Raw genomic sequence first — 113,631 nt, 5'->3', positions numbered from 1 at the left:
ACTTTTTTTTGCCATAGATCATGCATTTCAAATGTCTAGACGTGAAATAAAAAAAATAATTTGGACAATATCTAACAGATTTTTTAAATTTGTTAAAAAATCTGTCTCTCATCCTGACCGCAAAAACTAAGAAAAAAATCTGAAAAGTACTAAAAAAATCAGACCAATTTTTTTCACTTTTTCCCCATAGTTCATGCATTTAACATGTCTAGACGGAAATAAAAAATAATTTGGACAATATCTGACATATTTTGAAATTTGTCAAAAATCTGTCTTTTTTCCTGACCCCGACCTTATGTGAAAAACTAAGAAAATCTGAAAAGTACAAAAAATCACACCAATTTTTTTTCACTTTTTTGCCATAGTTCATGCATTTCACATGTCTAGACGTGAATTAAAAATAATTTGGACAATATCTGACATATTTTGAAATTTGTCAAAAATCTGTCTTTTTGACCCCGACCTTATGTGAAAACTAAGAAAATCTGAAAAGTATGAAAAAATCAGACCAATTTTTTTTTCACTTTTTTTCCCATAGTTCATGGATTTCACAATTCTAGACGTGAAATAAAAAATAATTTGGACAATATCTAACAGATTTTTAAATTTGTTAAAAAATCTGTCTCTCATCCTGACCGCGAAAACTAAGAAAAATCTGAAAAGTAAAAAAAAATCAGACAATTTTTTTTTCACTTTTTTGCCATAGATCATGCATTTCAAATGTCTAGGACGTGAATTAAAAAAATAATTTGGACAATCTCTGACATATTTTGAAATTTGTCAAAATCTGTATTTTTCCTGACCCCGGACCTTATGTGAAAACTAAGAAAATCTGAAAAGTCCGAAAAAATCAGACAATTTTTTTTCACTTTTTTGCCATAGATCATGCATTTCAAATGTCTAGACGTGAAATAAAAAAATAATTTGGACAATATCTAACAGATTTTTAAATTTGTTAAAAAAAAATCATCTCTCATCCTGACCAAAAAAAACTAAAAAATCTGAAAAGTACTGAAAAAATCAGACCAATTTTTTTTCACTTTTTCCCCATAGTTCATGCATTTAACATGTCTAGACGTGAAATAAAAATAATTTGGACAATATCTGACATATTTTGAAATTTGTCAAAAATCTGTCTTTTTTCCTGACCCCGACCTTATGTGAAAACTAAGAAAATCTGAAAAGTACGAAAAAAATCAGACCAATTTTTTTTCACTTTTTTTGCCATAGTTCATGCATTTCACATGTCTAGACGTGAATTAAAAAATAATTTGGACAATATCTGACATATTTTGAAATTTGTCAAAAATCTGTCTTTTTTCCTGACCCCTGACCTTATGTGAAAACTAAGAAAATCTGAAAAGTATGAAAAAAATCAGACCAATTTTTTTTCACTTTTTCCCATAGTTCATGCATTTCACATGTCTAGACGTGAAATAAAAATAATTTGGACAATATCTAACAGATTTTTAAATTTGTTAAAAAATCTGTCTCTCATCCTGACCGCGAAAACTAAGAAAATCTGAAAAGTACGAAAAAAATCAGACCAATTTTTTTTCACTTTTTTTCCCATAGTTCATGCATTTAACATGTCTAGACGTGAAATAAAAAATAATTTGGACAATATCTAACAGATTTTGAAATTTGTCAAAAATCTGTCTTTTTTCCTGACTCCGGACCTTATGTGAAAACTAAGAAAATCTGAAAAGTACGGAAAAATCACACCAATTTTTTTCACGTTTTTTTGCCATTGTTCATGCATTTCACATGTCTAGACGTGAAATGAAAGATAATTTGGACAATATCTGACATATTTTGAAATTTGTCAAAAATCTGTCTTTTTTCCTGACCCCTGACCTTATGTGAAAACTAAGAAAATCTGAAAAGTATGAAAAAAATCAGACCAATTTTTTTTCACTTTTTTTTTCCCATAGTTCATGCATTTCACATGTCTAGACGTGAAATAAAAAATAATTTGGACAATATCTAACAGATTTTTAAATTTGTTAAAAAATCTGTCTCTCATCCTGACCGCGAAAACTAAGAAAATCTGAAAAGTACGAAAAAATCAGACCAATTTTTTTTCACTTTTTTTCCCATAGTTCATGCATTTCACATGTCTAGACGTGAAATAAAAAATAATTTGGACAATATCTGACAGATTTTGAAATTTGTTAAAAAATCTGTCTCTCATCCTGACCGCTGAAAACTAAGAAAATCTGAAAAGTAATTAAAAAATCAGACCAATTTTTTTCACTTTTTTCCATAGTTCATGCATTTCACATGTCTAGGCGTGAATTAAAAAAATAATTTGAACAATATCTGACATATTTTGAAATTTGTCAAAAATCTGTCTTTTTTTCCTGACTCGGACCTTATGTGAAAACTAAGAAAATCTGAAAAGTACGAAAAAAATCAGACCAATTTTTTTTTTCACGCTTTTTGCAATAGTTCATGCATTTCACATGTCTAGACGTGAATTAAAAATAATTTGGAAAATATCTGACATATTTTGAAATTTGTCAAAAATCTGTCTTTTTTTCCTGACCCCGGACCTTATGTGAAAACTAAGAAAATCTGAAAAGTATGAAAAAAAAATCAGACCAATTTTTTTTTCACTTTTTTCCCATAGTTCATGCATTTCACATGTCTAGACGTGAAATAGAAAATAATTTGGACAATATCTAACAGATTTTTAAATTTGTTAAAAATCTGTCTCTCATCCTGACCTGAAAAAAAAACTAAGAAAATCTGAAAAGTAATTTAAAAAAAAATCAGACCAATTTTTTTTTCACTTTTTTTGCCATAGATCATGCATTTCAAATGTCTAGACGTGAATTAAAAAATAATTTGGACAATATCTGACATATTTTGAAATTTGTCAAAATCTGTCTTTTTTCCTGACCTTATGTGAAAACTAAGAAAATCTGAAAAGTACTGAAAAATCAGACCAATTTTTTTCACGCTTTTTGCAATAGTTCATGCATTTCACATGTCTAGACGTGAATTAAAAAATAATTTGGACAATATCTGACATATTTTGAAATTTGTCAAAATCTGTCTTTTTTCCTGACCCCGGACCTTATGTGAAAACTAAGAAAATCTAAAAAGTACGAAAAAAATCAGACCAATTTTTTTTCACTTTTTTTCCCATAGTTCATTCATTTCACAAGGAGCGGCAACATCAAGGCATCTTGGTTCAAGTTCCGAACGCTGCTGTTTTGTTTTTTGTTTTGTTTTCACCTAAGTTGTGATGGTCGATTTTACATGTTTTATTTATTGTAGGCCTATGTTTGTATACATTTAACTTTCACACGGGAGAAGAACAGTATACCGACGGATGCTCTCGTCCAGTAGTCCTTGTATAAACCATGATGTTCACCACAGCTGATTGCATATACTGTGCTGTGTGTGTGTGTGTGTGTGTGTGTATGTGTGTGTGTGAGAATTCGATATTGACATGTTCACGTGTGGTGTGTCTGTAGACCCTCCCTCGGATAAACTCTCCAGCCCTGTTCCTGGCTCCTCTCATCCCTCAGCCAGTAGTCTGAGCACATCCTGGTGTATGTGTGTGACTGTGTGTGTATACAGGTGTGTCCAGGCCTTGTAGGCCACTTGTGTCAGTGCCTTTGTGACCAAGGTCCTTTTTTTTTTTTTTTTTAAATTAAGATTTGTTAATAAAGACAGTTTATTTTTGGAAACACGCCTCTGGGTTTCTGTGACCACGAACCTGTGTTGCCTGGTTGGGCTTCATGTACCCAGTTACAGTACAATTGATTGAAGATTCTGAGGGGCAGGGCCTCAGATGGCGTAGTCGACATTTCTATTAGAGAGCTAACCTACCACTTGCCACATGTGCATAGCAATTAGGGTAGGCTACACGTCTTGCACTTTCTTACGCACTCCACCAGATGCTCCTCTCATGACACTAGCCCCATCAAATGTCTGTGCAATCAGCATTACTTTATCTGTGTCACTCTCAGGTGAACAAACTCGTACACGATTTCGCACTTACAGTGTAGCCCTCATCGTTGTGCTGCAATAGTAGCTTTCCCCAGCATGGCTAATTTGCACAACTCAGATGCTAGCCTCATGTTTTTTGCCTTCTCTGAAAAATGTTTCATGTCACACACACCTACACTAGCCTACTCCAAACATCCCCTTGTCCCCCAGGAGATCGGAAAAGCAGGCATGGAAAACAGAACATTTTATTGCGTTCAGGACAACCAGAGCTTCTTATCAGACATATGGCCTACCACAAATGTGAAAATGTCCGATTAAATGACCGACTCTTGTCCTTTGTTTGTTGGTATACGATGTTAATGTTGGGCTGATCAGGTCCTAGGTCTGATGGCTAAGTTAACTACAAACTCAAGTCTTTCGAATAAGTTCTTTAAGAGAAACTCCACACTATTGCACACACGCTGTTCACTCGCCATTTTTCAACTGTCTGCCTGACCTCACAAACTTCGCTTGGACTAATACAGTAGGCATAGGCTACTACCTACAGTAGGCAGTAAGTTCTGACGTCGTATAGGGTGGGCAGTGGCATGATCTGCCCACCCGACCTTCTACTAACCGCGCTCTAGCTGCAGTTCCATTATTCAATTCAATTCAAGAAAGCTTTATTGGCATGAACGTTTCAATAACATTATTGCCAAAGCTCAATTACATGTACACAAAAATATAAATAAAATAATGTTTAACAGAACTGTAAATTAAGTAAGACATAAAAGTTAAGAGACAATTCTAATAATAATAACAATCCTATTATTGTGTATGGCTGTGGCCTCACTGGCTGTCCCTCAGGTTATGGCAGGCTGCTACAAATTTTGCAGCCACAATGGCCACTATGGCACCATTATCGGTCGACAGATAGACAAACAGCAGGTGCTGTTCAATTTCTTCAGGGCAGTGACGTCACTGCCCTACCAGAAATGAAATGTAACGTTACAGTAGGCCTACAACAACTACGGATATGATCAACGAGATCTTTACGATCTTTGCGAAATTTTTTTGAAAATCATACAAAAATGTAACATGATTGAGTACTTTGCCACTGATTACAATAATAAACAAACAACAGTTTATTTAATAAATTATTTTGTGGATCTACTTTTCTAGTGGATGAATCTTTAGTAGGGCTCTGCCCCTCCTGCCCAAGTGAACGAGCCGCATCTGCAAAGAGGATACATGAAGAGTTCAGATGCAAAACCCTCTAAATGCCACCTATGTCAAAAATGAGATAAAGATGGTGAGGGGATGCTCTCCACACATAGTATACGCTAATCAAATAATTTAACTTCTAAACCCACTAAATACCACTCCTTTCCTGGTCTGAAATATCGATTTATAGGCAAAAACCTATAGGAGACTGAATTTAAATGCTCATTTAAAAGAAAAGTGGTCAGACGGATTTAGAGGGTTTTGCATCTGAACTCTTCATGTAACTCCTCTCCTAGTTACTCTGCGTTGGCTCCCTATAGTTATTTTAATTCAATAATCAAGACGGACATCCCCAACCGCCCACTGCGGTCTTCTGATGAGCGTCTGTTGTGTCGACCAGTCATAAATGCTAGGTCTAATTCAAGACTCTTTTCCTCAGTGGTTCTATGTTGGTGGAATGAGTTGCCGAGTGCTCTCCATTCCTGTGATAGTTTTGGGTCGTTTAAGAGGGGTCTAAAGGCATATCTGTTCAACATGCAATTAGTTCTTTAAGCGCTTCTTATGTGTAATATAATTTGTATGATATGGTTTGTATAATATTGTTTTATTTTCATTAGGCTGTTGATTAATTTGACATTATTGTTTATTATTGATATTCTCCTTAATGTAGTCTTACCATGTTATTGTTTTTATATTATTGATTGAATTTACAATATTGTTTATTATTGCTTTATTGTTTATTATTTCCCTCTTTTTCATTGTTTATTTCATTAGGCTATTGATTGAATTGACATTGTTGTTTATTATTGCTATTCTCCTTAGTATAGTCTGACCAACAGTTTAATCTGTTCCCTGTTTAATTTAAATATTATATTGTTTTATATTTGTGTGTCGCTTTGGACAAAAGCGTCTGCCAAATCCCATAACCATAACATATTTATATTGTTTACCGATATGTCATTGACTTCTATCCCTTTAGAAATTACTAGATCGAGGGTGTTGCCAAGGTTGTGGGTGGATCACGTAACATGCTGCTTTAACTCTAAACTGTCCAAAACATTAAGGAACTTGCTGGCTTTAGCATCAGTCAATTTATTGACATGGATATTAAAATCCAATCATAGCTAGTGATGATGAGCGACATAACTTCACAAAACTGGTTGAGGAAGCCAGTCCATAATTTGAGAGGGCGGTATAAGGTCAATAGGAGTATAGCTGGGTCAGCCTTCAGAGTGAGGGTGATATATCAGACAAAGAGCAACAATAAGGTTGTTATATCAGGAAGAAGTCACACAGGAATGTCTTTGCATTGAGTTATGCTGTTCATATCGACTTCCTCAATGAAGTGCTGATTAACAATCCAACCTGCAACAATTGTAATGTTTGTGTGTTAGATAGATAGATAGAGAGATACTTTATTGATCCCCAAGGGGAAATTGTTGTTCTTTGTACAAGAGTAAACAGAACAAGAGCAAGTAGCTTATTCTCACAGGTTGTTTTTCTCGCCAACACTGCGTTGTAATAAAAGACTGTGAATGTTCGCCTTGTAACAATAGCTTAAAGAACAACTCATCAACTCTCCCTAGGCCCTCTCCCGTGGCAGTTAAAACTTAGGCGTGAATAGCCTATGACCATAATAGGCCTATTTATGATAACAAAATAGGCCCATTTACCATTAAATCACTTCCTTTTTCTGTTAAAATGGATGAATTGGATTATCATCCATTTGATAATTGATAATAATTAACAAAGGAGTTTAAAATGGATGAATTGGATTATCATCTGCACATTCGCTAACGCCTTGCTCATGAGCAGAACGGATCGGGCAGACCTACTAATTTGGTAAATAGTGCAGGTAAAAATCACACTGCAAGCAGAAGTGAAAGTAAGTAAAGGGCGATTGCATGAATACATAGGCTAAGATTCATTCATTCATTCATTCATTCATTCAACCTTTATTTATTCTCGGAGGGTCATTGAGGGAAGCCCTCATTTTCAATGAAGCCGAGATTACAGAAGCGAAGCACAAACAAGACACATAACAACAAGACAAAAGATGCCGGATGGAGCGGCGTAGTCGCCAGCGTGCCCATAACATCAAGACATGACAAATACCTTTAAAAAATAACAAATACAAAAAATGCAGGACGGAGCGGCGTAGTCACCAGCGTACCCGTGACACCAAGACATACAAGACAGACAACAAAACAAATAAATAAATAAAAAGTAAAAAAAAGAAAATATATTTAAAAAGGGGGAAAAGTGATGTTAAAATTTCCAAACCAGCTGAAAATGTCCAAGGGCAATGATGATCCAACAAAGTTCTTTAGCAACTGACCAAACCCGGTGAATTCACTGGCAGTCTGGAGATAACGTTAACGTTAGAAGCTAGGCCTTGTAGACTGCAGTCTGCAGATCACTGGAAGCACAGTCCAAGCTCCGCTCTAGAATCTTTGGTCTAAAGTACTGGGCGATCGTGTAGATCCGCAACTCGGTGGGACCCTCAACAGCGACCGCCTGTTGCTCCGTCAGACTGCAGCTCTTCACCGCCAACGTTAGTCTGCAGTTGGCATGGCAGCTCGCAGGTCAGCAACAGCTCGGCGGCCACGGCAGATCTTTCGCAGAGTAGCTAGCCTGGGTCCAGCTGCCCCGCGAGATCCCCTCGACCAGACAGTGCAGTGCACCGTTCATGGATGGATGGAAGGATGTCAGAGGCCCAGTTAGTCTCCAGTTGGCATGGCAGCCCGCAGGTCAGCGACAGCTCGGCGGCCACGGCAGATCCCTCGCAGAGTAGCCCAGGTCCAGCCGTCCCGAGAGATCCTCTCAACCAGACAACGAAGTGCAGCACCGCTCACGGATGGATGGAAGGATGTCCGATGCCCAGCTAGGGCAAAAGCTAGCTAGCCATAGCAAGCTCCCAATGGACAAACATAACGACATCAGCTGACTTAGAAGCAGTAAAAAGGACTAAGAATAACACAAAAACTATCAAAAATAACGTATATAAATAGGGAAAACATTTAACTAGACAAACCAAGACAAAAAAATAAACATGACATTACATAAAATTACGAACATTACATAAAAACGAACAAAAACATGATGCCAGACGGAGCGGCGTGTCTCACCAGCATCCCCGTAACCTAGCAACCAAGGCTAAGCACTACCTGGAAAACCATAATAGATTATTTGAATTGCCATTGGTAGCCCAAGTCCATTAATTCCGTATAACAGGATACCTCGAAGGCCGTTATCCCGCTTTATCACCCGGAGAGAAGAAATAGTCTTTTCTGATTGGCTGGTGAGGTGGCTATTAATTCTGAATAACGGGACACCTATGAAGTAGATCTGGTAAAAAAAAGTTTAATCACTGTTCCATATCAATGTTTATGAATGGAAACAACCATAGTAGGACATCGGTTGAGCCTGGAAGCAGGCTTCGCATCAATGGAATCAACTGTAAACAAGCTAACTGTCCATGCTATCACTGTTATAGAGCCAAAGAAGGTTGTACAACAAACTGAACAAGTTAGTTTCTTTTTAACCGGGTAAATTTAACAAAGTTTAGTTAGGTAATTGCATTTATATGGTTGATGGTTAAAGTATTAATATGCTAATGATATTGATGAAGGGGTGTTTACAAGGCGGAGACCTAAAACCATTCAGTTGCGCACAAAATCATGATCATTTGTGATTTGTAAAAGGCACATCTGGAAGAGTAGTGTATGCTCATTTTTTTGTGTGTATGTTCATTTTCTCTGAATCACACGTACAATTATTTGACAAATTACCTGAGATTACCAAAAGATGGTTTCTATGCAACATTTCTATAAATGAGGCCTGGACTGCCTCATTATTTTAACAATTGATTAAAATCTTCTTGCAAATTTCATTATTATTAAATGTCAAATGGATTAAAAATGTACCCAGATAGCAGTCCGTCATTGAAACATGTTAAATCAACATATGTGTGTTTAGTCAACTTTAGCAGAGGCGCCAATAATTGTGGAGGGTACTGTAGGTGTGGAATGAACATTTTTGTTTAATTAGACACAAACCTATGAAAAAATAGCAAAAATGGAAAAATACATTTTATTGCCTTTTTTATTGGTGTTAATCCATATTGCACATACAAGGTATACTAGAACAGTTCAAGGGTCAAGTTCATGGGTCAAGTTCATGTATTGGTAGGTGTAATGAAACAGGAACATAAATGCCCCACTTCCAGTACCAGAAATGGGGAAGCTAATTTTTATTGGCTTTTTGTTGCAGTTCATGCATAACTCTTTCTTGCCATTTCCTTGCCAAAAAGTGAGAAAAACAACCCTGTTGCTGTTTTTGTTAGACTCCTGAATGTGAGTTATTCATGAATCCATATATTAATTAATAGTTGCTTTACTATAATTGATGCACTTCATCGTCAATATGTTGCAACTCCTTTTGGATAAAAGTGTCTGTTTAATAATCACAACAAAGTAGTCTTATAACAAGTGGGATAATTTCTAGTCCACCCATCATTGATCCTTCCCCCTCTCCACCTTAGTGTCACTATCTTGAGAGACTAGAGACAGATCACTAATATTTTGAGATCTTATTTGTACAAATTTTATTATATAACAACAGGAACATTTACAAATGCAAAGTGTGGGTAGAAAAAGAACCTGATGTTGACTCTTGGTTTGGTTGCTGAATTCACTTCCATCAAGAAGTGTCCATGTAGGGTGATTGATAACAGGATAGATCCTCTGTATTTTCATTGGTCTTAAGTCTATTTCAGTGGCATCTTGGTCAGTTACATTAGGAAACAAGTGTTCATAACACTAGCTTGATAATAATTAACAAAGGAGTTTAACAGATGTTTTGAATTTTAAAAGAGTTTCACTTACATAATTACATAAGTAAGATATAAGCAAAATGAAAGGGACTCAAATGTGCGCTTCGTCTCATCTTTTTTAAGATTGGCGATTGCAATTAATTTGGGCCAGTTCTACTTATAGCAAACTGCAATTACAAAATGAACCCATATTAATACCATGCTGATTACTGTCAGATGTAAGGAGTTGCAAAAGATTGAAGAGTTAAGTTTGTAAGGAATTTCCACTGCTATGATGTGTGGCTTCTCTATCTGTCGGTGTGAAATGCTCTTCCTTTTTTTTCAGATCTTCTTCATCTGAGCCATAAGTTCCTCAAGACTGCAATCTGTATCACCCACTGTTGCAGCTGAAGAGGCAGCATCTCCACCCTGAAATCAATAGCAACAGTAGCTTGAATGTTAAGAACTTCATTTTGTCTGCTGAGACAAATGTACTGACTCCAAAACCAAAACAGTGTTCGTACTTTAAGTCAAATGTAAAATTCCATGACTTTTCCCTGACTTTCTTTAACAAAAAAACTGAATTCCCATGACCTACTATATAATAAATGATTCTTTGACATTTCTTTAGAGTGGGAAAAGAATAGATGAGCATTGAAAAGACAAAGTATGGCTAACCGCAACCACTTAAAGGGATACTTCACAGATTAGAATTAAGCTTTGTATCAGTAGAAACCTTAGCCTAGAAATCTAGACGCACCCTAGCGGTGGCAAATTAATTTGCTCAGCCTGTACGTCTAGTATCAAACCATAGGGATTTCTATTGGCTGACGCCGTGGACTTCATCCAATCACAGCGCTCTATTTTGTTAGAGAGTCTTAAGGCGGGCTTAACAGGATAACGACAGTCGGTGAACAACAAGGAAGGTGGCTATGGCTAACGAAGAGCGGTTGTTTGAATCGGGCGCTACGCCAACTTTGGAGGAGTTGGACTTGTGCTTTTCTTTGAAAGTTGAGCAACACAATGCACTTAAGTAATTCCTTTCGAAGAAGGATGTATTTGCCGTTTTGCCGACCGGATACGGATATGGTCGTAGCACTGGCCTATTGCATGCCTAGGCAGTTTGAAAGACAATTCTCTGCCCGCCCCTTGAATTAAGCGAGGTAAATCGATTCCAGACTATACATTTCTGATTCTGGTTCGATTCCAGACTATACATTTCAATGATATAGGTTGGCCCGCCAGGCTATAGAAACCTGGTAGTATTTTCGAATGACCGTGCTTCCCTCCCTCATGTTCCGCTGAGACGAGAGATATCTGTATGTGTGTTGGGCAGCCGTGGCCTACTGGTTAGTGCTTCGGACTTGTAACCGGAGGGTTGCCGGTTCGAAACCCGACCAGTAGGCACGGCTGAAGCGCCCTTGAGCAAGGCACCTCACTGCATCGGGATTAGCAACAATGGCGGAAGGTAGTTTTGGCAAAAGGGGATTTTGAAGATCTGGGGCCTCATGTACAAAGCTTGGCGTGACGCGACAAAAAATGCTGCATTACCCCATTTTCACGCCACGTCCGGATGTAATGGAAGACTGACTTGAACGCATTGAGAATGAATGCGTCCTCCACGCGAAACTTCATGTCTGGCACATTTCTAATGTGTATCGTCAGTTGGCAACACTTAGAGGCAATGCAGCGCAACAACATTATATGATCGCGAGTCTAGGCCTTTATTTGCACAGTATATTGTGAAACGTGGGTTATTAAAAATGATAACACTTCGAAAATAGGCCTATGTTTCTAAATTTGGACATGCAACATGCGCAAATTCTACTAAGTTATGCAACAACCTATCTATGATGACAACTGTAGACTTATTAGAGGATAAGAATTAAAAGGGAATGTGAAACATAGCCTACACAGCCCCTCATATTTGGTTACGCTGATTGTTGATGACTGGTTATCAAACATTTCAGATTCTGAAGAGCTTTCCACAAAACCTGTGATAAATGGGGTCGGCTTCACGCATTTGCCCATGCCTTAACATTTGCCGAGTGTTTTCCCTTCATATCTCCGATAGTTTTCATTTTAAAAGAAATACATATGGGACAGGATCATGCATGTGAATAGAAAGGCTGACTAATAAGTGTGAATATAAGATATTTCCCTGACTGACTGCATGGCTACTTTGACTTTCCTTGAGTAAGCATTTGCATTATTGTCACACTTGTGTGCAAATATAGGGATATGATCCAGAAATCGTAATGTTGTGGCGAGGATCAACTGAGTTCATTCCATTCGGTGCACGATCGTGCGGTACTTGGACCGCGATTTATTTAATGATTTTTAATAAATGCAGTTATGTTGTCATGGTCCAAATGCATTCAACCCAGTTATCACGAACCCTGTCACCTACTTGCAGACTGACCAATAATTCTGCCACGGTCTCAGCCTAGCCACTGCCACGCTCTGCCACTACTGTTTTTGTTTTGTTATTAATTATTACAGATGATAAAGACATAAGATTCTTGCCATTTCACAGATAAGCACTTCTACCTCAAATCGCTGGAAATAAACTTTTTATTCATTTGATGATTTCAATTATTAAACTTTGCAAATTGCAACAGGTTTGAGTATGAATGGATTCACAGATGAGTTTTCATTGTTATTAATATTGCGGGATAGGCCATTTTGTCTTCGCGAGAGGTCTGGCTCTCGAATGTCCTTCTAGTGAGCATATTAAAATGAGTGTGATTAAGGGAGGAGAGAGGGTGGAGTGTAATGCTCGTGCATGTGCGCTTAATTTCATCGCACTGGGATGTACAAAGAAAAGCTGAGTGGAATGCTGCGTACGCACAGTTTCATACATCAGGATTTTTTTGTGCGTACGCTACTTTTCAGGTTTGCGCGTACGCAATATTTAGTATGAAATCCACGCAAGTCTTTGTACATGAGGCCCCTGGTGTGCAAATTTGATGCTCGTAACTAGCTGTACGAGGCGCAATACAGAGAGGGACAGAGGGTGATTGAGGGAACAGGAGGCCTGCAGCAAGACCTGCCTGTCAGTTAGTAGGAAGAGCCAGGCTTGTGCTGGGGCGGACTGGTGGTGTCAATGCTCTCACAAAATCGGCTGAGGAAATGGCAGTATGTAGAGCACCATAGCTTTGTGCCACACATGGACAGGGGGGTCCTGGATACATATTTCAGAAGGATCCCGAAGGTGAGAGAACTGTGTTTGGAATATCAGCCAATTCAGGGTTCCCGACAACAGTAGCCTAACATTACTGTGGCTATCAAGAAACTGTTGATGCTCAGGATGAGCTATAGGCCTAATACGTTTGACATTGTTCATATATTTGGTTTCAATTCAAAGTTCAAATTCATGTTGGATGTGGTTTATTTTCTTATCCTTAGTGTTGCTACATTAGAGTAGCCTATTAGAGAAAAAGTGATTCCAATTGGGAAAGGTTGACGACATACAGTGGGCATCGCTTTCAAATGACCACTTCATTCGCGCATTACGCGGCGTGAAGCTGCGTGAAGCTTTAGTACCACTTTCAGCCACTGTGCGTCGCTCTGCCACTGTACATCGCTCTGCCTGCCGTCCCTTACATAATTGTTGCCGAGAGTAATCCCAGCCTACGAATTCAATAACAAAATAAATCATGCATAATTAAACATTACCTCGATTTAGGCTACTTGGGTATGGCTTAAGGCTTGACTACACGAAAATCGAAATCGAAATGTGCTGTCTACGCTATTGTCAGTGTTGGGGTTAACGCCTTCTACGCAAATCAAAACAGTGGTGTGATAATTGAGCCAGTAGAGAAATAACTGTTCAGAATTAATCTGTACCCTTGGGTAGGCTTCTGCAGAAAACAATGTTGTTGCCGATTTAATACTATCTGGCGACGTTTTTAACAGGCTACGCGAATAGAGGCTTAGACAACTATGACCCACGCTTTGGTTTAAGAAAAATTAATTTGCCCTACTTCTTGACTGCAATGTAGTCCATTGACTGCTTGACATGTCATTTTTATTTTTCTGTAACGATAAACAATTACATCTGCTTTATGCCGCAGAATTACATTCATATTTGGCTGACTGCAGACGCTACTTCCCTCCCCCATATTCCAATATTAAGATAGTAGCCTATACAAAAAGCACTTCATACTATCATAAAAAAAATAGTTAAAACGAATAGCTATTTGCAATTTGACAAAACACTGGTCCTCATTTTGCGAATGCGAGGACGATATGAGCCTGTTGCATTTAGTTCGATGTCCGAGTCAATGATAATGTTTGAAAACCACTGGCTCGTAATCACAATAATTTAACACACGACAGTTGGATAACCTACTTCCTCATGTCCCCATGCCTACATTTTTGTGAGTAGCATAGAGATCGTTAAAAACAATAAAGTATGGCTCTCCGTTTGGGACATCGAAAACTTATATTTTTAATAGACTACTGTCGAAGATGCTGACTTGCAAAAGCCTCGGGATAACACGTTATCTCCACTATCATCAGTCATGCCCCTTGATCAAAGTGGGGAATGAAATAAAAGTTTGATAACCACTGGCTTAACAAGTTACCTGCAGTCCAGAACACAGAATCTATTGCAATATTCTGATGATCGGTGATGATATCGGCAAATGTTTGTTTTCCAAAGTAAGAATTTCACTTCACCATGCACCTTCGACAATGAATAGCTCATTACACTTGTTACTGTTAAACGTAGGCCTACCTGGTATCATTACAAACATTATTCTGTGTCCTAAAACTGGCATATTTTATGGCATTGTGTCATGTAAGTTCGTTGCAAAATCTAGAGAAATGTGTGAGGTGGTCAGCGGGGGACAATTGAGACACACATTGGATTGTGTTATTACTTGAACATTCCACACTATCCACAGCTGTGGTAGGCCTATCAGGGGCAGGAGGATTACTGTCAAGCAGGCTTTATATAAAATTCTTCAACAGAAGGCCTCGAATGTTGTCTTGTTTGTGGAGCTTTGCTTTCGCTTTTGTAATTTCAAGCTTCATTGAAAATGAGGGCTTCCCTCAATGACCCTCCGAGAATAAATAAAGGTTGAATGAATGAATGAATGAATGCAGGCTTGCCCAAAATAAAGACATATGGTTTAGCAGCCTACAGTAAATAACAGACCCGCCAGAATGTGCGTTATGATTTTTTTACGAGCAAGATGTTTTGGTACCCTCGACACTGCATGTTCTTAAATAACAATGATCATCAGTAATATTCGACCATTAATTTGGGTAAATGGGCAAGCTGACCACCTTGATTGGCTGATTGGCTGATGACTGTAACGCTGGCATGATTCCAAACACCTCCCTTAACGATGATGAGGGACAGGTCTCAGAATGCGTCGCTACACAAGGACAGAAGATGATGAATAACTGGGGCCGTAGGCTATTCACAAAGGCTTTTATCTTACTACTAGGAGTAGGCTACTCCTAAATCGCACTTAAAGATTTTAGATTGGAGTTTTCTCTTAAAAGTTATTCACAAAGCCTTTCAGACAACTCCTAAACTAGGAGTGAGTCTTCGTGGCTATGGATGACGCCATTACTCATTCACGAGCTTGACTGAAGTGACCACCTTGATTGGCTGACGATTGTAACGCTGAATTCCAAACACCTCTCTTCCCATGATGACTGACAGGTGACAGGTCGGAGAATGCGTGCGCTACACAAGTAGTGCGAAGGACGGAAGATGATTAATAACTGAATAAAAAGGCCTAGCCTAAATGAATAAAGAGTAAGGCAAAACAAATAGCTTAGTAGCCTAATGAAACATAGGCCTATATGGATTGATGCAGTAGCCTACCTTTGCAACATTCTTAAATTAATCTGTCACCATATCCCTAGGCTATGTTTGCAAAGAGGAGAACATTTTAATTTGATTCACAATGAAACGTTACATTTCATTTACATGTTAACAATGAGTAGTTTGTGTTGTTGTTGGTGGCGTTATTGCATCCCTTTTATGAATGCAAAATTGTTCCCCTACGATTGAAGCTCCTGTTACATAGGCTATTTCAAAACATCGCAACGTAAAATGCCACAAAAAAGCTGTTTATGAATAGGTCTTAGTGAGTTAGGAGTCCTCTCGACTTAAGCTGTCCCAGACTTAGGTGCTACTTTTAGGTCTAAAATGCTTTGTGAATTACTTTTTGTGAAACAATCCTAAAGTCCTAAAGTTAGGAGTGACACGCCCATTATTTTTAGGAGTTGCTCCTAAATTCGCCAGTTAGGAGCTACTTTTAGCCTTAAAATTCTTTGTGAATATGGCCCCTGAATAAAAAGGCCTAGCCTAAATGAATCAAGGCAAAACAAATAGCCTAGTAGCCCAATGAAACATAATGGATTGATGTAGTATCTTGTAACATTATTAAATTATTCTGTTACTATGCCTACGTTTGCAAAAGAGAGAACATTTTAATTTGATTCACAATAATGTTACATTTAATTTACATGTTGACAATGATTAGCCTAGTTTTGGTTGTTGTTGGCGGCGCGTATTGCATGTTAGTTATACAATGCAAAATTGCTTCCTCGCGATTGGAAGCTCCTGTAGCTGCATAGGATTTCAAAACCGCAGGTTTGTGAATAGGTCTGTGAGTAAGGAGTCCTCTTGACTTCTTTTAAGCTGTCAGAGGTGGGAAGGTGTGATTTTTTGGGAAGGGCCGGATTAACTGGGCACAATTGTCTGATGGCCCCCTTCCCCAGCCAACGTGAATCGGGTGGTTAGTTAATAGGCCTATCGTGAAGATTTTTCCTGCCATCTAAGGCACGAAGCATCTGTGAGGCCAAGCCTCACCAAGTAGCTCGCTTGTTTACAACTAACATTCCATTAAATTAAACTGCTTTATAGGCTATGCCGAAATAGTTTTCAACATTTTGAATATTAGTGTCGGGTGAATTGAAATGTTCTCAAAGTAGCCTTATGGCTGAAAGCTGCTTGGGACACCCGCCAAACAATATAACCATACAAATGATACAAAATACAATGAGCTTCCTGCACTCATTGTTTCAAAAGGAGTAATTTTGGCTTTGTCAGAACTGAAGAGCTGTGGACGCACGCCCAATGAAAATAAATTAACATAACGCAACACAACACAACACAGACCCGCTTCTCTCGTCAGTCACTGACATGAACGAAACACAGAACCCGCTTCTCTCCGGCAGTCACTGACAGTAACCTAGAATAAATGCATGGGGAAAACACTTCCCCATGACAAAGACATCGTAAAACACTGAAAAGTTAATATTTTGTCACTAGCAACATTCATCTGTCCTTTGTCAAATGTATTATGTTCCAAGTACCCTATCGTAATTCTGCTTCATAAAGTTGAACAAATACATTTGCTTATTTCACAGAAAAATATAAATAGCCAGTCTACAGTGCAGAGTTGGTAAGTTATGGTAGGCCAACTTGCAGTGAACATACAAAGAGGGGAAATTATTTCTCTTGCAGCTGAGTAGCCTCAGGTGCGACGTGGGACATAAGGCCGAACATGCAAGCACCAATGAATCGTGCTCTCAAGACAATCGCCAAGTAAAACTTAAATAGGTTTATCACTCTAAGTTCGCCTTCAAGCAAGGAAAACGATGATTTGAAGACATCTGTTTAAGTTGGAAGGGCAAGGTAGCAACAGGGCAACACAGAGACAGGCCCGATGGCAGGGCTGTTATGAGAGTATTAAAATATGGGATATTCTAATGGAAAACATTAAAACGGCAAGACAAGCGGAAAAGTTAAAATACATTGATAAACACGGAAAAAGTTGGCATGCATTGTTTCCCGGGTCCCCATGCACAGGGATTATTTGTCATACTATTAATCACATATGATTATTTGTGAAATTGTGCAAACAGGCACAACACATTTGAAAAGGAAGGACTGGTAGCATGCAAGCTCACGGGAAATATTGATTTAAGAATGTTATCACAAAGTGTGGGCTGTGGCGCGAGGAAGACAATTGGCAGGGGAGGGTCATGTCTTTTTTAACAATTCTGTCGGAGGGTCATTGAACAATTTCTAGCAGGCAAGAGAGGGTCATGCAACTTCCAACTGAAGCACTCAAAATTCCTCCGGTGGCCCCTTCAATAAATAACGATCAGTCCCTAGATTGCTGCTGGGCTATATGTCTTGGTTCTGTTAACAATTTATTGTCAAGCGATAGCCTATCTCATGGTTGCATCCTTTACAAACAAACATGCAATGTGAACGTCTGGGATTGGGGAGAGCACTAAATGCTCTACTGAATAAGCAGTCAAACCTTTAAATGAAAAACACTCTTTAATAATCCAAAAAATAAACCGCTAATGAAGTAAACTTGTGACCATCAAAAATAGTTTATCGCTCGTAACTCCGTGATACCAGGACGTAACAGGAAGGCATTTGGCTGAGCAACGGAGGTTAATATGCTCCATGTTTTGTCCAAATGATGACTGTCTATCATCGTTGCACTTTCGGAGAAAACCGGAATGTTTCATTCGGCCCCGTTTCAATCGTCCCGTTGTACCTACTCAAAACGCAGATAGAACCTTATTATTCTAAGGTAGCGAAATAGCGCTCAGCATGATTCATGCCCAATTAATTCCCCTGTTAAAGTGTTCGCCTTTGTAGTTTGGTTTCGTGATAGCCTATGATAAACGGCTTATGGCCAAATATGTGAAAACGTTAAAATACAGTAGGCGATTAACCCGGAAAAAGTTGACAGTGATTTTTGCATAATCACTTTGGAGGGTCATAGAAAAAATGTATTGCTGGCGAGGGAGGGTCACGCTTTTTGGACTAATACTCCCAAACTCCTCCGTAGCCCCTTAAATAAATAACTTAACAGTCCCTAATGAAGTAAACTTGTGACCATCAAAAATCGCTTATATCGCCTGTAGGCCTAACTCCGCGTGATAACAGGACGTAACAGGAAGGCATTTGGCTGAGCAACGGAGGTTCATACTCTATATTTTGTCCAAATGATGTCTGTCTATCATCGTTGTACCGGAGAAACCAGAATGTTTAATTTGTCCCTGCGTCTCACGGCTGCAAACGGGATTCACTTTCGCAGTTAACCAAATATTTCTTTATTAGGGCAGGCATATTTCTGGCTATTATATTATTTCTAAACCAGTCTGCTAAAGTCTGTAGTGAAGTCTGTGTAGGGTTTTCCAGGCTCCATTTCTTTTTACGAGACACCCTGCTCACTTGAGCCATCTACCGGTTGTTTGGGTTGTTGCAGCGTCTCACTGGAAAAATACAAATTAAAGTCGCGTGATCCCACGCGCGGACCGCGAGTGAAGCTGGCCAATTCGAAGCACTGCCCACTGTAATGTTTAATTACTCCTTCATAAGCCGGATGAATGAAACAAGCATAGGGGACAAAATAAACATAGGCCACAGTTTAAGCTAAACATACGTAGTTTAACCTATGTAAATGTTCTACAACTTCGATATTTTGCAACATCCTAAACCAGAGGCGGTTTTTTATACGGGCAGTAGCCTAGGCAAATGGGCAGTCGCTGAGAGTGGCACGAGCGCTCACAAAAAAAAAAAAAAAAAAAAAAAGCCTTTCATTAGGTCTCGCACACAGAAGATGAGAAGGTAATGAGGAGGGGCAGCCGATCACCTTCTCCCTGGAGCAGGGGAGCGGGAAATATCGCACTAGGCCTACTGATGCAATTAGTAGCACATTTCGCTGCTGCTGCTGCTGGACATGAGTTAAATGCGGATATGCTAGCCTATGCTGTCAATTCGCGAGGCACCTAACATGGAAGTATGTAAAATGCATGACTTTCGTGCAAACAACAATTATGATGTGCTGTTAACGTTCGCAAAATAGCGATTTTTGGAAAAATTCCATATAGGACCTACGATATACAGTATGGCCAAACGATTGAGTGCAAAATGAAACAATGATCGTTTTACTTTTAGAATTAATTTAAAATAAATCTCATAATTGGTCCAAACCCCCTCACCCGACATGCCCAGACCTTTTCCCTCAACATGGATATCTCCAACGTCACCCCCTCCACCTGCATCCGCAACCTTGGAACCATCTTCGATTCCACCCTCTCCTTTGTACCGCATGTCAACTACGTCCCCAAAACCGCCTTCTTTCACCTCTGTAACATTGCACGCCTCCACCCATCATCTCTGTCCACCACTGCAGCTGAAACGCTGAAACACTCATCCATCACCTCCAGACTGGACTACTACTTTACGGACTAGCAAACAAAATCACCAACAAACTTCAATATGTCCAGAACTCAGCTGCCCGCCTTATCACGTCCACCCGCCACCAAGACCACATCACCCCTGTCCTCCACAACCCCCACTGGCTCACAGTCAAACACAGAATCAACTTCAAAATACTTATCCTCACATACAACAAAGCACTTAACCTTAATACCCAGATCTGCCACAATTCATGTATTAATACTTGCATCGATTTAATTTTGATAAATAAAATACAAAAAGCGTATTATAAAAAATCTTATATTTTGACATGTATCTCAGCACTGCAAGCTGGCAGCTCGACTTGCCTTTCATGTGTGTGGCAGACTGTCCTGAATCTTGCAATATTATTGCCATGGTGGAGGGATTCTCTGGGGCTGAGCAAATGTGAAAAATATGTGGTGTGTGCCTTACGGAAATAAATGACATTTTTTATTTAGCCCTATGAGCCCTACTCTATTTTTGGCCATTCTCACTACCTTTAGTTATAAGCATTTATCCTGGTCATTGTAAGTGCCATTTACACATGCTACATTTTTTTCAGCACAGTCCAGGCTACCCAGATCTGCCACCATTTCATATATTAATACTTGCATTGATTTGATTTTGATTTTTAAAAAATACAAAGACAAAACGTGTATTATACAATTCTTACATTTTGAAATGTATCTCACCACAGCAAGCTGCCAGCTGGACATGACTTTCATGTATGTGTAGACCAGACTGTCCTAAATTTGGCAATATAAGAACCATGGTGGAGGGAGACTTTGGTGCTGAGCAAGACATATGTGGTGTGCACCTTACAGAAATAAATGGCTTTTTTTTGTCATTTTTTCATTTAGTGATGAAAAATGACCTTTCTGCTCCATATCTGTGACACGAACAGATCTGACTTGACCTGAGTTTGCGTGTTAGCCTGTGTGTGCACTCATGATAATTCTCTACAACAACTTTTTACTGCATTGCCATGAACAAAGTAAAGACAAAAAGGTATTTCTTTGTCGAACAAATTGGGATGCAATGAGCCTTGAATTGGATGCCATGCAGGAATTTGCTAGGATCTCAAAACCGGATTATGAACATGCTTTGCCATAGATAAACGCATGATAGCAGTGGATTATGAACATGCTTTGCCACAAAAACACACAAAAAACAAGCTATATGAAGTTATCATTTTCCTGTCACTTTGTCTGTTTTATAACCCGGAAGGATATACTTGGTATCAAATGATAGCTCTGTGTCTCCTCTTTTGTACATGACGTTATTATTTTGTAGTCACTTCGTCTGTTTTTATAACCCAGAAGGATCGATATACTTGGTACCAATGGATAGCCCTGTGTCTACTCTTTCATCCGATATGCTTGCCATATCTATGCGATCACAGGTTTACGAGTAATTCAAACGAGAGTAATGGGTGCGCAGGTGAATACAGAGAAGTATAGACTGTAAATATGATGCAATTTGATTTCATTTCACGATTTTTTAAATTTTCATACTTGATCGTACAGACAAGTGCGTAGTCTCGTTGGAAAGCCCCACTTCTGCTCTGTCACGCAATTCAGTCAGGTCCACACCTGACAGTTCCGCAGCAATGTAACAGAGAAGAAAGGGTGTGTTTTTTGACGCACTTTGCGTCAATTGGGTTCTAAGGGTTAATGTAATGCGGAACTACTGTTAGATACGCGAGTTCTTTAGGGACACTTAAAGGGGTGGTTCAGGATTTTGGACATAGGACCTCATTTTCAAGTAAGCAAGTGTGATATTTATCAGTGGAGACTGTTTTCAACACGTTTCATCCAGTCCTTCTAATTGCAGAGTTTGCAGGTGCTAGGCTAGCGCAAGTCATCAGTATGTGTTAGCCTGCCACTAAAAACAGTCTTACCCACTCCAAAGTACACCTGAGGCAAATTCCAGACAATCGATGTAAATGTCTGTGTTGATAGAATAGTGTTAGAAATACAACACTACCCTCGCATCGCGTTGCAATAGTTATACTTTGTTCCCTGAAGTTGGTAGTAGGCATATAAGCAGCGCAGCGGCGGACTGATATTACCAATACTACTAGGTATCCCCATTGGAGTGCACTTCTCTGTTTACTTTTCGGCGCAGTACTACTAACCGGAGGAAGTATAATTCCGTCCCTCAAACTAGTCCCTCAAAATGTAATGCGGTCATTGAAATGCAAGGATAGAATAATTATAGAAATAAAACTATCAACACAGACAATAACATTGATAGTCTGGCGTTATCATTTATTTGCCTCGGGTGTACTGTGGAGTGGGAGGTCATGGAGGATAGATGGATGGTGTTGTGCACAATGCGCTCTTAAAATAACATATAAACTCGCCATAGACTTCTGACCAGGTTTCTCTTGGTCAGTGGCGTAATGCGTTTTAGGTGGTGTACAATAGCGATTTTTAGACAATGCGCTAGGCCACTCCCTAGGTTGTTAATTGCCACACCCCTGGGTGCATTGTTTAACCCTTAGAACCCGATTGACGCAAAGTGCGTCAAAAAACACACCCTTTCTTCTCTGTTAGATTGTTCCGGAACTGTTCATTGCAGCGAGATGAAACCTTTATTGCGTGACAGAGCAGAAGTGGGGCTTTCCAACGAGACAACACACTTGTCTGTACGATCAAGTATCAAATTGCATCATTATATTACAGTCTATACTTCTCTGCGTTCACCTGCGCACCCATTACTCTCGTTTGAATTACTCGCGAATCCGTGATCGCATAGATATGGCAAGCATATCAGATGAAAGAGGAGACACAGGGCTATCCATTGGTACCATGTATATCGATCCTTCTGGCTTATAAAGACAGATGAAGTGACTGCAAAATAGTAACGCACATACACAAACCAATGCTGCACACCCATTACTCTCGTTTGAATTACTCGCGGACCCGTGTTCGGATAGATATGCCACGCATGTCAGATGAAAGAGGAGACACATAGCTATCATTTGATACCAAGTACACCCTTCTGGGTTATAAAACAGACAGCAAAATAATAACTTCATATAGCTTGACTTACCCCACGTGTTTGTCTGTTTTTGTGGCAAAGCATGTTTATAATCCAACGCTATCGTGTGTTTCTCAACGGCAAAGCATGTTCATAATCTGGTTTTGAGATCCTAGCAAATTGCTGCATGGCATCCAATTCAAGGCTCACATTGCATCCCAATTAGTTCAACAAAGAAACACCTTTGTCCCTTTCCTTTGTTCATGGCAATGCAGTAAAAAGTTGAGACTCATTATGAGTGCATTCACCATAGGAACACACAAGCTAACACACAAACTCGGGTCAGATCAGTTCCTGTCACAGATATGGAGCCCAGAAAGGTCATTTTTCATCACTAAATAAAAAATGGCATTTATTTCCGTAAATCACACACCACATATTTCTGTAAATTGCTCAGCCCCAGAGTATCCCTCCAACAGATTCAGGACAGTCTGCCCTACACACACATGAAATGCATGTAGAGCTATGAGCTTGCTGTGGTGAGATACATGTCAAAATATACCATTTTTATAATAGGCTTTTTATATTTTAATTCTTTAAAAATCAAAATAAATGCTAGTACTAATACATTAAATGATGACAAATCTGGATAGCCTAGACTCTGCTGAAAAAAAAAACCGGTAGTGAAAATGACCTAAAAAAAATACACATGCAAAATAACAAAATAAACTTTGCGCCGGGTAGAAAACAAGTTTTATGCCATGGGCCAGGGTGCAAAATAGGGCCCTAGGTCTCGCTTGTTTGCACGCTAACAATCAAGAATTATGATATATAGGCTAACCCTGAAAATGTCTAACCATCTGCGACACATGGAAAATATAATGCTAACTGAAACTGAAATAATATGTGAACAAACAATAACTTTCCAAGACAACATTAAACTATTAGGCTGAGGTGCAAACTATTAGGCTCAGTGCAGATTTTTTTTGTTTCGCTGCGGGAATGTGAATGTGCAAGTAACACTTGTTAAGCAGCAAGTTTTTAATTTAAACCCACCGAGGGCAGAAGAAAAGTAGCCTAACAATGTGATGTTTTATTTTGAGTCTATAGTCAGAGATACACTTTAGTGTAGCATGGGGCATTAGTTTGTTAGCCAACAGTTTCTTCTTTTCCTCAGTCATATCGCTGCTGCAAGCAGGCTTTGCGTCACAGAAAGTGAGAGAGCTAAAGCCCGCAAACAACTAGGTAGGTCTGCAAAAATAGCACAAAGAGAGGCCAATCATGCCTGTCATTCTCTGTCTATGTCTGGTCACTTTCTCCCTTGATCACTTGTATGAAATCGCCGATAGTTTCACAAATTGCCCCCCAACCAAAAAAGCTCTTCAGATCTACAATATTCACATGAATGACATATTTTGAATAAGTCGAATTTTGCTGAAAAGCAACTGGTTTGCAGGAATGATACCTCTGTTTACTGCTGATTACTCACCTCCACTGGAATAGTATAAGCTAAAGTAATGCCATCTGGCAAGGTAAGCGCAGGTCCAGATGCCACCTTCAGCTCCTCTTCAGTGATCTCAGACACTAACTCGATACCTGTCAGAGAGAAGAGTGTCCAAAAATCATTTAAATATTCATATACACTCAGACACGGCTCGTTCACTAGGGCAGGAGGGGCAGAGCCCTAATAAAGATTCATCCACTAGAAAAGTAGATCCACAAAATATATTTTTTTTTTAAATAAAATGTTGTTTGAGTACTTTGCCACTGATTACAATAATAAACAATCATGTTACATTTTTGTATGATTTGCAAAGAAATTTCGAAAATATTGCAAAGATTTTGTTGATCATATCCGTAGTTGTTGTAGGCCTACTGTAACGTTACATTTAATTTCTGGTAGGGCAGTGACGTCACTGCCCTGAAATAATTGAACAGCGCCTGCTGTTTGTCTATGTAAATCTGTCGACCGATAATGGAACTGCAGCTAGAGCGCGGTTAGTAGAAGGTCGGGTGGGCAGATCATGCCACTGCCCACCCTATACGACGTCAGAACTTACTGTAATATGCCTACTGTTGGCCTACTGTAGTAGGTCTTATTTCACATGCTAGAGATGTTTAGGAACACAATTTCAGAAATCAGCACAAAGAAAGGAACATAATAAATACACTTACTGCTAAATTGCAAGAGAGGCACTAGGCTACTTTGGCGATTTTACTCGCTTTGCTTTCAACCCAGGATCATCGTGGTTGCAATAAATCAATTTAATAATACATACTCAGTGCAATGCAGTGATTACATAAATACGTTTTGTCTCATTATGGTCAATAATGATGTTATTCCACTGCACAGACCTTCATGAGACAGACAAACAGACCAACACATATTAGCCTACTGACTGACATGTAGCCTATTTACGAATGATTAATATACAAAATCAATAATATATAACTTTTTGAATGATTCTTATACAAATAAATGCATATAAACTAAATGCATTCAAACAATTGTGTTTGTTGTTATGAGGGCCTAACACACTAGTGCATATTGTATGTATTTCCGCAAAAAAGAACTTGTTTCAATGGGAGCTTTGACAACATTCTAAATCACATTTTTATGACTATATTTATCACACTGCAAAAAACAAAATCTATTTGGGATTGTTTTTAATATGAGGAGACTTACCTTGCACTCTCTCGAAAGAAAATTTATACTTAACTTATGAAGACTTTGACTTAAGTAAATTTGTCTTGATAAGACAAATTTAAAATAACACACTGGCAGACACATTTGCTTGTTTTCAGGATGAAACATCTTAAAAGGAGTTAAACTCTTCTTAAATTAAGTATGATTGAAGTGAAAGTGCTAGGTAAGTCTTTTTATACTGAAAACAATGTTAACTTTGACCTTTATTTAAGATTAATAACACTAGGTTAGATTTTATTAGATAAGCCGTTTTTGTAGTGTATAACTTTTGAACAGATACATATATTTGTTCAAATAAGGTTTTGTTAAATCACCCACAAAATTAATTGTTTCATACACTCTGTCTCATGTCTCTCTCTTGTAGACAAATATGTCAAAAATGCGTTTATATGTGAATTAAATGAGATTTTGATGATTTACGGATAGACATTACTTCACTAATATTTTAGAGAAATATGTATTTTGTTTGTGAGGTGGTCATTCAGCACTGAAAATGGAAAGTTCGGTACAGGCACCAAAGGATTAAATTAAGTCTAAGTCAGTTTGATTTTATTTTATCTTAATATCACATTATTAACACTTGCTTAGATAACAGTTTTTGCAGTTTGCAGTGTATCAAGATAAGGTACCATACTCACCCCATTCATTGTCTTCATGCACCACTTCGTCTTTGACTTCAGCCACATCTTCCCTGGGTCTCTGTGCCTCATTTTTCTAATTGGAAGTGCATTTGTTAATTATTATTATTTCACTGCTTGGTTGAATTTCCCATTGCCCTACGTAATTTAGAACAACCAATAACATTATGTTATTTGATGAAATGTGTCAGGAAAAAGTAGTTCTACAAACAAGACAGTTCTAGCGATTAAAACGATTAAATTATAACAGATGAACACACCGCAAGTGGCAACAGTGGAATAAGCGAGATAATGGACTCCACGGTGGTCTGTTAACAGAATTTAATGCACTTACGCGGCGCGTCGGGCCGTATTACAACCTCAACCGTGCATTAATTTCTGTTAACAGACCACCGTGTCGTCCATTATCCCTTACATAACGTATGTCAAGTATTGTGTATCTTCACATTATTGCACTTAACCCTCTGGAATATGAAATTGTATGGGTGCGGCCAAAATCAATGGGAAACGTAGTCTTATTTCATATATTAAAGGTGCATTCTACGCGATTTCAAGCCCATAAAATTTTTTGTCACATTCAGCAATAATCTCCTCACGACCACTAGCTGCCAATTTCATAATTACAATGTAAAAACCCTGGTTTCTGTAGTCTCTGTAGGCAGCATCACATGCCACTATGTCTCACCATCTAGTGCCACCATCAGTTAAACATTTTAAATGCAAGAAAAGCCTCAGAGACCACAAACTTTGACCAATCTGGACAAGACTTGGCACATTTGATCTTTAGACAAAGCCCAACATAAGTTATTTGTCAGATTTTTGACCACTCGGGCAGCGCTAGAGAAACAGGAAGTGAACTCACGTCAGTAACCCTTTCATAAATCGAAACCAAATTTAGTACAAGGCATCAGGGCATGGCCCTGACCACGCACACCAATTTCCATGCCCCTAGGTCTAATCCTCTAGCGCCACCAACAGGTCAAAATTATTCACATTCACTGCTACCTGCTTGGCCCCCTCATTGCTATTTTGGACAGTTCCATATTTGGCAAAAATGTCCACCCTCGGAAAAGCAGGCGTGAATTAGCAAATAAACAATCTCTGTGGAAACTGTAGATTTTTTCTGCTGTAAAACCCCTTTCAGTGAAATAAATCCCTTAACATTTTTCCTTAGGAAACCATTGAAGGTATTCTGTGCAACACGCTTAACCCTTGTAAGATATTTATGTTACTCAGCCAATGTTCCCACCACATTATTAGGCTTTTAAATCAATACAGCCATAACAATTTAAGTAAAAATACTTAACAGATGTTTACTTTAGCTCAATTACCAATGATGTAGACATAATTTATGGTTCATATTCTGTGAGATCACACTTATAATAATTTTCCTTTTTTGTGAGAAAATGAGGAAATTCAATTATAAACTAGAAGTGGGCTTGGTCAGGTGCAGTTTGCCAAAAGGATTGCAATAGTACCTCATTTTTGAAAATCAGGCACATGGATCAAAAGTTATCTGCATTAACGCAACATCCAGTAAGCAAGAACACATAAATAAAGTGGTTTCTAGGGTAATCATGCTGGTTGCTATGGTGGATGCTAGGGTCACATAGTGATGGTTGCATGGTTGTTGCTAGGGTAATTAAGATAGTTGCTAGGGTAATAATAATAATAATAATAATAATAAGCTTTATTTGTATAGCACCTTTCATACACAGAATGCAGCTCAAAGTGCTTTACATTTGAAGCATGTAACACAATAATAGTCGGTCAGTCATTATCAATCACTTTTCTTCATTGCTAGGGGCCGTTTATGATCAACTCAGCAACATATCAAAAATATAGAAAATGACATGTCATAAGACTGGCAGCCTTAACCCTCTTAATAAGGGTAATTAGTATGGTTGCTAGGGTGTTGCTATGGTACCTATGGCGGTTGCTATGCTGGTTGCTACGGTACTCATGTTGGTTAATATGGTGGTTGCTTGTGTCACATTATAGTGGTGGTTGCTAGGTTGTTGCTAGGGTAATTAAGATGGTTGCTAGGGTGTTGCTAAGGTCATTAAGATGGTTGCTAGGGTGTTGTTGGGGTATATATGGTGTTTCCCACACAGCAGTAGACTCCTAGGTGGATCCGCCTTCAAGTCACCAAACCCGCGTGACTGTCACATTCGTTTTGGCACCACAGAGGATCAGCTCTGCCTCCGGGCGGTGCCGTAAATTCTACTGTCAAACAGCAGATCCTGAATGGACCCATGTCCGATCAGCGGAGCACCTTTACTGTAATTATTACTATTATTATTATTATTATTATTGGGGGCCAAGCAGCGAAGGCACCCATTGTGTTTCAAGCTTTTCCTATTATTGGGGGTCAAGCAGCGAAGCTGCGAAGGCACCCATTGTGTTTCTATTGTTTCTTATTGGGGGCCAAGCAGCGAAGCTGCGAAGGCACCCATTGTGTTTCTATTTGTTGGGGGCCAAGCAGCGAAGCTGCGAGGCCACCCATAGTGATTCTACGTATTCTTCTTCTTCTTATTGGGGGCCAAGCAGCAAAGCTGCGAGGCAACCCATAGTGATTCTACGTATTCTTCTTATTGGGGGCCAAGCAGCGAAGCTGCGAGGCAACCCATAGTGATTCTACGTATTCTTCTTCTTATTATTATTATTATTATAACGAAACGCTAATTTGCCATTAAACCATACAGTAAAAAGTTGGGATATTCGGCACATTGATTCGGTTCAGTCATATCTTTAATTTATCAAAGTTTCAAGTCTGCACTTTGAGTGCTCTAGCACCACCAACATTTCAATTTTTTTATTACATCTATGCACATAACGTTTGAACGGCATACACCACATTTTGAACATTAAAGGTATATTTGGAATCCTTGGATGAGACGAACTCAACGCCAGATGTGAATTTATGAGGTAAACAGAATTGATCGAGCTGCCATATTGGATTTAATCAAAACACCTAAAAGGCATCAAAGTTGGCAAAGTTTGTCCGATTTTCACGAAAACTTGACGCAGATGATCTTCAGACCATGACTCATAAATGCATTGCTTTTAGGAGCCATATTCAAAACCCGTCGCCCATCACGACCAATCAAGTTTGGAAGTGAAGTGGAAGTGAAGTGATCTCAGCAAGGCTTTCACGTATCAACACCAAACTCAGTATAGGGTCTCAGGACCCAATTAGGAGGAGGCTCAATAAATTTGGTGACTTTTGACCTATAGGTGGCGCTATAATTACCAAAATTACGTTTTAGCCTGTAACGGGTCATGTGTTTGGAATTAAAGCATATTAGTGATATCTGTTAATACCTTGAGAGGTCCTTAGGCCGCAACATGCCAACATGTGACGTCAACATAAATGATCCAACCGCCATATTGGATGTCATCAAAACACTTAAAAGGCATCAAAGGTCACAAAGTTTCTCCGATTTTCCGCGAAACTTGGCGCAGATGATCGATCAGACCATGACTCATAAACACATTGCTTTTTGGAGACATGTTCAAAACCGTTGCCTGACGACCAAATCAAGTTTGGCGCAAAGCACGCCAAACAGGAAGTGAAAGTGATATCTCCGCCAATGCTTTCATATCAAAACCAAACTAGGTATATGGGCTCAGGACCCAATCAGGAGGGCGCTCAAGAAATGTGGTAAATTTTGACCACTATGTGGCGCTATAATCACAGGAAGTGGGCTCATATTTCTTCAATGCTTTCACGTATCGAAACCAAACTTGGCTCATTGACTCGGGAGCACATCCTGAATTAGGACAATACATTTAGTGACCTTTGACCACTAGGGGTGCTATAATTTGCAACACTTTCCATTATCGACACCAAACTTGGTACATGGACTCGGGACACATCCCGAAGGCGCTCAATATATTTAGTGACCTTTGAACACTAGAGCTATAATTATCAACACTTTCTCAGTCGACACCAAACTTGGTATGTGGACTCGTGACTACAACCTAGGGCGCTACAATACATTTGGAATGTTTGAGGTATGTGTGTGTGGGGCTAGGGGCCAAGCAGCCAAACTCTTGAGGCAACCTATAGTGATTCTAACGTTATTCTTCTTATTATTATTGGGGGCCAAGCAGCCCGAAGCTGCGAAGCCCCATAGTGATTCTATGATTCTTCTTCTTCTTATTGGGGGCCAAGCAGCAAAGCTGCGAGGCAACCCATAGTGATTCTCATATTCTTCTTATTGGGGCCAAGCGAAGCTGCGGGGCAACCATAGTGATTCTACGTATTCTTCTTCTTATTATTATTATTATTATAGCGAAGCGCTAATTTGCCATTAAACCATACAGTAAAAAGTTGGGATATTCGGCACATTGATTCGGTTCAGTCATATCTTTAATTTATCAAAGTTTCAAGTCTGCACTTTGAGTGCTCTAGCACCACCAACATTTCAATTTTTTTATTACATCTATGCACATAACGTTTGAACGGTACACCACATTTTGAACATTAAGGTATATTTGGAATCCTTGGATGAGACCGAACTCAACGCAGATGTGAATTTATGAGGTAAACGTAATTGATCAGGCTGCCATATTGGATTTAATCAAAAACACCTAAAAGGCATCAAAGTTGGCAAAGTTTGTCCGATTTTCCGCGAAACTTGGCGCAGATGATCTTCAGACCATGACTCATAAATGCATTGCTTTTAGGAGCCATATTCAAAACCCGTCGCCCATCACGACCAATCAAGTTTGGAAGTGAAGTGGAAGTGAAGTGATCTCAGCAAGGCTTTCACGTATCAACACCAAACTCAGTATAGGGTCTCAGGACCCAATTAGGAGGAGGCTCAATAAATTTGGTGACTTTTGACCTATAGGTGGCTATAATTACCAAAAATGCGTTTTAGCCTGTAGCGGGTCATGTGTTTGGAATTAAAGCATATTAGTGATATCTGTTAATACCTTGAGAGGTCCTTAGGCCGCAACATGCCAACATGTGACGTCAACATAAATGATCCAACCGCCATATTGGATGTCATCAAAAACACTTAAAAGGCATCAAAGGTCACAAAGTTTCTCCGATTTTCCACGAAACTTGGCGCAGATGATCGTCAGACCATGACTCATAAACACATTGCTTTTTGGAGACATGTTCAAAACCGGTTGCCTGTGACGACCAATCAAGTTTGGCGGCAAAGCCGCCAAACAGGAAGTGAAGTGATATCTCCGCAATGCTTTCACATATCAAAACCAAACTAGGTATATGGGCTCAGGACCCAATCAGGAGGACGCTCAAGAAATGTGGTAAATTTTGACCACTATGTGGCTATAATCACAGGAAGTGGGCTCATATTTCTTCAATGCTTTCCGCGTGCTCGAAACCAAACTTGGCTCATTGACTCGGGAGCACATCCTGAATTAGGACAATACATTTAGTGACCTTTGACCACTAGGGGTGCTATAATTTGCAACACTTTCTCGTATCGACACCAAACTTGGTACATGGACTCGGGACACATCCCGAAGACGCTCAATATATTTAGTGACCTTTGAACACTAGGGGCGCTATAATTATCAACACTTTCTCGTATCGACACCAAACTTGGTATGTGGACTCGTGACTACAACCTAAGGACGCACAATACATTTGGAATGTTTGAGGTATGCGTATGTGTAGGGGGCTATTGGGGTGTGTGGGAGAGGAGGTTTATCTGTGTATATGTGTGTGTGTGGGATGGGGGGTTAATTGGGTGTGTGTATAATGTAACAACATTGGGTTGCCATGACAACTCCTGCTCAACTGCTTGGCCCCCACATTGCTGCTTGCAGCTATCTTTGGGGGCCAAGCAGCGAAGCTGCGAGGCAACCTATAGTGATTCTACGTATTCTTCTTATTATTATTGGGGGCCAAGCAGCGAAGCTGCGAAGCCCCATTGTGTTTCTATGATTTCTTACTATTATTATTGGGGGCCAAGCAGCGAAGCTGCGAAGGCACCCATTGTGTTTCTATTTGTTCTTATTATTGGGGGCCAAGCAGCGAAGCTGCGAAGCCCAATTGTTTTTCTATGATTTCTTATTATTATTGGGGGCCAAGCAGCGAAGCCCCATTGTTTTTCTATGATTTCTTATTGATTATTGGGGGCCAAGCAGCGAAGCCCCATTGTTTTTCTATGATTTCTTATTGGGGGCCAAGCAGCGAAGCTGCGAGGCAACCATTGTGTTTGTTAGTTTTCTTATTATTATTATTATTCCGCCATGGAAGTCTATGGCAGCCCATAGAACCGTCTGGCAAAAAGTTCTGAAATTTGGCACACTGATTGGAGACAGTCCAATGACTCATGTCACCAAGTTTCATGTCGGCACCTCCCGCGTTCTAGCACCACCAACAGGCCAAAGTTGGACTTGCGTTCACGCACGTAACTTCTGACCTGTTTATCCGATTGTCAAAAATGAGGTATCGTTGGAATCCTTGGACCAAGCCGAGTTCAACGCACCCTATGACGTCATTTTCCGCCATTTTGGATTTCATCAAAATCTCTTAAAACGTATCAGAGGTCACAAATTTTGTCCGATCGACACCAAACTTCACAGATATCATCTACAGACCATGCCTCATTAATGCATTGCTTTTTGTCTTGAACTAAAACCGTTAGCGTAACAGCCAATGTCGAAATTTCTTGTGAAGCCGCTAAACAGGAAGTGAGCTCATATCTCAACAACCCATTGATCTATCATAACCAAACTTAGTCCATGGACTCAGGACCCAATCAGGGGGACGCTCAAGAAATCTGGTGACCTTTGACCTCTAGGGGGCGCTGTAATTAATAAAACATGCCTTTTGGCCTGTAGCAGCAGTTGTGCTTAGAATTAAAACCCACTAGTGGTGTCTGGTACTACTGTTGAAGGTCCTTAGGCCGACCCAGGCCAACTTGTGATGTCATCGTAATTGATTCGGCCGCCATATTGGATTAAATCAAAAACACAAAAAAGTGTTGGCAGGTCACAAATTTCATCTATTCCTCACCAAAATTGGCAGAGACCATCTTCAGACCATGCCTGATGAGTGCACTGCTTTCTGGAACAATTGACAGAAGCTTTGGCCTGTACCAGCCAATCAAAATTTCTTGTGAAGAAACCAAACAGGAAGTGATTTCATATCTCAGCAAGCGCTTTCATGTATCAAAACCAAACTTAGTACATGTACCTCAGACCACATCGGGAGGACGCTCAAGAAATTTGGTGACATTTGACCTCTAGGGGGCTCCGTAATTGACAAAAATGCATTTTGGCCAATAGTTGCTGATGCACATTATTTTGCAATGGAAGTCAATGGCAGCCCTTAGAACCGTCTGGTAAAAAGTTATACAATTTTGCACACTAATTGGGGACAGTCCAATAATTCATTTCACCAAGTTTCATGCGGCACCTCAAAAGCTCTAGTGCCACCAACAGGCCAAAAGTTGGACTTGTGTTCCACGGGCGTAACTTTTGACCTGTTGACCCGAATGGCAAAATGAGGTATCATTGGAATCCTTGGGCCAAGCCGAGTTCAACACACCCTATGACGTCAATTTTTGACCTCTGTGTTTAAATCACAGCAAGTGTGATCATATCTCAGTCAATCTTTTATTTTTGATGTGAAACTGATGACAGCGAGTTCCATCCAGTTAATTCTAATGCGTCGCGTGCAAGGGTGGGCGGAGGAATGGGATGGGCAGGGGCGGTTCTTGGCGGTGGGCTGGCTGGGGGAGGGGGGCGACACTCAGCCCTGGTTCAGCCCCCACAAAATCAGTTATGTTTTGATGTGAAACTTGACCTTGTAACTCAGCCAATCTTGGGTTGTATGGCATGGAACTTGCTGTGACTGCTTAAGGCTATATGTCTGATGCAACAGCATTGACTTACATGGCAAATCTGGCCTGCTGATCTCTCTGCTTGGCCCCCTCATTGCTGCTTGCAGCTATATTTATTAAGGGGCCAAGCAGCCCGAAGCTGCAGGGCAACCCTTTATGATTCTATCTTTTCTTCCCTATTATTATTACGCTTCCGCCATTGAAGTCTATGGCAGCCTATAGAACCGACTGGTGAAAAGTTGTGAAATTTGGTACACTGATTGGGGACAGGCCAATAATTAATTGCACCAAGTTTCATGCCGGCACCTCAGCTCTAAGCGCCACCAACAGGCAAAAGTTGGACATGCGTTCCGCATATACGTAACTTTTGACTCGTATGCCCAATTGTCAAAAATGAGGTATCTTTGGAATCCTTGGACCAAGCCGAGTTCAACGCACCCTATGACGTCAATTTCCGCCATGATGGATTTTCCGCCATTTTGGATTTTGTCAAAAACCTTTAAAAAGTTTCCGCGCCTCACATAGTTTGTCCGATTTTCCGCGAAAACTTAGCACATAACACCTTCAGACCAAGCCGCTAAAAAGTTATCGATTTTCATCTTGAACTATAACTGTTCACCCGTAATATCAATCGAAAATTTCTTGGCCGCCGCAAACAGGAAGTGAGCTCATATCTCAGCAACCCATTCACCTATCATAACCAAACTTAGTCCATGGACTCAGGACCCAATCAGGGGACGCTCAAGAAATCTGGTGACCTTTGACCTCTAGAGGCTGTAATTAAGAAACATGCCTTTTGGCCTGTAGCAGCAGTTTTGCTTAGAATTAAAACCCACTAGTGGTGTCTGGTACTACTGTTGAAGGTCCTTAGGCCGACCAAAGCCAACTTGTGATGTCATCGTAATTGATTCGGCCGCCATATTGGATTAAATCAAAAACACAAAAAGTTTTGGCAGGTCACAAATTTAATCTGTTCCTCACCAAAATTGGCAGAGACCATCTTCAGACCATGCCTGATGAGTGCATTGCTTTCTGGAACAATTGACAGAAGCTTTGGCCTGTACCAGCCAATCAAAATTTCTTGTTGAAGCCATAAACAGGAAGTGATTTCATATCTCAGCAAAGCATTCATGTATCAAAACCAAACTTAGTACATGTACCTCAGATCACATCGGGAGGGCGCTCAAAAAATTGGTGACATTTGACCTCTAGGGGCTCCGTAATTGACAAAATGCATTTTGGCCAATAGTTGCTGATCGCATTATTTTGCAATGGAAGTCAATGGCAGCCCATAGAACCGTCTGGTAAAAGTTATACAATTTTGCACACTAATTGGGGACAGTCCAATAATTCATTTCACCAAGTTTCATGCGGCACCTCAAGCTCTAAGCGCCACCAACAGGCCAAAGTTGGACTTGTGTTTCTGGGGCGTAACTTTTAACCTGTTGACCCGAATGGCAAAATGAGGTATCATTGGAATCCTTGGGCCAAGCCGAGTTCAACACACCCTATGACGTCAATTGTTGACCTCTATGTTTAAATCACAGCAAGCATGATCATATCTCAATCGATCTTTTATTTTTGATGTGAAACTGTTGACAGCAAGTTCCATCCAGTTAATTCTAATGCGTGCTTACAAGGGTGGGGCGGGGTGGGACGGGCAGGGGCGATTGCGGCGGTGGGTTGGCTGGGTGAGGGGGCGGCGACACTCAGCCCTGGTTCAACCCCACAAAATCAGTTATGTTTTGATGTGAAACTTGACCTTGTAACTCAGCCAATCTTGGGTTGTTTGACATGGAACTTGTTGTGACTGCTTAATGCTATATGCCTGATGCCACGGCATTGAGTTGCATGGCAAATCTGGACTGCTGGACTGCTGAACTGCCTGCTTGGCCCCCACATTGCTGCTTGCAGCTATATTTATTATTATTCCGCCATGGAAGTCTATGGCAGCCCATAGAACCGTCTGGTGAAAAGTTTTGAAATTTGGCACACTGATTAGGGACAGTCCCATGATTAATGTCACCAAGTTTCATGATGGCACCTAGAGCACTCTAGCGTCACCAACAGGCCAAAGTTGGATGTCGTTCCACGCGACGTAACTTTTGACCCGTATGGCGATTGTCAAAAATGAGGTATCGTTGGAATCCTTGGACCAAGCCGAGTTCAACGCATCCTATGACGTCAATTTCCGCCATGATGGATTTTCCGCCATATTGGATTTTAGTGAAAGTGAAACTAAAACTTCACAGGTCACAAATTTTGTCCGATCAACACCAAACTTGACACACTTGATCTTCACATCAATCCTCACAAAAGTTATCCCTTTTAGCCTCTTGAACTCAAACCGTTAAGCCCATAACAGCCAATCGAAATATCGCGGCGAAGCCGCCAAACAGGAAGTGAGTTCATATCTCAGCAACCCATTCATCTATCATAACCAATCTTAGTACATGGACTCAGGACCCAATCAAGGGGACGCTCAAGAAATCTGGTGACCTTTGACCTCTAGGGGGCGCTGTAATTAAGAAACATGCCTTTTGGCCTGTAGCTGCAGTTGTGCTTAGAATTAAAATGCAATAGTGGTGTCTGGTAATACTGTTGGAGGTCCTTAGGCCGACCCAAGTCAACTTGTGATGTCATCATAATTGATTCGGCCGCCATATTGGATTTAATCAAAAACACGTACAAGTTTTCGCAGGTCACAAATTTCAGCGGATTCTCACCAAAATTGGCAGAGACCATCTTCAGACCATGACTTATCAGTGCATTGCTTTTTGGAAAAATTGACAGTAGCATTCGGCTGTAACATCCAATCGAAACTTGCGGCGAAGCAGCCAAACAGGAAGTGAGGTCATATCTCAGCAACCCTTGCATGTATCAAAGCCAAACTTCGTGCATGGACTCAGGACCCAATCAGGGGGACGCTCAAGAAATCTGGTGACCTTTGACCTCTAGGGGGTGCTGTAATTTAGAAACATGCCTTTTGGCCTGTAGCTGCTGTTGTGCTTAGAATTAAAACACACTAGTGGTGTTTGGTAATACTGTTGGAGGTCCTTAGGCCGACCCAAGTCAACTTGTGATGTCATCGTAATTGATTCGGCCGCCATATTGGATTTAATCAAAAACACATACAAACTTTCGCAGGTCACAAATTTCAGCGGATCCTCACCAAAATTGGCAGAGACCATCTTCAGACCATGACTTATCAGTGCATTGCTTTCTGGAACAATTGACAGAAGCTTTGGCCTGTAAAAGCCAATCAAAATATGCGGCGAAGCCGCCAAACAGGAAGTGATTTCATATCTCAGCAACGTTTTCATGTATCAAAACCAAACTTAGTACATGTACCTCAGACCCCATCGGGAGAACGCTCAAGAAATTTGGTGACCTTTGACCTCCAGGGGGCTCTGTAATTGGCAATAATGCATTTTGGCCAGTAGTTGCTGATGTGCATTATTCTGCAATGGAAGTCAATGGCAGCCCATAGAACCGTCTGGTAAAAAGTTATACAACTTTGCACACTGATTCGGGACAGTCAAATAATTAATTTCACCAAGTTTCATAGCGGCACCTCAAGCGCTCTAGCGCCACAAACAGGCCAAAGTTGGACGTGTGTTCACGGACGTAACTTTTGACCAGTTGACCAGAATGTCAAAATGAGGTATCATTGGAATTCTTGGGTCAAGCCAAGTTCAACACACCCTATGACGTCAATCTTTGACCTCTATGTTTAAATCACAGCAAGTGTGATCATATCTCAGTCGATCTTTTATTTTTGATATGAAACTGATTACAGCAAGTTCTATCGAGTTCATTCTAATGCGTGCGTGCAAGGGTGGGGCAGGGTGGGGCGGGGTGGGATGGGCACGGGCGGTTGTGGTGGTGGGCTGGCTGGGGGAGGGGGCGCCGACACTCAGCCCTGGTTCAGCCCCACAAAATCAGCTATGTTTTGATGTGAAACTTGAACTTGTAACTCAGCCAATCTTGGGTTGTTTGGCATTGAACTTGCTGTCACTGCTTAATGCTATATGTCTGATACAACGTCCTTGAGTTACATGGCAAATCTGGCCTGCTGATCTGCCTGCTTGGCCCCCTCATTGCTGCTTGCAGCTATATTTATTATTATTATTATTATATTATTATTATTAGTAATGGTTGAACTTGACAGTACACCAAGAGCCGAGACGAGAATCAGATCAGTGGATATTTTCTTTGCTGGGACACGGCTGTGCTGAACCCTCTCGAGTAAGTGATATTTATTGATATATTGCGACATTCACAGTAAACATTGGCCTTTGTGGTTTTATAATCATCATGTATATTGATTATAATGACATTTAATATTAGGACTAGCAGCAAAGTTTGTCATTTTGTGCAACAGGCTAACGTTATTGTTAGCTGTAAAGATCATGTGAGTTGTAGCCTATTTGATTGAAAATGGCAAAGCTGATTTAAAAAGGCACACATTGTTATTTGGTCTGGTCTTTTTTAATGTGTCGCTGTTATCCATATATACATGCTATATATACTATGCTAGCGGCATGTAGGTGCTAGCTAGCATGCAAGCACTTGTCTGTTATGATACAGATCAAAACGAAAAATGACGGTTCCATGCTATCCATGTGGGGGTACATGCCCACCAAGTTTCGTGTACCCCGGTCTTTCAGTGTCCCGGGAATCCTTGTTGGTGTACGTCACTAAATGTACACATAAATTATTTTATTGTAAGGCCCCCCATGAACGAAAGTACACAAAACTTTTTGCTTTTTAATTTTTAACTAGGTGGCGCTATACATGAAATAAGTGGTAACGGGATGGGTTGACATGCCCCCTTAAGACCAACATACATAAAAAAGATGGACCTCCTAGGCCCTACGGTTCTCGAGATATTCACAGAAAACTGTCTCCGGCCACCTACAGGCCAGTTGGTGTATAGTAACATAAATTAATTTATTGTGTGGCCCCCCATGAACGGAATTCCACAAAACTTGGCGTGCATACAGATGGTGTCATAATGATCATACACTTCCAATTTCGTGCAGTTTTGACTATGTTAGGTCACAGATACCTTCAATTACAACAACTCATTTTTACTTTTTTGTGTTTAACTAGGTGGCGCTATACATGAAATGAGTGGTTATGGAATGGGTTGACATGGCCCCTTGAGATCAACATACTAAAAAAAAAATGGTCCTCCTAAATCCCACGGTTTTCGAGATATTCACAGAAAACTGTGTCGTCCTACCCTCCTTCGGGGTCCAGTCAAGCGGGGTTACAGATCAAAACGAAAAACGATGGTTCCATGCTATCCATGTGGGGTTACATGCCCACCAAGTTTCATGTACCCCGGTCTTTCAGTGTCCTGGGACTCATTGACGGAAATTTGGGCATGCGGAAAAAAATAAAAATAAATAATAATATGACTAAACCTATATGACCGCCGCTTCGCTGCGCGGCGGTCATAATAACAGCGTGTTTGTTGTGAGAGCACGATTTGACGCCAAATCTGTCAGCAATGTCATGTTAGACCTAGCTTCTCACCTCGTTTAGTTAGTGGAGCAGTTGTGTAGACTGAATTCTTGCTGTCAGTAGAGGGATAGTAACAGAAAGACCAAATGTTGAAATGTTCCCGTTTTGGGTAAGAAACCTGGGAAATGTCCCTTATTTTCAATGCTCAATGTTGACAGCTATGGGCTTTAGTAGTAGCCTAGTCTGTCAATGGACTACAAAGCCGACTCAGTCAATGGATTCTAATCAATGGTAGAACAAACACGTATCTCCACATTTGCAGGTCAAAATCCTCGTACATCCATTTAAATGTGATTTTGGAAAAATGGCTTTAAAATAATAAAACTTATAAGTATGATAATATGCTAAGTCATCATACGAACTTTGATAACACAATGTTGAATTATTTAAAAATTACAAGGTTTTTTCAATTCCCTGAAAACTAATGGATTTGGACATACAAGGTTTCCGCCCGACAGTGACATCTTGTTTAAGTTTCTGGGGTGATGACCCACACTATAAATAAGGCTATTAAGTGCCAGAAGGCTCACCACACACCAGCTTGAGGTGGAGAGTGAGGGAATGAACAAATGAGCCAATTACACTGGGGGATGATTAGGGGGCCAGATTTAATGAGCCATCTTGGGAATTTAACCAGGACATTGGGGAATCCACTGCTCTGCAATAAGTGCTAGGACCTTGATTTAGCATCTCATCCAAGGACAGTATCTCCTACAGCACAGTGCCTCCGTTACTGCATTGGGATCAATTTTTCGATACAATAATACAGGAGTATGCTATTCCAGATAAATGTTCCATCCACCGTCTGAGATATGCAAACAAATGCCAAAATTTAATCTTTCCTTGAATCTTGCCCCTAAATCTAACTCCAGAGGGTTAAAATACATTATAAATTGACACACTTCCTTTAATCCAAAACTATGATTTGTGCCTTACCTTATATTCCTGTTGTTGTCTCGTGCAGTGGACATCACTACAGTAGGGATTAGGTTTCATCGACATGGTGGGGAAGAAATCCTGCATAGCATTATAACCTAGGTAGTGACTTACTGTCCCAAAACCAAGCAGGAACCTGTCAAAAAGGAGACATTAAGACAAGTGCACATATAGTGAACCCCGTTCAGTCACAAGCAAACATTTAATCAGAATGTCAGAACAACTTTATTCATATTTATATGATTATGAGGCATGGCAAAACCAGGCTCAAGTCGCAGAGACGCAAGTCGCGAAAAACGACTTTGAAGTTTTTTTTTTTTCAAAATTAGTTATTTTAGTTTTTTTGCAGAATGTGCAAGTTGAAGTCCTAAAGAAGCAATTCCATGTTTCAGATAACAGCATTGGTTGCTTTAAAAGTGTATATTTTGTCTTTGAAAATGGTTAAGTTTCAGGAAGTAAACCAGCGTTTGAATTGGGCGTGACTATTAGTGCTCTTTTGTTTTGTCGGCCAATCAGCTGTATGCTAGAAGTAACCTCATGGCTACTTACTGAACCAGTATGCTGTTTGTTTACAATTGGAATGGAGATGGACAAAGCACAGCGGATTGCAGATGACCTGAATCTGATGATGAAGGCGACTTCATTACATTGGAGAACATCCCTAATCTAAAGCTGACCTTAGCCGAAGATAATTGCAACGAGGAAGATCGTAAGATATCAGATGCTTTTTCCACAGTTACATTTGACGGGAATAAAGTTTGTGTGTAAGAAACTTTATCCATTGCTACTAGCTAACGTAGGCCTACTGTCGTTAGCTATTGGCACCATACTAGCCAAAACCCATTACAGATAGTTTCGGTGGGCAATTAATTTGAATAATGCGAGAATGTCTTGTTTTGACTGATGGCAGGGTGCCTTGCATCGTGTGTGCATTCAAATGCACTCATGTTTGTTTAGTTCGCGTTTTAGACAATTTTTTCCATTGCTAAACCTGCTAAATCCATTGCCAACCTGGTGCCTTGCACTGGGTGTTCATTCAAAATAACATGGTTTGCAAACGTGAGCTCATGTTTGTTTTAGACTACTTTATCCATTGCTACTAGCTGGTTCTGTAACCCATTACAGATAGTTTCGATGGGTCATTAGCACTGCAGGCTGACAGATCAGTGATCGTGACAGGGGGAGGGTTGATCTTAATGTCATGTAAATGAGGACCATTGTGTTCCCCTCCCATGGATTGAGGGAGAAAGTAGTCAAATTGAAAAGCCTGATTTCTCAGCTTGTAGCTTTGAGATGTGTATACTTTAAAATGGCTACAACTTATTCAAATATTATCATGATCTCCATGAGTGAGACATCATTGGATAGCTTTAAAACTACACTTTCAGAATCTGTGAATAACTCAAAAATGTCTCTGGGGAGACATGTTCCTGGTTTTGCCATGCTTGGTCACAAATATTGGTTTATAAATACAAGAGCTGTATTTTCACTTACTTAAGAACATTTTGCACTAGCATCCCAGCAACCACACCCATGGTTGTAGGCAGGCTGGCTGCACAGACACCATCTCTCTTCAATGTCTTCTCATCAATGTTTGCTGCCACAACTAATGGGGGAGCGCACTGCCATGAAAACAATATTAAGCAAAGCTGTGATCAGAATGTGTTGAGCAGAGCTGTTGTAGGGTCGTAATCATGTGTCCATACATTTCCAGTAGAAGACATGAAAGTCAGAAACATCATAAAAAATTTACATTAGATAACCTTAATTTGTCTTAACAAGCAAATTTGGCTGTCAGTGTGTTTAACAAATTTGTCTTGATAAGATGTCTTAAAATAAGTCAAACTGTTATGTCCCAAGATGGCAGCGCGAACGCAGGGCGAACGCTTCGCGACGCTCCGTGTCAGATTTTGCGAATTAGTGGTAATATGCTTGTTTATCTCAAGTATTTTCGGTAAATACAGTTTAGCGTACATATCGTACACCCAACCGGAACTTTTGGACATCGGTTCCTGCAATTTTGACATTGTTACTAGCGTAATCCCAGAGATTGCTAAATCAGCGAGAACTCCGAACATTGCCGCACCGACCGGAAGCATCTTCAAACGGGCACGCAAACATAAACAACACAGGGCCTCTTGCTGTGGAATCCGAGCAAGGTTAAAGCTCAACTCGCTCTTCCAAGCCTTTTCCTCGGCAATATTCGCTCCCTGGCGAACAAAATGGATGAACTGCAGCTGCAGATCACCACACACAGAATAATTATGGACTGCAATATCATGATTTTAACATCTCTGACCTCTCTTGGACCCTCAACACCTCTACCCTGATCAAGAAGGCTCACCAGCATCCTTTCTTCCTGAGAAGACTAAAGAAGGTCCACCTGTCTCCTCAGATCCTGGTGAACTTCTACCACTGCACCATCGATAGCATCCTCATCAACTTTTGTCACAGTATTCTATGGCAACTGCTCTGCGAAAACTGCCCAATGCATCACTGGTTCCTCACTCCCCTTCATCGAGGCCATCCAGGGCAAGTGATGCTTGCATAAGGTGCACAGCATCATCAAAGACTGTTCACCCCACTCCCCTCTGGGAGATGTTACAGGTCTCTCCGCACCAAAACCAGTAGGTTCAGAAGAAGCTTCTTTCCTGCGGCTGTCACCCTACTGAACTCTAGCTCGGCATCCCAGTGACAAACAACCAACTAAGCCCCCCCCCCATACATGATGTTCATACATTGTTCATACATCATAGCCATATTTATTCTGCTATTTATACATATCTAACACACTGCACATATTTATGTTTAACCTTTTTGTGCCCGTGCCAAATATTCCATTTTTGGTGCTGGATGACCTCCTCACAAAAGAAACAACCTTATTTCTTGAGTATATTACATACCATCAGTGGAATATACATATCATTGTAATCAGAAAATTAGTTCTATGAAATGAAGTAAAATACATATAGTAATGTTGATATAGTAATGAACAGTCTTTGAAATACTCTCCAAATGCATATCCAAAATTTGTCAAAATTTAATTTCATTCACATAAAAATGTATTTTATCATATTTCGCTACACGATATGTATAACATGTTCAGCATGTTCAGTGGGCTATTTAACAGAAAAATCTGAAATGGAATATCCTTAACCTTTCAAAAGTTATGATAAATTTGACATTTGACACTGTTGATCACAATATTTTACTACACAGACTAGAACACTGGGTTAGATATACAAGCATAGTTATCAACTGGCTAAAATCATATCTACAAGAGAGGAGCTTTTTTGTTGCCATCGGAAACTGTACCTCACCAACGTCCTTGACCTGTGGTGTTCCCCAGGGGTCGATCTTGGGGCCATTATTATTCAACCTGTATATGCTCCCACTTGGACAAATCATCCAAAATAATTTAATTTCATAAATTAGCTATGCAGATGACAGAAATGTACTTAGCTCTGTACCAAACGACTATGGTCCCTTTGAATCTATGTGTCAGTGTATAGAACAAATCAACACCTGGATGTCTCAAAATTTTCTTCAGCTGAACAAAGAAAAAACTGAAGTAATTATATTTGGTAAAAAGGAGGAAAGACTTAGGGTTGCCACTCTCCTTGTCACAAAAGGGTTGAAGGCAAAGGATACTGTTAAAAATCTTGGTGTAATAATTGACAGTGATCTAAATTTCAACAGCCACATAGATCAGCTTTTTACCATCTCAAAAACTTTGCCAAACTTAGAGGACTGATGTCAAAACATGACTTAGAAAAACTCATTCATGCATTTATCTCCAGCAGGGTTGATTACTGCAATGGACTGTTCACAGGCCTTCCTAAAAAGACTATTAACCCTTAGAACCCGATTGACGCAAAGTGCGTCAAAAAACACACCCTTTCTTCTCTGTTACATTGCTCCGCGACTGTTCATCACAAGATAAAACCTTTATTTTATGACAGAGAAGAAGTGGGGCTTTCCAAAGAGACTACGCACTTGTCTGTACGATCAAGTATGAAAATTAAAAAAAAAATCATGAAATTAAATAAAATTGCATCATATTTAAAGTCTATACTTCTCTGCGTTCACCTGCGCACCCATTACTCTCGTTTGAATTACTCGCGAACCCGTGATCGCATAGATATGGCAAGCATATCAGATGAAAGAGGAGAAACAGGGCTATCCATTGGTACCATGGATATAGATCTTTCTGGCTTATAAAAACAGACGAAGTGACTGCAAAATACTAACGTCATGTACACAAACCAACGCTGCACACCCATTACTCTCGGAGTAATTACTTTCAAGGACCGGATCGGATATATATGCCACGTATGTTAGATGAAAGAGGAGACACAGAGCCATCATTTGATACCAAATTCATCCTTCTGGGTTATAAAACAGACGAAGTGACAGCAAAATAATAACTTCATATAGCTGGACTTACCCCACGCTTTTTGTCTGTTTTTTGTGGCAAAGCATGTTTATAATCCAACGCTATCGTGTGTTTCTCTATGGCAAAACATGTTCATAATCCGGTTTTGAGATCCTAGCAAATTCCTGCATGGCATCCAATTCAAGGCTCACATTGCATCCCAATTTGTTCAACAAAGAAACACCTTTTTTGCCTTTACTTTGTTCATGGCAATGCAGTAAAAAGTTGAGAATCATCATGAGTGCATACACCATAGTCACACATGCTAACAGGCAAACTTGGGTCAAGTCAGGTCAGATCAGTTAAGTGTCACAGATATGGAGTGCAGAATGGTTATTTTTTCATCGCTAAATAAAAAATGGCATTTATTTCCGTAAATCACACACCACATATTTCTGTAAATTGCTCAGCCCCAGAGTATCCCTCCAACATGGCAATTATATTGCCCGTTTCAGGACAGTCTGCCCTACACACACATGAAATGCATGTAGAGCTATGAGCTTGCTGTGGTGAGATACAGGTCAAAATATAAGAATTTTTGTAATATGATTTTTATATTTTAATTCTTTAAAAATCTAAATAAAATCAATGCTAGTACTAATACATGAAATGATAGCCTAGACTCTGCTGAAAAAAACAATATATAATATGTGTGTGTGGCACTTACAATGACCAGAATAAATCCTTATGAATAAAGGTAGTGAAAATGCCCTAAAAACAGCTTAGGGTTCTAAGGGTTAAACAGCTTCAGGTGATACAAAATGCAGCAGCTAGGATTCTAACAAAAACTAAAAGAACTGACCACATTACTCCAATTCTTAAATCCCTGCACTGGCTTCCAGTAAGTCACATAATTAACTTTAAAGCACTATTGCTTGTTTATAAATCAATAAATGGAGCAGGACCTAAATACCTATCAGACATACTTCAGCAGTACACACTTTCTCGTCCTCTCAGGTCCCAGGTGAAAAACCGGTTAGTAAAACCTACTGTTAGAACTAAACATGGTGAAGCAGCTTTTAGCTGCTATGCGGCTAAGCTCTGGAACCAACATCCGGATGACATCAAAAAGGCACCAAGTGTAGCCAGTTTTAAATCTAGACTTAAGACCAAACTGTTCTCAGATGCACAAAGTCACAAATTCTGAATCTGCCATGAAAATTATTCTACCTTGTCTTGTATTACTTTTTTACTACTTTTGCCTTTTTTCTTATTAATTATTCTTTTATGATTTTATGATTTTACCTTGTGCATTTTATGTTTTCTCTTTATTATGATATTTACCTTTCGAACTATTATTTGACTATATTGTCCTTCTATGCTTTTATTTGTTATTACTGTTTGTTTTTGTTTATGTAAAGCACATTGAATGACCTCTGTGTATGAAATGCGCTATATAAATAAACTTGACTTGACAGAATTCACATTTAGAATGATTTAGAATGTTGACAGAATTCACATTCTCCTTCTCACCAACAACATAAAAATATGCATAAAAACGAATGAAGTCCGACACAATGGTTTAGATTTATTTGGTCTATAAGAATAAACCATTTATTTGTATAGAAGCAAATGATACAGTCAATAAGAATTACCAAAAAAAAGCATAACATTACCAGTAGTACAGGAAGTAAATATGTATTTATCTAAGAACATTTAGGAATAGAGACATAAAATACATGTGATTCAACAGATACAACTTATATATTTCTTATTTAAATCAGTATAATATGAAAACTATGTACATATAAGATAATAGAATGTATTATTATTATTATTATTATTATTATTATTATTATTATTATAAATATTATTATTTAATGAAAAGCTAGGAATACAATCAACTCAACAATGAATGTGGTCTAAACATATGAAAGTAGATTACATAGTAAAACAAGCCTGTGGAGAAAACATGTACACACACAAACTTACACAGAGGGGGGCAGACAACCTGAAGATTGAACACTAGGGTTGGACACAGGCTTAAAACGAAGTGGGAGATGAAATTACCCAGGATACCGTGCGAGCTCAGCGAGCCGGCCAAATGTTTCATATATTTTCGCAAATAAGCATATTAAAATTTCAAAATATGTTGGAATATGTTAGTTTGATGCACATCTGATGACCGATGGACTGTTGAGTTTGAACACTAACGTTAGAAATATCTCACGAAGCTATCTGACTATGTTCATGATGCTTTGAGAGAGTCTGCCCATCAAATAACGTTATATATCTGATCTGGGTAGTTTCGTCAATATTTAAGGTGTGTGTTCTGGCGTTCACATGAACACGAATATCTTGGTTGATTAACCAGACGTAGATAAACCAGCACAGCCCACACAACAATGACCGCTGGAATGGACATGTTCCTGAATGAAAATAGTAGCAGGCTACTACCGGTAGACACGTCGGCGCTGCACATGACGTAGGTGAGCACGTTCGCCACGCTAGTTGCATATAGTGGTGTCCCAATTCATAGGGAAAGATCTTCACCTCCACTTCCCTTGTCGAGGGGGCTTTAATGTTGAGGGCAATCAAAACCAAGTGGAAGTTTTAAGGGGGGAGAAATGGGACGGGCCCTAAATCTCTGCCGTTTTTTTTGTTCATTGCATGTCAAGCGCCATCACTAACGTCTTTCTCTGAACACATCCAGATACAGTTAGCTAACATAAACACTAGATGTATAAGCTTAAAGCAGAGGGGTGCACCACATAGGCTATAGTGGACAGTGTTTGACAGCTTGGCTGAGCCCATGCCAAATAGCTTACTTTAAACCAATATCACAAGCTCCTGTTAAAATCTAGCAGTAGCAAAAGGCTATGAAACAACAACAGTAGGCTATACTTTACACAATCACCTTGCTAATGCGCTAAATGGCATTTATTTGAAATGTTATCAGCAAAGTTGTAATTTGTACTTTTTTTTCACGGCGTCTTCCGAACAACATAATGACATGATATTAATCTTTCATGTGTATGAGGCCCATATAGCATCACAATGAATATGAAGATCATGCTAAAAGTTAGCTTGCAAAAACATAAATATGTAGGTTACATGCATTGATATCCCTGAGCTGTCAAAGAGGCTACGGAACCATCAGTCAGTCACTAGGTGAAATGTAATCATATGTGAAATGTAATCTTTTTCTTGATGCCAGCCAGGCAATCAGATTTAGGGTAGCTAAACCCTTGTGTAATGTGTGTAAAGTTACTTTGCATTTTCAGGTTGTGCTATTTTGAGTCACCCAGAATGCATCAATAGTTTAGTCTACCTCTTCTTGTGTGTGTGCGTGTGTGCGTGCGTGCGTACACATACAAAAAAAATCCCAAAACTACAGATGCATGTGTGTATTACATTTATGGTTTTCACCTAGTGACTGACTGATGAAATGCAATGGTGACATTTCTGACAGAATATATGATTTCACATCATATTTTCTATAACTACATATTGAGGAGTAAAAATAGCTTAGTCTATTTCATGTCATGCATCTTAGAAAACGTTAGATGAAGCACATCTGATGTGTCATTTAGTCAGGTTAGCAAGCTATCGGAACGCTACCTATTACCACCAGTTCCGTATTTCCGTTCTCTTGCGTGTATGTGTCACTTAATATTCATTTTTATACAAACCAAGACGGCGGATTCCTAAAGAAACGCAAGCACTCACACCAAGTGTATCTAAATTAGCTATGTACCAAAAATTACATTTTACCGTGACTCTAAGAGCTGTAAACAGTGTTGTAAGGCTGCGTGTACAAATCCGCTTGGAGCTCCATTGGAATTTTGATTTGCGACGAGAATTCTCGGTCTACGAACAAAATGGGTGATAATTGGAGGTGGATACCTAAGGGACGACGTGGACTAAAAGGTATCGGAACTTGTGCTTCTGTGTCCCTATCAGCGTACGAAGGAAAAGGGTCAGAGAAGCTTCCTCCCTAAAACAAGGACCTACGGGAGAATGACAAATCAACCCCAAACCCACCAAATAAAATGAATTAATAGAAATGTTGCCATATTTTACATATGAAGTATTATATGATGTCTGTATGCTACTGAGACCTTGAATTTCCCCTTGGGGATTAATAAAGTATCTATCTATCAATCTATCTTATATATAATACATGCAATCAAATACATACTACTTACCAAACTGAGGATGATGGCAGGCCACTCTCCTCCTCCTCCCCCCCTCACTCAGCAGCTCCTGGTCAAGAAGGTCTTCATCTTCTTCCATCCACTCATGGTTTTCAACTTGATGAGCTGCTATGAGCTCAAGCTCATCAGCTGTCAGCTGCCTCCTTCTCTTCAGGCTGACAAGGTGTTCTGCATAGGACTGGTCATCCTCCATCTGAAACAACAGCAAAACCATAATGTAATACAGAAAAAAAATCCCAAAACTACAGATGCATGCATGTGTAAGCACGCACGCACGTACGCATGTATGCACACACACACAAAGAGGTAGACTAAACTATTGACACATTCTGGGTGCCTCAAAATAGCACAACCTGAAAATGCAAAGTAACTATTACATTCATTACACAAGGGTTTAGCTACCCTAAATCTGATTGCCTGGCTGGCATCAAGAAAAAGATTACATTTCACCTAGTGACTGACTGATGAAATGCAATGATGACATTTCTGACAGAATATGATTTCACATCATGATTTCTATGACTACACATTGAGGAGTAAAAATAGCTTAGTCTATTTCATGTCATGCATCTTAGAAAAGTTAGACCAAGCACATCTGATGTGTCATTTAGTCAGAGGTTAGCAAGCAAGCTAGTTCACTACTGATATAACTGCCTAGTGAGGTGACAACCTGACAAAAGGCATTAAAAACAAATACATATTGCGAGGAGTAAAAAATATTGATCAACTTATTTCATGTCTACCGTAGACGGTAGAAACACGCAGCCCACAAATTTATTCAGCTTTGATATGCTGTACTTACCTGTCAACATTTATGCTTAGCTAACATGCAAATTGGTACTAGAAAACAAACTTACTTACATGTTATATAAAGGCTACTTCCAGGTTTTTAAATTAATTGTTAAATGAAAACAACTGACATCAAAAGCAAACAAAAATATTACGAACAGTTCAGAGTAATGCAGCTAGCTAAAGTTTTCATGCCGGTACACTAACGTGAGCCATAATGTTGACGCTAATGAGAAAGCATATTACTGTCAAATAACATGATTTTAGGACTATAAATTAAGATTAACCATATAACTAGAACCGATTTAAAATATATCTTACCTCAGTTTATCCAGTTGTATGGGTATAAGTCGATGTAATCTCCCAAAGTGTACAGATGGCGTCCGGCTGTCCACATCAAATGTAGCGACTGAAGTGACATTATTTTTTCATGACTCATCGTCGAGTATCCAAAACATTTCGCGCCATAATCCTCTTAACCAATCATGTCAAATTGAAAACCTATGTTGTCAGCATTACGGGGAAGATTTCAGAATTAAAATCAGTCATTGGACAGCTGAGGTATAAGACCATGTCATCGTTAAAATTTTAACGAAATTAGAATGGTCAGGCACGTAAGGGTTCATTTAGATTACTGTAAACCAACTGTATACTGCTGTCTACACTGCACTATATATAGTCCTGTCCATGTACCACCTGTCTATACTTTGTATGGGTCATTCCGTGTCAAATCAGACAAAAACCAGAAAAATGGTTGCAGCACCGACTCCGATTTGTCCGTTTGTCTACGCAATGTTTAGGTTACATAACCAAAACCTGTAAAATATCAAATATAAATACAAATGATTTTACAAGAAAGGGCTATGTAAGTCTCTTTATACTGAAAACAATACCAACTAAGCTTAGATGTTTTGAACCGTGAAAACAAGCAAATTTAGCTGCAAGTGTGTTAAGCAAACTTGTCTTGATAAGACGCCTTAAAATAAGTCAAACTCTTAATTAAGTCAAAATGATCTTAAGAGAGAATGTTAGGTCTTTATACTAAAAACAATAAAAAAATAGGATTTTTTTTTTTTATCTTAAAAGGTAAACTATGCAGGTTTTTTAGCTTAATTTACCTTCATTTAACAGTTTCAGAGTCATTGGAATGGTTATATGTAGTGATGGGCAAATTAAGCTTTGGTGAACCACTAAACCACAGCAGTGTGAAGCTAGCAACACTAATGAAAAAATCCAATATGGCTGCCACATGTAGATTTTTCAACTTAAAAGTCCTTACCCAAACCAGTATATGTAACCAAAAATATTGGTTTGCTAAGGACTTTTATTATGAAAAATGTATGTGTGGCGGCCATCTTTTTGCTTTTCAGCTAGTGCCGCTAAGTTCACACTGCTGTGGTTCAGTGGTTCACCAAAGCTTAATTTGCCCATCACTAGTTATATGACTTTTTTCGGGTTGAATGGTGGCCATCTCGCTTCCCCCTAGCGCCTGTGAGCAGAAAAAACACCCTTGCAACTGTGGGCCGGCGGCCAGTGTCAGGAAGTATAACGAGTGTTACGAATTGCTTTACTGCATTCAAATACACATACACGCCAGGCACCGGCTAGAAAAAGGTAGCGATGGAGTTTCTCAGACATTCGTCATGACAGAGCCAGCGAAAAAGAAGCAAGAACCGAGAAAACAGTAAGGAAATTGCCAATACTGCATAGTTTACCTTTGATATAAGACTAATAACACTTGTTTATATAAACAATTAGCAATTGGTTACATTTGAATTTTTTTCAGTATAACATTGCAATTAAGAGCTATTTAGAGAGAAAATTTAGAAAATGGAGTAGGGTGAATGTTCAGATTAAAGCCCCAGTCAGGGATTTCGCAAGAAGTCATATTTGTTTATGTTTACATTTATTATCAGATGCTTTTGTGCAAAAAAAAACATACACTATATTTTAACCAAGGACCAAACTCACCACTACTTTCAGTATTCACAGAGAAATTCCAATATTTGCTTAGGGGCAGGCTGTCCCAACTTTGTTTGTTTTCCATTTTTTCATAGCCTGGGCTGCCTATGGACACCGTTTTTTTTTTTACAGTGTATTACTCACGGAAATGGGCAGCTAGCAGTCGTGAGGAGATGATTGCTAAATGTGACCAAAAATGTTATTGGCTTGAAGTGGTGTAAAATCCCTGACTGCACCTTTCACATGTAACACTCTGAACCACATCTAAGGCTGAAGACCAACAGTTGGTGGTGTTTTTACTATACAGTTAAAATGTGTTCATAGAAAAAATATATATATATATATGTGCAGGTATATAGTTAAGACTTACAGCAAAACAGGCCGTTTCTCCTGGGGCAATCAACTGAATGTGACCAGATACAGCATTCTCACTAACACCCGATTCCATCCAGGTCTGACCCAATTCATTACATGCCTGGGTAAGTAGAGAAATATGAACAAATTTCTACACAAACAATGCATTGGATAAAAAAACCCATCCTGACTATGAGAAGATCATTATGACATTAACAGTCCACTCACAGTATTGATGGCCATGCGAGCCTCAAAGTTATCCACACAACTCAGGACTAAATCTACCGGCTTGCCCACTTGAAGCCCCCCATGACTGAAAAATACATGAGATGACATTAGCACAACTGCACAATGTACACATGGCTATATATATATATATAATAGGCATGAATCCTATTCTCAATTAGGCAGGTCATACCTTATGCGATCCATAAAATGTGTGAAATTGTCCACTGTGGTGATGTTGTAGTTGTGAATTTCAAATATGACATCTGGATTGATGTTCCTATTTAAAAAAAGAAAAAAAAGTTCAGTCAAGAGTTAATCATTGATTCATGGTTACCTACAGTGTTTTGGGGCATGGCAAGTCACATTTATGCTAACACATAATCTGAAGTCTCGAAACAATTGACATGAACTTGTACAAAATATTTTTTTTAATCACGTTTTAGGTCTCTAATATTTATGTCGACCATCGCTCAGATCACAAGTATGAGGACAAGGTTATATTGACCAAAAATTGTATACTGCACTCGACAGAATGCACTGCAAAAACTGCTTATCTAATAAAATCTAACCAAGTGAAAATAAAATAAAATAAAATCTAATATCAAGATAAAAAAATATATTTGGAATTGTTTTCAGTATAAAGACACTAACCTAGCACTGTCTCCTAAAATCAAATATCAAAATCAAGTGTAATAAGATTTTTTAGTATAGAGAGAGTTAATTCAGGCGCTCTCTTGAAAGATAGTTTAGACTTAATTAAATAAGAGTTTGACTTATTTTAAGGAGTATTATGAAGACAAATCTGCTCAACGAACTAGCAGCCAAATGTGCTTGTTTTCTAGATGAAACATCTTAAAATAAGTCAAACTCTTTTTAAATCAAATGTAGTGCTGGGCGGTATGACCAAAAATGTATATCACGGTATTTTTCAAAATTCTTACGGTTTCACGGTATATGATGTTTTTTTTTTTTACCATGCATAATCAAATGTTCACAGCATTTTCTACAGGTTGAGAGAGGAATTGCTGCAGTACATTGACTAAGGATGGTCTATTTTACTGTCATGATGTAGAATAACTCCACACTAGTGGTAATGCAGTTTTGCATGGCCCCAGAAAATGATGCTGAGAGTGCAAAGACAATTGCAGTCAAAATACAGAACTTTTACTGTGCAAATTTCACAAACATCTTGTATAAAACCAATACAAAAAGTAGTGCAACTTGCAATAATTATACTTTTTTGAAAATGATACCATTTAAAATAAAAGCTCTCTGTTAATATGCTTACTCTGTCAAATGGGCCTATCAGAAATGTATTGTTATTGTGTGGTTTACATGACGTTAGTGGTAGGCTAACGTTAATTTCATGTGGATGTGGATGTCTTGTTAGCCTGCCATGAGCTTCGGTTCGGTAGGCAAAACATTAACAAAAAAAGTTTGTTTTGGTGCACTGATGACAGTCAGGATCATTTCTAACTAGCCAGCTAGTATTGCTCAGTGCATGCCTATAACACGCTTTACTTGCTACCTGGATAATTTCAGCGAATATTCTTAAGGTGAGATGAACGATAAGATCATTAAACTTCACTGTGTTCGGTGGGTTGCTAACTAACGACATCACCTACTAGCCAGTTAGTTACAGCTGTTGAACAATCTCAATAGAATTTTGGTGATGGTAAATCCTTTTCAATGCAGTATCCCTTAACGTTTTTCCTTAACTAAAGAAACAATTTAAGGTATTATTCTGTGCAACACCCTTAAATAAACCCCTTACCTAAGGAGAAATTAAGCCTTAAGGGTCATACTTCAGGGGAAAAACTTAAGGTGTTTTGTGTTTATCCTCACTATGCCTCGTGAGTGGCAAATCGCGTCGCGTGTGAAAAAAGTCCGTCCTGAAACACTGTCGCTACGGGCGCAGCGCTCCAAACATTGTGTAATCAAATACACCGGTATGGCGGTATATTAAAAATTCATATCATAACGAAAATATACACCGGTATACGGTGTGAACCGGTATACCGCCCAGCACTAATCAAATGATTTACGAGAAAGCGCTAGGTAAATCTCTTTATACTGAAAACAATACCAACTGGAATTTTGATCTTGATAGTTAAGCAATATAGTGAGAGTGGGATTAGTCATGGATATTGTATGGAAGAATATTAGACTCAAATGTTTTGTAAGTGTGAATCACGTTTTGAAACTAGAAATTATTTCTAACTGTAAAAATGATCTGTACAAGTAATTGTCGATATTACAAATATACCCTACACTTACAAATCTATTCTACGGGTATGGACTGGTTTTAGAGCTACAAATCATCCTAGTTACAAATATTTTACAATTACAAAAATATTCTACAATTACAAATCAATACTCTACGCACAAAAAGTTGTCCTACAGTTACAAATCTTTTCTGCAGGTGCACAGACTTTTGCACCACCTTAAGGATGAGAAGCATCTCATATGTACTGTGTGTGTGTGTATCAGGATTGGTAACTGTAAAACTGATTTGTTATTTAACAAAAAAATAACACAAATGATTTTATGTCCTTCACTTACATATATTCCACAGGTACTAAACCTACCACAGTTACGGTCTTTGAATTACGAACCTATTTTGCCATCATGAATCTCTGCCGCTCGCACACATAAAATTCTTTCCGAGTACTTTTGAGTCTGTTCTGGCGCTTCCTATTGAGAATTGAGAGCCCTGGTAATAAAAATGACATTAAATTAATGAACTTACCTCAGTGTGTGCTCAGCAGCTTTCACTTTACTGAAACCAGCTTGGTGTGGTTGGAAGAAGAGCCGGTTCATATTTGCAAGCTCCACAGTGTCATAATCAAAAAGCAGCAACTGTCAAGTGAAGAAGTAAATAACAAACATATACCAAATCAAATCCAACTTCAGCAGAGATGTTGCACTGCAAACAGTATTTGTTAAAGTGATTGATAATGACTGACTGACTATTATTGTGTTACATGCTTCAAATGTAAAGCACTTTGTGCTGCATTCTGTGTATGAAAGGTGCTATACAAATAAAGCTTATTATTATTATTATTATTATTATTATTATTATTATTATTATTATTATTATATTATTGTTCAGTATATAGAGACTTCCACCTTCTCGTAAAATCATGTGGCTTGATTTAATAAGAGTTTGACTTATTTGAAGAAGTTCAACATGAAAACAAGCAAATTTGGCTGCCAGCGCGTTAAGCAAAATGAGTCAAAATGATCTTACGAGAGAGCGCTAGGTAAGTCTCTTTATTCTAAAACATTTTTTATCAAGTGATTTTTTGATCTTAATATAACATTAATAACACTTGGTTAGATTAATTTGTTTGCTGTGTGCATGCCTCTCCTGATTCATCTCAAGGGCCTTCAGCGTCCCCCATTGTGTACCTTGTGACTCATTTAGCTAGGAGACAGCTTGTAGTTAATATTTTTTTGTTCGTAGCAGAGGCGTAGCAACAGTCATGTTATAAAGATGTAACAGGTCTAAAGTCCACACAGAGACAACATATACACTGATGTTATTGAAAGGAAACAAATGTGGGGGTGGCTCAAGCAGTTAACTGACAATTAATTAATTGATTAATAATAACTGGAGCATAACTTTTTATGATTTGGGGAATAGGGATAATGAGCTCCATCTTTCTCTCGTAAGGATTTTTTCTTACGAACCAGAATGTGCAAAAATGCTCGGCCGCATACAAAATGAGGGGGATCAACTCCACACTATAAATACACAAGTAATAGAACTTCTGACTGAATCTGACTAATAACCTACTTCAAAATTTTGAATAAATACTAGTGATGCACCGATACAGTACCCTCCAGAATTATTGGCACCTCTGCTAAAGTTGACTAAAAAGAGTAATATTAAATATCTTTTGGAAATTTATCTTAATGCCTTAAGGGAAAAAAAAAGAGGAAATATCCAACCTTTAAGGACACCAATTTTCTTTGTGAATGAATAATGTATCATAAATAAATATATGCTCTTCCTTAAAATACAGGGGCCATACAGGGGTATTGACACCCCTATGTTAAATTCCCATACAGGCAGGCAGATTTTTATTTTTTAAGGCCAGTTATTTCATGGATCCAGGATACTATGCACCCTGATAAAGTTCCCTTGGCCTTTGGAATTAAAATGGCCCCACATCATCACATACCCTTCACCATACCTAGAGATTGGCATGGGTTTATATCAGTTAGCCTATTAGCTGGTTTGATTTGCATTGAGCTCAAAGAGCATAAAAATAAAACCATGCCAATCTCTAGGTATGGTATCACTGTTTAAATCTGTGTACTTTCATCCGTACTCTTTAATGCAGTAGGCTGTGCACAGTGTGCTTACTCGTATAGTGCATGAATTTCAACAGGATAGTGTCATCTCAAATCAAACACCAACTCTGTGCACTTCACATAAATGAGTGCACCATCCAGGTACTTGCAGCACACTTAATCTTGTCATAATAATCAGTGTGAACACACTGATGCAATCAAATTAGGCGTTCAAATGTACACAAATTGGAACACAGTTTGTAACTGAAAGGGGTTTGCCATTCAGAGAGTATGCAGTATAACAAAATTGGCAGTCATTGCCAGATCAGCACTTTTACCATAGATGTACTCATGAACAGTATAAAGTAGTTGATGCATGTGTAGGGTTGTGCTGATACAGAACCGAACAGAAGAATTTCTCAAATGAATTGAGAATTTATTTGCAAATATGTATACAGAATAAACAGTGCCAAAGATTAATAGAAGATGATGCAACAAACATCATGCATCAACAGCATAATGTTATCAGACTGAGGAGAAATTACATAGAGTAATATACAAAACAGGCTTTAATTTATTTTTCTTACCTTTCCAATGCCACACCTCGTTAGCATTTCAGCAGTGACACTACCGACACCTCCAACTCCGACCACAGCAACAGCATACAACCGTATTTTCTGGTGAAAAATGTAAACTGGCTGCATGAAACAGTATCCTGGCCACCTACATCACACTACCTGACACCTTTTTCTTTGGCCTATGCCATTATTATATTTATGGGGTCCATAGACTTTAATGCAATATCTGTATTTTGCGCAGATGCCCTGTTTTCAGACCTTTGACACGGTCCCTCAACCATTCCAGTTTTATTCTGATTATATGTTTCTAGTTTAACTGAATGATCATGGCCACCAGTGAGCAAGTAAATAACAGTCTACAACAGGGTAGGAATTTCACGGCGGCCACGACGGCCATGACGGCCATGGCCGTCGTAGCCCCTTGCGTTGGCCGTGATGCCCCTTTGAAAATCAGAGGTTTACAGGCCACGGTGGCCTTGGCGCCCCCTTCTTTCAATATTCTGCTTTCCGTCCTACTAATAGCGATTTTTATTTAGCCTGTGGCCTGTCAAAATAATCTTAGCATTCACAGCGCAAATTAATTTAGTCTTTTAGCAGTGGAGAAAGTGACAGGCAAGAAAGAAAGTGCGTCCACCATTCTTCTCAGTTGAACTACTCGCGAAGTAGCCTAGCCTACTCATCATCACACAGACATCACAAGTATCACATGAAAGAGCTTTTTCTCAGCTTTTAAACGATGTTAGCCGATAATTGCTGTGTTGAACGGTTCGCGAGAAAAGTAAATAATATAATTCAATTTAATCATACATTCTACTGAAGGTGTTTAAGTCCCATGATCTCCATACCCATTCATCTCGGTGTAATACTTTTACTGAACCCTTCTTTTAAAACATGACAACCCATATATCAGAATAAACAGGAGACCTTACCGAACACAAAGGTGTAAAGCAGTCCCCTGTACAGTTAGCCGTTCCAGAGTAATCCAGTTTTGAATTTGCAGTAAAGTTCGACATACATGGATGTCTCCAAATTTGGGCTTTAAGTTTTACAATGTGTTTAAATTGTTCCACATAATTTCATAACGGGCCAAATACAAAATAAATGTTACAAATATCACCTAGATATTGGAGGACAGCTGACTAAGAGTTTGTAAAAGTAGCCTTAATGATCACAAAATGCTAAGCATGCATCTAGGCTATTTGAGTTTCTTAAAGCTGAGCTGTGCTTAAATTGTTCAATACATGATTTCATAGCAGGCCAAATATAAAATAAATATTATATATAGCCTAGATATCTGTAAATATTAGATATAGTCAGATGATTTACAGTTCTATGTAATATGTCATGTTTTCATTTCATGTTTTTGTAATGTTTCATACAGTGATGCAGGTCTACTTCAGTGAATAGGCTAAATACAACTTTGATCATTTGTATAGCCTACTACTAATAGTTAACCCTCTATACCCCGTAGCGGCCGTCGACGGCCGTTCTGTATTCTCCTGTAACGGCCGCGGCCGGCCGCAATTCTTAAAGAGACATCTGATACAGTATAACCTTCATACATGAAATAATACAGCGTTAGTGGATAAATAAACACCAGACTTTTATTTTGACACACATAAATGGCTAGGTCGCTATTGACTTTTCTCCGGTATTTTTGAGTTTAGCCTGTTGACTGACCGGCTGAGGACTTACGGTGCCTCTGGAGTTATGGCTTCTAACAAGCGTCCGCGTCTTTTCTCATTAGATGAGATGGTATTGATGTGCATCCACCATGTTTTGATGTAAGTGACGATCATATTGATGTAAGAAATTGACAAAATAAAAACATGAAAGTGTAATAAATTTAACGTTAGCATCCTCCCGTTTGTCATGACTGACTTAGCTGCCTCTCTGGCATAAAAAAAATTGTATGGCTGTCACTGTGAAAGTCAGTTTGAGTTTAGCTAGCACCAGCAAAATATAGGCATAATTCAATGATGGGTCATGGCCTAATTAACAATAAAGTTTATGATAAACCCATGCCAGGTTTATTTGCAGTTATATCACATTAACATTACCCCTTTCTGGCATGTACAGTAAAAGCTAACATTATCGTTATCCCACTTACAGATAGTTATTGCAAACTACTACTTATGTATGTCTCTCTAAATGAGTTTTTGTTGACTAATAACCAAAGCGGGAACCACCGTTGTGTTTTCTGCTTATGGATGTCAGGAAAATGTATTTGTATACAAGTAGGCCAATGTCTCGTCATCTTCGTGATTACAAAAAAGCCTGCTAATTTGCTACCTTCACTGATGTAACGTTAACGTTAGTCTGAGACTCATAATGTTAGCACAGGATAGGTTGAAGGTTAGTGAACGAGTGCAACAGGTTCATTATCATCAACTGATCAAGTTTAGATAAATTATATAACATGATGTGCATATAAAACAAAACGTAAATCCATGTCAGGATTAACAGTCCCTGTTGTTGGTGACATGCTTATCAAATGAGTCACGATTTCATACGCTATGCTTCATGGCCTACGTTAGTTCATATCCTCATCATTTTTAGCTGTAAGGCTCACTGTCCAGCTAAATCCCAAATAAGTGCAAGATATGCCAGTCTATTTCAATGAAATCAGTACTCATATAGTATCGTGTTTCCCAGCTTCTAATACAGAAATATGTGAACCATATTTATAACTTTTTGTTAGTGAAAACTTTGAGACTGTAAGTGAGTAGGCCTATGGCTGTCTATGGGAAACATGAATATATAATTTTAATGGATCATATATCATTTGAAAGAGAGCAATTTCTAATCTTTAAACTGAAAGAAACTTACAATTGACACTTTTCATTAGATTTTTAGTTATTCTTGGTTATTTAAAATGTTTCTCAAATTGCCCTTTTCTCTTAGAATTCCCAGGAATCTGAAGCATTGTTGTAGAATTCCACTGGGGTATAGAGGGTTAACTTTGGCCTTGGTGCCCTGACATGTGGCCTTTGTGCCCCCCACCAAATATGCCCAACTGAAGGTCAAGTGGCCTTGCCCCCAGAATGGTGAAATTCCAAGCCTGGTGGCAACAAGAATCCTTCAACAATCGTGAATCTTTTGTTAAATGCACATGCAGAGGAGGAGCAGCGGGCTCATTACGAGAGAGAGAGCGGGCGGGGCGAGGAAAGGCTGCGTGAGTAAAAGGTGCAGCTCAATGAAATGATTTTATCTTATCTTTAATTTAAACAGTACAACATAAAACATCAATGTGTGGTGGCCGGTTTCGATTTCGTGGCGCCCAGCCACAGATTAGTCAACGTATGGGAAACACTGAAGGTGTAAAATTAAAATATTTAGCAGCACACGTTATGCTTGACGAATCGACGCGCATATTTTGCGTCGACGTATTTTTTGCGTCGACGTCATCGATTACGTCCCAGCCCTAGTGCAATTTTAACAAATACTATACAAAAACATGTTTGTAAAACAACATTTTCAAAATGTGATCACAGCCACTGCTTATGGCAGAGCTGAAATACTGTAGCATCGCTACAGGCTATCTATCCTCCTTGGTTTTAAAAGGAACAATTCAAGGGCCCTTTGGTAATTGCACTCTTTTACAAGTGCAGACCATTTATGCTTATTTTCATGCAGGCTGTCAGACTGTTGCCCTGCAGCCTGTTTCTGCAGTCGATCCTGATATATACATGGATAGTGAATGAAGTTTAGATTATAAGATTTACAATTTTGAATTAGAATGTTTGGCGAACGATGACATTCAAGCACCATATGCTGCTGTTCGGACGCATCACACGATTCGGAGGCATATCACATAGGCAATTATCATCCCGGCCATAATTTGAGGATATACGGGTAGGCCTATCAGTCCACAAGCACTAAAATATATTGTTTTGATTTAACACAACGAAATTAAAGAGCTCTTATTATGACCGCCGCGCAGCGAAGCGGCGGTCATATAGGTTTAGTCAGATTTTTTTTTTTTTTTCTTTTTTTCGCATGTCCAAATTTCCGTCAATGATTCCCGGGACACTGAAAGACCGGGTAGACAAAACTTGGTGGGCATGTAACCCCATATGGATAGCATGGAACCATCGTTTTTCGTTTTGATCTGTAGCCCCCACGCTGGACTGCACCCCCCCGAAAGGAGGGTAGGGCAGACACAGTTTTCTGTGAATATCTCGAGAACCGTAAGGTTTAGGAGGACCACCTTTTTTTTGTATGTTGATCTCAAGGGGCCATGTCAACCCATTCCATAACCACTAATTTCATGTATAGCCACCTAGTTAAACACAAAAAAAGTAAAAATGAGGTGTTGTAATTGTAGGTATCTGTGACCTAACATAGTCAAAACTGCACGAAATTGGAAGTGTAGGATCATTATGACACCCTCTGTATGCACGCCAAGTTTTGTGGAATTCCGTTCATGGGGGGCCACACAATAAATTAATTTATGTTACTATACACCAACTGGCCTGTAGGTGGCGGGAGACAGTTTTCTGTGAATATCTCGAGAACCGTGAGGGCCTAGGAGGTCCACCTTTTTTTTGCATGTTGGTCTTAAGGGGCATGTCAACCCATCCCATTACCACTTATTTCATGTATAAAGCCACCTAGTTAAAAATTAAAAAAAGCAAAAAAATTAGGTGTTTTCATCACAATATCTCTGGCTGACAAGGTCAAAACTGCACGAAATTAAAAGTGTAGGATCATTATGACACCCTCGAATGCATGCCAAGTTTTGTGTACTTTCGGGTCAATGGGGGCCCTACAATAAAATAACGTATGTGTACATTTAGTGACGCATTAACCAACAAGGATTCCCGGACACTGAAAGACCGGGTACACAAAACTTGGTGGGCATGTACCCCCACATGGATAGCATGGAACCGTCATTTTTCGTTTTGATCTGCAGCCCCCGCTGGACTGGACCCCCGAAAGGAGTGTAGGGCAGACACAGTTCTCTGTGGGCAGACACAGTTCTCTTTATGGTATGTTGGTCTCAAGGGCCCACATAAACCTGGCTCATAATCACTCATTTGTGATTTGCACCCCCGGTAAAAATGAAAATGCAATATTATTCTGCTTTAATCGCCCCTATCTTCAGTTAAGATGTTCAGAACTGCACCAAATTTTATGTGTATGATTGACCTGGCATTCTCTTTGGGTCTGGGGGTATGCCAAGTTTAAGTAGAATTTCATCCATGGGGGTCTAAAAAATTAGGTTATGTGTACATTTAGTGACTGTACACTCATTGGCCTGTAAATGGCGGTGCACACATATAAACATGCACACACACAGGCACCCACATACTATCGGTATTAGAACGGCCGATACATAATTACAAATTCAGTAGGATCAAAAGAAAGCCAAAATAAATATTCATCATCATCATCATCATGGCTGCATTTTCAGTATTGGCGATAAGTAGTCGTTTGTCCACTAGATGGCGATCGTTGCAGTGAGGCGTAATTTTGTTGGAAGTTAAAAGTGGGTTGGGGGAAAACAATGGACACTTCCTACAAGGACTGTAATTTACCGCAGCGAACATCTAATAAGGACAGGACGATGTTCACATGAAGTTTAATTCCCATTTCTTCTTGAAGCCGAAATAAATCTGAGGATGTTTATCGACATGCTTGGTTTTACTGCAGGTACGTTAATCTTGTAATATCAATAAGGACCTAGGTAATGTTACCGTTAGCGTTGGTTGAGTGGTAGAGGCCCATTTGATTGATTGCATTTGTAGAAAACTATAAATGCGGTTATACCAAGCAAATTGATAGCAGCACTGTTTGTATCTTTCGACTGTCATTTATTGCACGCGTGCTACAAAATCATTCTGTGCAATGGAAGATTTACCAACGTTACAATCGGTCTGATACAGTTTTGCCTATACATGCGTGAGACTGAGACGCCTGTTTATTTAGTTTTAAGTCGCAGGGGTGTGAGAGGGGAATCGATGTGCTTTGATTACAGCTTGGTAGTTGTAGTCTGTGAAATTAAAAAGCACGTGTGTGTGAAGTATCCAAACAATGACACCTTCATTTCATTATGGCTGCTTTTAGCAACACACCTTAAGCTATGTGTAGTGGGTCCCATTTAGAAGTGGCTACTTCATTCGCGCTTTCCTTGACTCATGGAGCTGCGTGAATGTTATTACAACTTTTCGCCACGATATGGCAGTTTAAGTCCGCTTGATACTGTAAGTCGTAAGCCATTGGTTTCCAAAGGAGATTTTATTTGTGTCGCCAGCATAGCCTATTGACAATTTATGTTGTAAATAGGCCTACCTTATAATCCTACCTGTAGCTTAGGGAAGCTAACAGCTTTCTATTAGGATCTAGTTTGTTAGTTACAGTTTTGTCATAACTCCCTAATGCATTTTTGCATTTAGAATAGCCAGAGCGTGTATATCTCAATCTGAAAATTAAACAATATCGGTGCCTATGGACTAGGCTGGGTGAACCCAGCCTGATCTGCCCGCTATTTATTTTTTGATTTCTTAAAAGATTGAGCTTGGTCTGATGAAAGCCAGACTAGCCATGGACCTCAGTTACACAATGCAAGGGAACATGAATCAGCCTATATTTGCCGAACAATAACGGACAAAAGCTCTTCAACTTTGGCCCGTTAAAATGTGTATGAACAGTCTAGCGGCGCGATTTCATCAAGGCCCATTTGGACATGTCAGTTATTTGCACCACTGGTTAGATGTAAAACAGCATTTCGTTTCAGACTACTGTTACTTAATTTGTGCATTAACAATAACGTTTCAGACTACTGTTACTTAATTTGTGCATTGACAATAAAGTATTACATGAACTAAAGATGACTAAAATCTTATGTAGAAGAAGAAATTCACAAAAATCCATCCATCCATCCAAAATGACCTTTGTTTTGATAGCTGTTGAAAACGGCATGGAACTGACAGAGATGTTTTTGTTTATAAATACATAAAAAAATAAATAAATGAAGAAATAAATAACATTATGCTGATACCTTTTGCTTTTCCCAAATACAATGTAGCCTACAGGTGTAAGTGACCTTTCATCAATCCAGTTGCAATGGATGAACTGTGATGAACTGCCCTACTTGTGATTGTTTAGAGATTTTAAAGGTTTTATAACAATGCTACATCTTCTTTGGCTATTCTACAATCTATTCACCTTTTCAGCACCAGTAGGCTACTTTCTGTGCAGCCGCACACACACACACTCAGGCATGCCAAACAAGCATACACAAAAGTTTCAAGAGTGGAGGATGGAGTAAAATATGGAGACAAATTGAAGTGTGATTTATTTTCGCGGATCGGATGTACAGGACTGAGCGGCGGTCATATTTTGTACCGCTATGCGGTACATCTAGTTAATATTTAATATTGTTGGTTGGTTTATAGGCTACTGTTGCCAATGAAACGTCGTTGTGGGTCTTAACACCTCGCTATCTTTATTGCCAAAACACAATACAATGTAAATAAACTATAACAAACAATAAAGGACTTAATCACACACAAATTACTGACTATAAAAAATAATAATTATGTAGGAAGTTTAGAACCCAGAATTGACCTGCACACTACAAAAGTGCACCAAATTCAACACAAATGACTCAATACACTTGAAGGAGGTCTGCATCCTTTCTTTTCCAGATATTTTAGGATTTCACCGTGGTATCGTTTCAGTATCAAGCATCGAGATATTTATGGCAGGTATCGTATCAAAGTCATAATTTTGGTATCGTGACAACACTAGATGCCAATGAAACACTCTTTTGAATACGGAATAAATAATTTGTGCCCGTTAACCGAGCTAGCTAGCAAGCTAGCTAATGTGAGCAGTAAACGAAAAGTGAATGGGAATGTTCGCGAGCTAGGTAGTAAGGACTTTGGTTAAACTTGTATGTTGTTGCAAACTAACCTGAAATAACATACGTTCAGCAATTGTGTGGTAGTCTACTAGTTCTAGCAAAAATATGTTAGGATAGTTTATCAAAATGGGTTCATAACTTACAACCCCAAACAGAAAAGGTTGGGACGTTGTGTAAAATGCAAATAAAAACAGAATGTGATAATATACAAGTCTCGTAAACCCATATTTAGCAGCAAAAAGGACAGACAACATATCAAATGTTGAAAATGAAAATTTGGACTATTTCATGGAAATATGTTACTTTTGAATTTAATGCCAGCAACATGTTTCAAAAAAAGTTTGGACGGGAGCATGTTTATCACTGTGCTGCTTCACCTTTCATTTAACAAAATTCTGTAAATGTTTAGGAACCGTGGAGACCATTGGCTACAGTTCTGAGAATGACATTTTGTCCCATTAATCCCCAATATAGGATTTCAGTTGCTCAACAGTATGGGGTATTCTTAGTCATGTTTTTCATTCCATTATGCACCTAATTTGACAAATCTGGACTGCAGACAGGCCATCTTAGCACCTTAGCACTCTTCCTTAATGGAGAAATACTATTTAAATATGTGCAGAATTCATTTTGCCATTGTTTTCCTGAAATATTGAAGGTCGTCCCTGGAAAAGACATTGCCTGGATGGCAGTATATCTTGCTCAAAACCTGTATACATCATTCATAATTGATTGTGCTTTGCCAAATGTGCAAGATGCCCATGCTGCAGGCACTAATGCTCCTCCACAGCGTCATACATGTTGGGTTTGGAACTGAGCACTAAAACAAGTTGGATAGGTTGGATACTTGGATAGGCCCACTCCTCTTTAGCCCAAATGAGTCCATGATTTCCAAAAAGAATGGCAAACTTTGATTGGTCTAACCACAGGACCTTTTTCCACGTTACCTCAGTCCATTTTAAACAAGCTCAGGCCCAGAAGAGGGTGGTATTTTCTGTATCATGTCTCAATACAATTTTAGCTGTTACAATGTTGGCTGCAGTTTTTGAATGGATATTAAACTGTGCACATATACAATGTTTATCAGAGGTTTTCCTGAGCCCACACAATGACAGGTCTGGAAACAGGTATGGTATTGATGCAGTGCCATCTGAGGTCTAAAAGACCAAGGCCATCCAATGTGTTTTTCAGCTCTTTCCCTTGTTTGCAAAGATTTCTCTGGATTATCTGAATGTTTTAATAATATCATGTCCTGTAGATGATTAACTCCCCAAATACTTCACAATTTCATGTTAAGAAGCATTAAAATGACATGAGTGATAAATACCCCTACATCTTTACTTCTAGGAGTCCCTGCCTCTCTGGGATGCTCTTTTTCATACCCAATCGTGTTGCCACTTACCCTAATTAGTTGTGAAACATTCTTCCTTTGTTTTCTTTATCATTACACAACTTTTCCAGCATTTTATTACCCCGTCCCAACTTGTTGCTGGTATCAAATTCGAAATTAGCATACATTTTCCACAAAATAGTCAAATTTGTCATTTTCAACATTTGATATGTTGTCTGTGTCCTTTTTGCAACTAAATAGGAGTTTAAGAGATTTGCAGATTATTACATTCTGTTTTCATTCACGTTTTACACAATGTCCCAACTTTTTCTATTTTGGGGGGTTGTACATCGCTGAATGTAGGGCTAATGGTCATAGGCCAATACTAATCTGAGATACTGTTTAGGCTAGTCAAGGGTTCTAGCACTCCACCAATCAGATTGGTCATTGAGGCCGACGGCCACTGGCCGATTCAACATGTGTAATCGGCCAAAATGAACACAAACGCTGACGGCACGGGACACACCGAACCGACTCGAGTCACACCTCGCCCAACTGTCCGATGACGTCCGACGGCCGATAATCGGGTTGGTGTGTCCAGGCCCTAAGAGAAAACTAGTTCAACCACCCAAACCATATTATTCTGAAAGCATATAACCTCAGGATGATATCGAATATGGGTTTTGACATGTCCCATCCTCCTCTTTACTTTGCTGCCCATTCATAACACATTGGGTATTACGGTGCGTACATGCGCATGGGAAAAACATTTTTTCCAGTGAAAACATCATCATTCACGTCACTTCATATGTGGGAATAAGAGGTGGGAAACTGGGGGAAGATTGTGCTGCCTGACCTAGCGTTCATGAGCTTCGGAAAAACCTTTTTCCCAGTGAAAACATCCTCATTCCACTTCACGTAATGTGTGAGTCAGAGGTCGGAAACTGGGGCTAGATTTTGCTAACAGAGTTGCCCAGTTACGGCTCCTACACACAGTTGCGTTCCGTCAACGCATGCCAGTGGGTGTTACCGACGGTAGATGCAAATTACTTGAAGTATAACCGTAATTTGATTGGTTGGTGCCGTCCGTCGATTGGCTTGATTGGCCGGTGCCGTCTGTCGGTGCAGCAACGTAAGCGACGGGAGAAACGCGACGCAATGGACCCACAATTCAGTTCGGCAACGGATGACGTGAGCCCATATAAAGTGAATGGGATGCGTCTCCAGCACTGCAACGCACGCAGCTGTGTGTAGAGGCCGTTAGGGGCTCGTCATCACTTTCTTTCACAAGCGTCTTACACTATATTTTAAGCAAATACAGTTGTTTATTTAGGATTAGTGAGTGTATGTTTTAACCTTTGTTGTGGCATCCGTGTTTGTCACACATTCCAATGGCAAAGCACATGAACACTTGCTGTGGGGAAAACAAAGTAGCCACGGGGGCGGTCCTTATTCCGAAGTGCCATGAATGCACCATGAGTTGCCCAGTTAGGGGCTCGTCATCACGTTTGTCATCACATTGTCCATGTGGCATTCGTGCCCAACAGTTTTAATGTAAAATTGGGAATTTGCCGTTTTTGTCACTTGAAAGCTGCATATCCTTCTTTCACAAGCGTCTTACACCATATTTTTAAGTAAATACAGTTTAGTGAGCGCATGTTTTAACCTTTGTTGTGGAATGTTGTTCACACATTCCGCCGGCGAAGCACATGAATACTCGCAGTGGGAAAAACAACGCAATGACGTGCGGTCCCTGATATTCCCAGGTGGCATGAACGGACCATTTGTAATTCAAGTGTATGGCTGATACATTTTGGGCTGTACCATGAAGGTAAACTAGAGGATACTTCCTAGAGGATCCGTAACCACGGCTTCAATGTTTTCGTGAAATGAATTTAACATAGCAGTAACAATAGCTGTTGCTCACCTCGTAATCTTCAACAATGCCCATACGTTTCAAAGCCATAAGACGACTGAAATGCAAGCAACACAATTTAAATTGTACAGGTGATCAGGAAATACTGTTAAAATAATCCAGGGACCTCACTAAATTAACTTAGACAGCAAAGACATGTTAAATCAAGGATGCAGCCAAGATTAGCGTTAACGTTACCTGTATGGATTTGAGTCCACAACTTCTGCGCTCATCTGGTCGATTTTAGGTCGAGAACATGCCTGCTCTGTGTCTTCGTAACTTTTCTGCTTACATTTAATCAGTTCGTTTTCGAGTTCACGAACTCGGAGCTTGAGTTCTTCGACAGTCGACATCGCAACCAGCCGATGTTTTCCACTGTCTTTTTCGGGAATCTGTATTAATATGAGAGAGCTAGGGCTTGCTAAATATTTGTACACGTTAGCGCTAAACTATTAAGTCATTGTCGCGCATATGACGTGGCGTTTTCTTATTTGATCGTAACGGTATGGGAAGCACTGGCGATAGGGCCAAATGGTGCGTTCAGGCCAAGGGGGCAGGGGAATTCCCGGAAGTTGAAACACCCATGGAGGCTGCGGTTATCAACTCTTCGCTAACCCCATAGAACACCCATTCATTTCGGATTTTTCTGAAATCACATAACTTCATATAACATATATCCTGTGCCAACATTGTAGCTTCTGTATTATCTACATTAAACAATACAAGACAAAACAGGCTCAACTACCTCGTACATGACGTCGATATGCCCGTCGCACCGTGGGGAGATAACCTTAAGATAAGTAGCCTAGAGGTCCTGGGTAAGATTTGTATGCACTTCATTTAGCGGAGAATATCTCAACTGTTATAGACTATATGACCCCACTGAACAACGTTGGATGTGTGCCAAAATCTCTACCCGGGACGAAAGTCCTGAAAATGACCACAATTTCCCCTTGAATTTCCCCTTGGGGATCAATAAAGTATCTATCTATAGGATCTATCTACAACAGATGACACTATTATCACACCACAGGTGAATGGGACTTTCTGTCCCCTTTACAGATATCCCCATACATTTCTACCAGATTAATCTTCATATTAAGAGAAATAATTTTTGTAGGCCTATTACACTTTGCCTAAAAAATAAAATAAAATATGCAAATGAGGCAATATCTCATTAAATATGCGTAGACACTGTATACAATTTAGATGCAGGACGTGCATATGAAAATGCTCTACTCACCCTGATGCTACAGATTTTCTGAGGTGATCACAATGTTCACAGTGACCATAATTATAAGGTCTTAAGAGAGTGTAAAGCATTCTGATTTTAGAAAATGGCTAAAAAACAGTCAACCTACACACAGGTTTCCTGTTTACCAACAAAACTAGATGCGCGCGCAGCCGTGGGGCAGAAGACGCTTGGTGGCCGTCCACAACATTATAAACTTAACCTAAATAGTCGGCTGCTGTAAGCTACAATTGTTTCGGATTTTATTGTATTCCCCTGTTGTCTCAATGATAATAACATCTCATTTCAGACTACATTTGAAAGTTTGCCGTTCATTTGCATTATTAATATAACATCGTATTTTGTCATTTTTGGCGAAGACATGCATTCCGTTAGGGATATTGAACATATTTAACATTCTCTAACCATCGTGATTTCGAATTGGTGCAGTTTTCAGCACAAAAACTCATTTTATTCTTTTGCTCTTTTGCATTGCTCTATGCTGTTCTATGGTGCTTTCTGCCTCTTGGTTGCGCACGCATGTTTTCGTGACGTTGCATAGAACTAGTGACATACATGAATTGCCAGTTATTTATCAACCTAAACTTTAAAAGCTTACATTTCCTACCTGTTCTAAATATTGCTGTCATCACGCCAGCACCTCCAACTTTTTTTTCTCCAACAAAAGTTTACTTGGCAGCCATAGTGACCTAAGGTCATAGCAGAGCGCATGGCTGTAAAGCAAGACTTGTTAGATCAAGAAAAGTAAGGAAATCTACTCTTTATTCTTTGTGTTGGCATGTGTCTTCTTACGTGTCATTATCATGAGTTGTAGTTTTGTGTATTTAAATAATTATAATGAATTTGTATCAGCTTTAATTAATTTGGTGTGTACTGTATCTAGCTAGTTAGCTGCTAGTGTTTTTGTTGTGTTTTTTTGCAAAATGGGGAAAATATCATCACCAGATTGTCTCAGACAAGTTGATAAAGTTACAATGTCTTCATGTCATGAAGACATTCTTGAATTTCCCCTAGGGATCAATAAAGTATCTATCTATCTATCTATCTATCTATGAAGTTATTCCTCACAAAGAAAGTTGGTACATACCAATTACTCATATTTGAAACCTTATTTTACAAAATTCCAAAAGATCTGGAGAAAGTGAGAGAACAACTTATGGATCTACATCACTGACACTGTCATCAGGTGACACAGATGTCTTTGTGTGCCTATTATACCACATAACAATTGTTCTGGCTCATCCGCAACTCAGGAGTGAAAAGATCAATATTACCACTTCATCATATCTGCATAGCGCTGGGAGACGAGCTTACACAGTGTCTCCCAGCACTACATGTGCTGACTGGGTGCGGTACAACCAGCAAAATATCAACCAAACTTGCAGCTCTGAACACTGTCCACAAACCAGACAACTCTTTTCTGGTTCTCAATGTCAACTGTCCACAGCTAACAAAGTGCAACACAAATGGCAGACACATTCTTGGTCAAATGTCTCAAACCATCAACGGACATGGAGACATTTGACGACCTGCACATTGCTGCGTTCGATAGTAATGCCCTTAAGATGGACTTTGAGAGGGCCGCTTGCACCTCAACTAATGCAAGAAAACATATACAAAGAGCCTATTCAACAGCAGCTTGGGTCCAAACACTATTTACAGACACCACCTTGATCTTAAAGGTCTCATCTCACCGTTTTTTCATTAATTTTGCCATGGTCTCTAGTATTAATGAATGCCCTGTGAGCCGGTTTTGGTGAAAAAAATGCTCTCCTGCGTCTATTTCATGCTGTTCTACACTCAAAAAAATATCTTGTTGGATTTAATTAAAAATGTTTTGTCAAGTGGTTCCACGAAACTGTATTAAATAACTCTAAAGATACTATATTCTTTACAATTGACTCAAATAAATAACATTAACTGAACAAGAGTGAATAAAGTAGATGGTAAGTAATTGAATTCTTTTATTTTTATTTAGTATTCTTACATTGAACCAACTTAATATGGCTGTGTTCAACCAACTTAATGCTGTTATGTTCAATTAATTCAGCATTCTTACATTGACTCAACTTAATACTGTCCTGTTCAATCAAAGTCACATTGTTATGTTCAATTAATTTAAGCTAAAAAGATATCTAGCACACATCCACATTAAGTTACGTTTAAGTGATACAGTTACGTGGAACCACACTTGACAAAACTTTGTTAAGTAAACTTATCCTAAACACAAAGTTCTTAAGTAAATCCAAAGTAAACAAGTTGAATTTTTTTCTGCATAACATTTCTAAATAAAATAAAATGTCTAAAATTGAACAAATGTGTTGAAATAGCAAACAGACACACGGTCTTCAAAACAAATCTGCATTTATTTAGCAGCAACCTTTGTCTCCATTCTCATCAATCCATCAGGACATTTTTTAGTAAAATAGAAATGCAATGAACAGAAAAATATCTCTGCTAAACACAGCATGTTTAGTTTTGTTACATTGTTAGTGATTCAACTATAATGGTGGTTTTCTCCATCTGGCTCTGGGCATCAGTCCGCGTCCTTTACCACAGACCAAAAAAAATACATTTAATTGATGACTTTTCAAACAAAAGTATATGTTTTTAGATATGTTTGAATTCAGTGGATTAACCTCGCATCTCCCATCTCCTTTAAATTAAAGCAATGGTTCTGAGTGAATTTCACCCTTGGGTCATTGCATGATCATCGTGAGCTCAAAACCCAGTAGGTTTTTTTTTCCTTTGGTCGAAGTTTTCCTGGTCGAGTTTGCACTGTCAGTCTATGTATCAGCCCAATGGCTTGCCAAAACCAAAAATGTATCTCGTAAATTACCCCACTAATAATGTCCGGAATATCACTAAACTTCTACAGTAGTACAAAAAAGAGTCTGTACTCATTAAACGAGGCATTGGAAAGTTTGTAAGTAGCCTACACCAGGAGCTTATTTAAATAACACTTGCCTGATAGCTTCTACTCTCTGCTGCTACCGCTACGTCGACATCACTTCCGTGATTTGTGAAAAGCTCGTAAAAGTCCTTTGCAAAACTCACAGTGGATGATATTTTAAATTGTATTTTCAGGTCAATAAGTGTTGACCTGAAAATACAAGCATTTATAAAACTTATGCATCGCTTTCTGCCAGGACTTTTACGGGCTTTTTACCAAATCAATGGCGACGCCAACGAAGCGTTGCAGTAGGTGTGTTTTATGAGTACAGACCCTTTTTTGTACTACTGTAGAAGTTTGGTAATATTCCGGACATTATTAGTGGGGTAATTTATGAGATACACTTCTGGTGAAATTCACTCCGAACCATTGCTTTAGACTCTCTGCTCTCCAAAATCCCTCTAACATCTATGATTTCTTTTAACTAAAAAGCTAGTTAACCAAAGATTAAAACTTTGGGTGACATTTTACCAACACAGACTAGGAAGCTTTGTCTGTAAAGGGTTTATGCGTGGTCAAACAGACCGATGGTGACTTGTTCTGCTTTAACATGCATATAGACAGCCTTAACAAAACATTACAAGCACCGAAACATGAACAAGGAAATGTCCATGGGTACTAAAATAATATAAGAAGCCATATTCATTCATACCCATTTTCCACTAGATCTACCACTGCTACTCTAAGCTGCTGTAATGCTTTTACTGTTTTTTTTTTATATTCATTTACACTTACCAGGTATTCCTTTATGAGTTTCTCAGAGCCTTCATTTAAGTACACAAGTGCTTTCAGGTTGCAAGCTCTCAACAAGCCAATGGTATAATTCTGCAAAATAGGGAAATGAACACTACTTTACTTACATTTACAAATTAAGCATCTTAACGTTTACCATGCCTTACCATGCAACCCCCTTTGTTAAATGTTAAAAGAGATTTTTAGAACGCACTGATCTTCAATGTAAATCTATTCATGGGGTTGAAACAGGCAGTGCACCCCAAATATGTCAATGTTAACTTTCAAATTCATGTCATGTCAGCAAGGTAAGACCTTTCAAAAAAAGTTAGCAGGTGCATGGCAAGGTCCGTTAGCTCATGGCCTAATATTGGATCACAGGTTTTCAAAGTGGGAGGCACAAAACAACTTCTCACTAACCTGGTCAATGGCAGCCATGATCTCCTCCCTTCCTACGCACACACAGCAGGCAGCCTTGTGCAGATGATGTCGAGTTCTGACATTCTGACAACGTTATGAGGGGAGAGGAGATAGAAAGAACAACTAACAATACAACCCAGCATTTGGAAATACAGAAAGAATTACAATTAGCATATGGTATGGGTGTCTGCGACCAAAGTAACCATGAGCTAACCTGTAATACTTCAATAAATGAGACCTTGATGACACTCCGGTCTTGCGCTCCACATTTGCACTGCCACATAAAGGCCTGTGGGGAGATGAGAAAGTATATAAAACTCAACAAATTTACACTAAAATGTGTAAAACTATAATAATATTGGATCACAGAATCAATTCAGAATTGTAATAGAATTGAACTAGGAAGAAAACCTTTAATTAGATTGGCTTGTTTGTGATTTAATTAATTACTTGTTTGTGATTTAACAAATCATTCAAACATTGAAGAGTAGGCAGCCTGTAAAATTTAGCATGTAGCATGTAAAATTTAAAATTATTTACCTCCTGAATATAGTGGTTGACAACAAATGTGTGTGCTTAAAATGGGCAAGTTTCCATGCAAGAAACTGCCATTTGCTTTGCTCTTTTAACTGACATATAAGCCGGATGAGAGCCAAGTAGCCTATGATAGCAATACAAAAATAATGACAAGTCTGATGTTCCTGCGACTGCTGTCCTTCAAAGATTGCAGCTACACGTGGCTAATGTTACAGAGAGACTAGGCAAGATGGCAGAGTTTGCTACACGAACATTAAAATGATTCAAATGTTTCTTGACGGACTTTAGAGTCTGCATCAACCCTAGCTAATTGTTCATGACACAGAAGGATAATTTGGTCAAACAGAGTGGGATGCACCTACGTTTAAACATTACATTTTTCAGATACTGATCCAACTATTAGTATTCACATAAACCCAGGCAGGGTTTGTATGGGGCTAACGTTAGCTGCTAGCTTATCTTAGCAGTTAAATACATGAAGTCATCCCCGACCTTGGCACTTCTATGAACATTCAATTGTGATTTATATGAAATAACCCCATCAAGGCACCACCCCTGTCTATCTTCAGTAGGGAGCAAAACTAACCCGGGAAACATGATAGAATTCTAGCCTGAGATGACTTAACCAAAGATTGTTAAGGCGGCGCAAGATACTTCGTCGTAGTTCATGTCTATGGGCTCGAAATGGGGATCGAATCCTGTCTGCATAAAGAGGCGGTCGATGACGTATTGATATTGGCATCGTTGCAACCGCCAACAGCAGCTGCATAAATAACCGGCACACCTGATATAAGGTTGATTTTCTCCAGACTGGAATGCTCAAAAATGCTAAAAATGTACCTGAAATGTTCAGAAGGGTTTGAGGATCATGAAAACGTGCCCGAAATTCACTTTCCTAACTCTATAGAACCAAGACCTTAGCATATGTGGTGAAATTCTGAGCTATGCCCATAGACTTCAATGGAGCAGTCGCTGCCTCTGCTCTGCATAAAGGGGGATTTTGACCCCCCCTCGTGCGATCCGGGTTCCCGGAAGTGGCTCCTGATGAAACATCTTGCTCCGCCTTAACAATCTTTGGTGAGGACTCCGGCAGAGACCGTTGAGAAAGTGAAGGTCCGCCATTTTTTCCTCGCTTGCTCACGGAACATGGATCCTGTAATTGCAAGGTATGTATTTGTTGCTGTTCATAGTGTTTTTGTTTTGAGTTTAGCGAGTTTGTCGTAACAACAACTTGAATAATCATTTTAGTAGATCTTATGTGTAAGTGTAAATGTGTTACTAAACTCGAGCAGCTAATGTTAGCTACTAAATCTGTCATGGTGGCTGGCGAGCTAACGTTAAGTCAAAGATTGTTAAGGCGGAGCAAGATATTTCATCAGGGAGCCACTTCCGGGAACCCGGATCGCACGAGGGGGGTCAAAATCCCCTTTTATGCAGAGCAGAGGCAGCGACTGCTCCATTGAAGTCTATGGGCATAGCTCAGAATTTCACCACATATGCTAAGGTCTTGGTTCTATAGAGTTAGGAATGTGAATTTCGGGCACGTTTTTCATGATCCTCAAACCCTTCTGAACATTTCAGGTACATTTTTAGCATTTTTTTTGAGCATTCCAGTCTAGAGAAAATCAACCTTATATCAGGTGTGCCCGGTTATTTATGCAGCTGCTGTTGGCGGTTGCAACGTGACGCATTAATACGTCATCGACACTTTTATGCAGACAGGATTCGATCCCCATTTCACCCATAGACATGAACTACGACGAAGTATCTTGCTCCGCCTTAACAATCTTTGTCCTCACCATGGTCCTCATAAGTTGTGAAATAATGCTACGGCAACCATAGAGGGACAAATTTCCTAATCTAATGCATTTTGTTCAAGAAAGTTGTGTAGATCCAATGCAAACATGTTAAGTTAATCAGCAAAAATGCATTATTGATTTGAAATAACACAACCAACTCAATTTCCTCTGATTGGCTAACAGTACTGTGACGTTCCCTCCAGTGCGTCCTCATCCGATTCTGCCTGTGCTATGCTCCATATTCAACTTTACAGTGCTAAAACCTGGCTAAAACTCGAGTCAAAACTGTTGCACAAAATGTCTTCGGAGAAAGAACTTCATGTGTTTGATCCTAGTATCCGAGTAGGAAGAAGAACCGCTTCCTGATCGTTTGTCAGTGAACGTTGGTTTAATAGAATGGTAACAATTGCATGTCAGCTTAAAATTTCTCCTAAAAGAGGTAAACGTTTGTGGCAATTGTCATCTTGCATTCAAGTAATAAACAGTTGGAAAAGTTTTAAAATAAAGACCTATATCTTTACACAGTCAAAAGTCTTTGCAATCTTCCTAGTAGATATTTTACTTCACAACACAGGTTATAAGCACCCTAAATGCAGTTCAGCCACTGACCTAGCCTGCTAATTGTATGCTATCGGAATAGATAGTTATGGTTTGAATTCCATGATACTATCATTGAAAGACCACTTGGTTATAGCTCAATATATATAGATCTAAATGCAAACACACTTACCTACTCCTAGCTATATTTAGCTGGAATTGCACCAGAATGCCTACAGAAGCAGACAACGTGTGCTGCAAGACTTCTCCAGTAATGAGTATAAACTATGGCTTTGATAGCCTACATTGGCAGAGGTTAGCCTACTCAAGTTGTTTTCTGTCACGTATGACCCTTAGGAAAAAGTACTATAGGAATCTTATAGTATAAGACTACTATAGTAAAACTATAGCAGTTATAGGATATTATAGAGTTATTAGTAGTACTTCTACAGTATGTCCCAAAATACGTATTCCTATAAGATTACTATAATATTTTGTCCCAAAATACTATAAGATTCCTATACAACTTTTTCATAAGGGGATTGCTCATGTGGTTAGAAAAATGGGCAACACCAGTACCCCTGTTGTCTGTATGACCCTGTACCCAGGATTAGAACCAGTCTGCCTTAACATAATGTACTCCCTTCAAAATGCACTAAACATTCGACTATGACGACTATGGCCCCCTGTGAGACAGAAGATATGAAAGGTAAGATAAACCTTTAGCCTAAAAGGGACAAAAACTGATGCAACTCCTAAAACTAATATACAAAACAGGTCAATTTTCAATAAATAGCTTTATTATATTTACATACAGCAGTGGTACTCAAAGTGTGGTCCGCAAACTCTCTCAAGTGTTCCACAAGTAGATGTGGTAAAATATAATAGATGAGTTGTTTGCAATATTGAGCCAACTTGTATGTACAGTAAATCCAAACAGTTCTGCAACACTCATGTAACCTACAGTATGCCAGTTTAAATCATATGAATCCTCTGACAGCATAAGCATGGTGCAAAGACAATAAGCAAGGTGGTTTAGTGAGAAGGCCTATTGTGTAATATACTGTTGAAGTAGGTCTACTGTTTTTGTTTTTTTTGCTAGGTGGTCAGTGATCTTTTTTTTTTTTGTTTAAATTATTATTGTTTAAGTGGTCCTTGGTCTGAAAAAGTTTGAGAAACACTGACAAAAATATAATATTGCAGTCTATTAAAATAATGCAAACACAAAACAAGAACATCCAAACTATGCACAGAATGAACAATGTCCTCTTTTTGCCAGACGATGCAGACATCTGGCCTACAGATCCTTTGTAAAATGGTGCTGGGATTATTTAGGGAAAAAGGTCTGAGTTGTTGTTTCGGCTTGTGTTGTCCTGGGTATCCGAAGGGACAACACACAAAACACATTCGTTGGCTGTGATGATTCCATTACATTGCTCATTGATTGCGCTGGGCCATAGGTGGAGCCATCAGGTGTTATTGTGGAGATGTCACTTTCATCCTCCTCCTCCTCTTGATCAACCCGAGGTCTTCTAGCTGGCCTTGGATGAACAGGCTTGATGGGAGTAGAGGTAGCAGGCCCCCGTGTCCATGGTGTATCCTGTCACCAGGGCTCCGAACCGGTTCAAGGAACGAAAACCGAAAACGAACGGAATTTTACGGAATTTTACGAGGAGCAGAAACGGAAACGAAAACAAAACTGTTCCGGAACAGAAACATTATTCTGAAATCCACAAAACCGGTTAATAACGTTTTTTTTTGTTCTCTATATATTTTATAAAATTTCACAAAAGCATATCCTGTCAGGGAGACTATTTCGGTTGTTGTAAAAAACAAGCCCGCATCTACACTGTTAATGTGAGCTAACAAGCCGCTATGTAGCCAACTACTGTAGGCGAACAGCCTAATAATTTGATTTCTGCAGTTTGAAAAAAAAAAAAAATGAATAAATGGACCTTTGGTCCAAATGTGTATATTTTGTCTTGCTGTTGTAATGTAACCTATCCGTCTGCCACTTCGATCTTAGGCCAGCTCGTAGAGCGTAGGCTACTGAAACTGATTTGGAAATTGTTTGTAGCCTATGCGTAATAGCCTATTTTGCCTGTCCACGCCTTTGTTGTTTTAAAGTCGGGATTTGAAATGTTTTGCGCAAATTGTAGCCTATTCTATGTAGAAGAGTTAAACGGGAAATATGAGATAGGCCTTGTCAGCAACAGACAGGTTCGTTTATAAACAGGGTTGGAATTATAGCGCAAGCCTTTGAAGATCTCCAACTTAGGCTACAATCAGGTAAGGAGTTTAGCACGTATCCAGAAATATTTTTGATAAGAAATTATTTATAGGCATAGGTTAGGCCTACAGTAAGTCTGGCTATGAGATGGATAGCCCATCTGAATGTTTTTGGATGCCGCCTGTGATTTATTATTTTTGGGCATAGCTACGGTAGGCTAAATCAAGGGGAAATAATGAGTAAGGGAGAGCCGGGACAGTTGAAACACTTTTTAATTAAACGTAATTTACATAGCGATCGTACCACACTGAAAGCTAATATTTGGTCACTAGTAACCTACAACTGTCCTCTGTCAAATACAGATGGATTTTCAGTTTTGAACAAAACCGTTCAGGAATTATTACAACAAAAGTGGGATGTGCGTAATGTTTCATTCGTCCCTCCTGGTCGGGACAGTTGAAACAACATAAGGGGACGAATGAAACATACAGTTTAAGCCATATAAACGTCCAACAACTTCGAAATTTTACTACATATCATGAATGGTACTCCCAAAAGGTTTTATTTTAGATATATTGTTGCAGGGCTATACGTCTTTGTGCATGTCTGTTAACAACTCATTGCCATCATCATGAAGCGTGTATGAAGCGGTTTTTGAAATATCATGCCCTGTGGATGATTCTGCCATGTTTATAGCTAGAACGGTAAGCTTTCCCATTTATATCATGTTTATATTGTTGAAAATGTCGTTTCACTAGGTTTTTAGGTGGGTTAGGCCAATGCACATCCAAATAAGTAGGCTTAACGACCCACCAGCCGTCAGTCTCCATAGGATAACATGGGGAAACTCAACCCCCTATCTGGTGGGCCCAAATGTATTTTCATCTTCCTAAAACTGTTTTTCTATGTCTTACCTCCCTAAATGATTGTTTAAACACACCTATTTGTGCATTTAATTAAAATACATGGAGTTACAGCCTGGTCGGGACGATTGAAACACGTGTTTCAATCGTCCCGACACAGACATATGTCACTACAGCTTGATTTGCTTTCCATGTAAACAAGCATGCGATATGAAAGTCTGGGATTGTGGAGAACACTAAATGGTCTACTGAATAAGCATTAAGTCAAACCTTTAAGTTAACCTCATTGATAATCGAAAAAATGTAACCACTAATGAAGTTTACTTTTGCGCATAAAAACTCGTTTATCGCCAGTAACTCCGTGATAAAATCACATAGCAGGAAGATATTTGGCTGATAGAAGGAGGTTAACATGCTCTATGTTTTGACCGAAGGACGTCTGTCTATCATCATCACACTTTCGGAGAAAACTGGATTGTTTCATTAGCCCCGTGTTTCAATCGTCCGGCTCTCCCCTCGTCTCATCTAAGGTAAAGTCCACAAAAATAGACTTGATAGGCCCGCCAAACACTGCGGAACTTTAAGAGCGAAACGATATTTTTGGCGTTCGAACCGGTTCAGGACGAATATGTTTGTGGCGGAACGCATGCAAGAACGAAAACGTTAAACATAGGCCTACCTGAACCGTTCGGAACGGAACGTTTGAAAAATAATTTCGTTTTCAAGCCCTCCCTGTCACGACACCACCAGGTTCTCCACCAGTCTCTCCTCCTCGTCACTCTGCTCCAACGATCTCCCAATCTAATTCCCCTGTCTACTGATTACCCAATCATCCAATCTCCCGTTTGCCACTCCCCAGCACCTGTAGCCAATCTCCTATTGCCCGTATAAACCCCTGTCACTCTGCTCTCTCTGTCTGGCCTCTTCAACGGAGACACTTACTCCAGCGCACGGACTGCTCCTTGTTTCCAAGCCCAGCGCCTCGTTTCTGGAATTTCCTGCTACGTCCCAGGTTGTAGAACTTTTATGTTGGACATTTTCTATTGGACTTTTTCTGTTGGACGATATCCTCTTGCAAAATTGGAGCCTTTATGTAGGACTGCCTTGTTTGTCAAGTCAAGTTCTTCTGAGCGATAACTTCACTTCAAGACCTTGTTTAAATTTTCCTGCCTTGGTTGCTGTTTTCAAATTAAAACGACTTGATTGAGCCTAACCTTGTTTCCTGAGTCTGTGTGCCCTGACAGAAGGCCAGACCAGGCAATGGAGCCTCAACCATTAAGAGCTGAACATGTGGATCCCTTCCAGGGAATGGTGGACAATGCACGGCTAACACTTCCCAACTCTGCAACCGTAGCAGCTCCAGTAGCACCTCCAGCCATGATTCCAGGGAACGCAGTGGTGAATCCAGCGCCATATTCTGGAACTCCAGAGGCATGCAAGGGATTTCTGTTGCAATGCTCATTGGCCTGGGAGATGCAGCCACACAGATTCCCTACAGACCGATCGCGAGTAGCCTATATCATCTCTCTGCTCTCGGGGCGTGCCTTGCAATGGGCTGAAAGCGTCTGGAGACAAAATGGCCCCACAGTAGCCTCGGTGGACAACTTCGTGGTTCATTTCAAGGAAGTGTTCGACCTACCTGAGGGCGATTCCTCCACCCAAGCAAAACTGCATGCCCTGAGGCAGGGCAGGAGGTCTGTGTTCGAGTATGCAATCCAATTCCAAACCTTGGCTGCTATCAGTGGGTGGAATGAACCAGCACTGCTCACCGTTTTCAGACAAGGGTTGGAACCCTCTCTCCGTCTTCAGCTGTCCCCATATGATGACACCATAGGACTGGAGAGATTCATTCAGCTTGCCGTTTGAGTAGCCAACCGCCGAGAGTGCTGCCTCAAGGACCTCCGCCATACCACTTCAGCCTCTGTTCCCCAATTCGATGACGGACATTCAGCTGCTGGAACAGAAGCAATGCAAGTAGATTCCCTGCGACTCACCCCAGCAGAGCGCCGGCGACGCATGACCCAAAGTCTATGTCTGTACTGTGGGACTTCGGGCCACTACATCACTAGATGCCCTACACGCCCACCACGACCCATGGTCGGTATCGTGAGTACTCCTCTTGTGCACTACAAACCATTACTCATTGAAGTTGCCCTGTCCCATGCTATGTCCACCTACACAGTCGTTGCTCTCCTGGATTCAGGGTCAGCCGGGAACTTCATTTCCGGGTCCCTTGTCCAGCGTCTCCAGCTCCCGAGGACCCGCTGCACTGCCCCCCTCAACGTCCACTCAATAGTGGGTAAGCCCTTAGCCCACAAGCAGGTCCAATATCACATTAATAACCTAGTGATGCGTGTTGGATGTCTACATGTGGAGAAGGTAACTTTTTATATCCTTGAAGACTCCACAGTCGATCTGATTCTAGGACGCCCCTGGCTTATCCAACATGCACCTGTGATCTCCTGGTCCACTGGAGAAATCCTTCAATGGGGAAAGGAATGCCATACCAACTGTTTCCCAAAACTCCCTCGCCCCTGTACTCTCTCACCAAGGTTGTCACTCAATGCAACCACCATTGAAAGTCCAGGGCAGAGTCGTCCAGTAGTTGTCCCACCTGAATACTCCTCCTTCAGCGATGTGTTCTGTCCACGCCGTGCAGCTCACCTTCCTCCACACCGACCCTGGGATTGTGCAATCGACCTGGTCAGCCCCTACCACGAGGAAAGGTCTACCCACTCTCCGTCCCTGAGCAAGAGGCAATGAAGAACTACATTGAGGAAGCTCTACAATTGGGATACATACGCCCGTCAAAATCACCAGTGGCTTCTTCCTTCTTCGTGGCTAAGAAGGATGGTGGACTTAGACCCTGCATCGATTACCGTGCACTGAATAAGATCACAGTGAAGTTCAGATATCCCGTTCCACTTGTTCCGGCAGCTCTTGAGCAACTGCGTGATGCTAAGGTATTCTCCAAACTGGATCTGAGAAGTGCCTACAATCTAGTCCGTATTCGCCCAGGCGACGAATGGAAGACTGCTTTTGTCATCCCCCACTGGTCACTACGAATCCCTGGTAATGCCCTACGGTTTGTCTAATGCACCCTCAGTTTTCCAGGGGTTTATCAATGAAGTGTTCAGAGAATATCTCAATCTGTTTGTCATGGTTTTCATTGATGACATACTCATATATTCAGCCAACCCCACAGATCATGTCAAGCACGTCTCCCTGGTCCTGATGAAGTTGCGGGAGTTCCGGCTCTTCGCGAAGTCTGAGAAGTGCCTCTTCCACCAAACCTCCGTGCAATTCCTGGGCTATAACATCAGCAGCCACGGAATCAGTATGGATGACGAGAAGGTGAAGGCGCTCCTCTCCTGGGATGCTCCACACACAGTCAAAGGACTCCAATGCGTCTTAGGGTTTGCAAATTTCTACAGGCGCTTCATCCACGGCTTCAGTCTGACCGCAGCACCCCTCACCTCTCTACTCCGGAACAAACCCAAAAGCCTATCCTGGACTCCTGAAGCTTCAGAGGCCTTCCAGAAGTTGAAACGGGCCTTTGCATCTGCACCAGTCCTTCGCCACCCTGAGAAGAAGTTCATCGTTGAGGTGGATGCATCCACCACTGGAGTTGGCGCCGTCCTTCCTCAGTACCAAGGTGATCCTCCTCGTCTTCATCCCTGTGCCTACTTCTCTAGGAAGCTTAGCCCAGCGGAACGTAATTATGACATCGGTAATCGTGAATTACTTGCCATCAAGCTAGCCCTTGAGGAGTGGAGACACTGGCTTGAGGGATCGAAACACCCATTCTCAGTCCTTACTGACCACAAGAATCTCCAATACCTTAAAGAAGCAAAGCGACTCAACCCCCGCCAAGCCAGATGGGCCCTCTTTTTCACTCGCTTCGATTTCACTATCAGCTACAGACCTGGATCACGTAATACTAGGGTAATACTGCCCTATCAAGAATTCACCATCCAGAGGAGTCCAGTGAGCAACCTGAACCCATCCTGCCAAATGAGTCCATCTTGAGTCCCATCCTGTGGTCCCTGGATGAGCAGATGGCCGCCGCCAGGGAGTCCGACCCGGCTCCACCGAAAACCCCAGCTGCTCGTGCCTACGTTCCTCGTCAGCTCAGAATTCAACTCCTCACCTCTGCGCACTGCACCCCCGGCACTGGACACCCTGGGACCAACGCCACCCTTACACTTCTCCGAGATTGCTATTGGTGGCCTGGCATGACTCGGGACATCCGCAGGTTTGTTGCGGGATGCCAAGACTGCGCAATGGCAAAAACTCCTCGTCACCTCCCTGTGGGGAAGTTGATTCCTCTACCTGTGCAACAGCGGCCTTGGTCGCACCTTGGAGTCGACTTTGTCACAGACCTCCCGCCGTCCAAGGACAATACCTGCATCCTTGTGGTGGTCGACAGATTCTCCAAAGCCTGCAAACTCATTCCACTCAAGAGTCTTCCTACGGCAGCTGAGACAGCAGAGGCCCTATTCACTCACGTGTTCAGAAATTATGGCATCCCTGAAGATGTGGTGTTGGACAGAGGACCCCAATTCATTTCCCGCTTCTGGCGGGCCTTTCTCCACCTGATGGGTCTAAGCGTGAGTTTGACGTCAGGCTATCACCCCCAAACAAATGGACAAACAGAACGGAAGGTTCAGGAGATCAGCCGATTCCTTCGAACCTACTGTCACCGGCACCAAAACACCTGGAGTCAATTCTTACCCTGGCCTGAGTATGCGCAGAACTCTCTGCGTCAACCTTCCACTGGCCTGACACCATTCCAATGCATCCTTGGTCACCAACCTCCACTGTTCCCCTGGACGGGAGAATCTTCTGATGTCCCTGCCATAGACCGTTGGTATCAGGAAAGTGAGAGGGTCTGGGGTGAAGCACACCACCATCTACAGAGGGCCATCAATCGCCACAGTCGCCATGCCAACCTACGACGATCCTCAGCACTGGAGTATGAAGTGGGTCAAAAGGTGTGGCTGTCTACCCGGGACATCAGAATGCATCTCCCATGCAAAAAACTTAGCCCTTGATACATCGGCCCCTTCACCATAACTCACCGGATCAACCCTGTCACCTATCGCCTCCAGCTCCCGGCTCATTACTGAATCCACCCGACTTTCCATGTGTCTCTTCTAAGACCCGTTAACTCCTCTCTCTCTCCTTCCACAGAGCCTGGTGCCGCTGTTGATCCCCCCCCCCTGCCGCTTTTCCTGGACGAGGGTCCTGTCTATGCCATCCGCAACATCCTGGACTCTCGGCGTCGCAGAGGTCAGTTGGAATACCTGGTCGACTGGGAGGGCTACGGTCCAGAGGACCAGTCCTGGGTGCGCCGATCTGATCCATCGCACCCATCCCTGTCGACCAGCCCCCCGCGGCCGTGGCCGACCGCGACGCCGTGTCACCTCGTCCCTGGAAGCGGCTCCTGAAGGGGGTGGGGGGGTAAATAAATTTCACAACACCACCAGGTTCTCCACCAGTCTCTCCTCCTCGTCACTCTGCTCCAACGATCTCCCAATCTAATTCCCCTGTCTACTGATTACCCAATCATCCAATCTCCCGTTTGCCACTCCCCAGCACCTGTAGCCAATCTCCTACTGCCCATATAAACCCCGTCCTCTGCTCTCTCTGTCTGGCCTCTTCAGCGGAGACACTTACTCCAGCCTACGGACTGCTCCTTGTTTCCAAGCCCAGCTCCTCGTTTCTGGAATTTCCTGCTACGTCCCAGGTTGTAGAACTTTTATGTTGGACATTTTCTATTGGACTTTTTCTGTTGGACGATATCCTCTTGCAAAATTGGAGCCTTTATGTAGGACTGCCTTGTTTGTCAAGTCAAGTTCTTCTGAGCGTTAACTTCACTTCAAGGCCTTGTTTAAATTTTCCTGCCTTGGTTGCTGTTTTCAAATTAAAACGACTTGATTGAGCCTAACCTTGTTTCCTGAGTCTGTGTGCCCTGACATATCCGAAGTGCTTGTATCAATACTCATACTTTTCATGAAGTATTCTGTTTGGGTACCTAGAGTAAATAAATGTGTATTACTGTCAAGTTACAAGATACTAATAGTACACAATAGTACACAAAATATTTTAGTGACTGTGGTAAGGTGTATGATGTCCTAAGTAGCACACCCACAAGAAGACATTCAGTAATATCAATTATATCTGCAATTCATGGGTTTCATCAGGTCCATTTACACAGGTGTATTAATCAAGCACCATGCAGTCTGCATTCATAATCGAGGTACTTGATTTTATACACCTGTGGAAAGTGACCTGATGAAACCCATGAATTGACTTTCCCAAACATTGACGAGCACATAAGAACCTGTATTAGCCTACTAGAAAAAGACTTCTAGAAACTAACTAGCACAACAATAAAAGTTAGATCACAAACCTTTGCTTCTAACGTGATGACCTAATGTAGGCTAGAAAGCTGTGTAGCCCAACATGAGGATGTGCTCTGGAAGACATACAAAACACTAAGTAAACAGCAAGTAATCAAACAAATCATTGTAGGCCTACAAAGGCCAATGTAATAATGGCAAGAAGACATAAATTAGACTGAAGTGTAATACCTGGGCTCTGATGGCAACTTAACCTAGTGCACGGGTATTGTGTTTTTTGATTTTCCCTGTTTAGACTAGAACAATACCAGTCCTTGCATAAGATTGTTGCCAATATTATTATTTGTGGTTTAACGCTTAGATTAGAAGAGTATAGGTTCAACAAGCTAAATCTCTGGGTTGTGTGGTCATACAGTTTCTTATGAGTGTAGCTACACCAGGCACATAACTGAAGCATTCCGTTCGCGTTGCGTCTTCTGCAACAATTAGCTTCCAATAGGTCTAATCAATGGAAGTGGCTACACCTGGGGCGTGGCCTGTAGGCTACGTTCAAAAAAATAGACCATTCCTCTAATGGATTTTACCAGAGCCCTTCCAATTAGACATTCTCTGATTTTACACGTCGCGAACAGAACATTTCAGTTACGTGCCTGGTGTAGCTTCCTGTAATATAGGCTAGCCTAAGCCTAGCTTGTGCCCTTTTCATGCATGCTAACATGAAGAATATGAACATGCTATTTTGTAACAGTGGATTAGGTGGAAAAGTTTGTTTTGTACTTACAGCCTGTGAGCTGGTGGTCGATCGTCGTGGCGTAGGGCTACAGGTCCAGATTTTCAGAACATCGATGCAAAACCACTTTCTAACTGTAGGCAGGCACAGTGAGTGTGGTCGAAATGATTGGAACACAGAACTAATGTTGCACTATACTTCGGTGGTGGTGTTCCAACGGTAAATTCCAACCATTTCTTCCTCAACTCGTCTTTCTAAGGCAAGACATGCAACATTGATGTGTCATTGCCACAAATAACACCGGCACGAATTTGCTCCGCCATGTTAACAACTTGCTGTTAGCTCCTACTAGCTGCAGAGAGACAATCTCCTGGACAAAATCTTTCTGTCTTCCTGTGGGCGGTCACAAGCCAAGGTGGGCGAGGCCATGAATAATTGTTTTCCCTGCAGCGTCACAGGAAAGGCTTTTTCTGATTCGCTTGTTTTTCCGTGTATTTTCTTTCATTGGCTAATGCGGGCAATGGGGGTAGAAGATCATTTTCACGTGCAGCATGCATATGCAACTTGGAGTGAGCTATAGTATTTCGAAAGGGACAAGTATTAAACGGCTTCTCGGTAAATGAGACCTTTAAATGCAGATGCTTATGGTTTTGTAAGAAAGGGCAGTGTATTAGTCCCTGAGATTGTAATCTCAAAACCTGAAGGTTTACCAGATCCCTGCTCATTTGGCAAGTGTGCACACAAGAATGGGTGTCCCTGTCTGGTAGCTGGTATCCGTTGTTGCAAGTACTGCAAATGCAAGGGAGGCTATAGTTGTAAAAATCCTATCACTGAATGAGGTCTCACAGTGTTTCCCACAGAATTAAATTATATTTGTGGTGGTAGGTTTGCAGAATTAACTTGAATGCAACAGTTTTTAACAAATTAGCGCAGCGTGGTTATGATGATAACCAGATTTAAAGGGACACCAGGCAACGTTTTTGTGTTAATTACTCATCTTCGTAAGTCGGTATATGGTTAAATGACTCATTACAGGGCGAATGAAGACTCTCTTGCCCGCCCCTACTGCCTGTAGGAAGAATATCCCCTTGCAAGCTCAGTGTATCGTACCCGCCGACCGAAGCAGGATCAGTTTACATCCTGCATCCACAGCACAGAGGCAGGCTAACGAAACGCTAGCGATTGTTGCAAACGTGTGTATAATGGCAGAGCCGGCGAAGAAGCAGCGAAAACCCTTGACGGAAGATGCAAAGAAAAGGAAAAGAGCTTCAGACCGAGCGAGGGGGAGTTTCGTAGAGAAAAAGCATCAGGCTTAAAGCAACACCAAAGAACTTTCCCTCTGTCGCACACACGCTATTTGTTTATCCAGCACTGGCTTTGCAAGTAACAATGTCCACAGATAAGGTAGAATATGTTGCATGATTTATGAAAGTACAATGTATTGCGACATCAGATGCAAGTCAAATTTGTAGTTTCTTATGTCTCATTCCATTGAACTACAGATCCGCTACCTGATCTGGCAAACATAGTGTAGTTATAGCCGATAGAGGGCCGCGAAGCGAATGCAGAAGTGCCGTTCACCCTGTTACATGTTGATGAACCACTGAAACGATTTTGGAAACATTATTTTATGGTACAAAAAACTCTTTGGTGTTGCTTTTAGTACAATTTAGTACAACCTGGAAAATCATTGTGTGGTGGTCAATGTTGATATTGTGGTGGGCCGCCACAAATAAGTCAATGTAGAAACACTGTCTCATCATCATCCCCATACCTGGACTCTGTGGTCAAAGTTTTACCTTGCAACACAGGGAATAAACCTGTTGTTTTGTATTTGTCACTTTAACGTTCCAATGATAATAGCAAGGTTGGATATAAACTTAGTTTTTGCAACATTGTACCAATTGCGGAATGAAAATCAATATTTTACAGATATGAAGTTATAATAATACAAATTATTATAGGAAATCATCAAAATCACTGTTATGTACTAGTTAAAAGCTCCATAAATCTCCCCAAACATTCTCCGGTACAGTATATGAAGGGTTCAGATGCAAAAGCCTCTAAATGCCACCTATGTCAAAAATGAGATAAAGATGGTGAGGGGATGCTCTCCACACATAGTATACGCTAATCAAATAATTTAAATTCTAAACCCACTAAATACCACTCTCTTCCTGGTCTGAAATATCGATTTATAGGCAAAAACCTATAGGAGCCTGAATTGAAATGCTCATTTAAAAGAAAAGTGGTCAGACGGATTTAGAGGGTTTTGCATCTGAACTCTTCATATACACACACAACCACACACACATATCCATGAGTTTGCACACTTACACCCATGCATACTCATGTATGCGTACTGATGCACACTCATGCAAGTTACCTGTCTTTCTGAAAGTTTAGTAAGTAATTTGTCTCAAAAGAGAAACACAGGGGGTAGGTAGGCCTATAGCAAGTAGAGGGATCAGCCTCAAAGGCCTCAAACTTGGGGCTACAGGGTAGCAAGTCTGCAGCTTCACCACAACATCAAAAAGCCATGGATGTTGGTATGATAGTCAGGGCACATACTCAACCATAGTGATGGCATTCTATAAAACTTCATGAAGCACACTCATGCACTTCACATATACAGGTGCTTCCCTACTTAAAATATTTGGTATGGCCATATGCAAATCCGTTATGGTTCAATGTTGCAGTTTTTTGTAATTTCCTACATTGATATGTTATGAAAAGTTGTTGATAATACACCGGTAAATGTATACCTGATAGTCACAGTTGTTAAAAATAAAAGGTTCCTAGGGTTAACCTTTGAAATTGCATAGAAAATGCTTGGGGTCATTTTTGTGTGGTACTAATACAAAAAATGCATTTACTTAAAAAATATACCAATTAGACACAAATCCAAATGGCCTCATGTCAAAGACAACCTATTTGAGGAATACATGGAAGACTAAACGATAACAATTTAAAATGACCAAGATATTGCAAAAAAACAACCGCTGGGATCATTTTTGACCCCACTTACAGTATGCGTCCCTTGTTTGTATACAATTAATTTTCCATTCAATACAGCACAAAACACAATTAAAAATATCAAACCAGAATTCATACACATACACTACATGGTCATTGTAAACATTGTGATCACCTCATAAAATCTGTACCTTAAAGAATTTATATGTACGCATATTTAATGAGATATTGCCTCATTTGCATATTTTCTTTTCTTTTTTAGGCAAAGTGTAATACAAAAAGTATTTCTCTTAATATGAATATTAATCTGGTATCGGAACTCCCCCTATTACCGTCGGTTCCGTATTTCCGCCGTCTTGCGTGTATGTGTCACTTAATATCCATTTCTATACAAACCAAGACGGCGGCTTCCTAAAGAAACGCAAGCACCCACACCATAGGTGTATCTAAATTAGCTATGTACCAAAAATGACATTTTACCGTGACTCGAAGTGCTGTAAACAGTGTTGTAAGGCTGCGTGTGCACATCCGCTTGGAGCTCCAGTGGAATTTTAATTTCATGATGAGAATTCTCGGTCTAACCTTTCATGTGCCGTTGAAACGGTGCAAATAGGCGACCTATCAGGCCAGCACTATAATTCCGAGCGTGGTAAACAAAATCGGATATTTCAGGCAGTAAATGCTCCCGTTAAGAACCAAACCAGGTTTTGTTCAAATCTACACACCTATGGCTACTGAAAAATGTAAGGTTTATTTAGCAAATGTTATTTTGAAGTGGTAAAAAACATCATTGTTTTAGAATTTCCATAATAATTGGGGGTGTTTGCAAGCGGCAATGGCGGGCCCGAGCACCTGCAGGCCGCAACCCGTGACATGTCGGAATCCAACAAAGCACCGATGTGGTGGGTTTGTGAAATGTACATATTTGATGCGTGTGCTATTTGTTTTTGTATTTTATTTTCTGCCACATGTACTTGCTTGGCCAGGTGGGGGCGCAATGCAAGGCAGGCCCATTGGGTGTCATCATAATCATAATATATATTAACCTGAGAAATTTCAGCCCATTCATTTTAAGCAAAGAACATTTCTGATACACTTTTGGTTGGCCAGATGGTCATCATGGAATTAGACATAATATCATCACAATAATGATATCCAAAATGTTTGTAAACTTTCAGCCCATTCATTTTAAGCAAAGAACATTTCTGATACACTTTTTGGTTGGCCAGATGGTGGCGCTATGTTAGACATGGAAATTAGACATGTGAATATCATCACAATAATGATATCCAAAATGTTTGTAAACTTTCAGATCAATCACTTAAGGTATTGTCCATTTCTGGCACATTTCCTGCTTGACCAGGTGGTGGCGCTATGCCAGGCAGGCCCATTGGGTGTCTGGATATCATCATAATCATAATATCTATTAACCTGAGTTACATACACCCACCAAATTTGGTGTGTGTATCGAAAACTATATGCCAACCACAAGTCACAGTGACATAAGGGGGCGCTATGGAGTTCCTGGGCAACGCCCGGTGCCAAGCTTTTATCCCTGTCTATTCACTGTATCACTTGATGTGTGTGCCAAATTTCATGCGTTTTCACCCATGGGAAGCACCTCTTTTGGCATCATGATTCATCACATATTTCATCACATATTAGTCTGCACAAAATCCCAAATACCTCACTTCCTGTTAGGCGTGGCTAATGCATTGTACATACGAAAGTTGTTCATCTTGGGGAGATACACACACCTACCAAATTTGATGTGTGTAGCTGAAAGTATATGCCCACCACGGGATCAGTCATCTACGGGGGCTTAAGGGGGCGCTAGCGAGTCTATGGGCCATGCCCAGGGCCAAGCATTTTTACCTAGCTGCTTTGTGTGACACCTGATGTGTGTGCCAAATTTCAAGACTTTTCGATTATGTTAACCACCTCTAAATATTTGCCAACCACGGGATCAGTCACCTAAGGGGGCGCTAGCGAGTCCCTGGGCCACGCCCGGGGTCAAGCTCTTGTACCTAACTGCGATGCGTGACACCTGACGTGCGTGCCAAATTTCAAGAGTTTCCGACCATGTTAACCACCTCAAAAACAGGAAAGCAAAAAAGTAGAATAACAATAATAATAATAATAATAATAATAATAATAATCCTTACAAAAACAATAGGGCCTTGCGCCCTTCGGTGCTCGGGCCGTAATAATCCTTACAAAAACAATAGGGCCTTGCGCCCTTCGGTGCTCGGGCCCTAAATATAGCTGCAAGCAGCAATGAGGGGGCCAAGCAGAATAGGCCGGAGTAGCCACGGCGACAAGATAGAACTCAGCAGACACCCGCGATCAACACTTTCAACAGGTGTCACATCAAAACATAACTGACTTTGTAGGGCTGAAACAGGGCTGAGTATTGCCGCCGCCTCCGCCAGCCAGCCCCCCCACCTAATCACCCCTGCCCGTTCCACCCTGTCCCGCACCGCCATTCCACGCATGCATCAGAATTAACTGGATGGAACATGTCATCAGTTTCACATCAAAAAATAAAAGATTGATAAAACACATAAGCAACTACAGATGAAAATGCAATATTGCTAATTGCAGCACCCCCTACAGGTCAAAGGTCACCAAAGTTTTTGAGCGACCTCCTAATGGGGTCATGAATATATGTAGTAAGTTTGGTTATGATGCATGGCAGGGTTGCTGAGATATGAGCTCAAAATCGGGTCAACAGGTCAAAAGTTACGTGCAGGAACGCACGTCCAACTTTGGCCTGTTGGTGGCGCTAGAGCGCTTGAAGTGCCAACATGAAACTAGGTGAAATTAATCAGGGGACTGTCCCAAATCGGTGTGCCAAATTTCACAACTTTTCACCAGACGGTTCTATTGACTTCAATGACGGAAGCGTAATAATAATAATAGGAAAAGGTAGAAACACAATGGGTGCCTTCGCAGCTTCACTGCTTGGCCCCCAATAATAATAAGAAAACATAGAAACACAATGGGTGCCTTCGCAGCTTCGCTGCTTGGCCCCCAATAATAGGGAAGAAAACATAGAATCACTATGGGTTGCCTCGCAGCTTCGCTGCTTGGCCCCCAATAATAATAATAAGAACAAATAGAAACACAATGGGTGCCTTCGCAGCTTTGCTGCTTGGCCCCCAATAATAGGAAAAGGTAGAAACACAATGGGTGCCTTCGCAGCTTCGCTGCTTGGCCCCCAATAAGAAAAGGTACAAACACTATGGGTTGCCGCGCAGCTTCACTGCTTGGCCCCAATAAGAACACATAGAATCACTATGGGTTGCCTCGCAGCTTCGCTGCTTGGCCCCCAATAATAGGAAAACGTAGAAGAAAAGGTAGAATCACTATGGGTTGCCGCGCAGCTTCGCTGCTTGGCCCCCAAATATAGCTGCAAGCAGCAATGAGGGGGCCAAGCAGTTGAGCAGGAGTTGTCCTGGCAACGCAATGTTGTTAAATTATACACACACACAATTAACCCCCCCCCCCCCACACACACAAACACACACATATATATTAACAGATAAACCTCCTCCCCCACACACCCCAAAAGCCCCCTACATATACGCACATCTCAAACATTACCAAATTTATTGTGCGTCCTCAGGTTGTAGTCATGAGACCACATACAGTGGGCAGTGCTTCGACTTGGCCAGCTTCACTCGCGGTCCGCGCGTGGGATCACGCGGTATCACACGACTTTAATTTGTATTTTCCCAGTGAGACACTGCAACAACCCAAACAACCGGTAGATGGCTCAAGTGAGCAGGATGTCTCGTAAAAAGAAATGGAGCCTGGAAAACCCTACACAGACTTTACTACAGACTTTAGCAGACTGGTTTAGAAATAATTTAATAGCCAGAAATATGCCTGCCCTGCCCTAATAAAGAAATATTTGGTTAACTCATGAGTGAATCCCGTTTGCAGCCGTGAAGAAACGCAGGACAAATTAAACATTCTGGTTTTCTCCGAGTGCAACGATGATAGACAGACATCATTTGGACAAAATATAGAGCATATTAACCTCCGTTGCTCAGCCAAATGCCTTCCTGTTACGTCCTGTTATCACAGAGTTACAGGCGATAAACGATTTTGATGGTCACAAGTTTACTTCATTAGCGGTTATTTTTTTGATTAATGGCAATGAGTTGTTAACGGACATGAACCAAGACATATAGCCCAGCAGCAATCTAGGGACTGTTCATTATTTATTGAAGGGGCCACCAGAGAAATTTTGAGTGCTTCAGTCAAATGTTGCATGACCCTCCCTTGCCTGCTAGAAATTGTTCAATGACCCTCCGACAGAATTGTTAAAAAAGACATGACCCTCCCTTGCCAATTGTCGCATGTCTTCCGCCCGTGCTGCTTTGCGCCACAGCCACACACTGTGATAACGTTCTTAAATCAATCTTTCGTGAGCTTGCATGCTACCAGTCCTTCCTTTTCAAATGTGTTGCGCCTGTTTGCACAATTTCACAAATAATCATGTGTGATAAATAATATGACAAATAATCCCTGTGCATGGGGACCGAAACAATGCATGCCAACTTTTTCCGTGTTTATCACGTATTTTAACTTTCCCCCGCTGTCTTGCCGTAGAATAGGCTATCCCATATTTTAATACTCTCATAACAACCCTGCCATCGGGCCTGTCTCTGTGTTGCCATGTTGCTACCCTTTGCCCTTCCAACGAAACAGATGTCTTCAAATCATCGTTTTCCTTGCTTGAATGTCATAAACATACAACTTTATGCAGCAGAATTATGCATAGGCTACTTGGAACATAACACATTTGACAAAGGACAGATGTATCGTAACACCCCCAATTATCACCACTTTTGTTCAGAAATTCTAAAACAACGATGTTTTTTAACCCTTCAAAATAACTTTTGCTAAATTAACCTTACATTTTTCAGTAGCCATAGGTGTGTAGATTTGAACAAAATCTGGTTTGGTTCTTAACGGAAGCATTTACTGCCTGGAATATCCGATTTTGTTTTGTTTACCACGCTCAGAGTTATAGTGCTGGCCTGATGGGTCGCCTATTTACACCGTTTCAACGGCACATGGACGGTTAGACCGAGAATTAAAATTCCACTGGAGCTCCAAGCGGTTGTGTACACGCAGCCTTACAACACTCTTTGAGTCATGGTAAAATGTCATTTTTGGTACATAACTAATTTAGATACACCTATGGTGTGGGTGGTTGCGTCTCTTTAGGAGTCCGCTGTCTTGGTTTGTATAGAAATGGATATAAGTGACACATACACGCAAGACGGTGGAAATACGTGACCGACGGTAATAGGGAGAGTTCCAATATGTTGCTACCCGACAAACATGGGACGTCCCCCGGACCTTATGCCGACATTTACGACGTCCCCGATTGGTCCCGAACGTCATGTTCTCTAGCGGACGTTCCGGTGACCTTATTGACGTCTGGAGCAAGTTATCGTTTGGTTATTGCGTGACGTCCGGTGCAGGGCTTTCTGGGGACGTCACCGTCAGGTCCCTCGGATGACATTTGCATTTGGTCATTTCAAATACCTCCTAAGGACCCGACAATAACGTTATACCGGGGACATGGGGGGGACGTTTGTTTATTCACACATGGCAGCGGAGTTGAGAGCGATCTGGCTACTGCCTGCAGGACGAAGACATCACATCCATGCACGACTTCACGTTACACGTCTGGGGATGACTAAAGTATCTATCTATCTAGTCTCTAGCAGTAGCTGCATTAGCCTACCATAGTCTAAGGCAACATATCATACAGTTTATGAAGTTGTGCATCTATGAGCAAAATAGAACTACTTTGCTCATAGACGCACAACTTCATAAATTGGGAAAAGGGTTGTTAACGTTAAACTCAAAATGTATGTGCTACATAATTCAGCATGTCTGCGAATTATGTAGCACATACATTTTGAGTTTAACGTTAATGTATAACGTTACAAACTAGGGAAGGGATTTTATCAAATTCATGTTCGCTGATGCTTGGTGTAACGTTAGCTTCTAGCTTAGCCTACAATGCGCATTTCTTCAGATAACTGTCATTACGTGATGCATGTAACATGCTCTAAATAGGCAGTGGTTTATTTAACGTAGTCACGTACTTATTATCTGTTTTATTTTCAGAAACACACACACGGCCGAATTGGGACTGAACCGACTTTTGGAGCTGAATACGATGCAATAAAACTAGAGAAATGTTAAAAACAGACCACGTAGCATTTGTTTAGGGTTGTCTAGCAACAGAAGTGACTACTTAATTTGTAAAGCAAAACGATCTAGCTCTACATTGCAGAAGAATTAAGGATACTGCTTCTTCATGACGTTTAAATGTCATTGTAATTTATTTGACGCATGCTCACGTTTAAAAGTGTCACGCATAGCTGTCCCCGATGTTACAGCAGCTCCTTGTGGAAATAGCAAAGAGTGCACATATCCGATGAGATTTCTGATGAGGAGCAAGCTCTCTGCCTCACCAGAGCCTTACTGTTTATTAATAAAACAATGATATAGAATAGAAACATCTGGAATCTATTTATTTCATCTTAAAGTTGGCTACAAAGAGCATTCAGAGAAAACGATAATTTTTTCTTTATCTGCAATGTTCCAGGAAGATAGGCTTACATTTATAGGCTGTCCCTGTTTGATCACAGGTCCAAGAAAATGAGTGGATATAACGTCAATGCATTCTAGTTATGTTTCATGTACTTTATTTCATGTTGAGTTTTGCTTCCCAGCATACATTGCGATTCATTTAGTATTTTTGGCTATTATTAGTTTTTAATATTTTGAAACAATATGGTTTGAACAATTTATCTTAGGCTAGCCTAGGCCTACTCTGATGATTTTGAACAATATGCTACGGGGTATGCCCATTAAAACGTCGTATTAGTTTATTAAGAAAATGACACCATAGATGTGAAAGCAGCACATCCTAGCCCGGTATAAATGTCCATGTCTACTCATCATTAGTGTAATGCATTTCATACATGCGTGAAAATATGAGGTGAGTGAAGTTGATTGTGTAGTTGTAGAACAAGTCGTTAATGCATGTTCATGTTCCTTCTCTCCTAGCAACGCTGAGACTTACAGGATGTAATAGCCTACCATACTAAATCGCGCCTCATGTTTTTTTTTTTTTTTACCATCGCGGAAATATAAACGTTCTTGCCGCATAACGTCGCTGGTGACCATTACAGGACGCCCTCTCAAAGTCTCGTGGACGCCTTTTTAGACCTCCTCGAACAGAGGTCAGCGGGACGTAAAGGGAACCCTACACAATGTCGAGGAGGTAACGTTCACCAGGGGACCTTTAGGGGACGTCGCCAGGACTTTATTTTGTTTACTGGGTAGTGACAAAATATTAACTTTCAGTGTTTTACGATGTCTTTGTCATGGGGAAGTGTTTTTCCCCATGCATTTATTCTAGGCTACTGTCAGTGACTGCTGTGAGAGAAGCGGGTTCTGTGTTTCGTTCATGTCAGTGACTGACGCAAGAGAAGCGGTGTCTGTGTTGTGTTGCGTTGCGTTAATTTATTTTCATTGGGCATGCCGTGCCGTGCCGTCCACAGCTCTTCAGTTCTGACAAAGCCGAAATTACTCCTTTTGAAACAATGAGTGCAGGAAGCGCGTTTGTATGGTTATATTGCTTGACGGGGGGGATCCCAAGCAGCTTTCAGCCATAAGGCTACTTTGAGAACATTTCAATTCACCCGACACTAATATTCAAAATGTTAAAAACTATTTTGGCATAGCCTATAAAGCAGTTTAATTAAATGAAATGTTAGTTGTAAACAAACGAGCTACTTGGTGAGCCTTGGCCTCACAGATGCGCTCGTGCCTTAGATCAGGGGTCCCCAACCTTTTACGTACCATGGACCGGTTTGATTCACATTTTTTTTTCACGGACGTGGGGGGGATTGGGGGTTCGGGGGTTCCATGTTCCATATGTTGTGCATGCATTACTTGAAAAGAACTAGCTCCAGTTATGTATGAACAGTGAAGGTAACGAACTCTTAAAAACGTGAAAAACGTGAACTTGAAGAAGTGAAAATTGAACAATATGAACTATGAAAATTGAACAACTTGAAGCTACATCTATCAAGTGTGAACATGCTTAACAAAATATGGGAACAAAACATGGGAACTAAACGTGCATTACGAATATAATCAGTGGGAGCCCTGTGCTTGTTTCCCTGCAACAAGACAGTGACACCCTCAGTGTGTTTGAAATGTCCAGTCGATTGCGCAATTTGGTCTTAGTTGCAGTCATTGCAGAAATCCCGGCCTCGATCGCATAGATACATGGTGGGAAATGGTAACAACGTTTTCAGCGCTTTTACGGCTATCTCGGGATATTCTGCTTTGGTTTTGATCCAAAAACCTGCCAGAGAGGTTTCCTCATACACACTCTTAAGACCACCGTCATTTGCAACTGCTCTTCCTCCTGCGCTGACATGTTAGGACTATTCGGGATATTGACAAATGGGTTGCGGACCCACTCATTGGTTTGCTGTGGATCTTTGGAGGATGGGAAGTAACGCTCAAACTCATTTGAAAGCGCAACAAGGTGATCAGCACCAGCTCACGAAGAGAAAGGGCCCTGCCTCAGTCTCTCCCAAAACCCCCACTACTGTTTGGAACATATCAAATACACCCCGGTCCACTCGTCGTCCCCACAAATCAAGCTTGGCTTTAAATGCAGCGACTTTATCTGCCAGTTTAAAGACAGTCGTCATTCTCCCCTTGAGTGACAGGTTGAGGTCATTAAGGAACCCGAATATGCCACATAGGTAAGCGAGTTTTGACACCCAGTCCTCATCACTAAAATGTGCAGCTAACGGTGACTTTTTTTCTGTAAGAAATCTCTGCAGCGGCTCTCGCAACTTAAACACCCTGGCCAGTGTCTGCTAAAGATGCTTGTTTTTTGTTGCTCATTCTAGCAGTTTAGCTAACTTCGTGTGACACTACCGTTCGCCAAGAACTGATCAAGTGAAGTGAGCTGACCTGAGGCTGCGCAGCGCTGAAGGCAATATGTAAAGTGTTGAAGGCGGGACAGACGTAAGAAAATAGACCTTGCAAAATGCAAACATGCGTGCAATCAAACAACTGCATATAGGCCTATGCCATGTAAAAACATGACATTATTGCGAATTAAATTGAGTTTAGTTTGCATGCATTTTTTTTTTAAACTCATGTCGTAGGCTACTGCCCGGTTAGAAATGTACGGGCCACGGCCCGCTGGTTGGGGACCGCTGCCTTAGATGGCAGGAAAAATCTTCAGCCTATTAACTGACCACCCGATTCACGTTAGCTGGGGGGGAAGGAGGGCCATCAGACATTTGTGACCAGTTAATCCGGCCCTGCCCCCAACAAATCACACCTTCCCACCTCTGACAGCTTAAAAGAACTCACAGACCTATTCACAAACCTGCGGCATTTTGCCGTGTTTTGAAATCCTATGCAGCTACAGGAGCTTTCAATCGTGAGGAAGCAATTTTGCATTGTAGGCATAACTAACATGCAATAACGCCACCAACAACAACCAAAACTAGGCTAATCATTGTCAAAATGTAAATTAAATGTAGCATTATTGTGAATTAAATTAAAATGTTCTCTTTTGCAAACGTAGACATAGTAACAGAATAATTTAATAATGTTACAAAGATACTACATCAATCCGTATGTTTCATTAGGCTACTAGGCTATTTGGCCTAGGCCTAGGCCTTTTTATTCAGGGGCCGTATTCACAAAGAATTTTAAGGCTAAAAGTAGCTCCTAACTGGCGAATTTAGGAGCAACTCCTAAAAATAATGGGCGTGTCACTCCTAACTATTTTTTTCACAAAAAGTAATTCACAAAGCATTTTAGACCTAAAAGTAGCACCTAAAAGTTTGGGACAGCTTAAAAGAAGTCGAGAGGATTCCTAACTCACTAAGACCTATTCATAAACAGCATTTTACATTGCGATGTTTTGAAATGCGCTATGCGGCAACAGGAGCTTCCAATCGCGAGGGAACAATTTTGCATTCATAAAAGGAATGCAATAACACCACCAACAACAACCAAAACTACTCATTGTTAACATGTAAATTAAATGTAACATTTCATTGTGAATCAAATTAAAATGTTCTCTTTGCAAACGTAGCCTAGGCATATGGTGACAGATTAATTTAACAATGTTGCAAAGGTACTGCATCAATCCATAGGCCTATGTTTCATTAGGCTAGGCTATTTGTTTTGCCTTACTCTTTATTCATTTAGGCTAGGCCTTTTTATTCAGTTATTAATCATCTTCCGTCCTTCTCATTACTTGTGTAGCTCACGCATTCTCCGACCTGTCACCTGTCACTCATCATCGGAAGGGAGGTGTTTGGAATCATTCCCGCGTTACAATCGTCAGCCAATCAAGGTGGTCACTTCAGTCAAGCTCGTGCATGAGTAATGACGTCATCTATAGCAACGAAGACTCACTCCTAGTTTAGGAGTTGTCTGAAAGGCTTTGTGAATAACTTTTAAGAGAAAACTCCAAGCTAAAATCTTTTAGTGCGATTTAGGAGTAGCCTACTCCTAGTGGTAAGATAAAAGCCTTTGTGAATAGCCTACGGCCCCAGTTATTTATCATCTTCCGTCCTTCCGCACGCATTCTGAGACCTGTCACTCATCATCGTAAGGGAGGTGTTTGGAATCATGCCCGCGTTACAATCATCAGCCAATCAAGGTGGTCACACTTGCCCATTTACACAAATTAATGGTCGAATATTACTGATGATCATTGTTATTTAAGAACATGCAGTGTGCTTAGGGCACCAAAAACATCTAGCTCGTAAAAAAGCATCATACCGCACATTGTGGCGGATCTGTTATTAACTGTAGGCTGCGCAAACCACAGGGCAAGCCTGCATTCGAGGCCTTCTGTTGAATAATTTTATATAAAGCCTGCGCTAACAGTAATCCTCCTGCCCCTGATAGGCATACCACAGCTGTGGATATGTGTGGAATGTTCAAGTAATAACACAATCCAATGTGTGTCTCAATTGTCCCCCCCTGACCACCTCACACATTTCTCTAGATTTTGCAACGAATTTACATGACACAATGCCATAAAATATGCCAGTTTTAGGACACAGAATAATGTTTGTAATAATACCAGTTAGGCCTACGTTTAACAGTAACAAGTGTAATGAGCTATTCATTGTCGAAGGTGCATGGTCAAGTGAAATTCTTACTTTGGAAAACAAACATTTGCCGATATCATCGCCGATCATCAGAATATTGCTCTGGACTGCAGGTAACTTGTTAAGCCAGTGGTTCTCAAACTTTTATTTAATTCCCCACTTTGATCAAGGGGCATGACTGATGATAGTGGAGATAACGTGTTATCCCGAGGCCTTTGCCAGTCAGCATCTCCGACGGTAGTCTACCCTATTAAAAATATAAGTTTTCGATGTCCCAAACGGAGAGACATAGGCTACTTTATTGTTTGATAAAGTTGTTTTTTTTTTAACGATCTCTATGCTACTCACAAAAATGTAGGCATGGGGACATGATGAAGTAGGCTATCAAACTGTCGTGTGTTAAATTATTGTGATTACGAGCCAGTGGTTTTCAAACATGCGTGACTCGGACATCTAACTAAATGCAACAGGCTCATATCGTCCTCGCATTCGCAAAATGAGGACCAGTGTTTTGTCAAATTGCAAATAGCTATTCGTTTTAACGAATTTTTATGATAGTCTGCTTTTTGTATAGGCTACTATCTTAAGTTTGGAATATCGGGAGGGAAGTGGCGCGTCTGCAGTCAGCCAAATATGAATGTAATTCTGCGGCATAAAGCAGATGTATTTGTTTATTGTACAGAAAAATAAAAAGGACATGTCAAGCAGTCAATTGACTACATTGCAGTCAAGAAGTAGGGCAAATTAAGACACTGTTTTGATTTGCGTAGTTGCATTGCCCCCAACACTGACAATAACATAGCAGATTTTGATTTTCGCTACCACCGTGTAGTCAAGCCTTAAGCCATACCCAAGTAGCCTTAATCGAGGTAATGTTTAATTATGCATGATTTACTTTGTTATTGAATTCGTAGGCTGGGATTCCTCTCTGTAACAATTATGTTTGGTAGCCTCCTGCTTTTTCAGAAGGGGCGGCAGTCAGGCTACTGACAGAGCGATGTACAGTGGCAGAGCGACGCACAGTGGCTGAAAGTGGTACTAAAGCTTCACGCAGCTTCACGCCTCGTAATGCGCGACTGAAGTGGCCATTTGAAAGCGATGCCCACTGTACCAAGTTTGGTGTCAATACGAGAAAGTGTTGATAATTATAGCGCCCCTAGTGTTCAAAGGTCACTAAATATATTGAGCATTTTCAGGATGTGGTCCCAAGTCCATGTACCAAATTTGGTGTCGATACGAGAAAGTGTTGCAAATTATAGCACCCATAGTGTTGAAAGGTTGCTAACATTATTGTGTGTCCTCAGGATGTGGTCTTGAGTCCATGAACCAAGTTTGGTTTTGATACGTGAAAGCATTGCTGAGATATGACCTAAACTTCTGTTACTCTAGCGCCGCCCTAGTGGTTGCAAGTCACCAAATGTATTTTGTGTCCTCAGGTCCCAAATCCATATACTAAGTTTGGTTTCCACTAAGTTTGGCCCACTTCCTGTGATTATAGCGCCCCCCCTAGTGGTCAAAGGTCATTCAATTTATTGAGCCTCCTCCTTATTGGGTCCTGACCCCATGTACTGACTTTGTTTTTTTTATGTCAAAGCGTTGCTGAAATATGACTATACTTCCTGTGATTATAGCACCACACAGTGGTCAAAATGTACCAAATTTCTTGGGCATCCTCCTAATTGGCTCGTGAGTCCATACACCGAGTTTGGTTTTGATAAGTGAAAGCCTTGCTGAGATATCACTTCACTTCCTGTAGAGGCTTCGCCGCCAAACTTTGGTCGTCACAGGAAACGGGTTTTGAATATAGGTCCAAAAAGCAATACGTTTGTGAATCATGGTATGATGATCATCTGCGTCAAGTTTCGTGACAATCGGATAAACTTTGTGACCTGTGAAAACTTTTAAGGGTTTTTGATTAAATCCAATATGGCAGCCGGATCAATTATGTTGACGTCACAAATTCACATCTGTCGGATTTAGGACCTCCCACAGTATTAACCCTTTCGTGCCCGTGCCGAACATTCCATTTTTGGTGCTGGATGACCTCCTTACATACCATTGTAATCAGAAGGGTCAGTTCTATCAAATGATGTAAAATACATATGGTAATGTTGATATAGTAATGAACAGTCTTTGAAAATCCTCTCCAAATGTATACGAAAATTCGTTAAAATTGAATTTCATTCGCATAAAATGAATTTTCATCATATTTCTATACGAGATAGAGAAAAATATAGAGTGTATGACATGTTCAGCAAGTTGTGGGCTATTTAACAAAAAAGACTGAATTGGAATATCATTAACCTTTCAAAAGTTATGATAAATTAAGTGATAAGTGTAAAATAATGCAGGAAACGGGATTTAGAATGTTGACAGAATTCACATTCTCTTTCTCACCAAAAACATAAAAGTATGCATAAAAACTAATAATGAAGTCAGACACAATGGTTTAGATTTATTTGGTCCATAAGAATAAACCATTTATTTGTATATAAGCAAATGCTACAGTCAACAATAATGATATATAAAAGAAAAACATGTACCTTACCAGTAATACAGGAAGTAAGTATACTGTATATTTATTGAAGATCAATTCTGAAGAGACATAGAATACATTTGATTCAACAGATACAACTTCCTTATATAAATTAATGTAATATGAAAATGATATACATCTATAAAATGTATTATTTATGAAAAGCTAGGAATACAATCAACTTCAACATCACTCAAAAATCAATGTGTCTAAACATTTGAAAGTGGATTACATAGAACAAGCCTGTTGAGAATAAACACATACACACATATAAACACAAACTCACACACACACACACACACACACAGAGGAGGATAGGGAAAGGTGGGGTGGGGAACCTGAAGGTTAAACACAGAGGACCTATGACTCATAACGAAACGCATCCCCTTCTGTAGAATGCCAAATCTGACAGCAATTTTGTTTTACCAAAAAGCAGTCACCTACCGCTAAACTCCAGGCCATACAAGCTACTTTAGTGTTATTATGTATTGTTTTTATAACAAAGCCAACAATTTTTCTTTGGCTCCTGCTGTACAAGAATATGTACTTGATGAAAAGACGACAGAGTAGTAGTTGGAGCAGCTGAAGGCGAGGCTGAAATTTTGACGGAAATGCCTGCCAGCTGTTGTGATAGATTTTCGCCAGTCTTTCTGGCTGTAGCTACCAAACCTAGGTTCAACACCAGATTCTGCATTGCCAAACTTGAAATAATAAGAAACTACTGAAACAGCAATGTCAATGGAGAAAAAGTGTACACAATATGTATTTCTCATTTGGTCAACGCTCCCTGATCCCTTCAGAGACTTGGTTCCCCAGTAGCAATGGATATTAGGGAGGGAAGTGAAGTCCCATGTCAATGATCAATCCCAGAAAACTGTGAAACTCTTCTGGGTTCTCTTAGCCCCATGCCCCTGCACTGTGTGTTTGCATCTGACGGCCTACTAAGCACAACCTCCCACCCGTTCCAGTGGGTAAAACCACATATGCCTGGGACAACAACATAAAAATCAACATAACAAGTCTATTTCACAGTGTTTTAGTGGCAGTCTACACCACCCTACGCACGCCACCTAAATCTATACCTTCTTCCTCCATCCTCACATGGTCTTCAACATTGTGAGCGCAAGCTCATCAGCAGTCAGCCACCTCTTCAGGCCTGCAAGGAGGTCTGTGTAGGTCTTGTCATCCTCCATCTGAAACAACAGTAAAATCATACAAATGTAATACATTTATTAATTTAAAAAAAAAAAATCACAAAACTACATATGTGTGCGTGTGTGCACATACATACACAAGAAGAGGTAGCCTAAACTATTGAAGCATTTTGAGTAACTCAAAAATATTTAGAAGTATGAAAAGTCATTTTATTACACATGGGTTTAGCTACCCTAAATCTGATTGCCTGGCTGGCATTAAGATAAAGACAGATTACATTTCACCTAGTAACTAACTGCTTAAATGCAATAATGACATTTCTGACATAATATGTGATTTCACATCATGTTTTCTATAAAACTACATATTGAGAAGAGTAGAATATCAAGTCATGCCATCTTAGAAAATGTTGAGACAAGCACGTCTGATGTTTGTAATTTAGAAGCAAGGTAAAACAGTTCACTACAAACTGCCTAGCGAGGTAACAACCCGATGAGAGGCAATACGTCAATTAGCACTACATTTCTGACAGAATCCGTGATTTCACATCTTGTTTTCTACAACTACATATTGAGAGGAGTAAAAATATCGCTCAACTTATTTCATGTAAGAGAACCTTAACTTAGAAACGCCGGCCCATTGATTTATTCAGCTTTGGTATGCTATACTGACTTGCCAATATAATGCTTACCTAACAAGCAAATTAGTACTAGAAAACAAACTTACTTACAGGTTATATACTAACAGGTTTTTAAATGAAATTGTCAAATGAAAATAACTGATATCAAAAGCAAACGAGAATACTGCAAGCAATTCAGAGTAATGCAGCTAGCTAAAGTTACATGACGATGCACTTAGCCCCCGCTATGCCATAATGTTGACGCTGATGAGAAAGCATATTACTGTCAAATAACATGATTTTATGACTACAAATTAAGATTAACCATAACTAGAAACGATGTAAAATATATATTACCTCAGTTTATCCAGCTGTGTGGTTTCCAGTCGAGGTAAACTCCAACGAAGTGCAGGTGGCATCTGGCGGTCCATGTTAAAATGTAACGACTGAAGTGAAAAGTTTTTTCACGACTCATCTTCAAGTATCCAAAACATTTTAGCCATAAACCCCTTAACCAATCATATCAAATGGAAGCTTATGTTGTCAGCATTACGGGGAAGATTTCAGAAATAAAATCAGTCATTGGACAGCTGAGATATTAGATGATTGGTCATCGTTAAAATTTTAACGAAATTAGAACGGTCGGGCTTGTAAGGGTTAACAGACACCACTAGTAAGTTCTAATTCCAAACACATCACCCGTTACAGGCCAAAACGTAATTTTGCTTATTATAGCGCCACCTATAGGTGAAAAGTCATCAAATTTATTGAGCATCCTCCTAATTGGGTCCTGACCCCATGTATTGAGTTTGGTTTTGATACATGAAAGCTTTGCTGAGATATTACTTCACTTCCTGTTGATTGGTCGTGACGGCCGACAGGTTTTGAATATGGCTCCAAAAAGCAATGCCTTTATGAGTCATGGTCTGACGATGATCTGCGTCAAGTTTCGTGAAAATCGGACACATTTTGTGACCTGTGAAAACTTTTAAGTGTTTTTGATGAAATCCAATATGGCGTAAGGTCCAATATGGTGGAAATTGACATCATGGGGTGCGTTGAGTTTGGCTTCATCCAAGGATTCCAAATACACCTCAATGTGTACGGTTGAAACGTTAACCGCATAGATGTAATGCAAAATTTGACACAATGGTGGCGCTAGAGCACTTGACATGAAACTTAGTGAAATTAATCATATTACTGTACCGAATCAATGTGCCAAATTTCCTAACTTTTTACTGTATGGTTCAATGGCAAATGAGTGTTTCGTTATAATAATAAGAAAACGTAGAATCACTGTGGGTTGCCTCGCAGCTTTGCTGCTTGGCCCCCAATAATAAATGGTAACACTTTACTTGACAGTATCGACATAAGAGTGACATGACACTGTCATGAACATATGACACTATCATAACACATGAAACCTAACCCTAATCTCTAACCCTAATCCTTACCCCCAACCCTAATCCTAACCAAAACACTAAACCTAACCTTAACTTGTTATGACAAAAACCGAATGTCACTTAATAATAGAAGCGTTATGTCATAAACATTTATGACTTGTTTATGACACGTTCATGACAGTATCATGTCACTCTTATGTCGACACTGTATAAGATAATTAGCAGAGCTATAAGTGGAATCATTCACTAAGGAAGGCAATTGTATATAACTGGGTTTTTAGACACCCCTAGTTGACAGTTTACTTTCTGGTAAAGAAAGTCACAGTTTGGAGGATCTGAGGGGCCGAGCCGGACAGTAGAGGGTTAATTAATCTTTTAAATAGTCAGGTGCCAAACCATGTAACACTTTAAAGGTTATTAGGAGGATTCTAAAATCAATCCTAGAACTCACTGGCAACCAGTGAAGATTGGCCAGAACTGGGGTGATGTGTTCCTCCTCCTATCATTCCTTCCTCGTTTCCTTCATATTAATTAGGAGGAGGGACTAGGATGGGTAGAAGGAAGGAAGGAAGGAAGGGAAGGAGGATAGACAAAAAGACAAAAAAACGGCACTAATCATTTAAGAGGTTTTCGATGGATTGACAGTAGGTCAGAAAAGTGGAAAGAAGATCAGGCCTATAACTTTCTTTTTTTTTACCATTGACTGTGTTTGAAGATAATCATATCTGGTAGTTTCAACATGAACACGACTTGATATCACTTGTGATGATGATGTTAATAATATAAATAAATAAATGTTTAACTTTGATGACTTTGAATAATTTCAGTGTGAACCATCTATCAGACGAGTTACAAGATTCATTTTGATGGCTAACGTCACAAAGTTAAGTTCAAGTCTGCGCAGTACGATGGGAGGCCAACTGAAAAAACATTCAATTTGTGTCAGTGCCCTCCCATTGAAAACAATGGAGTCTGTTCGTCCATTTCTTTGTCTATGGTTCAGGCAAGTTACCGGTATAACCATAGACAATAAAATATATGGACAGAGTCATCACATAGGCCTCTTCTCAAACCTCTATTTGCATAGAGCATCACAGTCCCGCCCACAGGAGTTTCCGGAAGTAAGAATTCAATGCAATTTCTCAATTGACAATTCGGGTATAAGCCATAAAAACTTGGTAGACTCAAAACCAGCTACGGCTGTACTAAGCGATTGTATATGGTCATATAGAGGGCGAAAATTCAACGGGCACTAACCTTGTTTTGAAATAAATGTCTTTTAATCGCGATGTCTTGGATAAGTACTTCATTACCCACAATCCTGAACAATCCCACAATCCCACAGTGATGCCTCTGATTGGTGGAAAGGCCGTTATGATCATAGTTTGAAACTTTATCAGCGAAAATTATTGACAAAGATAGCGGAGTCTTTTAATGCCTATGGCGAAAATCTTAATGTGAATAAAAACTTTCTAGACGAACATTGGTACTTGTATCAACAAGGATTGTGGTTTATATATCTCACAAACTTAGTCAGGGCCAATACACCTTCAAATAGAACACTGTAAATGCTAGTTTAAACACTTAACTTTTCAGCTAGCCGATAGGCTAATCATTAGCCTTTCTAATGCTGCTAACATTAATATAATGTTTTAGTGACCTTGTTGTTTCTATGAACATGAATTGTTGTTTATAGGAAATATCAACTTAGTCGAGGCATAAAAAGCCCTGTATCCCAAGTACTTCAACTTTTGAACTAGCTAGCCAACTGATAGCACATGCAAGCTGGATGCTACCACCGGCTAGCAGCTAGACACTGCAGTAAAATGGTTAGCAAACCGTCCATGCCCCCGTGAATATTTCACTGTTTCAAGGACGAAATCAAGAGTGTCCAAAGGGGTGAAAACCACTTTAAATCGGGTCACATTATTGACTGTTGTGTGTCCGAGGGTTAGCTTGTGGGTTTTGTAAGGGCCAGCATGAGGGACAAGACCTACAAAGTTGTGTGGTGAGTTTTGCAGGGAGGTTGGTAATGCTAGTTAACATTAGCTAGGCTACTGTAGCCTTCATACTGTACGAGTCATATCATCAATCATTAACCTAGAAATACTTCTTCGTACATTTAATGAACATTTTGCATAATAATTCACAGCAAACTGAATATGGTGGTCCAAGAGCAGACCATGCACCGGTCCATGCATCAGGATGGCAGTCAGATACGAAGCACTGCACAATGTTGCTAACGTTAACCACTTTCACACACACAATATAAAATACACGATGGTAAATATAACATTCAATACCAAAACACGATTATTTGCACGATTAATCCTGAAATAACTGCTATTAACTGCACATTCACTATATAAAAATCACTGTTTGGAGGAAAGGGTTCGCATGCTGTCGCCGGTTGGAAATGATTTCGCGCTGGCTCGTGCATTGCTTAAGTATTCACCCCTTGCAAGTGACGTCACGTTTTGTTCGCGCCACAGCAAAATAGCCTAATGGACGGCAAGAACCAAATCAATGGGTTGTAATGGGACATATCGCACAGCTAGGAGATTATAGTGAGATTTAACCGTAGTAATGCCCTTCCACGACTGCTGGCTTATTGTTTGGAATACAACAACATCCCATGTTCTTGCATAGATATATTTTGGTTTGTTTTCTTTGTGTTTCGGGAGTATTCCAACCACAATTGCATGCTTATCTCCTCAGTGTATGAAGCACAACAGCGGTTGCTATAGCAACCATAGACTCTGAACAGGACGGCAAATAGCAGTTAGGCAAAGTCTTTGGCAAGATCTGAATGTAAACAGATAATTCAAGTTTTTTTTTAATTTCCTATTTCTTTCAATTCTTTAACTTAAGACATGGTTGAAGTAAGTTTATTCGCTGGGCAACGTACAAACTGACGAGTTACATTAGCCCTAGCACTATGAGCTACGATAAACGTTAGCTAGAATAGCTAGCTTCTAAGTGTGGCAGCTAGTTATTATTTCATGTTCTGATATGACATTCTTAACGTTTTGACTATGTTACAACTGATAAAAGCAAGACAAATAAAGTAACCAAATCGCTTTGCAATATTTTAGTCCAGAAATACTTATGGGTGTTCATTTACCATAATGTTAATTACAGTAGCCTAACGTAACGTTATCTCCCCTTGCTGTTACCACCAGTTTTAATAACTTTACATTTGCGATCATGACCCATTTCATCTAACAACACCACTGGCATCTTCTTTGACTATCAGACCCCAAACAGCAATACATTGAACTACAAAGATGTTATAGTAATGGTGTTCAATTCATCATAATCTTTATGACATAATGTAATTTGCCTTCCGTCTCCCATCTTTTTGCCGTCCAGCATGGAGCCGTCACGTGACTTAAGTCAAGTGTCTGCAAGGGGTGAATAAGTATATATACTTTTTTGATCCTGTGAGGGAAATTTGGTCTCTGCATTTAACCCAATCGGTGAATTAGTGAAACACAAACAGCACACAGTGAACACACAGTGAGGTGAAGCACACACTAATCCCGGCGCAGTGAGCTGCCTGCTACAACGGCGGCGCTCGGGGAGCAGTGAGGGGTTAGGTGCCTTGCTCAAGGGCACTTCAGCCGCGGCCCATGGGTTGGGGCTCGAACCGGCAACCCTCCGGTTACAAGTCCAGAGTGCCAACCAGTGGGCCACGGCTGCCCACAAGCTTATTATTCAGTGAGGCGCAGTGGTTTATGGGATGAGTAGTTCCTTCGCTCGGAAATGAAAATATGTACACAGTCTTGTACCTTGTACCTATCTTGACTTTTTTTGGACTTTCTCTTCGTTTTTTCACTCGAAATGATATGTTATATGCTTATGAGTTACTCCGTAGCTGATTAGCCTAAGACATGCTCTAAAACTCTTTAGATACGGATTTTTCCAAAACGTCAATGGGAGAAATGAATGGGAAATTTACTTCTGGAAACTAAGCTCTCTCGGAGGAGGGGCGGGACTGTGATGCTCTATACGGCCTCTCTCCTCGGTCCACGGCCTTCCACCTCGTGCCCCGGAAATCGTTTAAAGCCTGACGTCATCAAGGACATCTCATTCATCTAATTGCAACCAGAGGAGGCAAGACCGAGGAGAGAGGAGGGAAGGCCCGATACGTGAGGAAACACAAGAGTATCATACGCGGAAGCGTTTTCAGTCAGAATTGTGCGATCATTGGTCCAAGCTGCCAAGGTTAAAAAGTTCCCTCCCACATCTGTCAACTTTTGGTTTTAAACAAGTTTGTATGGATTTATTTGCATCAATAAACTAGTAGATAGACCAAAAAATACCTTTATATGCTGGAATTATCATGAACTAACATGCAAACAACGTGGACAAGCTTAAAGCCCCCCTGTGTAAGAAATTCTCCCATCTAGTGGTTATGAGTTATATAGCAACCAACCTCTCAAGCGCTGCCTCGTTTAGAACTACGGGAGCCGTCACACATCAAAACTGACACTAGTTCTGGAGTCCTAGCACGTTGAAGCATAAACTTCTCTCTGAAAGCGTAACTCTCGCCAAAATGCACCCTAGGGTGTTTTGTGAATGTACACGAGTCAAACTTTTGTTTAAAAGCATAATTATGTCTGAAGCGCCACTTCCAAGCTTGTCCGTGTTGTGGAGTTTTGAATGGGAACTATTTTTTGATACATGATCGCGTCAAAATCGCTATTTTTAAAACACTAAGAAGGCTCAACACAGCATGAAACTTCGACCGAAGTATCATCAGTGTCTCTACACATGAACTCGAGCATTGAGAACATTGTTTGTGTACACAGTGTTCACTAAAAGAAAGGTTTTTAACAACTCACTTGGGTTTTGTGCTCGCTGCCATCAGTCAAGGAGTGAGTTGTCCAAAACCTTTTTTTTTAGTAAACTATGTGTACACTAACAATGTTCTCAATGCTCAAGTTCATGTGTAGAGACACTGATGATACTTCGATTAAAGTTTCACGTTGTGTTGAGCCTTCTTAGTGTTTTAAAATAGCGATTTTGACACATCAAAATAGTAGGCTATCGACTCCCATTCCGCGAAAGTTTGACTTCGGGTACATTGACAAAAACACCCTAGGATGCATTTTGGCGAGAGTTACGCTTGAATAAGCAATAACAACATATTCATAACATTTTGTGTACTATTTTATTGCCATTGCTTGGCCCAGTCAGCAAAAGAATGTCTGCAAGACGTCTTGGAGATGTGTTCGAAAGGTCTGCTGGACAGCTGTAAGATGTATTCTAGAGAGCGTTTGCTCATCTGGCAGACGTATCTGAGACGTCTTGTTAAGGCTCCCATTGACTTACATTGAACACATGTAATCAAAACGTCAATTATGTGCTCAAACTAACGCCGCTGACTTATGAAAACCACCATTCCACTTTGATACGAAACTACATAATTGTACAACATTTATACAACAAAAATCACAGAATTTGGATCAAGTAATGTGGAGAAATCTTATGCAAAGTGTCAACCCCTAACAATGTGCCCATTGCCCAAATTTATGGTCGACTAATGTCGAATGTCAGAGTAATGACATTGAAAAAGGTACCTTAATGATACACTTTAATTTATAAAGGTACGAAGTATAAAAAGAAAAACACAATTTATCAGATGGATTACCCAAATAATTTGTAACAAAGTGTAACATTTATTCGAGGGCACATCTATTCCCAGAACTATAATGGGTGTTAAATATTCCACAACCACTAGATGGCAGCATGACACAGCACATAAAGTACACCTACGTGTCGCTGCGACCTGAAGGATGGCGTGGTTGAATATCCACTTCTCCTGCACTTCGGATCTAATAGCGGGTGAATTGTATGACCACCAGATGACGCCATTTCACTGCACCTCAGGCCTAATAGCTGCTGTAACCGTTTAAGTAATAAGCCTCGAGGAGCCGGCGGTTACACTTTGTTTTATGGGCGTTGTTAGCCACGCTGCCAAGCCGGTAGGCTACAGAAGAAGCCAATAGGCTACAGTCGCGTGTGTTTGTGGTGATTTATTCCATGTATTAACAAAATAATAATGTAACATTAAAAAAATAGCCTACATAGATAAAAAAAAAAAAACTAAATAATTACACCAAAAAAAAAGTAAAGAAGCTTTATCATTGATATATAAGCTTACTGAAAAATCAAATATAGGCCTAGCCTACAATTGTGTTGCACAGACAATATGTCCTACAGATAATCACAACAGTAAGAACATAGGCTAACCTAAGTCATGACGACACGAGGGCTTAAGTCTCATGTTGGCCTATGACTACGTAGCCTAGGCTACCAAGCACGTCTGTGTCTGCGACAGTGAAATAGCTCCAATATTAATTGTGTCGCCAATAAATATATGCTAACATGAATCTCATCAGTCACCTATAGATAAGGGTTAGGCTATAACATATGTAGGCTATAATGTAAAAAATAGGGTCATATCATATAATGTTGACTTATTAAGATGGGGGAGAGAGCTGGACATATTACACTGAACTAACTGTTCATTGTTGAAAATC

General features: G+C 40.2%; 1 protein-coding gene across 1 annotated transcript; it reads right to left on the bottom strand.

Annotated features, from left to right (window-relative positions):
* Positions 1-9,252: 9,252 nt before the first annotated feature.
* On the bottom strand, positions 9,253-69,217 carry uba5 (ubiquitin-like modifier activating enzyme 5). Its single transcript, XM_048266493.1, has 12 exons — positions 68,968-69,217; positions 68,782-68,827; positions 57,664-57,753; positions 55,527-55,636; positions 52,968-53,054; positions 52,778-52,862; positions 52,566-52,670; positions 42,347-42,474; positions 40,853-40,988; positions 26,550-26,625; positions 24,694-24,800; positions 9,253-10,408 (listed from the first exon to the last, which is right to left on the bottom strand). The coding sequence occupies exons 1-12, from the start codon at positions 69,120-69,122 to the stop codon at positions 10,322-10,324; spliced, it is 1,212 nt and encodes a 403-aa protein (XP_048122450.1). The 5' UTR covers positions 69,123-69,217; the 3' UTR covers positions 9,253-10,321.
* Between the last annotated feature and the right edge of the window lie 44,414 nt (positions 69,218-113,631).

Source organism: Alosa alosa, chromosome 16 (assembly GCF_017589495.1).
Source record: "Alosa alosa isolate M-15738 ecotype Scorff River chromosome 16, AALO_Geno_1.1, whole genome shotgun sequence".
Taxonomy (NCBI): domain Eukaryota; kingdom Metazoa; phylum Chordata; class Actinopteri; order Clupeiformes; family Clupeidae; genus Alosa; species Alosa alosa.
This window is presented reverse-complemented; position numbering and strand designations above follow the sequence as displayed.

Bases quoted from the DNA above. Each gene is read 5' to 3' on its own strand.
- uba5 (XM_048266493.1), bottom strand. From the start codon at position 69,122: ATGTCGACTGTCGAAGAACTCAAGCTCCGAGTTCGTGAACTCGAAAAC. The intron at 40,989-42,346 runs GTAAGTGAAAAT...CCTTTTTGACAG, and splicing joins CTAGTGCAAAATGTTCTTAA to GTTCCTGCTTGGTTTTGGGA. The intron at 26,626-40,852 runs GTAAGGCACAAA...ACTTCCAATTAG, and splicing joins GACAACAACAGGAATATAAG to AAAAATGAGGCACAGAGACC.